This window comes from Lygodium microphyllum, chromosome 12, assembly GCF_053477565.2.
Source record: "Lygodium microphyllum isolate KBCC chromosome 12, Lygodium_microphyllum_v1.1.10, whole genome shotgun sequence".
Lineage (NCBI taxonomy): Eukaryota > Viridiplantae > Streptophyta > Polypodiopsida > Schizaeales > Lygodiaceae > Lygodium > Lygodium microphyllum.
In genome coordinates, this window is record NC_141146.1 from 125,987,902 (window position 1) to 126,132,080 (window position 144,179).

The 144,179-nt window shown below is 40.4% G+C and overlaps 1 protein-coding gene across 1 annotated transcript; it reads left to right on the plus strand.

Moving 5' to 3' along the window:
• Positions 1-3,970: 3,970 nt before the first annotated feature.
• Positions 3,971-65,558, plus strand: TPR2 (Tetratricopeptide repeat (TPR)-like superfamily protein). The gene is made up of 8 exons (XM_087690012.1): positions 3,971-4,205; positions 35,250-35,462; positions 36,592-36,783; positions 36,870-37,070; positions 37,162-37,242; positions 37,334-37,445; positions 64,914-65,006; positions 65,094-65,558. The coding sequence occupies exons 1-8, from the start codon at positions 4,113-4,115 to the stop codon at positions 65,162-65,164; spliced, it is 1,056 nt and encodes a 351-aa protein (XP_087546138.1). The 5' UTR covers positions 3,971-4,112; the 3' UTR covers positions 65,165-65,558.
• The last annotated feature ends 78,621 nt before the right edge of the window (positions 65,559-144,179 follow it).

The following is a 144,179-nucleotide window of genomic DNA, read 5'->3' on the forward strand; positions in this document are numbered from 1 at the left end:
GAGAGAGAGAGAGAGAGAGAGAGAGAGAGAGAGAGAGAGAGAGAGAGTGTGTGTGTGTGTGTGTGAGTAAAGGTAATGATGGCAGCGGTGGTGGTGGTGTTAGAGCTAGTAGCAATGACTGGTGGCGACAGCGGCAACGATGGTGGTGGTGGAAGTGGAAGTGGAAGTGGAGATGGGTACATCTAAGGCTGGAATAAGTGAACTGTGAGGAATAAGAATAGAGGAGTTGCGAAAAAAAAAACTCGCATCTTTCCCTTTCCCAAATAGCAATGCATATAGTATATAATGACCCAAATAAAAATGTATATAGTGACCAAATAGCAACTGATCTATATAGCAATGACAAGGGCAATTTTTTCCATGAATAATTCTGTCACTTTAAAAGTTGATATTGGGTCTATATGTTGCAGTGATCATATAATGGGCATGAATCAATTACTTACTCACATTCTTTGCAAGTTTTGACATATCCTTAGGAATACTAGTTAATTGCACAATTATGTAATTTGCATCTCAATTGTGTGCACTAAAGGTAGATGATGGTAAGCTACTTAGCAAGTTTTGATATATCCTCCACATTTGATAAGATCTTGCATGTCTACTTAAAGAATAAATTTATCAAGTAGAGGTGCCAAAGTTTATGCCATCGCAAGTATTGAAAAATATATTCATCAAAATAGAGCTATTATTATGCTTCCCTTTTCACATTATTTTTTATCATCTATTAATTTAACACTAAAAAATAAATAAATAGGTAAACATTGTAAACCCGAAATTATATTTCATTTAGAATTATTTAAGCTTATGAAAAGTTTTAACTAAATAATAATTACATAGTAAAATCTCTAACATAATTAACCTAAAACACATTACTGGATTAGTTTATTCTTTGATAGAAATTTTATATTAAATTTTGCGATCAATTTTAACAATTTGACATATATCCTTGTAGTTCTTCAACTAAGTGACTTGTTAAACATGCCACTATGCATTTACAAAAGAATATTTCTTATGAAAAACTTATTTCATACAAAATATGAAATAATTCTTTCATGCAAAATAATATTTCAAATGAAATAAATTTTCATCTCCTCAATTGCTGAATCTAATATGGTAGTCTATGCACTTGATGATGTGTCCATGTATTATACTCTATTTTTAGAGGCCACCATATAATAGTCCCATATTTTCTATATTATACAAGATTTGTAGTAATGCAACGTACTCTAGAGAGAGAGAGAGAGAGGTCACCAATCCTCTCTCCCCATCAAAGGCTCTCCACATGGCCTACTTAGAAGGGCTTTAAAGGTACCCTTAATGCTTGTCACATGGCAAGGTAACCCTAAAACCTTTCATTTTAATAATCAACATATATCCTTACAATTATTACTAGGGGCACATGTATGCACTCCAAGCCTTTCGTGTGAATGTTTTCCAAAGGCCACGCATAACCTTTAGACCTACATACCCAACCACGAACACCCACCCTCCTACATATGTCCCATAAGCACAACAAGTATGTGTTGCAAACAAGACCAAGAGAGTATATAAAAGAAAGGGTGCATGCACAAAGAATCTCATGCCCTTCTTAGCCTTAATGCTAAGATTAGCATTGGTATGCGTGTAGGCTAAGATTTCAATTGAAATTTGAAATGTGACCCATCTCTCTCACACACACACACATTATTATCATACATATACATAATATATGCATGTATTATCATAATAAATATATATACATATAAATTGTGTATATGTTTATATTTATATTTATATGAATGTATAATGCGTATTATCATAAATTATTAGTGTTTTTATATCATATATATAATGCATATATAATAACGTATTATGATATGTATATATATAAACAATACACACACACACACACACACATATAGTATGTATGATAAATATAATATATATGCGTAGTATTACACACACACACACACACACACACACCCACACACACACACACACACGCGCTCACTCACTCACTCACTCACACACACACACACTCTCTCTCTCTCTCTCACTCACACACACACACTCTCTCTCTTCTACTACTGTTGTTGTTGTTGTTGCTACTACTATTAATGACATGTTCATTGGGGGTTGCGAGGAGACACGTATCAGCTCCATGCTCCCCCATGGGCCATTTGTTGGATGCCACGTGTCACCTAGCACCCTCACCCATAGGTGCTCTTGCACTCGCAGCCTTGCCTGCCTGCACGTGGCCACAACCTTGCCCGCTCGACATTCACAACCCCTTAGCACATGCTTGCCCTTCCCCCCAACACGATCCCCTAGCTCAGCACCTATTAATGTTTTATGTATTATATTATATAGTATATACATATTATAATATGTTTTTATACTTACATTATATGCATTATATTAACTACACAGGTTGATAAATAGTATATATGTATGTAATATGTATTATATACATTATTTATACATATAAACGTATTATGTATAAATACGTGTATTATAATAATACACAGTACACATGTATATATTAACATATTGATAATACGTGTATATGTGTGTGCATATATGCGTATTAGTTCGCTAAGTTAAGTTAGCATGCAAATGGTTAAGGAATAGCCTTGAAATACATCTTTGTAGAACCATGTGTCCATTATGTTGTTATCAACATTGGTGCATTGGAGAATTATGCTATTGTTGCAGGAGGGACGTGTAGATCATACAAACTTGTGCCTTTAGGCATTCTCGCAAGATTCCATCCAAAGCAATCCTCCCTTAGAGATTCCTCTCCTTGAAATAGTATCCATCCCATCATCTTCTTGCTTTTCCCATCATGCATTCAACTTCAACTTCTTTGGTCCTCTTGGGGCCTAAAGAGTTGGTGTAGAGAGAGAGAGAGAGAGAGAGAGAGAGAGAGAGAGAGAGAGAGAGAGAGGTCAGTGATTCATAATATTTAGAGGAGACTATTGACTGCTTAGAGTGCTTGACACCGCGCCACAAATAGTTGTGTTGAAGTGCATAGTGGTCATTGGCAATGGTGAACTAGAGAATCATGCTACTTTTGTTGGAGGGAGGTGATACCCCACTCTAGGCATGTAGGCAACCTTAAAGGCCAAGGCCCACCTTCTAGCAAGCTTTCACTTGGAGCAATCCTCCTCTAGAAATTCCTCCTCTCAAAATATTATTCTCTACCCCTATCTCCCACTCTCTTCTTGCTTTCCCAATCATGGATCAAACATAACTTTTTTGGCTCTCTTTGAGTCTCCACGACCCATTGCCTCAAATATGCTCTCTCTCTCTCTCTCTCTCTCTCTCTCTCTCTCTCATATACATATGTAAATTTAACATACTGCGTCACCCGCAAGAAGGAGCTAGCAAGTGTTCACTATCTAAAACCATTTTTGCTGGAAGATATTAAAAATATACCAATTTTTTTTGAAGGAATTAATTTTGAAAAACTGTTCCTAATCATATAATTGTGATTTTGTAAATTTAATATTTAATATCTATTTCTTCAACTTTCAAAAATGTTAAAATTTTTCAATTCACCCAAAAAAATCATAGCTTAAATAAAGAGTGGCTATACTATACATTGACACAATAACTGAGACCATCCACATGGTTTGGCTATTGCTACTCTTTGATTTGACATTGTTGCAGAGGGGGCAACTAGTACTTCTCAATTTCCTATGGTTGGGGCAATTGATCCTTATGCTTAATATAGAAGCTTTTGGGCCCTCTCATGGTTGGTCTGTTTGTGTCTCAACGACCCATGAGCCCTCTTGACACCTGAAATGTATATTAAGATGTGAAGCGCCTTAATTGTGACTCATATAGGTGCTTTGAACAACGGGAGCTAGGAGAATCTAAGCTGGGAGTGCCTAGTATATAGATAGATATATAATTATAGATTTTACCTTAAAACCTTTTACGTATATATAATCATATAAATATAGATTTAAACACATACTATAGGTACAGAAATGTGTACAGTCACTGCATTCATTCTCTCCACCATTCACGGATCGTAACTTGAGACTTAAGTAACCACTCTTTAGCGGATTATTCATAACCTGCATCGTTCGTTGAGCAAACTCGAGACTGAGAACAACCGAACAAACATGGCGCTGTGGCTGGATCCCGACTCAGCCGAGGCCCAAGCGGATTTAGATGCCATCACCGCCCTCAAGGAGTCTGCAGCTGTCGAGCTCAAGGTTTGCACAGTCGACACAAAAACCCACTAGTAAATTTCTTATTCATATGATTATGAAGCATGAGAATGCCAAAATTAACGAGTCAAGAGTGATTAAGGTCGATCATTTGTTTCTTCACTGTTTATTCCCTCAACCTTGGCATTTGGTGGATCGATAGCGTGTCACTAGGATAGCTACATATTGCTAAGACGTAGACTTACATGTTAACCAAGTAAGCCGAGGAGAGTAATCTTGTTGAGGTTAGAAGTAAACACCAGCTGGGGTTGAAATGAGAGTTTCTATGGATGCCTTTGGCTATAATAGGTTGAATGAGCGTTTCCTTGAATGCCTTCGGTTATGATGTTGAAACCATGAAACGGCTGGTAGATCGAAAGCTACCTTATCAGATTTCTGATTATTGGGTTGGAGAATGATATAGGGTGCTCAAAATAGGTTTGAGGTTACTTGGGGCAAGCTTATTATTGGAATAGACAAGGAAATGGATGAATGTTGCATGTATTTGTGGATATATGTGTTTGACACTCCAAGGAATAGATGCCAGGCTGTTGCAGTGAATAAAGGTGGTAATAAAAATATTTGGAATCTTAGGAAAAAATAATTCAAGGAGCTATTAGCAACAAGGCAACAACTTTGCTGGAGTTATTTTCCAGCTGCTCTCATCTTCTTATTTCCATGCTATGCTCTATTGAAAAGGTTTCAACAAGCATGAGATTGTATTGATAGACAAGCAAACACATGCATGGGAAACAATTAAGTGGATATGGGTGTTAGGCTAAAAAAGGTGTATTACACATTAAACCTTCATTTAAATGGCCCCAAAACTTAAAGAAATTGGAGTCATCTACTGACTTTGATAGATACACAGAGGGGAAGCGGTATTGCTTTAATTTGTAGTACAATGAGATATTGGCTGATTTCTCCAAAAATTTCAATACATTGGGCTGTCACAAATGACTAGCAATACCGAGAATCATTTTGTCCCTTGATCTAGCTACCATTAGGGCATAGATTGAACCCTATGCAGGCCAAATTGGAGATGGGCATTCCCCTTTAGATCAGCTGCAAATTCTTCTATTACAGCTGCTACCTTGCTAACCAAGACTTCCATTAATGGGCACGGATTCCAAAGTGGCTGAGAAGCCCTAATTTTTTTTTTCAAATTAGGGTTTTGACAGCATACACACTGCTCTCCACCTTCTAACTGCAGAAAATGGCTGAGGATCTTGTTAGAGAGGTGAGAGATGACTGAGGAGAGAGAAAACTGGTTGATCTGTCGCTAGAAATTCCCCGGAACTGCCATCATCTGCTGTTCCAATCCTTAATCCGGCAGTTGCTTGTTGTGTTTCAGCCCCAGATCAGGTCACTAGTGGCTCTTGATCCTGTTGGAGCTGTTGCCTATTGCCTGGGCTTCTCTTGGAGCTGTCACCTCAGTTCTAGCTGGCTTGTGGTAGTTGATTCTCTCTCTCCAGCTGCTGTCCTCCTCAAAATGGCTTTCCCATAGCCTCAGGCATCCCCAAAAAGCCTCTATCTAGTTTGCATGGCTGGTTCCTTCACTAATTGCCTAGTGCACAACTTCTAAAATGAAACTCAGGCTCTAGACTAAATTTCCAGCAATTATTAAATAGCTGAAAATTAAAAATTTTAGTGTCCTTGTCTAGTAATTGGCCTCTACCCATCCACATTTAATGTGCTAAGCCCTTTGAACTTGAGGACTTCGTGTTCTACCAAGTTGTCGATCAAGTTGATAAGATTGGGTAGGTCCACTTCCGCGGTATTGTTTGTCCTTGTTGCATTCAGATTTTTGGCTGTGTTATCCGCTTGGTTTAACTTTTGTGGATTCGATCTTCCTTCTATCTTTGGGTCTTCTCTTAGTGGTGGGTTCCTTCAAGTTCTTAAGTTCGAGTGTGTTCCTTGTTAATTACAAACAGTCCTCAACTTACCCTCACTGTGTGCGTGTGTGTGCTCTTTTCTGTGCACTGTGAGAAATCAGGCTTTAGCTTTTCTCAATTGTCTTGTGTTCTTGAGTGAGCTTTCTCGTGTGTATATAGTGTGTGTTTGGTGTAGCAGCTCAAGCAAGTCCCCCCACCATGCAATTCTTGACATGGTATCAGAGCCGCGACATTGAGAGAGGCTGATTTTAAAGGCTGAAGTGAAGGAGAAGAAGCAAGGTTTGAGCAAGCAAGCAACGGGTAAGAAGCTCTCCTATTTTTCCATTCTCTCTCTTGGATAGTGCCTGTGGAGGCACTGGAAGTAGGGTGGAGTGAAAATCTCAGATTGTTGTGAGATTTGGTGTGCAAGCAAAGTACTTTATATTCAACGCATGATCCCTTTAGGGCTTTTTCGCAGTTATTTTGGGTATCTGAGGCCGTTTCAAGCCTTGTTTTAGAGAGAGAAAATACCCTTAGACTTGAGGGGTTGATCAATGGGAAAGTGGTTCATCTTTTGAGACATAGGTAACACCCATAGCTTCAGAAATACCAAATCTTTGCATGGGCTGAAATTGTTATCTCAACAAATGCAAGTGCCATTGAAGATCCAAGTTGCCAATGGAGCTTATGATTCAAGTAATGAAGTGTGTCTAGGCACTCCTATTACCTTATCTCCTTCATATTTCATATAAGTGGACTTGATTACTTTGGAAATGGGACCTATAGATGTTGTCATTGGCAGTGATTGGTTAAAGTTCACTGGGAAACTTTTGTTAGACTTGGAAAATATGCAAATGGAGTTTAAATGGAATGGACAACATATAGAATTGAAGGGCATTGGTAAAAAACAGTTGGAACTCGTATCCATGAAGAAGTTACGAAAAGAAATCAATGCAAGATTATGTATCTTCACTCTTTTGCTTGTGAAAGTAGATGAAGAGCAGCCATCAAATCAGCCCCTTCTTCTTCAAAGAAAAGGGATCCAAGTTTAGAAGAGCTATTGGAGGAATACAAAGATTTATTTCAGCCACCATCATCTTTGCCTCCAAAGAGAGAGATTGACAACCCTATTAATTTGCTGCATAATACAAAACCCATCAACAAATCTCCCTATCGCTTATCAAAGTTTGAAAAGGAAGAGATGGAGCGACAAGTCAAAGAGTTGCTACAGATGGGTTTAATTCAGCCAAGTCAATTGCCGTTTGCCTCTCCTGTGCTCTTGGTTAAGAAGAAGGATTGATCTTTTTGCATGTGCATTGATTATAGGGAGTTAAACAAGTTCACGGTGAAGAATAGATATCCGATTCCACGCATTGATGACCTTTTGGATGAGCTCAAATATGCAAAGATCTTTACTAAGATTGATATTCGTTCGTATTATTATCAAATTAGAATGAAGGAAGGAGATGAGTATAAAATAGCCTTTAGGACTGAAAGAGGGTCATACCACTTCTTGGTCATGTCATTTGGGCTTTCAAATGCGGCCACTACTTTTCAAGCTCTTAGGAATAAAATATTGTAGTCTTCCTTGTTCAAAATAGTCCTTGTATTCTTTGACGATATTCTCATTTATAGCAAATCCAAGGAAGAGCATTTCATGCATGTACGAGAGGTCTTTGACATATTAAGAAGACACACACTCTGTCAAAATGTCGAAGTGTTCTTTCATGGAAGATGAAGTGGAATACTTGGGTCACATTGTAAGAGAGCAAGGCATTCGAGTTGATCCCAACAAAGTGACATGTGTCAAAGAGTGGCCTACTCCTATAAATTCTACTTCTTTGAGGGGTTTCCTTGGATCGTATCCCTTCTATTGGAGGTTTATAAAAAAATATGCTCATGTGGCAGCTCCTTTGACCAATAGGTTGAATAAAGAGGCTTTCTTTTGGGACTCCATAGCCGATAAGAGTTTCAATGAGCTAAAATCTCTTTTAGTTTCAGCATCTATTTTTGTATGTCCGGATTTCTCTAAGGAATTCATTATATGTGTGGATGCTAGTGGGAGAGGAGTTGGGGTTGTTTTATATTAAGACCATGGAGTTATAGCTTATGAAAGTCGCAAGCTTGATGATAAGGACGTCAACTACATGTCTATGAACAAGAGATGTTGGCAATTTTGCATGCTATTAAAAAGTGGTATTACTATATATATGGCAGCCATTTTAAGGTTAAAAGCGATCATTGTGTGTTGAAATATATCATTTTTCAACCAAATTGGTCTCCTAAACAAAGGAGGTGGCTAGCTACTCTTCAAAGCTATGATTTTGAAATATCCTATATGGCTGGAAAAGATAGTATTGTGGCGGATGCTTTATCAAGAATGTGGACATGTTTCATCTCTACAATTTCAATTGTGCATAAGGATTGGATTCATGATATCCAAGAAGAGTATTTGCTTGATGAGCAAGCGTCCAATATGATGAAGGAATTTCAACAAGGCAAAGGAAAAGAGTATCCCAATTTCAAATGGCACAACGGTTTTTTATGGTATCATGGTAGGGTCTACCTAACACCACAATCTTCTTTCAAAGACCGTATCTTGCATGAGATGTACTCTTCACCTTTAGCGGGACACCATGGGTGGTTCAAAACATTTGACAATATCCATAAGAGCTTCTATTGGAAGGGCCATTGGAGGGATGTCAAGGATTATGCTATGCAATGTCTTCTGTATCAACAAAATAATGACTTCTCTCTTCTACTCGGCGGCTTACTTCAGCCACTCCCTATTCCTCAAGGCAAATGGATTGATATTACGATGGATTTTATTGTGGAATTACCTACAACAAAGCATGGGTGGAATAGCATTTATGTGGTGGTAGACCGGTTGACTAAATCACCTCATTTCATCCTTACCAAGGCTCAATTTATAGCAAAGCAAGTGGCTGAACAATTTATGAAATGTATTTTTAAGCTTCATGGTATGCCATTGAATATCGTATCTGATTGTGATACTAAGTTCATGGGAAGTTTTTTGAAGGAGCTTGTTCACTTCTATGGGAATAATTTTGACTCCTAGCACGGCATATCATCCCCAAAAGGATGGCCAAACGGAGCGTGTCAATAAATGGTTGGAAGTCTACCTTCGACATTTTTGCCATGACACTCGAGCTTCGTGGGATCATTGGCTACATCTTGTTGAATTTTGTTATAATAACACTCATCATATGAGCATTGGCATGTTGCCATTTGAAGCGCTTTACAGATATAAAGTGCAAATACCGTCAGCTCTCTTTCATAAGATGTGAATCCACAAGCTTATGTTGAAGTTGAGAAAATGGAAGCTTTTTTACATCAATGTAAAGAAAACATTAGAAAGACACAAGATGTTATGAAGGCTTATGTCGATGAAAAGAGGAGGCCTTTGGAGTTTGAAGAAGGAGATTGGGTATTTCTTCAAGTGCCTAAATTTAGTTATGCTTCTCTCAAAGGCGGTCATAATAAGTTGGCTCATCGTTACTATGGGCCTTATCAAATCCTCAAATGAGTTGACGAGCTTGCATACAAGCTTGATTTGCCTTCTTCAACAAGGATTCATTCTACCTTCCATGTTTCCCAACTTAAGAAATATGTGGGTCCAGCCATAAAGGTTTTAGAGGAATTACCTCCCATAGATGAAGATGGTCTCATCATTTATGAGCCCGAAAAGATTATTGGCAAAAGAGAAAAGGTTTTAAGGAACCGTTCATTGCTGGAATACCCTATTTAAATGGTGAGGTTTGCCCATCGAGGAGTCTACTTGGAAATCATCATCATACCTTGATTCTTTTCCATGGCTTTTACAGGAAACAGAGTAAAATCTTAATAGGACAGCTTGCTGTATAAAAATTCTGTCATAAAAATAATTGCTCTAATGTCATTAAAATTGGATTTTTATGGCAGTGCTGGATACTAGAGATTGTCCTCTACATTTCTATAGCTCATACATGGTGATTGGACATTTCTTCTTCAAGTTATGGCCATTCTTGTGCAGCAGCCTGTTTTGGACAGTTTCCAGTAGCATACTCAAATTTCATACTTGTACTTCATTGACATATGAGATATTCTTCAACTTGGAGTTTCATTTCAGCATGGATCCATTACTTAGAGAGCTATCCTTGTAATCTTTCCTTGTAAATTGTCCCAATTTCAGCTCTGAGGACAAAGCTCTTTTAGGTTGGGATGGCTTACAATAAAGCATAAATGTCTTAGCCTAGGGTTAAGTATAAAAGGAGGGAGATATAACATGTGAAGGATCTTTTTCCGTTTTGAAAAATACAAGATTTGAGGTTTCTTTCCTCCCACTATCTAAGAGGGTGTATACTCTTAGCCACCAAGATCATGGGGTGCATATTATGTCCCAAGAGATGCTATACAAGAGAGATCACCTTGATGTATGTTTCTACATAGGAAAATGTTGTCGACATTTTTTACCAAAGAACTATCTCACGAGAAGTTTGAGGCTTTTTGAAAGTCGTTAAACTTGTTACCCTTTGGTGATTGATCTTTCTGTATTTTCATCACATTGGTATTGTAGGGAGGTGTTAGAATTTGCCAATTCTATGGGCAGTGCCCGATGTTTTAGTTGTTTAGTTTGTAGTGTGAACATAACTAAAGTAACAAGTTGTGTTATTACCTTTAGAGTTAGCACTAGAGTTAGTTGACTCTAGTTGAGTTAGGGGTTAGGTGTACCTTAGACCTAAGTTGTACGTTCATTCTATTACTTTGAGTTTAGTTTAGTAAGTACACTCTTACGCTAGCTTAAGCTTACATTGTGTAGTGTCTCTCGTCTATCTCCCCTCCATAGTTGGCTGCATTTCTCATAGAAATGGATTACAAAGGGCTGTATTTTAGCGATTTCTCGCAGCACAATTGATCCACATATGCACAATGACCTTGTTACCTTCAATGTTAGCCTCCAACCATAGTACATTGGAAGTTTCAGAAACGGGAAAAACGAAACAGAAAAAAATGGAGTTTTAAAGTTTTGGCCAAATTTTGGAAACGGGAAAATGGTGTTTTAGATTGTACAATAAAATAAATACGGTATTATGTGGGTATGTAAATATATCAATGCCTATAGTAGCATGTACTTAAATTTCATATAAAACTTTGAGTCTTTATATCACATGATTAAAATCATGATTTATTACACAGGTCATGAGTGAAGACTCAATGGTTAAGACAACTCAATACAGTTAAGACTCAATTTTCAAAACTTTAAATAACAAAATAAATTGTAGTTTATAACTTATGAATCATCTGAAGATTGACATAAAGAACAGTGGAACCAAGATGCACAATAAGTAAAGTCAAGATACAATGATAGATATAACTATGTCATGTGAATAATTTGTTTAAAGTCCAGTGAGCACTGAGCACGGAGTATTAGTAACTATTGAGTAATAAGTATTAATATCAATGAAGAATTTGCAACTACAATGCTAAACCGACTCTTGAGGTATCATGACTGCAGTCTCCAGAGTCTATATCACATGAGTCATGACTCATCTAGATTCCAAGGATGTGTACACTATCTCCTCGTCTGACTTTAAGGGATCTGATCCAGAAGATGATAAAGCAGCCTTAGTCTTAGTCTTTGGCTCTGACTTTGTATGTGATGTATGACCACACGTGGCCCTCGCTCTAGTGTCCCTAGCTCTCCTTTGTGTACAAGTCTCATACAATAGTGTCAATAGCTCCTCATAGAGCAGGGAGTAGATATCCCACTCCTCCTGTGGTATCTTCGGAATGTCACTATCTTTTTTATATTAATTTTGTCGACATTCATCTGTAAAGGTGAATGAGATAAAGATATGAAAGAATATTCAACATATCATTCATTACTTGTGAAGGCTTAGTGGATAGAGTGGTCCTCTCAAGAAGTTGAAGATTGCAATGGCAAAACACTAAATGCTCCAACTGGGCTGTTGGGAGCTTGTTTATCTTTTTGGTGTGGAAGAGGGTCCATGTGCTGAAGTTTCTCTCGGTAGGCTCTAAACTACAATCTTGTAAGAGGGCATGAATGACAATGTGTTTCTATTCAAATTTCTATTCAAATTTGAGAGATCGAGGTTATGTAATTACTAATAGGCAAGCCACAAAATCAACATTTAAGTAGACAATAGAGCCCTAAACTACAATCTTGTAAGAGGGCATGAATGGCAATGTGTTTCTATTCAAATTTCAGAGATTGAGATTAGGTAATTGCTAATAGGTAAGCCACAAAATCAACATTTAAGTAGTTAATAGATTATAGAACCTAGGTTGCTTAATGCATTAGATTATCAATATTCAAAACATAAAAGTCATGACTCACATACCGAAGTAGGAGTACAATTAACGTATTTCTCCCACCAAGAGATGGGTTGAAGCCGTGTCTCTTAAGGTCTAGGTGTGGGTTGGCCAAAATGAAGAGAATGATTGCGGAATGCTAAGAAATCATCCTCTACTGTCCTTATTATATCTAGATCATCCTCTATGAGGCGTCTCATGTATTCCATGAAGCCCTCTTTCAACTCCTCACTGCTTTTCACTGCGCCAAAGGGGATGCAAGATATGCATGACAACATGGATTGGTTTGTGAAACCAATCTTATCGTGCATTTCGCAGTGCACGAATCTCATCAACCCTTGAGAGCGATAGATGATAGATGATAGATAAAATAAGTTAGAAGCTTAGAAGTTAGAAGAATCATCAATGAGTTGCTAATACTAAATAATTACATGCGTAAAAGTTAAATAGTAACTTACTCGTCTTTCTACATGAAATCAACTTGGGGGTGGTCAAGAGGTTCGAGCTCCATATTGGAGTGCAATTTTTGATTTTGCTATCTGATGCCCCTTTGTTTCCTTTAAACTATAATACAGATTTCTCTTTTTGTCTTTCTACTTACTTTTCTCTATCGAAAATTGTATTGATTTTTATGAGATTGTGTAAAAAGCTGTTGTGAAGCAAAGCCTCACCAATTTTATTGATATACTTGTATAGAAGGCTCGAAGTACTCCCCTCCATAGTAGTGATGTGCAATATAGTGTAAATAAGAGTGAGACTTTTAACCAATGCCTCAATCTCAATCCACCAACACTCATTAAAACAACACGCCTAAAAGCAAGAGCCTTTGGTGGCTCTCTCTCTCTCTCCATGTGAGCCACTCCTGGCATGCAATGGTTTATATTAACTTTGGAGAGACTTGTATTAGCATCTCCAATAGAATAAACATAAAAGCAAATCTAGTGGTAGAGGATTTCAATAGCTTAAGTGTATTATTGGCAGATGGCCTTTTCTTTGCAAATCTTACTATGCTTGGTTTCGTCTTGAAGATATCATCCATGATCTACCCAAGATGTTTGCCCAACATCTTTAATAAGCAAGTCAAGGCAATGGGAGGCACATGGAGTCCATACTATGCTAGAAAACTCCTCCTTTAGCATACGTTCCATAGACACACAATTGCTTCCATTATCTGTCACCACTTGCACCACATTTTGGACTCCTATTTCCATGATGACCTGTGGTATGTGCTCCCAAATGAAAGCTCGTGTGATGGTAAGACCTAAGACAGAGGCATTGATGGCCTTAATGAATATGGTGCCTTTGCATGAAGACACCAAAACATTGTATATATTCCTTCGGTATATATCCGACTATCCATTACATAAAATTGTGCATCGATATTTTGCCCATGTCTCCTTCAAGGGCTTGAATTGAGTCTCTATGGATGCTTTTTCTTTTCAAAGCTCTCGTTTCTATAATGCATTCGTGGATGGACCTTCCCACTTACACCCTATGCTCGTCTCTGAAGTCTTGTATGGAGACTTAAACCATACAAGGAACCCCTTTGTCCACCGCCACTAGAAGATGACAATGGGTTTCTTTTTGCATTTGGATCTAATACGGATATGGATGTACTTCTTTTTAATGGGCCATTGTCATCTCCAATTTGACTAGTGTCACTATGTCCACTAGCCTCTCCTTGCTCCACTTGTGCTTTATTATTTGTATGTGGTGTTGGATGAGAGGATTCATTCTCTCGTAGCTCAATCCCCATACATTCTTGGCACCAAATATGGAGACTTATCGTTACTTCTGTTGGCACATTTGCGCAAGGCCTGATATCTTTGTTGGGGACGCATGCCAAGTGGTCTTTCACGTGGGATAGACTCACGGATTTCTCCAATCCACAATATACCGCCACTTCTTTGATCCACTGGAGCCCTTGTATCCCTTGATTGGAGTAACATGCCTCCAAAATAGATATGGTGCTTTGATTAGGTAATGGGAGTTTGGAAAGTAAGTCAAGAACTTAGAAAAAGATTAAAGGAGGAGGAGGAGGAGGAGGATGGAAGAAATGGCCGTCTCCAAACTTGGGCTGCTCAAAGTGAAAGAGGAGAATCATAGATGCTTGTGGAGAAGGCATAGGGACTCACAAACCTTGTGCAACTGTTGAGATTGAGGCATAGTAGCATGACTAGATGGTCCACTAGAAATTACCATGCCGGTAAACTATGGTATCAATTGATTCACACTTAGGTAAGCTTCATAGAAACATGAAACGGGGAATGGGGACAGGGACGCCAAACCTAGGGAACGGGGATGTGGGAATGGGAACGACATTTAAAAAATTAAAGTTCATGAAAAAAACTTAATATTTCACTCATAATCCATGTGGACTCTGGAGTGTTAAAACTTAAAACCAAGGTATATAATCCACAAGGACAAATCATTTTAAGTTTTAACTTTAAGATTTCATGTATCATTCTAAAACTACTCATTAGAAATTGAATTGCAACTTACAAGGCTTAAGAGGTAAGCTATTCAATTATAAATAATAAAAGGCATAATACATATGTCATAAATGATAAAACAATGAACAGTGAACTAAACTTTAAAGTCTAAGCTGAAAGAACATGTCTATGGTTCCATTGTCAAAAAACTTAAAAGATTATAAATATGAAGTTTAATCTTTGAAAGAACATGCTCATTGCTCCAAAAAAGACTACAAATATAAAGTTTAATCTCTAGACTGAATCAAAATGTGGCATGTCAAAATAGCCCAAAGAGCAATTGCAAGACTGCAAGACTCAAGGTTTGGCGTCTTGTCCCCATTCCCACGTCCCCGTTCCCTAGGTTTGGTGTCCCTATCCCCATTTCCCGTTTCATGTCGTTCCCATCTCCATTCCCCGTTTCATATTACCTTTTGGCTCATCACACTATCATCAATGATTATAATATCATATACAATGTACATGTGTCATGTATCATGAGACTCATGATAAGTAAACTAAATCAAAGATCATCATCATAATATGAGGTTGCTCTAGCTGCTTTTGAAGTACTAGCCTCATCATCATGTGTACCATGAATTGATGCATCTCCCTTAACATCAGCATGTGTCTCTTTTTCTTGCTGCATCTCCCACTCAGTGAATGGATCGGGCTTTGTTGTCATACTGTTATATAATATCCTCAAATTAGCACTAACGAATACTAGATCGTTTGTCCTCTCCACACCAAGACAGTTCCTCTTCTTTGAAGCAATGTGAGCGTATGTACTCCAAAATTGCTCCAAACAAGAGAAGCTAACTGACGGACTCAAAATACGGATGGCTATTGCAACTCAGGACCATCCGAACCATAGTCCTCCCACCACAAAGCTGCCCCAATCTTACAATGATTCTCCTGTGCATCCCCACAGCCAAAGGAACCCCGAAAGCTCCTATAACATGAAAGCCGATCTCTGATCTTTCGTCTAGTGTCATGATTAGGCAATATAAGTCTCCATGCATCCATAACCTCAGTGTCATTCTCTTGACCCTTGCCCTGGAACTTAGGATCCACAACAAATGTAGCTGTATGCATGGGTGAGCTATAGAAGTTCCACCTCGTCACAACTAAATGGCGTATCTCCTCATACTCCTCATCATTTGGTGCCAACTCTTGCAACTTTTCATTCAGCCTATCCATAGCCTCTTATACCTTGCCAATGCAAGGTTGTATAGCATCCATAACCCTCAATAAATGTACAATAGGTGATACCATAGTATCTATCTGCATTACATCATCCCAAAAAGTGGAGTTATTTGCTTTCCCCAAGTATAAGATACTTGTAGGAGTATCTATCAATGTTGATGAGGTAAACTGATCACTAAGAAATAATTGCCTCAAGGCACCACTGCATTTTCTTAACCTACCTAGCATCAAGAAGTTAAAGGCAAATCTGGTATTAGAGTATTTTAAAAGTGTCTTTTTCAACTGCAAAGAGAAGTGATGGCGAAGAAACTGGTGATTCAAAACAAAGCTAACCATTTGAGCTCCTTGCTCTATGACAGGTGCAATCCATGATAGGTTACTAATATCCTTTAGTAGGTTGTTCAAGTAATGAGTCATACAAAATGAAACTATGATATGCGGATAATATCCCTAGATAATAGCACCTGCTGCCCTATTTGCGGGCTCTCCATTTGCAACAAATCCCACAACATGCTTTGGGCCAATAAGCTTAATACCTGTAACCCACTTTGCTGCAAGTACATCTACTAACTTTCCCGTCCCCAATGCATCATGTGAAGATATGAAATACATTTCCCCACGAGAATAAGCAACCATAACATGAATGGATTGCTTGCGTGTATCACTCCAACCACCAGCAATCAAGGAAACTCCATTTTTAGCCCACATGCTCTTTCTAGTCATTGCTGCTTGCTCAACAAGTCACTTTTCCTTGTCGAACAAAGTGGTGCGTAAGGTCTCTGATGACAGAGGTACATACGCAGGGCCATACTCACCAATCTTCTTGCATATCAATTTAAAATACTCTGACATGGCTGCACGAAATTGAATGTGGTCATGATAAAAAAAGTGTGCCACTAATGTATCCACCTCTTCCTTCTTCTTGGGATCCCAACTAGCATCAAGTGTGCTCTGCCTACGTGCAACATGTGGCGTTGTTGATGCCATGGCCGATGCAATGCCTACAATAGATGTGGAGGTAGCACTTCCTGATACTGACCCTGCTCTAGATACATTCGATGGGGATGGTGTCACAAAAGCTGCAGGGTCAACTGCAACACGTCGTGGTCTAGATGCAAGATAAGCTTGTTGACCTGCTACATGGTCATGAAGCTCCCTTTGCTTCTCCAAGGTCACATTTGGACAAAATTGTACCTCTGAATTTGGCTCATGTAGGAGATGAGCTCCGATCTGATTATGGATAAATATTAAAACGGAACAAGTACCAATTGGTATTCCATATTTTAATATTTAAGTAACTTTGAAAAATTAAAATAAATAAAAATTCGAAATACAAATGCTCGGCTCAATGGATTACCTTGTTTGCTCCACTAGTTCTCTTGTATGGGCAAAGCTTGCAAGTCCATGGTCGAGATCCTCCACCACTCAATGGGCAGTCAGCATTTACTTCTTCCCACCATGACCAATCATCGGACCTTCTTCCTCGACCACCAACCCGACGAGTGGGGCGGGAAGATGAAGCCATTTCAGGCTGAAAATTGAAATTAAAATGGCTCAAGAGAAGTGAGAACTCGAGTCTCGAGGGAAGGGAAAAGGAGAGAAGGGAGAAGAAGAAGAGAAGAGGAGAAGAATGGAGAACTTGGAACTTGGAGAAGAAGGAAGAAGAGAAGGGAGAAGGAAGAAGAAAAAAGAGAGGTTGGAGGTGGGAGGAGACGGGGGATTGGCGCGGCGCAACGGGGAAGGAGGGGTGCTGCGGATTGGTCACGGGGGCAGGAACGGGCAGACGATCTTGGGCAGGAGCAACACGCGGGAGCAAGGCAAAATGCGCAGTCGCAGACGATCCGGACAGGAGTATTGGCCGGCCAAAGGTAAGTCGGTGCCATGTGGCATTTCCTGTCCTGTTTCAGACAGGGAATGTTCCACCAATTCTCAACATATCCCATGACGGCTTCGTGCCGGGGACGGCGATTCCGCGTGCTGGGGGGTCATTCCGGCCGTTTCCTATCACTATGGTAAGCTTGGGTAGGTACCTCATGTTGTGAATATCCCACAGGTATGTAAGGTGGAGGACAATCCTCTCGCATAAGTGCATGTGTACCACCTAGAAGCGAAAAAAATAGAGGTCCTAAAGGTTGTGTCTATGTTTGAAGAACCCCCCCGGTGTGGTGTGTGATGTGGTATGTAGAGTTTAAAAGGGAAAAGTGAATGGTGTGAATGGTAATAGAGATGCAGCGGAAGAAGTGGGCGGGATGGGTTGGTTTTGAAATTGAGGTGTAAATGAGATGGATGCATTAAATTGATTTTATTGATTTAAGGATGGAAATTGAAATGAAAATAAAGTTGCAGAATGCATTGAAGATGACTTCTAACTTTGAGAAACATAATTCAAAGAAAGAAAGTTAGAAGAAGAGCTATTGGCTTTTTCTTATAATCCCTCTACGTGTGTTAACACACAAGAATTAATTTTCAAGGGAAACTTTTCCATGATCAACATACTAAACTCTATCTTCTTCATGCTCTTTACCAAAATGTTGCAAAGGAGTAGAAGTAAAAGAGGAAGAAGGAACAAAAAGAGGAATTTGTGTACCTTGCACTAGAGTAGTAGGAAGAGTTTGAAAGGAAGGGACATACACTGGATTTTTTTCTTCAATAGGGAGACCCTTCCATAATGGAGGTCTCGACAGCCTTGTAGAGACATACTCTGGATCTTTTTTTTGAACAAGGGTACTTATCTATGATGGAAGTCTCGACGGCCTTGTAATGTCATCAAATTTATGTGTAATATGTGATGAGAAAGAATCATAGATACCTTCATTGAGTAGGTGTTCTCGCAGTGTAATTCTTTTGTTAAGCTCTTCTATTTTCTTTCCTTTGTGAGCAATGATCAACTTTAGCTCCTCATCTGAAATAGGATAAGGTCTTGTTTTTCTAGTGTAGTTAGAAGTATCTCCATTCGTGTTGGGGTAGAGTGTGGGACCCACTCTTGCTCTGTTTTTAGCAAAGGTTGCCTTGGAGATTGTTCCATGCCATCTTTCCTTTGTTGTTCCTATTTCTAAAGACCGGCTTTCTAATCAAGGGCCTAGATTTCTTCAATGAGTACCTAGCTTTGATACTGTGTTAAGAAATGCTTGACTACAGAATATAAACACAATCATATGACAAATGTATAGATTGATAAAAGAATATAGTTAGGGTTAGGATAATATTGAGACAATGAACATAGAAGATGAAAAAAATTGAATAATGAATAAATACAATGCTCAATGTAGCATACACACTATGCAAGGTGAATATTAAATGTTGAATTCCGGTCTTTTGGAGACCGGGGCAGAGAGAATGAGCTGAAGAGTGTGCTGTACTCTGATGGATATTGAAACATAGGAGGCAGGCTCCGAGAATGTTTGGCAGCAGTAAACACAGCTTTGTGATGGCCATCAATGAGATAGACAGACAAATATTACAAAAAACAACAAACGAAAGTAATTGTTGATGACGTGGTTGGTAGTCAAGACAACTGATCAACAAAATAGCCTTGTTGAGCTAAGATATGCATTACATGTTGACTAGTCTCTTAAACAACCCCAAAACATGCTTATTTAATGAAAAACACAAAAATGGTGTGCGATTCGAGAGAGTTTTAGTGAAACCCTAAATTGGGAGGGTCCATCCACATCTATAAATAGACAGGCTGACTCCATTCAGTCGTCATTTTTTTTGTGTAGGTTTCTCACTCTACTGTGCAGATTTCAGCCATTAGCCACCTACCATTTGTTGTCTAGCCATCACCAATTGTAGCCCATCAATATCAGCCCTAGGCGGCTTGTTTCTAGCCATTGCCTTGTTGTTTGGATGTCTCCATTTGCTGGGCCATCATAGCACCTGATCGGCTTGCGTTTTCAGCATATTGTGTCATGTGACAGGTTGTTGCCATCCCTCCCACCAAGCGACTATTGCAGTATGTGCGTTTTTGCTTATGCCTAGTCAGCTCATGCCCACATTCAGATCCACTTTGCACACTTCTCACATGCATGGTAGGCACACTTTGGGACTCAATCCCAAGTGTACTCCATTTCCCCACCTTATCCACCCTATCGATCTTATTTGAGTACTACCACTCTTGCCATTTCTTATGAGCTCAACTCATCTGGCAAAACCAACCCATAGCATAGCATAATCAAGCATAAACCATGGTGAAAACATCAATGGCATCATAACATATGTTGTTGTCCATGGAACTAGATGTAAACCATTGAAATTTGAGCATAATTTGATCATAATTGATCACCTGCTGATATGAGGATTGATCACAGACTGTTGCAAATGTGACTCCAAACTGATCACAAACTCATTGCAAAAATTGACCAGCAATTAGTGCAAAAACTGATGCACAACTGATCTAAAAAGTAACCATAAACGGTTCTCAAGTTGATTAAGAACTGAGCTGAAATTGATAATTTTGTCTCAAAATTGAGGCAAAATTCATGCTAAATTGATCATAAGCTGATGCAAAAGTATAGTTCTAGTGCTCGGGTGAAACTCATACTCATCTGCATACATCTCACAGTGACTAGTACACCAAGTAGTGATCTCATGGCAAACATGTTGAGAATAAAGGCTCTCGTGCCTTTAAATGTGCTCGGGTGTGAACACACCCTTAGCACTTGTACTTACACATATATATCTATCTAAAAACCTAAAGGTACACTCGTCATTGTACCTAAAAATATGCACTCTCTGCTCTGCTCTCTCTCACTCTCTCTGCCTCTCCGCAGCTAAGGGACACTTGCTATCTCAATCTTCGTGCCGGACCTGTCACTACAAATTGGTATCAGTGCGGGCAAGAGACAACTCAGGTGTTACAGTCCCAGGTGGACTTGACGAGCGTCAGTAGGCAGTCAGTTACGAGCGGCAGTCGCGCTGGTAGGCAACAGTTGCAGGCAGTGAGGACAGACGATAGCTGCAGGCATCATGGGTAGTCGCATGCAGTGAGGACAGTCAACAATTGCAGGCACTGTCGGTAGAAAGTAGACTGTTGATGGCGTGAGTCAGTCAGCAGGCAGCCATCTCCTGAGTCGAATGATTTTGCCTTGGACAGCAGTGGGGTCCATGGTGGGACCAATGGGCAGCACAAGCGATGTGACGTGATAGGTCACGGCAGGCAGCGGATAGCGTGTGATGGGCAGCAGCTGACATGTGACCGGCGATAGGTCATGGACCTGAATGGCCATTGATCTGCAATCCTTCTTTTTTTTTTTCTTTTTCAAAATTTTGAGTTTTCTTTAACCTCCTCTCCTCCGAGTGTTCGCGCATGCAAGCACAGTGTGCTAATCTTTGCAGGTTTAGGCCCAGAAATTTGGGGCTTTTCTCGAATTTGGGGATCTCAATGCAGAATTGGACAATCTGACTCAGAAATTGTGAAGTCGGTGCACATTTTCCTAGGAATTTTGGGGTCTTTCACATTTTTAGTGAAATTCTTTCAATTTCATTGAAATTAGTGCACGCAGGACTTGGAAAATTTGGGGATTTGTCCAGATTTGGTGCGAGTAAGATGCAACAATTATATTTGTCTTAGAAATTGCAAGAATTTGTGACATTTTGTCCCCGACATTTTGGGCTTTTCATGTACATGCACAAATTGGGCTGAAATTTACCCAATTTCTCGACATTGATGCACATTGGACCCCGTGCAATTTGGGGCTTTTGCAGTTTGGGCAAAATCTGTGCAACATTTGATCATTTTATGTAAATGCAGGTTCAATTCCATGCAATTTGGACATCAACACTTGGTAAAATTTGGGGGTTTTGCTGAAATTGCTCTATTTTGGCAAAATTGGCCTGTTCTATGCATGGCAGAGAAAATGCAGATGTGTGGTTGACCATACGTGTCAAATTTTATGCCCGTGGGTACATGTACAACAGAAATTGCAACTAAAATTTTGGGATTTCTCATGTAATGTGATGTATATGCCCTTGGAACAGCTGTAATCAGTTGTGGAATGCTGCAGCACATGGTTTGGTGCTTCTGAAAATTTAATTACAGATCTGAAATCTGTGCTTCTACGTGGTCATTTATTGCTGGTTGATACTTGTTTGTACCTTGGTCACTTGGATGATAGTTTGGGCCTGCATTTGCTGATTTTTTGGTCACATTTGGGCAGAAAATCATGGCTGGCAGTAGTGACAGTAGTAATCTCATGCACATAAAGAAGCTTGAAGGAGCACATAACTTTGCAGTTTGGCAAAAGTAGTGCTACAATATCCTGTTGCAAAAGAAGCAGGCAAAGCCGATCAAAACACAAGGGGCAAAGCCCGCAGATATGGAACATGACGATTGGGATGAGTTAAATGAGCTTGCAGCTCAACCATCGAGCTATCGATTTTTGATGCCTTGCTGTTTAACATTGAAGGTTTGGATTCTGCATATGCTATATGGACTCGACTGGAAGAACTGTATGCACAGAAGAGTGTTGCGAGCAAAGTGTGTTGGCTGAAAAAGCTTATGGATTTGTGTATGAAAGAGGGTACATCAATGTCTACTTACTTGAGCGAGTTTAACTCCATTTTCAGGTAGCTGGTTGCCTTGAAGTTCATGATTGATGAGGAATTTAAGGCTACTTTCTTGCTTGGCACTCTAGGACTGCTATGAGTTATTTTAATGTGATCCTTTTGTATGTTGATGTAGAGAGTGCTTTACTCATGGAACAAATGAGTCGGCAGAACAATGCATCCAGTAAGTCTTCCAGTGCTTTAATCACGTGGCAAAGATGTTGAATGCCATCATTGTGGCAAGAAGAGTCACTTTAAACGTGATTGCTACAAATGGAAGAAAGAGAAAGGAAAGGGCAAGAAGACAGATGATAGCAAGGAAGAGAAAAAGGACAGTCAGCCTAAGAAGAGCAGTGTAAAAATTGAAGAGGTGAATGTAGTCACTCATGACAGTGATAGTGGAAGTGACGTACTCTGTCTCTTCACACTTTGGTGCATATGCTTTACTTGCAGATACAGATGATGACATGCGTATATGGATTCTCGATTCAGGTGCTTTCTTTCATATCACCCCTCATCGTGAGTAGTTCTTTGCCTATACAGGGGGCCAACATTGTGTTGCCCATCTTGGGGACAACTATGCATGTGACATTGCGGGTATTGGCAGTGTGCAGTTGCAGTTTCAACATGGCTCTGTCTTCACACTTCAGCATATACAGCATGTATCTCAGCTCAAGAAGAGCTTGATTAGCATAGGGCAGGTGGATGATGATGGTTTTCATACCACCTTTGGTGATGGAAAATGGAAGATCTGTAAGGGATCTAGGGTTATTGCCAAAGGTTGCAAGAATGATACTTTGTATCCATTTCATGTATTTAGTGTGTGTGACCATGTTGTTGCCGTGACCGAGCACCCAAGCGTTTCTTTGTGGCATGGCCGATTGGGACACATGAGTCAAATAGGAATGAAAGTGCTTTCTCGTTTGGGTTACTTGCCTTGTTTTCGTTATGTTGATTTGGAGCATTGTGATCATTGTATTTATGGTAAACATGCACAGACGTCTCATAAAAAGTCTCTTTCGTTGAAATTTTCTCCTCTAGAGTTAGTACACTCAGATGTATGTCAGATGCCAGGATTATCTTTAGGGGAAAAGAAATATTTTGTCACCTTTGTCAATGATGCTACACGAAAGGTATGGGTTTATCCTATTCGTAGCAAGGATGAAGTGCTTAACAAGTTTAAAAAATTATTGGCATTGGCTGAAAATCAGACAGATAAGACACTTAAGTGTCTTCGCTCTGACAATGGTGGGGAATATGTAGCCAAGGCCTTTCAGGCATTTTGTGACAGCAAAGGGATAAAGAGGGAGCTCACTGCCCCTCATAATCCACCCCAAAATGGAGTTGCAAAGCGTATGAATCAGACCATACAGGATAAGGTCCATATGATGCTGTCTCATGCTGCATTACCCCATTTTTTTGGGAAGAGACTGTTATGACAGCCGTACACTTGATTAATCGGTCACCAAATAGGTCTTTGGGGGGGGGGGGGGGGTGGAGTTCCCCAAGAAGCGTGGTCGGGCAAGCCACCTTTATATGCTCATTTGAAAGTGTTTTGACTGCGAGGCTTTTGTGCACATTCGTAAAGAAAAACGCAGCAAACTTAAGCCAAAGTCTTGTAAATGCATTTTCCTAGGATATGGTAACGAGGGTGAAATGGGGTATAGATTGTGGAATCCCGAGAAAAGGAAAGTAGTACGTAGCAATGATGTTATCTTCTGGGAAGATCGCATGCATAAACAACCCGAAAAGACTGAGGAGGTCCGTAGGGTTGTATTTCGGGAAGAAATACCTTTTGGACAACAAAATGTGCCCGCTGTACAGCAGCAAGTGCCTGCTGTAAATGAACTTGTAAATGCAGGAAATAATGGTGGAAATGATCAGCCAGCTATTGCCCATGATAATGAGCCACTACATGTGCAGGAATAGCCAGGACAACAAGTTGTTAATGCTGATTTGGAGGCTGAAATACCAGGACAGCAAGCTGAAAATGCTCAACAACCAGCAAACAATGATTATTGGGTTAGGAGATCGTCTAGGGCTACTAGACAACCTGACAGATTTGTTCATGGTGCAAACAATGTGGCTAATTATGTCATGTGGACAGACTGTGGTGAATCATCTTGCTTGAAGGAAGCAATGGACAGACAGGACAGTAAGAAATTGTATAAAGCCATGTTGTCAGAAATGGAATCTCTTGAGAAAAATGGCACTTGAAACTTGGTGCAGTTGCCTAAAGGGTAGAAAACACTTCCATGCAAATGGGTTTACAAGATGGTCACTTTTGGTTTCTCACCAAAGTACAAAGCAAGATTGGGTGCAAAGGGGTACAAGCAGGAGCATGGAATTGACTTTCATGAGATTTTCTCTCCTGTAGTCAAGATGATTACATTGAGAACCATTTTGGGCTTGGTTGCAGGTGAAGATATGGAGCTCATACAGATGGATGTAAAGACTGCGTTTTTACATGGTGATCTACATGAAGACATATATATGCAGCAACTTGAAGGGTTTGTGGAAAAAGGGAATGAAAAGATGGTATGTAAACTCAAAAGGAGTTTGTATGGGCTGAAACAAGCACCAAGAGAATGGTATCATAAGTTTGATACATTCATGCAATCTCAAGGTTTTCATAGAAGTCAAGTGGATCACTGCTTGTATACTAAGCAGGGGCAGCAGATGACAGCCTAATTATATTGGTTATGTACGTTGATGACATGTTAATTGCTGGCAGGGATACTCATGCCTTGGATTCACTGAAGCAAAGTCTTCATGGCAGCTTTGACATGAAGGGTCTTGGTGATGCAAATCACATTCTTGGCATGCGAATACTCAGAGATAGATCAAAAGGCTTACTCTATCTATCTCAGCAGGAGTATATCTCCAAGGTTTTGCAGTGTTTCAACATGGAGGGAAGGAAAACAATTGGGGTTCCATTGCCTCCATATGTGAAACTCAGAAGAGGACAGCCCTACATCTAATGATGAGAAGGCTGAAATGGCCAAGATACCATATGCTTCAGTTGTTGGCAGTTTAATGTATGCTTTGGTTTTGCTACACGTCCTGACATTGCCTTTGCAGTGGGAGTGGTTAGCAGATATATGGCAACCCCTGGCAAGAAGCATTGGGATGCAGCGAAAGGTATTATGAGATACCTCAAAGGCACAAAGGAGTTGTGCATCTGCTTTGGAAAGCAGAAGGCATCTGTCGTTGGCTTTACAGATACAGACTATGTTGGTCATGCAGACTGCAGAAAGTCCACTTCTGGGTATGTGTTTACTTTTACAGGAGGAGCAGTCTCTTGGATCTCCAGGCTACAAAAGTGTGTTGCATTGTCTACTAGAGAGGTAGAGTATGTGGCTGCTACTAAGGCATGAAGGAGGCTTTTATGGCTTTCATGTCTGGTGGGAGAGCTTGGCATCACAGAGTTACCTGTTCTCCATTGTGATAGTCAGAGTGCTATCATGCTAGCATGGAATCCTGTCTTTCATACAAAGACAAAGCACATATAGGTGAAGTACCACTTCATTAGAGATGTACTTGACAGCAAGAGCATTGAGCTTGTCAAAGTGCATACAGATGATAATCCTGTAGACCTTCGTACGAAGGGTCTTCTAGCAGAGCTGTTTGCTCATTGTCGACAAATGATGGGAGTTGGATAGATATATGTATGAAGCTTTGTACATACCTAGACTTACTTGTTTCTTTTCTCCTCTTAAGGCACATTGCCTTTAGGTGAGAGATTGTTGGGAATAAAGGCCCTCGTGCCTTTAAATGTACTCGGGTGTGAACACATCCTTAGCACTTGTACTTACACATATATATCTATCTAAAAACCTAAAGGGACACTCTCGTCATTGTACCTGAAAACGTGCACACTCTTTGCTTTGCTCTCTCTCACTCTCTTTGTCTCTCCGCGCCTAAGGAGCACTTACTATCTCGATCTTTGTGCCGGACCCATCACTACAGAACATACTGTCAACGCAATGCCTTGGATGCATGTTGAATACATCCAAAATCCACTAAATACGATAGCTGTCCATAACTAGAGGAGGGGAAGTGCTACCTTTCCCTTGAGCATTAGGCAATACTCCGGACCCTTGCTCTGCTGAACTTGACGGAGCCCAAACTAAAGTCAGCTCTAACTGAAAGGCATCTAGGTAAAGTTGCAACAACTGAGGATGGACCTTTCTTTCCTTATGTGCCAAATCAGCTCATGTACCAAAATATCATCTAGTTCCTCAATCTCAGGCTGAATTTCAGTAAACATATCCTTCGGCACATCACCATGAAAAGGCCTCAACAAACTGATATGAAAGGCATTGTGTATCTGCCAATGTGGAGGTAATTTCAGTCGATATGCTACATCGTTAATCTTCTCCAATACCTCGAAGTGCCCATAGTATCTCATACTCAACTTCGGATACAATCTTTCTATTTCTTTCATCTTTTTCAGCCTTGCCTTTTCAAAATGCAGCAATACATAATCACCCTTTGCAAATTGCAAAGCATGTCTAGGTCGATCAGTTGCCTCTTTTACTTTTCTTGCAATCTGTGAAGTGCATATTTTATCTTTGCATAGGCTACATCTAAGTTTTCCACATAACGATCAGCCTCAAAGATCTTATCCTTAGTGTGCAGAATAGGTGGTACCTTCTTGCCACCCTCAACCACCTCAAATGGAGCTTTGCTCGTAGAACTATTCACTGTGTTGTTGTAGGTAAACTCAACCAATGCTCTTTCCACTGTGTCTTGTGGTTTGAAACATAGCACCTCAAAAGATCTAACACTGTGGAATTTGCTTCCTCAAACTGATCATCTGTCTGCGGATGGAAGGATGATGAGAATTTCAGCATGGTACCTAGATTCTCAAACAAGCCCTTCCAAAATAAACTGGTCATTCAGGGGGTCTCGATCACTAATGATTGACCCTGGCATACCATGATACTTAAAGATGTGCTGCGAAAACAATTGTGCCATATGATTAGTCTTTATTTTCTTCCTCACCAGAATGAAATGGGCTTGTTTGCTTAACCTGCAAATGATAGTCCATATCCCATTATTCCCTGTAGGTGTCTTAGGAAGCTAAAAAGTAAAGTCCATTGCAATGCTCTGCTAAGGTCTATCTGGAATAGGCAAGGGATGCAATAAACCCGGCATCTTTTGCCTATCATGCTTTATCTTCTGGCATACGATGTATGTCTTAACAAATTGTTCTACATCATGCCTCAAAGCTAGCCAATAAAAGAAATGCTCCATTGCCTTGACCATGGCATCAATATCTTTGTGTCCTGCATACGGAGGAACATGACTTTCAGTGATAACTCTAGGCCTTAACTGCTTTGTGACACATAGTTGTCCATGCATAATCAAAAATCCATCTCTTAGCACAAAGTGTTCATGCCTTTGGCCATTGCAAAGCCGATCATAAACATTAGCAAAGTCCAAATCAGTAACATATTGTTCTTTCATGGCATCCAACTCAGTGTGAAACCATGCTGATGGCTTAAATTTGTGGCTTCCATGACAGTGCATTAGCCACAACATTCTTTTTACCATCAAAATGTACAATAAAAAATGGAACATAGAGAGAAAAATTTTCCATTACATATGCTTCTTTGACAACTTTGTCTGCGTTAGAAAATACCTCAAAGTTTGATAGTTTGTCTGCACTGTAAAATCAGCCCCCAACAAATAATGTTTCCACGTTGACAGTGCATGAATTACAACCAAGAGCTCTTTCTCATAGACCTGCAAATTCTTTTTTGCACCGTGAAGAATTCAGCTCTCATAAGCCACAACTCGGTTGTCGTGCATAAGAACAGTCCCAATGCTGTTACCACATGCATCACATTGAACTATGAATGACTTCCTTAGATCGGACAACACAAGCACAAGATCTGAAGTCATATTTTTCTTCAACTTTTCAAATGTTGAAATTTCCACTGTTGTTCATCTAATGGCACATCCTTCTTCTGCAAGGCATGCAATGGAGATGCAATTTTAGTAAACCCGTGTATATACTTCTAGTAGTAAGAACACAAATCCAAGAAGTTACGCATCTCATGCACATTTCTCATGGTGGCCATGATCGTATTGCTTCAACCTTTGCAGGGTCCATGCGAATACCATCAACCGATACAATATGCCCCAAAAAGTGGATTTCATGCAAGAAGAATTTACTTTTCTTGTCATTGATAACCAGCCTATGGTCACGCAATTCATTGAACACAATATCCAAGTGTTTTCTATGCTCCACCTTGTTCTTTGAATAGACAATCATGTCATCAAAGAAAGTGTCCACAAATCCTCTATGTGACGTGAAGATACGATCCATCATGTGATTAAAAGTGACAGGAGCGTTTGTAAGTCCAAAAGGCATAACAAAAAACTCATATAATCCAAAATATGTCCTAAAAGCTGTCTTAGGCATACCTTTTGGTCTAATGCGTATTTGACGATACGCACTTTTCAAATCTATACGGCTAAATATGGTTGCCCCTTGCAATCTATCCATAACATCATCGATCCGAGGAATCGGAAAGCGATTCTTTATTGTGATCTTGTTGAGAGCACGATAATCAATGCACATACGCCATGAACCGTCCTTTTTTTGCACCAAAAGCACTGGAGAACAAAAAGGAGATGAGCTGGGCTGAATCAACTCTTTTTCTAAGAGCTCATTTACTTGAGTCATAATCTTCTCCTGTTGGGCTGCATTGACTTTGTAGGGTGGCTTATTAGGTGGGCTACTTCCAAGGATAAGATCTATGCCATGATCTTCTGGCCTTTCAGGCAATAGTTGCCTTGGAAGTGATTGAGAGAAGCAATCGGTATACATTTTCAGAAATGACATGCGATCCTTCTCTAACTTAGACATGTTTCCAACATTCTCACTATCATCTTTATCCTAGTAAAAACCAAGTACGTTGAGATATGATTTTTCATTACTTTAGAAATGGTAGCTGCAGATACAACAGGGACAAATTCACCTTTCATCTTTACATCAAGTGTAAGTACCGTTCCCTTATGCTGAATTGTGATCTTTTTTGCACAAGAATCAATCATTGCATGCATACGGTGACACCATGGCATACCAAGCAATACATCACAACCCTCAAGTGGAGCAATGAAGAACTCTTTGCTGTCCACATATCCTTGTATATGCAACCGAAGCTTTCCAATGAGCGAAGTGACAGGTTGTGCATGGCCTTTACATGCCATTCCAACTTCCCCTATGGGTCCCATCTCATCCTCTCTGATGCCTAGACGGATGGTCATGTCAATAGAGATGAAGTTGGCTCGTGTACCATTATCAAAGAAAATCAATGCATGCTGATCCCTAATTTTTCCCCGTGTTTTTGCACAACTCACTAGCATCATCATTTGGTTGATCACTAACAACATCGGGCACCAATCCAATTGACGTTTTGGGCTTCTTTCCTTTAGAATCTCCCTGATTTTCTGATTTTCCAGCTTACTGCCTATTGGGATAGTCCCTTGCAATGTGCCCCTCTTATTCACAAATAAAACATTTATTTGCAGCCATCAATTCCTATGTTGTGCCAATGTTTTTGAGTTCTTTCTTTGTTGTTTTGGTCTCTTTCCAAGCTGATTTTCAGATCTGCCTCTTTTCTCAACTTTAAACAACTTTTTATTCGGCTTCTCCACACTCTCTAGGAAGCCCGAATCCTTCCCGCGCAGCAAAGTATCGGCTGTAGCAGCAGCCTCTATAAGTTGAGACATGCTAGACACGGTGGATTTAATGCAAAAATCTTTGATTCCTTTGGGCAGTCCAAAAACATGTTTTTCCACTTGCTCTAAATTCTTACATTTCTTAGCATCGAGCTTATTCCAAGCTGTCATGATGTCCACCTCAAAGGTACTTGTCAACCAATTCGATGCAAACATTTGCTTGAATTGTACCCACGTTGACGGTGCTCTACCTTGCATCAAAAGAGTGCACCACCACTGTAATGTATTCCCTTTCAAGAAAGTGATTGCCTTTCGAATCTTTGAGGACTTTGTGAAGTTCCCCCCTGAATAGGCTGCATTAAACTGCTGAATGAAAGTCAAAAGCTTTCAGCCTATCTTGTACACTGCTGAAGGACTCAAACTTCACTTCTTTTCCACCCTCATCATGGTCTTTTGCTACCCCTTTGGGTATGAAGTTGTCATACATTGGCTGCTGCAAAAAGTGTATATTTGCTGAATTTACATCAAAACCAACGCCAAACAGAGCATTTGCATGACCAACATTCATTCCTTGAGCCCCATAAGCATTTGGGGGTGTAGTTGCAGTACCAAACATGCTACTTTGTGCCCCAGGCATCAAGCCAATGCTGCTATACATAGGGTTTTCCATATTTCCAGCCATACCCGAATACATTGGGGCCTCGCATTCCATGCATTGGTTGCTGCATACCATAGGGACTTGTGCCATACATTTCCGTATGCGGTTCTTGTCCAACCATAGCATGCAAAATCGTGCTTCCACCAAAATATACTGGTTGCCCCATCATAGCATGCACGCCTAGCTGTCCAAAATCCATTGGATTGGCACTTTCGCGATGGCCTTGCATTTGCATTCCTTGCCCTGTAGGTACCGACTGTTTTATTTCATTAGCATATTTGGGAGCTTCAAATGAAGGGTTTGGCATTATCTTCGATGCATCTTGCTATCCTAAAGGTGTAGAAGACGTCTTCTTCTTCTTACCTTTGTTGTCCTTCTTTGGAGCATTCAAAAATTGGGTAAATTGAGGATCTTTTGCCAATTTAGCAAAGAGATTTGCTGTTGTCCTCATCCGATTCTTGAATTGGTCATCAAATTTCTCTTCACTTTGCTGGTCATGAGCCTCCTTATGCTCAGAAGACTGTGCATCTTGCCCAACAGCAACATTTTCAGCTTGCTGTCCATGGTTTGAGCCTTGTCCAAGATCAGGCATTGCATTTCCTTCATTCCCATGTGAACGTTCATATTGAGAGGCATTATCACTGCTTGAGTCCATCTCACCAGATAAATATATATTGCTGTAATTTCTTAGCTAAGAGTAAAAATCAGCACTAGCACAAAGCTTTGGCTTGCAATCACCTGCCTCAAGCCCACCAAATCAAGGGATTGAGTGGTGATCCCGGCAATGGAACCATGAAACCAGTCTTCCTTATCGGATAGAGTGGTAAATCCCTAATTACAACTTAATTACAGAAGTAAACAATAAAAGCAAATCTGAAAATACAAATTTATCTACTAATCTTTGACAATGTACACCCGATTGGCCCCAAAATTGGTGACCCTTTCGGTATTTCTTTGGCTTTATTGAAGAAGAAGTTGATGTACAATGGGATTTTTCCAATCCCTTTCGGTATTCCAACTCCCCTTGCTGTGATGAATCACCAGTAAGTCTTTAATCTGATTTGCCCCTTGATTCGGGCAATGAATTGGCCTTCACCCACTTTGATGGAGATGGAAAATGCCCCAAATTTAATTATTTGCTAGTCCCTCCACTTGAACAAGCTAAAAACAGCTTTAGCCTTGTTAAATCCAAGTCTTGGAGCTTTCAATTTTTGGGCATGTTTCCCAAGGCTGTTGCTAAACCCTAATTTCTGCTGTAAATTAGGGTTTACAGTAGAGAAATTTGCAATTTCTCAGTCTCCAAGGGTCCAGATGTTGGGATCTTCGGAGCAAGGCTGTGAAATGGTTGGGAGATAAGAGAGAAAGCTGTAGAGAGAGAAAATTCAGAGTTTTGTTGCGAAGAATGACTGAAAATCAGTCAAGTGCAGCTGCTGCCCTGCCACAACAGCATGTAGAGGTAGAGAACTGAAGAAAATTAGTCATTTACTGTTGCTACCGTGCCTCAACAGCCTGTGAATGTTGTCTCTTGTTATTGATTGGTCTTTTTCTGCCTTTGCCTGCCTCTCAGAAGGTCCTCCAATAGTTGCAAATTAGACCAGCAGCCTCCCCTTCCTCTTTTTTGCAGGCTGAATTTATAGAAATGCCTCTCTTTGGCCTCTAAAGACATTTTTCAATCTTGCATGGGCATTTTTGACAAGTGGCAGCCTTCTCAAATGGTTTTTCCAGCATTTTTCATAATTAAATATTAATTTTCAGCCTTTAAATATTGAAAATTAATCTAATAATTATTTTGGTATCTTGAAAAATAATCCGAGTAGCCAATAATTAAATTGGCTAGGCAACTTCCATTCCCGAGTGTCTTTTGAGCATCAGATTGGCGTTAGGTACCATTAAATGCCACTTCTCTAGTACCACCAACTAACACGCATGGCCAAATGAATGACCTAGGCCAACCACTGGCACCAGATACCACCAAGTACCTGTGCGGCATAACTTATAGCAACTTTTGCCTTTGACATCCCATGATTCCTTCGGGTCCCGAGCTCGTAAATTTACTTTAATCCCTGTTGCACCTTACATGTGCAACATTTACTTAATTATTTGATTAAAAATTAATCCAGATGTTAAGTGAGGTTTCAAAAATACATGTCCTCATGACACGTGCACCCTTTATCCGATGCTCTATCCTCTCTGGGGTGACTACTTGGACTCCCTTGGTAAGATAACCATCGCCTCTGTAGTCTTGGTAGGTCTTGGGCAGCTACCATGCATCCTTTGATTGATACCTTGGTTGCTTTGGGGTGGGATGCCTTGGGCAAACTTTGGTTGGCATTCCTCTCTAGCCTTGTTTTGGGCTTGAGAGGGGGTGTTGAGCTAAGAAATGCATTACATGTTGATTAGCCTCTTAAATAGCACCACAATATGTTTATTCAATGAAAAACACAAAAACGGTGCTTGGTTCGAGAGAGTTTCATTGAAACCCTAATTTGGGAGGGTCCATCCACATCTATAAATAGATAGGTTCCCCCCATTTAATCTTCATCTTTTGTGCCAGTTTCTCACTCTACAATGCAGATTTCAACTATCAGCCACCTACCATCTACTGTCCAGCCATCATCGATTGCAATCCATCACTATCTAGCCCAAGACGGCCTATTTCCAGCCATCGCCCTGTTGTTTGGAGGTCTCCATTTGTTGTGTCATCATAGCACTTGATCAGCTTGCCTTTTCAGCATTTGGTGCCAAGTGATAGCCTGCTGTCATCTCTCCCACTAGGCGATTGCTGCAGTACCTGTGTTTTTACTGTCCAACGGGCTGCCTACATTAGCAAACACCTTTCTTAGTGTTGCTTGATAGTTCTCTGCCTTGGGTGATCAGCGGTCAACCTTCTTTGGTGGTAGACCATTGTGTTTATTAGATTTCAACCTTGGATTGTTGTATTTTGGTGGCTAGTTTGCTACCCTTCATTATTCAGCACTCTCTTATCTCCGACTGGTGGTTATAGTACTTGGGATTCATCTTTGGTGGGCATCACTCTCTAACACCACTGCTTTGTCCTTGGGCACTGTGTACACTCTTCATTCATTTACATTTTTCATTCACTTTAGAGTTGTATTCCTTCTCTCTCGTTCTGCATGTGTTTGTTTTTGTGTTAGAGTTTTGAGTTTTTCTTTTAGGGTGTTTGTATCGTTGTGTTTTTGTTGTGGTTGTACACTCTGTGTTTCCTTAGTGCAAACCCTAGCAGCTACTCCATAGTTTTCTTTACAAGCCTTTAGGATGATGTGACAGCAGAGGCGATATTGCAAACAATAGAAACACAACCTTCCAGTGGTCATACAGCACAAATGCAGTAGATGTGACATGTGGCAACACGTGACAGGTCTTGATAGGAAGTCGTCAGTTAGACAGCAGCACAAACAAGCTAAAAACCAGTTGCCAACAGCAGCAAGGGGCTGGATGGCAGGCACCTGGTGATGGACAGCAGTGGGGAGTAGCTCGAACTGATATATCCTCTGTGAGTAGGGTGTGGACAGCAGAAATAAGGCACTTGTAAGCTGCAAAAATGAGATTGAGGCTAAGTGGTGGGCAACCAAGCTTGTCTATTTATAGATGATTGGGTCCTCCCAAATTAGGGTTTGGTTTATGGGACACAAACACTCTCTAGGAACACATTTCTTTTAATGAAAGTTTAGTAATTTGATTAACTAAGCATGTTTTGGGGTTGTCTTGAATATGGCTAATCAGCATATAATGCATTTTTAGTTCAACATTATACACTCCCAAAAATGGATCTTTTGTTTCAATGTCTTCCAGCAATTTTAAGGTTTGATTTTTCACAAGTTTACCGACTTGTCTAGATTCTAAAGAGCAGTAGCATGCTTATCCATCCACAATCACACAAACATGAGGTCTGTCCCAAACAGGCCTATTATTGGGTAAAGACTTGGTTATAGAAATTGTGTAGTGTTCTTAGTACTTACTGAATTGATGATGCTTAGAAACCTTGATTTGGGAGTGTTTTGATTCAGGTTGGTGAAAGTTGCTCACTTTCAATCATATCTGGAAGGTCAAATCCTTAAATCATATTATCTGTTTACTCACAACCAGCTTGCATATGTTATATCCAACAACAGTGTTGATGGATGTGCATGCATGCATATTATGCTCCTTGCATGTTTAACCTATTGATCTAATTTGCACATTTTCTTAAATATGGGGCTTTGATTCATATCATCTGGTGACTTAACTTTCTTTTGTCGTTCTACAGGAAAAAGGAAACGAGTACCTTAAAATGGGAAAGAAGCACTATAAAGATGCAGTCGATTGTTATACAAGGGCTATTGACCAAAAAAGTATGGGTGGAGTCAATATGGCTGTTTTATATGCCAACAGAGCACAGGCTCATCTACTTCTTGGCAACCATAGGTTTGCTCTATTGGATGCACAAGAGGCGATTAAACTTAACAAAGCAAACATTAAGGTCATTAAAATATATATCTTGGTTCTTTGCTTACTCTGTTAACCTGTTCTTTCAATGCATAAGCAGTTGGATTTTAGAAGCCTTCTTCATCTTAGTGGATTCATCTTATTGGATTTGGTGGGTTTTCACACAGGTTAATAAAAGCTGCTGTAAACCACATCTAAAGTATTCCTGAAAAATTCACAAAAGTACTTATTAACACTATACTACAGACTATATTCATGATTTCATAGACATTTGCTTGCATGGTTTGGATGTCATAATGCCAATATAATGATGATTACTGCATTAGTCTCTCCAATAAATCTTGCACACAAAGGAAACCACTTTTATAGAGACATGTAAAATAAATGTATTCAAGCACTGCACTAAAGATCAGCTACTTAAGCTGGGTCCTATTGTGTGATTTTCTTTTTTGGCATTAATTGTTGTTAACTTGATAGGTCTAATTGTGTGAAATTTTAACTCTTGTTTATTAAGAAGCACACAACATGATGATAATGTTCAAATACTGAAATGCTTGAAGGCTACACACATAGGGCAAATAGGACTACTGATGGTTAGCGTCACACTAAAGCCACCCTTCTTATAAGCTCTAAACAGATGAAGGGTATGCTCAGTACAAGCTATTATTAAAGCTCAAAATTTAAGTGTACATGCTTGGATCCACTGGTATGCCTTAACTTATTTATGCTTCCTCTGACTAGATGTGAATCCAGGGCTTAACAATTTTTACAGGTGGTCTGGTAAGGACAAAGTTGAAGGAAGAAATTTGCTTTAAGGAACAAAAGACTATGTTTCAGAATTCCTTTGATAAGAATCCAGTCATTCTAGATATCCCAGTTGTAGCCTGTTGTGGGAACATGAACGTAAAGACATGCAATCATATAAGAGCTCAAACCTGCAGAGTCTGTTGTGGGAACATGAATGTAAAGACATGCAAGCATATAAGAGCTCAAACCTGCACAGTCTTGTTAGATGTTTTGAATACTGAAAAGGACTGTTCTTTATCTTATTCAGGCAACAATTTTCATTCATGAGTTTGGGGAAGGGTTATTTTTCTTATTTCAATTTATAGAAAAGGAAAGGTCAAGGAAAGTTTCAAATATGTGTCAACCTCTTCTCATAGGCATACTTTCGGGGAGCCAAAGCAGCCCTTTCTTTAGAGTTAATACACGATGCTGCTCATTTCTGCACCGTTGGACTGGAACAAGATCCCACTAACCAGGAGCTTATGAAGTTAAGAGACAGTGCCACAAAGAGGCTTGTACAGGCTGCAGAGCGCAAGAAACAGGCTACTGCTACTGTTGCAAAGGCTGAGGTATTTTTCATCCTCCTTAACACAACTCTGAACATTCAACTTTCATGGATGGACTGACTCTTTTTTATTTTGGTGGTTGTAACAAGGAATTAATAGCTGGATTGGCTATCAGAAACATAAAATTAGGTAAACCTCTTTACAAAGAACACACAGGCGGACGTAAGCCATGGCTGGATGATAGTAAACTATTTCACTGGCCGGTTCTTCTGTTGTATGTTGAGGTTATGACTAGCGAACTTATAGAAGACTTTTGTGAGGTTGATTCATTCTCTGCACATCTTGATATTATATCCAGCAAACTCAGTAGACTTCATATTTGTTATTTAAATTTTTTTGTGTGAATTCAATGGAAACAATGGTGGCTCTTAACTAGCAAACATGTTCGGTAAAGACGCTCCACCATTACCCTGGGATGTCAGGCATGAGTATACTCGTGGAAATACACAACTATATTACAAGGCAAGTGTGAAGTTGATTTCTGTTCTTGCACTTAGCCTATTTGTTTTATGTACACGTGCTCCATTTACCTTCATTAGTTGAAATGCCACAGGCTTGCACAGGTCCCCATCTTTCTAGAGAGCAATTGTTGCAGTATTTGTTAGAGGGGAGCAGCCATTATGACGGACTGGATCTTGAGGAGTTTACAGATGATCATGAGAGAGGTAGATGTGATCATACACTTCGAATTGCAACCTCATTCATGTGCAATAAATTATTAAGGGTTCCTCAGGTAGATCGGCTGCTAGTGAAACATTTTTGCCCTTGTAGCTCATCAAAATAGTTCGTGCAGCAAACTTTTTAAGGTTCCAACTATATTTAGGGTTTGCTGCAATTAGCATGGATGATCGAGGTTATTATACATGATGTATACAACTAACTCCTTATTAAAAACTGTTGGGCTTGCATGCCTCACTTGTATGCTCAGGTTTGTACAAATGTGCACATCACTTTACAATACTGTTTTGCCAGTATATCACTCGCAGTGGGGGTTTAATGCAATTGTCATGGAAGTTTTGTACAAGATGTATACAAAAAACTCTTTACAAACCGTTGGGCTTGCAACCCTGTCAGACCCCTGTTTTGACTTACACAAGCTCTGATAGAGTGTCAAAAATAGGCCAGGTTCACAGCAAGGTTTCTGGGAATTGATTGGTCAGTAGCTCTAAGTTGTTGTAAATTAAGTAGTTCCTCTTTACAGCTATTTTTCTGCTGACACTTTTTGCTTAGCTGTGGTTCCTTCACGTGCTGCATATCTGGCCCTTTTTGTTACAATTGTCCACCACCATGCCAACATTTCTACACCAAATCTTAGTGACCTGAAATGTTTTATTGATTAATGTTGTTTTGAGGTTCTGTAACTTTTGTCAAGGCTGCAAGAGGAGGATTCTTCTACTGCTTTGATACTTTTTTGCTGGTATTTTTCTGCCATTAGTTGCTGTGTCATGATTGCTGCTATGCCGCTGTGTCATGATTGCTGCTATGCCCTCGAACAAACTGTTGTGTAGTTCCTTACTGTTTGGGCATGCAACAACAACAATCCACGTCTTAAAAAATTGCTTGCACCATACAGAGGAGTTGTTGTGGAAGCATCTCTACTGTTGGGGTAAAGGCCAATGTGGCCCATCTCACTCACTAACCCTAACTGTACATGTATAAACTCACTCTTTATGTGCTAAGTGATAGAGCAATAAGATGCTGCTTACAAGAGAGCTATTGGAGGCACTACAAGCATAGCGTCTTCTCTCTTTCTTTCTCTCTCTCCATCTTTATGTAACCTCCATTCTCCTAGTATCAGAGTGAATGGGAGTTTCCAACTAGGACTTCCCAGTAGAAATCTTCACGGTCTCCATTTTGGACAAGGTTTGACATGTGCAAAGGGGTCGATAATTCTGCTCTGTTTTTCAATCTGAGGTTGTTTCGAGCTTCATTTTTGACCTGGCAAGTGTTGTGCAGGCTGTGTCATCTTTTTTTTTTTTTTGCAATTTTGTATAAGTAGGTTTTTCAGAACTTGCAAAATAGGTCATGGCTTATAGCGTTCAGTGTATGCATACTGCATATAGATTTAGGTATTGGTAACGAGTGAGAGATTGTTAGAAACAAGTAGTTTTAGGTTGTAGGTTGTTTGACATTGGTTATAGTTTGCAAATATCATAGTCTCGGAGCTTGTTGTTGGTTACTATTGTATGCAACAAATATTACTGGAGTAGAGAATTTGATATATATGCTGTAGCAATTCTTGAGCTGCGCATACTACCATAGCTCTAAAATACTATCTATGCATATTTGCTTGTGAATGAGCAAGAATATTGTTCTTTGATCTACTGCAATGGTTTTAGGGAGAGTAGTATTGATGTACTTTTGAATAGCTAGATGTTGTTATGTTGGAAGTGCTGATGTAGTAATATAATGTTTTAACTATACACAATGATTTTCACACCATTTGGATAGTGATGTATGCATTATTATTGGGAAGTGGTTCATTTTGCATCTTCTCTCAGATAGGTTGTACTAAGTATGTGCTGTAGAAATTTTGCCAGTTTCACGGTGTACTTTGTTGAATTTCTGATTGTTGTTACTTGATAGTTAATTGCTGTTTTGCACAAATGGTTATATTGAGGAGGTGCTGTAGAAATTCTACTAGTTTCGTGGTGCAGTTTATTGATTTTTTGATTGCAGTTACTTGACAATTAATTGCTGTTTTGCACAAATGGCTTTACTGTTTGCAATGGATAGGGAACTGTATAACATTAGGAAGTTTAATGGTACTTCAGTTTTTAGGAGTAGATCCAAGATCTTCTTATTCAGAAGAAGTAATTGAACCTTATTAGAGGTGTGGATGCAAAAAAAATAGACATATCTAAAGAGGATTGGTTGGAGCTTGATGCATTGGTCAAATCCACTATTAGGTTGTACTTGATAGAATCTGTGTATTTTATAGTTGTGAATGAGACTACAACACATGACTTATGGAAGAAGTTATGTGATACTTATGGGAAGGAAAGTGTCTCTAATAAGATGTATCTCATGAAAATGTGGTTTGAGTTATAGATGAAGGAGGGTACTAATATCACCTCCCACCTTACTGAGTTCAATATCATATTCAGTCAGATGTAGTTCAAAAGTTGAAGTTTGAAGTCTTTTTGTTGTGCTTGTTGCTTGCATTATGGGGCACCTTTAGGACAACCATCAGTAATTCATCTCGAGATGGTGAGCTGAAGTTTAACAATATTGTGGACAGTTTATTGGTTGAAGAGATACGTAGAAAATCCATGGACCAAGGCAGAAACGGTTAGGCATTAGTAGCTTAGAAAGAAAAAGGAAGAAAACAATATTAAGCCAAGAACTAGGACTATAGGTGGTTACGTAGTCCAAGAAATATATTGAATGCTTTCATTGTGGTAAAATAGATTATATCAATAAGGATTGCTATGAATGGAAATGAGAGCTAAAAGATAAGAAGAAGGGCAATAATGATGTTGATACGAAAGAAGGCAAAGAAAAGGTAAGGATTGAAGAAATAAATTTAGTGATTGAGCATAATAATGATGGTGAAGTGCTCTTTACTTCTACTCTTCTGCTAGTTGCAATAGATTGATAATTGGCTTAAGTTTGGATACTTGATTTTGGCACATCTTTTCATGTGACTCCGTATAAGGAGTGGTTCTATTCATGTGATAATAGCAAGCGTGGATCAGTCCATCTTGGTAATGACTATATATTTAACATAGTTGGTGCCTTTCAAAATGGATGTACCTTTACTCTTTGAAATGTATGCCATATGCCAAGCTTGTTAAGAGCTTGATATCTATTGGTTAGTTGGATGACTTGGGATACTCTATTACTTTTGGAAGTTGGTTATGGAAAGTTCAGAAGGAATCATTTGTTGTTGCTAATGGAGTTAAATGTGACACTATCCTCTTTATGTATCTTCTGTCAAAAATAATTTAATTGTAGTCCAAACAACCAAATGTATCTTTGTGGCATCCATGCTTGGATATATGTTTGGAAAAGAAATGGAAATGCTATCTCATTTGGGTTACGTGCTTTCTCTTGATTTTCTTGATCTTTTGTTTGTGAGTAGTAAACACATTTAATCCATAAGAAAAATTAAAACAAGAGGAGGAGTGAGCTGCTTGACTGATTGCATAGTAATATATGTGGGTCTATGTCTACAAAATCTACAGGGGAGGGGACATCTTATAGGGGAAGAGGCATCCTATTTTATCACATTCATTGATGATACAACTAAGAAGATGTAGGCTTTTACTATGGGTAGGAAGGATGAGGCTTTGTCTTGTTTTTAGAAAATTTTGGTACTTGTAGAAAATCAGTCCGGTAAGAGACTTAAGTGTCTTAGAATTGATAATTGTGAAAAATATGTTTCTCATGACTTTAGAAATTTTGGTGAAGCACATGGGATAAAAAGAGAACTCATTGCACCTAGTAATCCTACCTAAAATAGCGTTGCAGAGCATATGTATAGGACAACAAATGAAAGGATGCTGGGTATACTATCTAATGCTAGTCTTACTCAAGGGTTTTGGGTTGAGACTAGGGCGACCGTTGTCGTGCCGCTATGCGTACATCGTGTGAAAAACTCTAGAGTGCAGCTTCCTTATAGATTTAGAGAGCCAATGCCATTTTAGACATTAGTGTTAGTGTTCATGGTTCAAAAATATTAGATTTTTGGACAAGTTTTAGCCCATTTTTGATATTTTAGATATTATCTCTTATAAAAATCCATAAAACTATAGATAACTTTTAGATTATGATAGCATGTAAAAGAAAGCATGTAGCTTTCAGCCAATTTGAGAGGATTTTATGTAAAAAGAGAGATTGGCGAAATCGCGCGACGCGCGATCGCTGTTTTCAGGCAATGAACAACACTCCAAAGCAGGAGATGAAGAAAGAGTGATCTGGGAGAATTCTGGTCAGGTGTCATGGTATGTTACCTCCCTTTTGTAGCCAATGGAAGCATCAGATTGACGATCTGAGCAGCATAGAGAAATGTATTATTTTATACATGTTTTTGTCTATTAGAGTTTTATCTTCTCATAATGGTGAAATAAACTGACAGGCTTCATCTCTGTTAGTATTCTTCTACATTTTCTAATTCTTTTTTGGGAGCATTTTTCTACGTCTTCAATTTCTTTGAACCCCTCTCTTTCGTCTACTCCTCTCTCTGAATCTACCTTCACCCTGCTGTCTCTTACCCCCGTGGCGGACTCTCCACCGACATCATGTTAGGGGAAGTTTATGCTATCATCAGAGGTGAATTTTGGAAGATATTTGGGCTGATTTGGGGCTGATATCTTCAGCCATATTTAGAGAATTAGCTATAACATTGTTCTTTTAATTCATTTCTTACTCTACAGAAGACATCTTGTCAAAATATACAAGTATTATGTGTCCCTATGGTAGGGCAATGTTTGTAGATTATTCATAGATGTTTTGAGTTGAATTGAGAGGAGCTTTTTCTCTTATTTCTTAGCTATGGTAACTTATCCTTATCAGGAACTCAATTTGAAGCTCTCTTGAAGCAAGTCTCTTTGCCCTACAAGCCTTGTAATTGACTCATAAGCTTTTGTCCCTAACAGTCTACATTGAATGTAATCATGCAAAGTTAATTCATGCTATGGTATCATGTATGAATGATGGGATGCAGATGACAGTATATTGTACTTGATTTTATAATTTGTGATTGTTCTCACAGTTAAGAAAACAAGCTTGATTTGAGTTAGAACTTAGTGCATGTACCAAAGGAAAGGTATAGTAAGTTAAAGTCAAAATCCATTAACTGCAACTTTTTGGGCTATGGATAGAGTGGTGAGATAGGTTATCGCCTTTGGGATCTAGAAGGTTGAAATATTACTGGTAGTAATAATGTGATCTTCAATGAGAAGAAGATGCATAAGTAGGCTCTTAAGGAAGTGGAAATAAGAAAGGTTACTTTCGAGGATGCAATGTCACCTATTATTTTGCCATGTAGGATAAGTGCTAGTGTACCAAGTGTGCAAAAAGAGGTGTAAGTATGTTGCGAAACCCTTTATTTAGTGCATTTCTTCATTAGGGTTTCATATGGACAGCCCCAAAAAGGAGAGGGTACCCACATTTCGGGGCGCCACCCCAGACTAATTTGATGCCTCATTCCACAATTGATCAGTCATTCCTTCTAACACTCTGTCACTCTCTTCACATTCTTCTCTCCTCTCTTCATCCTTTCCACTACTGTTCACTCCTTGTAGGAGGACATTACAATTTGTGCTCAGCTTCCATTTCCACTTAGCGTCCATCATTATATTTGGCGTCATCTTTAGGGCTGCGTTTGCAATCTAGGAGGCTCTTCTTCATGAAGCATTAGTCTCTTTCCCCTTTGCATCATCTTTTGGGCTGCGTTTGTAGTTTGGGAGGGCTTTTCTTCTTCCGACGTCGGTCTCTCTCTCTGTGGTATCATCATTAGTGGTGTGTTTGGCAGTCTGGTGACTCCTCCTTTATCTGGTGAGCTTCCTGTCCATGAGGTGTCAACTATCAGGTCGCATTTAACAGTATGGTATCTTTCTAGCACCGGTGCCAACTTCGACAAGCACTTGACAGTCTCTACAGGCTGCATTTTGTAGCATTTGGCCCTTCTGAGGGTGCGTTTGCATCTAGTAGGTCACCTTGTTCTTCTTCATCCTTTGGAGTAAGCGTTTGTAGTTGGTGGTATCTTCCTTAACTTCGATGGCCTCAAAGGACAGTGGTTTGCTCCCTTGACAATTGTCTTTCATCTTCAGCATTTTCTTCGATATGCTATTGCCGGAGGATTGCATTTCGTTTCCTCTATAGTGCAAGTTTCCTCTAGATACTGACACTTGATCTGCTAGGACAATGCTGTCATCTTGGAGCTTTGGCTTTGTTGTATCAGCTTGATTTGCTCAGTATAATTCAATGATTCATCATTCATCGCCATCATCTTCTTTGTTTTCTTTGAGTTTCTTCTTTTCTCAATGTTTGCTGTATACTCTGTGTTTCTCCCTACAAACCCAATTGTCTCCCTTGATATGGTATGAGTGTATACCATTTCGTCATACTATTTTGACAAAGTGATCTCTTGCTAGTGAGTAGGAAGTGGGGAGATCTATTGAGTAGTAGCTTGAGAGACTTATGGTGTCTCAGGAAGAGAGTGAAGATTGAAATTCCCACTCCAAATCAGCCCATTGTGCAGATCTCAGCCTAGGGTTGACTATGTCATGTTGATAGATTGTAGGGAGCCATCTTGCTATAAAGAGACTATGACTTGTGATGAGGCTTAAGTGGGAACTAACCATGAAGAATTAGACTTGGAAGTTTGTTCCTTTGCCAAAGGGCAAGAACGCTTTGCCATATAGGTGGGTTTATAAAATTGAAGGTTGCAAGTGATAATGCTAAGGCAAAGTTCAAGGCATGTTTGGTAGCCAAAGGCTTTAAGCAGGAGAAATGTGTGGACTTTGATGAGATCTTTTTACTTGTGAAAATGACTACTCTTTGTACTGTGCTTGCCTTATGGCTAAAGAAGATATGGACCTTATGTAGTTGGATGTAAAGATAGCATTCTAACATGTGACCTCTATGATGTGGTCTATATGCAATAGGCAGAGGGCTTTGTGGAAAGTGGCAAATAAAAACTTGTTTGCAACCTAAAGAAGAGTTTTTATGGTTTGAAGCAAGTCCTACGGGAATGGTATAATAAGTTGGATACCTTTATGCAGTCTCATGGATACAAAAGAAGTGAGATAGATCACTGCTTATATACTAGAAAAGCTAAGGATGGTAGCTTGATAGTGTTGATTTTATATGTGAATGATACACTGATTACTAGGATAAATTAGTATGAGATTGTAAAGGATTTGAGTTATTCAATCACATTCTTGCTAAATGCATAATCAGGGATAGAACAAAGAGATTGCTCTATCTATCCCAAAAGGATTTATGTAAGTAAAGTGTTGCAACGTTTCAATATGGAAAGGGGAAGGCAATCGGTACTCCATTGCCTCTATATGTGAAACTCAGTGTCGATGATTGTTTTAGATTTGATGTGGAAATGGCTAAAATGGCCAAGGTTCCATATGCATCATGCATGGGGAGTCTCATGTATGCCATGATTGCCACTCACTTGGACATTGCATTTGCAGTGGGAGTTATGAGTAGATACATGTCAAATCCTAGCAAGAAACACTGGAAAGCAGTGAAAGGCAACTTGAGGAACTTGAGTGGTACAAAAGATATGTGCATATGTTTTTGGAGGAGTTGTAGTGGTGTAGTTGGATATACATATGCAAACTATGTAGGGAATATTGGCAACAAAAAGTCAACCATATGATATGTCTTTATCTTGTATGGTGGTGCAATCTTATGGATGTCTCATTTGCAAAAAATGTCTAGTATTATCTACCATTGAGGCAAAGTATATAGTAGCCACAGAGGCATGCAAAGAAGCTATATGGCTTACTCGTCTAGTGGGAGATTTGGGCTTTGGAGAAGATATACCATTGTTGCATAGTGATAGCCAAAGTGCCATTATGTTGGCAAAGAATCCTATGTTTCTTGCAAAGATCAAGTAGATAGAAGTGAAGTATCATTTCATTTGCAAGTGCTTGAGAATAAGCGCATTGGGCTTGTCAAAGCTTATAATGATGATAACCCTGTAGGCCTCACTAAGAGTTTGCCCTTTGAAAAGTTAATATATTGCATACGCATTGGGTGAGGGTATCTTGCATATATTTACCTCATACATTCTTTTAGTATTTGATCTTTCTTAAAAGCATATGGTCTTTAAGTGGGAGGTTGTTGGTGTAAGGGTCAATGTGGCTAGCCGCTCATCTCACTCACTAACCCTAACTATACATGTACACACTTATTTTTTGTGTGTTAAGTGATAGGGCAATAAGGTAGTGCTCACAAGAGAGCTATCGGAGGCATAGCAAAGATAGTAGGATCCCCCAAGAAAAATTGGGTATCCCCAACATCTAACAGCTGCACAAGAGGGGAGAAAAGCGAGAAATACTTGGTTACTTGGAGCAACATCGACAGGGTGATTGATTCTCACATGAAGAAGGGCATAGAGGCGCTTTGAGACGTGTGCCAAATGTAGGATCAAGATATGGGACATATCAAAGAGAGAATGGCAACAATGTGTGATGAGGCCATACAACAAATTAGGGAGAAGATGGCTAAGAAGGTGTAAGAATGGAAGAACGAAATATATGAGGAGATTAGAACACACTGCACCTCTTGGAAGGTAGAAATTGAAGCCTCTCTCCAAGAGAGAAATAAGGTGATTGAAGAATTTTGGCATGAGATCATCGAATACGAAAGCGGTGCCCAACAATGTGCAAACTGAAATAGATGAGCTGAAGACACACATGATGAAGGAGATTCATACATGGGTGACCATAGTGAAACAAGTACAAGTGGAAGTGGCTGAAAACTCCAAATGGGTCGAAGTGGCAAAGAAGACACCAATAAAAAAGGAAAAGCTTGTGAATACAAGACATAAAAAGGAGAAGAGAAGGAAAATTAGAGCCTTGTATGTTTGGGTGGTTGGGTGGAAAGAGGGAGATAGCTGTCTAGAAGATGCCAATAGCATATGCAGAAAAATGGGAGTGGAGGATCCCTCCATTGTGGAAAACACATGGTGCATAGGGAAGGATCTAGAAAAGGGCCGGTCCCTTATCATCAAATTTACTGATTTGGAGTCATGACAAGCGTTCCTCTCGAAAAGGAAAAGGAGAAAAAGTCTACCTTGAGGATGATCTTACATCTATCTAGGTAGCTCATCCCAGTGAGTGCATGCCACAGATTATGGAGGCCCACAAAGTGGGCAAATGTGTAGTATACAGAGATGAGTGCATCATTATCACAAATAGGCACCAATGACACGTTACGGTCTATGAGAGACACTTGAAGTTCACAGTGTGGAAGTGTTGATTTTTGACTAATAATTGGTTATTTTATGGTGAAGGGTCTCAACATTTGTATTGGAGGGTCATGTCAACATCAAGAAGGGAGTCTTTCATCCATCCTTGGATGCATCATCATCATCATCAACTAGACGATTCCTTGTGCTTGCTAGTTAATACTATTATCCACCGGTTCGTGCTTCCAAGTTTTCTTTTTCTTTCATTGATTAGAGTGGTAGCTTCTTCCCAAGGTAAAGACCTCTCATTTTCTTTCAGCAATCGACTCAAGTCGGCATAGTCAACAAAAGAGAGAAGGAGCTTTTAATAGACTCTTTCAGGTCATTTATCTTCTTCTTGAATTCTTAGTACCCTTGTTTATTTCGTCTTGAATTAGTAGGGCCATCAACAAGGCCGGATTTTGGTTTCCATTGCTTATGAACTCTCATTTTGTGTAGTCTTTGCTGTTGGTTTGGCTGTCTTCTCTATTTGTCCACCTTGTATCCTCTTATATTCTCTTCCTATCCTCTCCAGATGGCTCCTTTGTGCACTTCTGCGGATAATTTACATGGCCTTGACTATCTAACTTGGAGTTCTATTATGAAAGCTTGGTTCGTGCAGTGGCTATGATACATTGTTTGTGGAGCTATTCCACGTCCTTAGCGTCCTTTTCTGGCTCAAGAAGATTTTGATGAGCACAATCATGAGGAAGCTGTGCTTACATAGGATATGGATGATGCACGTGCCTATTCTGCTCTTCTTCAATGTATTTCTAAAGAAGTTCTACTAGCAGTTACTGTAAAGAAAATACCCTAACACAGAAGCATAAGCAGAAATCGTACGACAAAGCACAGACTGATAAAAGAACACAGTTAGGGTTAGGGTTAGGGTAACTCAGTGATAATGAACACAGTTAATAAATGAAATGATATGACTACTAATAATACGATGCTCATGCAGCAAACACACTATGTAGTGAATGAATACTGAACCTCGAACTCTTATATCTCAAGGATCAGGGCAGGGGTAATGAGTTGGAGAGTGTGTCGTACTTCAAACGGATCCTGAATCGCAGCAAGGCAGTCTCCGGATGTCAAACACCAGCAAATGCAATAGTGAGAAGTTGGATCTGATGCAGACAGTAGTGAGGAGAGAGAGAGACTAAAAAACGCAGGCAGTAGGTGAGAAAAATGCAGGCAGGACAGCCTGTAGGAGAGAGAAAAACTGCAGCGACTGCAGCAGGAGAGAAAACTGTCAGGGCGGCAGTTGGGGCTTGGAAATGCAGCAGTTTGCTGATGTGGCAGGCTGTACGACAGCAGTTAACATGATCAGTAGTCAGTCACGAGGCAGAAACAGCAGTAATCAGCGTGTGGAGGGCTGGAAACAGGTTGTAGGGAACAATGATGGACAGCAAGGGTTGAGATGTCCTCTGCGAACGAGGTGTGGGCAGCAAGCTGATAACACCTGAAACCTGCAAAAACGAGATTCGGGGAAGAGTGGAGGTGTTATATTTAAAAGACTGATAAGATGAAGAGAATGGAAGAGTACACTGTCCGATACTCAAAAGGGGCACGAGATACCTTTTTTCCTCCCCGCCTTGCCTAGTTATTGCTAGCAACTCTCATCGTGATTCGATTGCCAGCCGTCTCTTGTTGGCGAGTTCTACTATTCTTGGACTCTCTTTAATTCTAGGCTCCCCTAAAACCCGTTCGGGCGCCCAAGGCCCCCGGACGGTCATCCCTCGTGCCTGTTTCCCGTAATGTACCTTATTAATATAACAGGAGGGCTGGCTGCCAATTTATAGAAAATTAGGGTTCTAGATCCTCTCCCACTTAACTCTCTTGATCCGCTCCCCGTTTTAGGGTTTTGGCTAAAATAAGCCTAAAATAAGCATGTTTTGGGGCTGTTTAAGTGGCTAAGAGCAATTCTTAGCACAACAACCCCACTCAGGCTCAAAATAGGGTGAGAAAAGTAGGTCAGTCTAAATTTTGATTTACCCCAAGGCGTCCCATCCCAAAGCAGTCAGGGCATCGGACAAAGGGTGCACGTCGACTGCCCAGTGGCCTACCAAGACTACAGAGGCGATGGTTATCTTACCAAGGGAGCCCAAGTGATCACCCTAGAGAGGCCAGGGCATCAGACCAAGGGTACTCAGCGGCTGTCCAAGGGTCTACCAAGTTCTACAAAGGCGGATGGAATCAATGGATTTTTTTTTTGAAATGTTTTCAAAATACATAAGTAATATAGGGGCAGCGGCTGATTAAGTGACATATAGAAAAAGATAAAGAGAGTTTTAAATCCAAGTCAAGCACAAAACTAGCAGACTAATCCCTCGCACTAACTAGGATAAGTGCCTAAGGATGAGAACAAGTATGTGTATGTGCCAATCATGTGGTGAATATGTGGAAAGGCAAAAAAGAGGTTGGTGGGTTTAGTAAGACAAGCAAAACAAGCAAGCAAGCAAGGGTAGGGAAACTGCAGTTAGGAGAACTGCCATGTGTTATGTTATGAATATGGTGGATCCTAGAGTCGACCATTCCAAAAGACCGAAAAGCGATAAATGTTCACAGATGCATGTTTACATGAACAGAATGCCAATGTATAGGGTAATGCAAAGGGAGATGCAAGATGTCATGCTCATGAAATATGCTATGCAACGATGCCACTCGTATAGTGCCCTCGTAGGCGAATTGTTCACTTGTCCAAGTGCGCTTTTACAATCAGGTCATCTTGACAGTGTAGATGAAGTTACAAATGCCCATAATACAATTCAAAAGAATAAGTGAATATAATGTCTAAAAACTGTAAGCATCATCACTGTTACGATTAAGAGTAGAAGCCACCCCCTCTCAAACTGGAAGGGAAAGCAAGAGGGAAGCACCCTCTCCCTGTCAAGCTGAAGAAGTAGGGGAGGGTGTATCCAAGCCGATCCTGGGTAGCAGGTACTGAAGAACTGGCCGGTTGACCGCTTTGGTCAAGATATTTACAAAATTATTTGATGAAGGCACAAACTCTAGGCGAATAGTGCCTAGCTTAACCTACTCTCTGAAAAAGTGGAAATGGACTCCCACATGCCATGTCTGTGGTGTGATGATCAGATTGCCCCTAAGGGCAATGGCACTCTGGTTGTCGCAGTAGACAACTGTGGGAGAGTCATATGGAAAATGAAGCGCCGCCAATAAACTCCTCAGATAGATGGCCTCGGTGGTGCCATCGAAGAGAGCCCGGTACTTAGCCTCGGCCATGGAAGTACCACCATCTCTTGCTTACGGTTGGACCAAGAAATGGAAGCTGTGCCCAAGGTAAAGAGGTAGCTGCCATGGGAACGCCGGGTGTCAGGATCTCCTACCCAATCAGAATCAATGTATCCTTGCAAACATAAACTAGAACCATATGTCAAGCCATAAGAAAAAGCACACTACAAATAATGCAATACACGAAGATATGCAATCCAATGTGACATCCTAGCTGGTGTGAAATATTGACTGAGTATGCTAACTGAGTAAGTTAAATCTGACCTAGTGTGAATTAACCAAAGAAGTTTTCCTACAATAGAATGATAGGTACGTGCATCGAAGAGCTGTCCTAGGGTATCCTTTGACAAGTGGATAGTAGGATCAAGAGACATGGCCATTGGCCGTGTTTGTACGCGCAACACCCGAAGACTCTGAAATGGGAAATAACAAGCCGAGAGCCAAAAAATGCCTCATACGTGGTCTTCTGAGGAAGAGCTGTAGTTGGACACCGGTTGAGGATATACACTGAAGTGTTAACAACCTCAATCCAAAGACACTCAGGAAGCTCTGTTGCAAACAGCATAGAGCGTGCCATTTCCATGACTGTGCGGTTCCTATGCTCTACGACTCCATTCTGAGAGGGGGAGTTGGTAGAGGTGAGCTGGCGAGAAATGCTATGCTTCTGTAGAAACTCGGAAAACTCGTGGGAGATAAACTCACCACTGCTGTCACTCCTCATGCACTCGACATGATGACTAGTTTGTTTATGAACCAACAACACCTAAGCAGAAAAATATGTGAAAGCATCTGACTTATGCTTGAGGAAGTACACCCACATGTATCGAGAATGATCATCCACTATCAAAAAGTACAGCGCACCGTTCAAAGTGGCAGTGGATGTTGGCCCGCAAAGATCAACGTGAATCAATCTAAGAGGCTCCTTAGTTCTATGTGTAGACTGCTGAGGAAATGGGGTACAATATTGCTTCCCGAGGTGACAGGATTTACAGGCATCTCGAGCTAGCTTCAGGCGTGGAAGGCCCTCAACCAGCTCACGGCATGATAACTCATAAAGTGAGTCATAACCAAGAAGCCCTAAGCGAAAATGCCAAAGACGCTCATTGTGCACATAGGCTCCCGAGATATGGCTAAGGCTTGGAAGCTATGGAACACGGAGCCCTCGACTGTCGGCTCGGTGAGTAAATGAGTCATGTGGTATAGCCATTAGGTTGTGCCTCACCACGAGCAATCACTAGATTAGTCAGAGAGTCAAGGACCTCGATTGTGGTCGCTGTAAAGAAAACTGCTTGCCCCAACCGGCAAAGTTGCTGAACAGATAACAAGTTCACCCCAAGCTGAGGGACATGATATACATTGTCCAGCGAATCTAGATCCGGACCCTTGTTAGTGGCAAATCTGACGCAACCTTGAGCCTGAATCTTGATTGAGGAGTTGTTTCCTACACCGACTCGCCCGGATGCAAGGGCTCGGGTATGGAAAATGTCCTCTATAGGAGTCATGTGATGTGTAGCTCCACTGTCCATAATCCAAACTGGAGCTGAAGTGCTCGGCTGGACGAGTGGGCCTCTGCAGTAACCTCGTTAGGAGGCAACTTACAGATGTGAACGAGACTTGCATCGGATGTCTCTACGGAGACGATGTGGGCCTTTGCAGATCGGTCAGACAAGCCCTCTGGAGTTGAGAACGTTGTCGACCGAGGTGGCTATGCAGTGACAGTGTGAGTTTGACCTTTAAACTGTCCCTTGCCATCACCTTGCCTCCCCTGTTGGGGGTTGTCCGACTGAGGGGCAGGGGTCTGAGACTTAGGTTTTGGTGCTGTGCCTCGTGCCTTTGATCGACACTCGTCGTCAATATAGCCAGCCTTTTGACAATGTTGACAATACCTATTTTTTTAAGGTACATTCTGCCACCCTTGTTTAAGTTGTGACTAGGAGTTTCCTTGAGAATCCCCAGATTGATTTAGCTGTTGAGTTTGATTTTGATTTTGAGTGGAGGTTTGGTTTGGTTTGCCCTTTCCTTGTTGCACTTTTTGAGAATGAGCAAGAAGAGCCCCCTCTGAAGAGGAATTCATATGAAACTGATCGAACAACCATGCGTAACGCAACAACTGACACTCAAATTCATAGAATGTAGGCATGGTAGGCTTTGAAACCATTCCTTCCATAAAATTGAAGTATTTCTTGGGGAGTTTATTTAGGAACAATGTGACCTGATCGTCAGAGGACTTGGGAGTCCCCATAGTGGAGAATTCAGCGAGGAGACGCGATACTCAACCAACTTGACTTTCAAGTCATCCCGGTTAGTGATTTTGAAAAGTTGAAGCTGGTTAAGATTAATACAACGGGTTCTATCCCGAGCCGCATAGCGGTCAGTCAAGTGTGCCCATCGCTCTGACGCTAAGTCAAAATTCTGAAGCTGAGAATGAAACTCAGGCAATAAGCCTTGCATCAACTCGACAATAGCGGAGGCATTCCTAGCCTTCCATGAGTGGATGACCTCGTATGGAACAACTGCGGGATCGGGTTGGGGTTGCAACTCCTGCACAAGATCCCATAGGTTCTGTGAGTCAAGGATATGTCTCATCAAATTCGACCAAGTAGTAAAGTTTGACCCGTTAAAATGAGTCTTGTCATTAAATGCATTCTTGGCAGAAGATGAGCTAGAACCATGAGGTGTCAGATAGGTGGTGTAAGATGATGGTGGGAAAGATGATGAAGGTGGGTGTGTTTGATAAGAGAAAGAGGGAGGGGGAAGAGATGGGTAGACAGGAGGCTGTGAGTGTACAATGAGTGCCGATTGATATGAAGGCACTGGAACATGAATGTTTACATAAGGTGTCGGTGTAGGTGGAGGCACTAGGATACGGTAGCCTTGTCCAAAGTGAGGTTGGGACATAGCAAGATGACTAGAAGGTCCACTAGGCAATGCCATGGAGGCAAACTGTGGAGGCAACTGATCCACACTTGGGAGAGATTGAGTGGGATACCCAAGCTGCAATGATCCCGAAAGTGTATATGAGATAGGTGGAACACTACCCGACTGAGGGAAGGATGAGGTCCTAAAGAATGTGTCTATGTTTCCATAACCCCCTAGTGTGATGTGCGGTGCGACATGAGGTGTTTGAAATGGAAATGTAAATGGTGTAAATGGAAGTGATGAAGCAACGGAAGAATGTGGTGGGATGGGTGGTATGAGATGCAGATTCTTTTTGTTCATTTTTATCATTTAAAGACTGAAAATGAAACTGTGAAGATGATGATGCACCATGTAATGAAGTGAAAGAAACACCAAATTCATTCTGATTATGTGAAGTAGACGGAAAAGAAGAAAGGGCAGAAGAAGAGGTACCTGAATTTTTTTTATAATCCCTGCGACGTGTGTTAACATACAAGAATTGGTCCTCAAGAGGATCTTTTCTGTCGTCAACAGATTGGACTCTTTCTTCCACATGATCTCTGTCAGTATATTCCACATGATCTCTACCAATATATTGCAAAACAGAAGAGGTAAAAGAAGAAGGCACAAAAGACGAATCAAAAGTATATTGCACCGGAGAGGACGGAAGAGTCTGAAAAAATAGAAAATACTCCGGATCTTGCTCTCCAAGAGGGGGGCGCATCCTTGATGGAGGTCTCGACGGCCCTGCAACATCATCAGACTTATGCGCAACATCTGAAGAGAAAAAATCATGCATACCTTCATTAAGAAGCTTTTCTTGAAGGACAATCCTTCGGTCGAGCTCCTCAATCTTCTTTCGTCAATAGGCTATGATCATTTTATATTCTTCAGAGGTGCTTGCCTATCTTTTCTTCCATGTACTCAAATGTGTCTTCCACCATGTCGGAACTTTGTGGAGCAAGCTAATTGGCCCACTCTCGCTCGGTTCTTGGCATAGGCTGTTATGGAGACAGAATCAGTGTTGATGTGTTTGAAGTCATTTGAACTTATTGTTGTTCTTGCTTCTTGCGAAGAGCTCCCAGATCAAAGGCCTAGGTTTCTCAGAGAGTACCAAGCTCTGATACCATGTAAAGAAAATACCCTAACACAGAAGCATAAACAGAAACTGTACGACAAAGCACAAATTGATAAAAGAACACAGTTAATAAATGAAATGATATGACTACTAATAATATGATGCTCATGCATCAAACACACTATGCAGTGAATGAATACTAAACCTCGAACTCCTGTATATCAAGGATCAGGGTAGGGGTAATGAGTTGGAGAGTGTGTCGTACTCCGAACGGATCCCGAATCGCAGCAAGGAAGCCTCTGGATGTTGAACACCAGCAAACGCAACAGTGAGAAGCTAGATTTGATGCAGACAGCAATGAGGAGAGAGAAATACTAAAAAATGTAGGCACTAGGTGAGAGAAAGACTAAAAATGCAGGCAGGACAGCTTGCAGGAGAGAGAAAGACTAAAAACGCAAGCAAGACAGCTTGCAGAAAGAGAAAAACTGCAGCAGGAGAGAGAAAACTGTCAGGGCGGTAGCTATGGCTTGCAAACGCAACAATTTGCTGATGTGGCAGGGTGTACGACAGCAGTGCAGATGATCAGCAGTCAGTCGCGAGGCAGAAACAGCAGCAATCAGCGTGTGGAGGGCTGGAAACAGCCGCTAGACTGTAGGGAACAGTGATGGACAGCAAGGGCTGAGATGTCCTCCGTGAACGGGGTGTGGGCAGCAAGCTGATAACACCTGAAACCTGCAAAAACAAGATTCGGGGAAGAGTGGAGGGCTGGCTGCCAATTTATAGAAAATTAGGGTTCTAGATCCTCTTCCACTTAACTCTCTCGATCCGCTCCCCGTTTTAGGGTTTTGACTAAAATAAGCCTAAAATAAGCATGTTTTGGGGCTGTTTAAGTGGCTAAGAGCAATTCTTAGCACAACAGCTTTCTCTTATAAGACATTTCTTGAAGTATGGTTGAAGCTTCAAATGCTATACGAGGCATCTTCCACCATGTGTGTAGTGACACTTTATGGACAGCTCCAGTAGATGAAGTTCGAACGTAAGGACACTATTCAGTCATTTTTACTCCATATTACATAGGTACAGGACTAGCTACAACACATGTAGTTTACTCTTCTAGAGGTACATCTTGTGGGGACAGTACTCTACAAGGTCCCTCCGTTGTTTGATGGCATGGTCAATGCTTTGAAGATGCAGACATCCTTGACCCTTGTGAGCTTTACCCATGTGTCCTCCATGGTGCTTGAGCAAGAGGTATCTTTGTGTCTATAGGGCCGGTTTTTGTCTCATTATATAGGTTTTGGTGAGGCTCTTGTAGCTTCAAAGAGGAGTGACAAGAAGTCGTCGAAGGACCAATGTTATCGTTGTGGTAAGAAGGGACACTTGTGGAAGGACTGTAAAGAGTTAGTGATTGAAAGGAAGAATAAGGAGAAGAAGAAGAAGAAGCAAGATCTATACTTTTATGTCGAGCCATCCTTTTCCTCAGACTCTGATTTAAATTATCTAGCCTAGGTGAAGGCCAAGGCATGGAAGGGATCCTCATCTTCAGATTGAGGGAAGGGCTTGATTGCCCCTTTCTTTGCCGCTTTCTAGTATAGGTGATGTGGTCATCCCTTATGACTCTCCGGTGCTAGAGAGGAAGTGTGCGAGGGTGGTGAGATGGGGTAGGTCAACCTCATGTCTACAGGTATACAACTGCATAGGTTTTAGAGTGGGATGTCCTTGATGCATCGAATGCATCGAGTAACATTTGACAGGTTCAAATCTTGGAGCTGGGATTGACATCTAGGTTCATGATGGGTTGGAATTTGACAGAGAGCGGGATTGGCTTCTAGTCATACTTTGGTGGTCTAGCCACGGGGAATCCATGGTCACATATGTTTAGAGGCATTTTTGACAAGATGGACTTGTATGCTATTGTGTGACATTATTGATAGACATTGAGAGCTGCTATGATTTTTCTCTATTTTCAAGAGTTGGTACTATTGATATTGACATTAGATTCTCTCCGAGGCACCTTGGTGGTGGCTTGCACACTCAGTGCTTGGGTATCCACGGTTCTCCTTTGGTGGTCCTTGTTGTAAGTGCTATGATGGGACGCTGTCATTGTATATAGTGTTGTATAAGATCACCCATGATCTGAGAGAGGGTGTTAGCAGATAGGTCAGTTCATGGTTGAGTCTGTGCATGCGATTCAATGGGCTAGGGCACCAGATATTATCTTGATTATTTAGGCATTTTATGGGCTATTTATGATGGCTATTTTCAGCATTTTATGTTGGCGGACCTGTTGCCATTTGTAGCATTCTTTTGGCTTATTTATTCTGTTGGGCGGTGGAGAGGCCCTTTTGCTACTCCCGTGTATATATTTACTTGTACATGTGAACACACCCTTGCGGGTGTAAGTGTATCGTATCCTAAGTATAAATACATTTTTTTATTCTTTTGTGTGTACCATACTGGTACACACCCATCTCGAGTCTCCACTCTCTAGAGCTCCACACTCTCTCTACTGCTGAATACACCTCCTTTGATGTGCACACTACCTGAGTACTTCCGCTCGCCCCCTCTCAAATTGCTATCAAAGCTGTGGCAAGAGTGCTCATGCGAAGGAGTCAGCCCGTCATCGTTCAGTCTGTTCAGGAGTCAGTGTTGATTTCAAATGGCAACGGGAAAAGTTCCTCCCATAGAAGTTTCTCGCATGTCCTCGAGGTGATGAGGCTGGTGTAGAAGACATCATACCGGGGAAATGGCAGCTGAGTCAAGAGAATCATCGCCATATCCTCGGATGAAATCACCCGACCAAGAGAGGCTAGCTTGTCTCGCATGTCCTCCATCTTCGTGATGTGCTCCTTCATGGAAGAAGAATCATCAAGACTGAGCATCCACAACTTCTTCTCCAAAGAAATCTTGTGGGCGAACGTCTTATGCCGGTACAAATACGCAAGCTTCTTCCACACTTCCGCCGCCGTCTTTAACCTGTGAACATGAACAAGAACTGAGTCGTGAAGACTCATAAAGAGAAAGGAACGGGCTCTAGAGTTGAGCCTATCCCACAAGGTTGCACAGTCCATAGAACCTCCATCGGACGAATCCACGGGGGGACAGTTGATGGGTGACATAGGTCAAATGTATCGAGGATGCACTCCACCTTGCACGACCAGAGGGAGTAGTTGAAACCATCCAACTTGTCTTCCTTCGGAAAGGGAGTATGGGCACCTGTATCGAGGGAATCAAGGAAGGCATCTGGACATCTGAAGCAGTTTTCACCGATGGAACCTTCACTGTAGATGGAATCCTCTAAGATGCATGGACAGAAGGACGGGTGCGAGGAGACTCCTCCCGTCGTTGATCATGAAACTCCTGATAATCCCGTCTCCGCTCAGAGGAATGATGAGAAAGAAGCTCATCCTCTGAGTCATCAAAGCTTGAAAACTGGTAAGACATCTTTCAAATCTGCAAACACCAAAGAAATCTTTGCTGATGCTGAAGGATGACCAGCAGAAGGGTCACCAACCACCAAAACGCAAGTTGTGGAGGCCTACAAACACATGGAGCTGCAAAACGCAATGATGTCTAATGAAGATCACCTAGACAGAAACTGCCGAGCACCAAAACGCAGCCTGGGAGATTGGTGCCTGCAAGAAAAGGGCCCACAGAAGGTGGAACGACATCCAGAACAGCAAAATGCAGCCTGGAAGAGTGTCGCGGATTACCGCCTGGCAGAAAACGCACCCAGGGGAGGAATCGACAGCAGCAGAAGAAGGGGATGGTGTCTCTCTGTCGGGGAAGATCCTCAGTGCTCTCAGTTAGGCTCTGATACCATGTGAGAGTGTGCAACGGAAGAAGAAACATGAACATAGAGGAGAGAGAGAGAGAGAGAAAGCAGAGAATGGAGGAAGAAAATCTGCACTGACTGAAATGAATGCTGAATACATTGAAATGGACTGATCAGTCTCTGCACGCAGCCCGAAGCGTCAGTGAGGGCACCGGATCAGGCTGGAAACAAAGGTAGAACCAATGCCGGATTAGGAGAGGAGAGAGACTGTGCTGAACCTGCAAAAAACGTGTATGGCTGATGGGGGGGGGCTGCGATATATAGCCCCCCAGCCACAAAACTGGCCGACTACACCAAAAAGCAGCCATTAAAGGCCTACAAACACCTGGAGCTGCAAAACGCAATGATGCCTGATGAAGATCACCTAGACAGAAACCACCGAGTACAAAAACGCAGCCTAGGAGACTTGCGCCTGCAAGAAAAGGGCCCACGGAAGGTGGAACGACCTCCAGAACAGCAAAACGCAGCCTGGAGGAGTGTTGCCCAGTTGTGGGGATGGCTGCCTGGCAGAAAACGCACCCAGGGGAGGAGTGTTGATGACGTGGCAGCCTCAGAAACAGCCGCCTGCAGCAAATGCAAGGGTTGGAGCTGCCAGTATGAGGGAGCCGCCTTGGCTGTTGGGAAGGAATCGGCAGCAGCAGAAGAAGGGGATGGTGTCTCTCCGTCGGGGAAGATCCTCCGTGCTCTCAGTTAGGCTCTGATACCATGTGAGAGTGCGCAATGGAAGAAGAAACACAAACATAGAGGAGAGAGAGAGAGAGAAAGAAGAGAATGAAGGAAGAAAATCTGCACCGATTGAAATGAATGCTGAATACATTGAAATGGACCGATCAGCTTTGCACACAGCCCGAAGCGTCAGTGAGGGCACCAGATCAGGCTGGAACAAAGGTAGAACCAATGCCGGAGTGGGAGAGGAGAGAGACTGTGCTGAACTTGCGAAAAACGTGTATGGCTAATGGGGGCGGCTGCTATATATAGCCCCCCAGCCACAAAACTGGCCGACTTGCCCAAAACTGGCCGACTGCACAAAAAAGCAGCCACTAAAGGCTGACTGCCACAAAAAACAGCATAACCTAATTTGATAGAGCTCCTCTGTCTCCTGCCAAACTCTGACAGGAGCTCACAACCAGGAGATGACAGACTGACACTGAAATAGAGCACGCTAACATGTTGTCCACTCATTGTTTAGTCTGAGCCCCACCCTTCACCCTCGCCTACTTAGGTTCGAGAGGTTACCTTTGGGAGTTCTTCACCACCCCAGATACCTTCTCCAGCATGATCGGCGGCACTTTCTTTATCCTTAGACATTTCGGAGTCCGTGATCCATCAGTTTTTGGATTCCCTATCTACCTCAGAGGGGGATGATCTTTCTTTGCCCTTGGAGGGGGCATCTACATCTATTGCGACTTCAATGGAGGCTCCTATTCCTCCAGTTTCAAAGGGAGTCCCCACCCATTGGTCAATCCTTCGCACATCCTAGCGGAGGCCTTTTACCTTCTTCTTCTACCCTTGGATTGGGTGGCTTCCTTCTAGCGGTCATCTCACCTATTGATACCCAAGATCTCGAGGATCTACCTAGATCATGGCCTTGGAGGTTTAATCACGACTTGGTGACGAGGCCTTTGTATTCCTTTCCGCATGGATGTACGAAGCTAGTAGCTTCTCTCCCGAGGTGAAGTTTCGGGTTCTCCAGTTTACTCTATCTATTGTTCTTTACTGTAGGTTACCTTTTAGGTGGAAATCTTGGATCTTAGGGGTCCTCTACATCTTCTTCCTCCTCTTCTTCTTGCCTTGGTCACTTGGTCAGCATGGAGCCAACTCCTGAGATCGAGTACGCGCATATCCTTATAGTTCTCGGCACCACACAAAGTCTGACATTCCTTCTATGTATTGCATGTTTTCAGCATCTTTGTACTAGGGCGCTTGGGCAAGTGAACAATTTTCCCATAAGGGACACTGTCCAATTGACACTTGTTGGATGAGCATTCTTCAGCATGCAGCATTCCATCTCCACCTCACTCTTCTCTTCTTCCCCTTTTTGGGCTTGAGAGGCGGTGTTGAGAAACCCTTCACATGCAGTTTGTGTTTAGGGTTTCGCGTTTTGCGTTTTGCGTTTAGGGTTTTACAGCCCCAAAAAGAGATTGGGCGCCCATAGTCGTGTGATGCTACCCTAGACAGCTGATGCCCTCCCTTCGAGCGCCACCCTAGACAGTCTTTTGCCTATTTATAGGCTGCCTCTGTCACTCATTCTTCATGGCTGATTCATTCAGTCCGTCACCTCTTCTCTCCAATCTCTCGACCGCCCTCACACCCCTTCAGGAGGAAATTGCAGTTCATGGTTCGTGGCTGTCTTCATCATCTTTCTTGTGCTATGGCACCCTTATTTCCTTGTATCACATTCACTCCATGATTCAAAACTTCATCATTCTATTCATTAGGGTTTTTTCTCTCCTCTTCTCTTCTTAGTGTTTACGTAGTTTACTTCGTGTTCCTCCCCATAAACCCTACTGTCTCGTTGGTACGTTGTCTTTTGACAAAGATGTCACTTGCTATCAGTGTGGATGCAAAGGGCATAAAAAGCCTGATTGCAAATATTATAAAAAGGAGCAAGAACATAAGAAGCAAGCTAATGCAAAAGGCAAAAAGAATGAGAAGGATGATAGCTCTATCGCTAAAGAAACAGATAAGGCAAATGTGGTATCTAACGTTGTTATTGAAGAGATAGAAGAAGATAAAGATGCTGATTTGCTGGTTGTATCTTTTGATCCACATGCTATGACAGTGGAAGACATGTATATGACTAAAAGGGATGTGATAGATGCCTTGTTGCTTGCTCATGATGGTTTGTCACAATTGTGGATTGTTGACAATGTTGCTTCATTTCATGTAACTCTATCTTTGGAGTGTTTTTCTTCTTATGCAGAAGGTAGCCTTGGGAAAGTTTACCTAGGGAATAATCATACATGTGATATTGAGGGAGTAGACACCATACACTTGGCTTTTGAAAATGGCTAGGAATTGATTCTTCATTATGTTAGGTATATACATGGCATTAAGAAGAGCTTGCTTTCTATTGGGCAGTTATATAGCAGGGGTTATTTCACTACCTTTGGTGGTGGAATGTGGAAGATACAGAAAGGATCTATGCTAGTCACTAGAGGTGGTAAAAAGGGAACTCCATATTATCTTCATTGCAAGGCACTTCCTAGAAAGTGTGTTGCAGTTGTAGAAGTGCAGTCACACATGGAGTTATGGCACAAGCGTCTCGGACACATGAGCCAAACGGGTTTATAGGCACTTTCTTCACTTGGAAGAGTTGATGTGAAAAACTCAAAAGCTTGACTTTTGTGATGACTATGTTTTGGGAAAACATGTAAAGAGTTCATACTCTCATGGAGCCTCTAGGAAGGCATGTATTTTGGATTTAGTCCATTCTAATGTATGTACCATGCCAATAAGAACTCATGGTGGTTTCTGTTATTTTGTGTCTTTTATTGATGACCATTCTAGAAAGCTATGGGTTTACTTGCTTAAGCAAAAAAGCGAGGCATTGGACGTCTTTAAAAGGTTTTATGCATTTGTTAGTACTCAAAAGGGTTAAAAATTAAAATGCATAAGAATAGACAATGGGGGAGAGTATGTATCTAAAGAATTCAATAAGTTTTGTGATGTCAATGGCATTAAGCAGGAGCTTACAACTCCTTATAATTGAGCACAAGCGGGAGATGGTGAGAGAATGCTGAGATGTGAGAGAAATTTGAGATTCTATGCAGGAAAACCCTCCAATCTGCTTATTGCTTGGTTCAGTCTGCATGATATTGCCTAGTGCTAGACACCTGCAAAATGCTGTCACCAGCCCTTGGGAGTCACTAAACTACTGTCGCTTGATCCCTGGCTGCTGTCGCTTGCAGCATATGGTTGAATTTTGCACAAAAAATTGACTAGCAGCTCCTCTCTCTCTCTCTCTCTCTCTCTCTAGCTAAATGCATTGAATGAGTCCTCAGCCCCAAACAATCTTCTCTCCCATTGCAATTAATTAATTTTCAGAATTAATTAATTCTGAAAACTGATTTCAGCCCTTTTGACCATGTCCGAAAATAAAAATGTCCATTTGCAATTTAATTGGCTAGGCCATTTGGAACCCCAAGTGGTCCCTAGTCTTCATTGATCCTTAGACTAGCATTAATAAATTAAGAATGCCTAGTCTCTAGTGTCAACATTGACACTTAATGCCTAATAGCTATCCTGGGGCCAAATTGAGACCAACTGACATCCAAAACCCAAGTGGCATAACTTGTCACAACTTTTGCCTTTGACACCCACCACCTCCTCGGGGTCCTTGGCCTGTTACCATGAACTAATTGCCATGTGCAACACATGTGCCTTACTACATTGCACGTATGATTATTAAATTATTTTAATGATCAAAGGTTACTAGCACGAGCAAAGCATCTCAAAAATTTCATGTCCTCGTGACAATGTCCCACAGAATAGCTAGTATGACGAGCAGTGCAAGTAAATCAATGAGTGTCTCTTGAGCAATTCCACATTGTATCTAGCTTAGACATCATTTTGTATTCATCAGTTATGTATTGTTTACTATTTATTTTCTGTTTAGTTAGTCATAGCATTAGATGACAGCTATTTTGGGACTTGGGAAATTCCTGGACTTTTGAGATCTAGCAGTTTGGTCTCATAGGTTGATTTTGGGACTTGGGGTAATTTCCTGACTTTTGGGATCTAACAGTTTGGTCTCATAGGTTGATTTGGCCTTTTGTAGACGTTAATATACCTTTCTTTCTTCTTTCTTTCTTTCTCCATCTTTGTGCAACCTACATTCTCCTAGCAGTTGCATCATCTACCTTTGTTCCTTGAAGGACATGAAGGCATTTGATACTTGATACCGTAGTTCACATTGTCACTCTTTATTATATAGAGAAGTAGATTGCCTTTGCATGTTCAAAGCTGAAGTTTGGTTGGTGGATGGTGGAGTCACTAGCCATAGGACTCCAGAGTCCATGCTGAAAGTGGTTACAGGATGCCCAAGATAGAGGGGGAATGGTCACAATTGGTGAGAAGTTTTTAGTGTCAGTTCGTGGTGTGAGCACCATTCCCTTATTTTGAGACTGACAAGGCCATAAGTAAGTTTTTGAGGTCTTCATGTTCCTGATTCAGGATATAATCTTCTTTCAGTGTATGCTATCGCTCAGCTAGGCACTAGGATCATCTTCACAAGCCAAGATGTATGGTTGTGGATGAGATCACTAGCAAGCCTGTTTGGACTGGTTTAGAGGAGGGTGGATTGTAAAAGCTGATGACACTTGTAGAGAGGACGTCCTCACATCAACAGTCTATCTGGAGCTGATTGCAAATCAAATCCCATATATACATGGCCTCTTAGGGCCTTTTGGGGGGGGGCGGAGGGGATGGGAAAAAGCAGCATGGTGGAGTATAATACCATTGAGGTTTTACTGCCTTGTAGGGTGAAGAACAGGCTGTGGCAAACCATAGTGTGAAGGAACTGCTGCTGAAGCTCCCGTTGGATGCTGATAGATCCCCTTGGAGCTGCTCCTAGCAGCCTCTGGGGGAGTGAATGATGGATGACTAAAGCTCCACAGAGGTGACATATCCTGAAAGGCTCTCACCACTGAAGATCAGCTGGCATTGGGCCTTCTAGATTTGCCGCCCTGTGTGGCTGTCATTAATCTATCATAGGCATTGCTAGTGAAATTAATTCTCCCTTCAGGCACTGGATTGATTGGTTTGAAATTTAAGCATTCCTTGTGGTCTATCTAGATTTATTCTAAGCCTTTTTGTTTGTTGGCTTTGTGAGCTGTGCATTTGAAATTTCATCCATCATTAAAGTCATCATCAAGCGACATCACACAGAAGTTGTTACGAAGTACCAAGGGCTGAGAATGAAACTGATCATCAAGCAACATCAACCAAGCTAAGCTGATATCTTCTTCAAGAAGAGTGTAGGTGGTAGATGTGGGGTTGCTTTGGGCAGCAAAGAGGCCTTCTAAATCGTGAGACCTCCTCCTTGTGTTCTCTTTTCAAGTGGTAGCAGTCCAAACTAACTTGCCCTTCTATTAATGATGAGGTTGTTGCTATTATTTCCCACATGTCCCTCCACACGTGTGTCCATGTGTTGCATTAAAAACATCTGACATACATGCCAAAATATCTTGATCATGGCTGTGTTTTCTATTTCTTCATCAATGATAGACAAATGGACTTTGTCCTAGTACTGTAGTTTTTGTTTGTTATTGTTACACTTTCACACATTACTGCTTGCACCATAAGAGTAGGCAGGTAACCATATAACATATACTATGTTATGTGAATGCCTAAGATGCTCAAACATATTTGAAATGGCATTCAGTGCAATCCTGTCAAACAATCCATTGTTTTGTGTCTAAGATACTATTCACTCCATGTACTGTGTAAAACTTATCTTGGTGCCATTTTCAAATGTCTTGCACCCTTTAGGGTGAATAGAATTGACTCTCTCTGACATACAGGTTTAGTCGCTTTCTTTTGCCTACTGTCCCTGAAATGATTTAAGTCACATTGGGTTCAAAGAGAATATGAAAGAAGTAAGATTCTTATTCTAAAATAAAATTAGGGTTAGGGTTTTTTGCCCATCACCTTGTGTCTTTGTCTTGTGTTGGGGGTTTTTGCAATAGAAGTAATCAGAAACCGTAGGCAGTGATGTATGTATAATGTTGGGAAGTTGTCTCAGATGACTCTGAGGTGGAGGATAGTGAGGCTGTCACAAGGAGCAGCAACAGAGACCCAGATAATCATGCTGGGCGTTAACCACCAGCAGATGTATTAATTACCGGGGAGGGGATTGTTGTGAATTTCTTGATGACTTAACCTGAAGGGGGGGCACCAAGGATTGGCAAGAATGAATGTGCACACTGTTGACAGTTGCTTACATCCAGCCTCAACTATATGTCATCTCTACTCATGAACTTACACTAACTATACATAGAAGGCACGGTACATGGAAGTCATAACATAAGGATAAGCATGGAAGTGAAAAAAGACAAGGCATGGGGTTAAAGAAATATTAGGGTTCTTATAACTATGCGCCTTCTTATGTAAGAACTGCTTGGTCACTAAAGTTTTGTACCTTTTCACAGATGATACTAGCCAGGCATTAATCCAAGTTTTTGAAAGGTCAACTCTACATGATGTGTTAGAAAAGGAAAACTATGCTGTTCCTGGAGTACCTGGTACGCACACCATTAGCCTTAAGCAATTCTGTGGTTTTGCTTTATAGAGTGTGTGTGCAACATTGATGAGTGTGTGGTTCTGTGCAGTATTTTATGTTGTATCAACAAGCTCGAGTTTCTACACCCGGTTTTTCTCAGGGCAGTGGACAACTCCATAAGATCTCGATCTATAAATTCTGAGATTTTTCTGCATACAAAAACATCAGAAGGCATTTAATCTCAGTTATCTGCTGGACTGTTGGAGTGAGTGAAGCTGGAAATGGAAGCGCTACAGGTGGATAATCAAGGGAAGATGTTTGCCTTGAAAGATTTTGTGTTCTTGTTTCATATCCATTGTACTATATGAAAGGTCATGTTTTTAATCTTGTTTGTATCAGCCATTAGACTATATGAAGACAGAGGGAGCTAAAACAGTGTTCACTTTCTCATTATAGAGGTGCCAGAGTGACGGAGTCATGGGGGAACTAACTATCCGCGTTAAGAGTAGATTTGACTCTAAGAGCCAGTCGCATTGTGAAAATGGAACTTTTATTATAGAACGTATTTTTGCTTCATGTGCCCTTTTTGTCTCCAAAAAGCGCTTCTAGCACTCTTTTCATTCTAAAAAGTGAGGGCTCTTTCAAGATTTTACTTATTATAAAAAAAAAACAGGGTATAGACCCCCCCAAAAAAAAGAACTTAAGCTGAACTAATTAGTTGCTAAATTAGTGGACAGTGTTAACTCCACTTACCTAAGCATGTTTTTTTAAAGAACATCTTGGTCACCATACCATAATACTACCATATACCCTAATGAGCAATGCTAACAAAATTTCTATAGAAAATGAGAGAGGTTGTAAGAAGAATTGGCTTATAATGAAGTATCGAGTGGGTTTTCAAATGCATTTTGCATGCAAATAGTGTGAAACAAGAGTTTATGAGGTGAAGCACTTGATTCACAAGCCTAATTCTATGCCTAGGCGTCTTCATGGCATGCAATACCTTGTCTACCTTCGTGGCATGCATTGACTTGGCTTGGAGTATGAAGGAGAGGATGAAGTGACACTCTTTTATTTGTTGGATTGGAGTTGAGGTGGATATGGAAGCAGTAGAGGTCGATAATCAAGGGAATATGCTTGTTGACCTTTTATGTACAACGCATTATTAACTATCCCGTGTCTTTATACCATAGTTTAGTGCATGTGTATGAAAACATGTGTGCTTTCATAATACATAGTATACACAATGCACCATGCATTGTAATTTCATCCATGTAATCAAGTAGACGTACATAAAAAAGACCCATGTATGTGCTATAGCTACAAAGACACATTGTCATGTATATGCTACATAGAGGTATTTCTATATAAACAAGTCTGATATAGGGGCTTATTGAGTATGTATAAAACTATATGAATCTCTCATTTAATAAATTAAATGTATAGTATATGTCATGGAGGTTGGGTTCTATCGTGTGTTTTTTAAATGTTTTTTTTTTTGGAATTTTTAACTCATTCAAATTTTCTTATGTTTAATTTGGTTTTTTATTTCTAAGATTTGAGATGCTGGATTTGGTATGTAACTCACTTTGCAATAGTGGTATTAGACGCTAACTTTTGATCGTTTGCTATCTTATGTGTGAGTATTGTAGCACAATTAAGATCTACAAGATAGATTGTTACAAGCAAAAGCTATGGTTACAGAAGTTATGGTCATGTTTTTTATGCTTAAACTTTCAATATTATTACTTAACTATGTTGATTGGTTTCTATTTCTTATCTTTAGTTTTTGGAAAGAGTTATCAAATTTTGAATGATTATGTGGGTTACCCAAACTTCAAAATCTCAAAATTGTATTGTGATTGTACTTACTCTTAACTTTTCATTTGTTCGTATTTTAAGGATGATGTAAAAACAAATGTTAAAGAGATTAAAAAGCTTTATAATTCGTATTAGATAAAATTGAAATATCTCGTGATATATTTTAATTTTAAAATAACCACGAATCCATATTTCACAGCAATAAGCAAAAATTTATATTTCGTAAAGTTTGGGCTCTATTTTCTCACCCTTACCTTTTGAATTAACAAGTTATTAATAGGGAGATGATTTATAAGATTTTTTATTATCTACAACTCTTTAGTTATCATCTTGAACTAAATTTGAATACTTAGAAAGTTAGTTGCCTCTAAAGTAGACCTTCAGATTGATCCAAGCCTAGTTAAAATTTTAAGCTTAAACATGTATATTTATTTAAAATGTAGACGTACTAAAAAAGTAAAGTTACAGCTTATAGAATGATCTATAACTTGTATTAGGGATGGTTTTGACTAATTATGCATAGTTTTTAAGTTAATCTTAGTCAAAGTTAATCTCTTAAGTTTAACTTTTTAATTGTGTCTAAAAATAAAGTCTATTGTTATTTTAAAGTATTAGTTTTTGGTTTTTATATCATATTTTATTGTATATATTTTTAGATCATTGAAAAATGTAAAGTTTTGTTTAATTTATATATTTTAATAATTAATGATTTTAAAAGGTATTCTAATCTTAAGATGTTTATAAGTTAAGTTTTACATTAGTAACCAAAATAAATTAAGATTTATATGTGTACATTAAGTAACTATTGCTTGTTTGATCTCTATATTTCATATATATTACATGGTTATGATTTAGTTTAATATCTTTAGGTTTTATCTTAGCTTTATGAAAAAGTAAATCATGTTGATATTCTTATCTAATAATTGTCTATTATTCACAATCACATTAATATCTAGATGCATAGATTCATCACATGAGGTAGTGCTTCATGTAAAATCCATGGAATCTTATTCCATGGAAGGTGTAGATTCGCTACATGAGGTAACACTAGCTTTTGTTATGGAAATACTCCATAATAGAGGATGAAATACCATGGCTTTCGTCATGGAAAAGGTTCGGATCTATCTTGTGTTTTCTCATGTTTTCTTTGAATTTCTTAACTTAATAAATTTTTATTAAAATGTTTCATAAAGTCGAGCTCACTCTAGTGCAAGTTGTAAAATATTCTCAAAGTAGATAAGAAGGCTTGTAGTAGTAAGGGATTATGGTGCTAAACTTTATTCACTTTTGATGGCACCTGGCCAATCAACATAAGATCTATGCATGCATTAGAAGGGAAAGTCAAGAGCCTAATAAGTGGGAAAAGCACGTAACATAGGGAGGGAATCCTAAATCCCAAACCTATATATAAAAGTTAAAATGTAACTAGAAACACTCATTCTTGTATATGATAATTTGAGAGCTCTTCTCTTCTTCCTTGCATCACATCTTCTTGTGCAATATGTTAAGCGTGAGGAAGAGTAAGAGTGCAAATAAAGGACTAGAAGAGTAAAGTTTCTCTCTTGTCTCGTGTTCTTCTCTTCTTTCCCTTTTTCTTCCATAACTTGGAGGGTGAGAGGCGGAATCTAAGAGAATTGAAGCTCTTGAAATATAGGAGTTTTGTCCAATGTTCTGCATATCGTGTGCAAAGCTTAATAGTTGTGACCTCATCTATTATCCTCAACTATGTCCAAAAAACCTTGCCTTGTGAGTTATTGGATCCACTTATACTTGAGGACTTGTTTGTCATCATCGTACATTCTTGCTACTTTCGGTAGTACTGCTTTATTAGTGCATCTCCCCAACAAAAGCACATATTAGTAGTTAAAACTAAAGATGAAAGGAAGGCATAATCAATGACTAAGATGAGGAGACAAGGCATGCAATATACTCTTGTAATAGTAAGAGAATGTTGATCGGTTCCACTTGTTTTAAATATGAAGATACACAAAATGCTTTTCTAAGAGAATATCAATCATCATTGTTTTTTAAAAACATTATTCATACCAATGCATTATATTACAGACTCAAAAACCTACAACAATAAATCATGATTTTATAGAAAAAATATTCCATCAGGGCCCTCTACACGATCAAGAAGAACCCCAATGACGTGCTAAATGATTAGTGTAAATAACTTACCCAAGCTCTCCAGAAGAATGGAGGAGGGGTGATTTTAGTGTTGGCTTATCTACTACTAAGAAGGAATAGAATAGTATCTATGTGGTAGTGGATAGACTCACCAAGGTAGCCCATTTTATTCCCATGAAGATATAGTTTATTACATCACAAATGGCTTGTGAGTTCATGGAGCACATCTTCAAGTTACATGGATTACTATAGGTGATCATACATGATAGGGACTCTAAGGGCATGAGTAAATTTTGGCAAGAGGTATTGAGCTCCATGGGCACTAAGTTGGCTCTCTCTACACCCTGTCATCCACAAATTGATTGGTGCGCAGATCGGATGCTGTACGCTTGCGTAGTGAATGCCGGAAGGTCCCCAAGAACAATAGAACTCTACTTTTTGCACAAATTATAAGGTAAAAAGCATGAACGACATGAATAAGAGACTAATTGGGTGCAATCTCCCCCCCATGCCTTGTGTGAGTACTCCACAAAGCATGTATTTTATGTATTATCCATCTTCGAGCTCAAATAATAGCCCAAATTACAAAATAGCAAGCTTTTAGCTTTTGAGTTTGCTTTAATACAAAATATGAATAAAGCTAATGGGCGGCGCCCAAAGAGTCTGGCATGCCCAATACAATGTCCAAGTAGAAATAACATAATCGTGCGCCCATGCGCATACAAAAAAAAATAAAAATCCAACGTCTCAATAAATAGGCGTGACAAAATATAGGCGTGGCGCCCATTAAAATAAATCGAATACTTGCTATCCTCCAATGCTTTCCTCCGCCACTGCTGCTATCTCTACACATCAACTGAAGCATTCACAATCATTAGTAAAATAATACAATTAAACCGACAAAAGTGAATACCTAGCAGTCTTCAGCTACATAAATAAATCAAATGGTTAGAAATAAATCCTAACCTTAATTTATTACGAGTGCGCACTCTAAACTCATAAACGTTTATTAATTTAATATGCATTTTGCGGAATCACCCGCTATGGAATCACCCATGTACACACTAAATTAATGAAACGCCCAAAAAGGACAGGCGTCCCCATCAACTTCTCGCACAAAGAATCCACTTTGTGTATGAGCTTCGGTCATCAAAGTTTACGGAATCCACCGTGAAATATGCCTCCTGGCATCATACCCCCAGGGTGGGATAGCAATCGACCTCAATTGCTCTTAGCTCAATATGGAGCTAACAGAGTGGGGAAAGCATTTAAGTCTCTAGCGTGCATCCATTGTGCTTCCTCTAGAGAATGGTTCTTAAATTTAACTAGATATCTAGAATATCTTCGGCCAGTTCTAGTGGTCATAAAGTCAGTGTCTATGATAGCTTCAGGTTCAAGTATTTCAGTCTCTTCCTCTAACAGAGGTGGGTTTTCATAAACAGGGTGTACAGGTAATTGGCCTCTAAATGGTCGTAATAAACTAATGTGAAATGTGTTGTGAATTTTCCAGTGAGGTGGTAATTCTAATTGTCATTAATTTTATGAATGATCCTAAATGGTCCATAAAATCTAGGGGCTAATTTCACAACTGGGTGTCTATCTACACTTTGTAGTTTACGTTTTTCTATTCTCAACCAAACATAGTCATCAACTTTGAAATTCATTGCTTGTCTTTTCTTATTGGCTTGTTTGGTATATGATTGCTGAGCTTTAGCAATCATGTCTTTAACCTCATCAAAAATAGTATTATGCATACTAGCAATATCATCAGCACTTTGAATTCTATTTGACAAAGATGCAACAGGTGTAGATAATCTATAACCATAAATCACTTCAAACGGTGCTTTCTTTGTAGATGTGTGTGGTGTATTGTTATATGCAAACTGTAATAAATGCAAATGTGCATCCCATGTCTGAGGTTTAGAAATAGTATAAGCACGTAAAAGATCTAAAATAGTACTATTAATGGCTTCTGTTTGTCCATTAGTTTCAGGATGAAATGCAGATGATAAATCAATCTTCGTGCCTAGGTTAGCAAACAGAGTAATCTAAAAGTTGTTACAAAATCTAGAATCACGATCTGAAATAATAACTTTTGGTAATCCATGGTTAGTAAAAATATTTTTCAAAAACAATTGTGCTACCTGTGATGGTGTTAAAGTTTTCTTACATGGAATGAAATATGCTTGTTTACTAAACCTATCTACTACTGTCCAAATCATATTATGGTTAGATTTAGTATTAGGTAAACCAGTAATAAAATCCATAGAAATTTGTTCCCATAGTCTAGATGGAATATATAAAGGCATAAGTAATCCATACTTCCAACACTCTTAATGAGGTTGGGACAATGTATGTGGAATCATGTATTGATGTCCAAAGGTCTTTCCTTTGCTTAGCAAGTGTCATTAGTCGGTGGGCCAATTTTGGTTGCCAAACTTTGGTTGAAGTACCATTTCTGCACAAATTTACCTTGTCCTTTCCCTTTTCATTTGACTGCTTTGAGCTTTTCCTTATTTGTCTCACATTGAGAAATATAGAGTGAGGGTATCAAGCACAATTCTCTAGCTATGACCTTTGGGATGTTCTTTATGACTTCCTTAGCGATAACTACATAGCGGGAGCAAACATGTTGTTGCTTGTCCCAAGTTAGGGGTTTGGATATGATCTTTGTGTGCTCTAGGTTGTCCTTCCAATGTCCACATGGACGTACGCACATGTGATGGTTGTCAACTTCTTGTGACCAAGCTTCAACAGGCACTTTATCTTTGGTTCATTGGTTAGATGCGCCATCTCCTTGGCCAAATCTTCGAGAGATTTCTCCTCAAGCCTAGGCTTTAGGTGCTTCGCAAGTGATAGAGATGTCAAGGATGTTGTTTGCGACATCTCTTCCGTAGGTGAATTGCTAAGGACACGTTCCGCAGGGGGCGTTATCACGGCCAAAGGTTGCGACTGCTCTGATTCTTAAAAATTCATAATGACCAAACTGTGTCCTAAATGCAGACTTGAATATGTCAGACTTATCTAGTCTCACCTGATGATAACTAGACTTAAGGTCTATTTTACTAAATATAACAGATCCTTGCAGTTTATCCATAAGGTCATCAACTCTAGGAATTGGATACCTATTCTTTACAGTGATCTTATTTAAAGCACGATAGTCAATGCACATACGATAGGTAGTATTTTTCTTGACTAACAAAACAGGTGCACCAAATGGAGAACTAGGTCTAATCAATCCTCTATTTAGTAATTCCTTAACTTGACTTTGAATTTCTTTTTGCTCTATTTGGTTATGCCTATATGGTGCTTTACAAGGTGGTTGTATACCAAGAATCAAATCTATTTTATGGTCTTCTTGTAAGAAGCTGGGAATAGTAAGTAAGTGTTAATAATGTTGATATTATGCCATGTCACACTGACATTGGTATAAAAGGAGAGAAGATGTAAATTTTCACATCTTTTTGACACATTAATACAATTACAGTCTTTCTCTCCCTTCTTGCTCACAGCTTCTATGTGAAAAATTACATCTTCTCTCCTTTTATACCAATGTCAGTGTGACATGGCATATTATCAACATTTTTAACTATTCCCAACTTCTTACAATCCATCCCTTCTCAAAAGTTTTTGTCCTTAAAAACAAACCTAGAAACAACTAGAGAGGAAATGGATAGAAAAGAGTACTACTCTGTTTTACAGCTTTACAAATGGGAAATGAATGAAGAATGACCATTACAAGAGCTGAATTTGAAGAACGGAAGTAAGGCCCAACTATATACATGGTTTGAAGTACTTCAGAAGCAAATCGAACCATAAAGTCTTCAACAAATAGTCCCAGAAGAAAGTAGACAGCTTGCTGAATAAACAGTCCCTGCTGGACCAAATCTGCCATAACTTTTGATAGAAGTGTCCAAATGAGATGTACCACATATCAAAACGAAGCTCTTGAAGAGTACTTTAAGCCCATGTAGATAGCTTAATTCTGAAAATTAGGTACGATAAAAACTGTTCTAAAACAGTGTGCTGTCCTAAACCAGTTTGCATCAATACTAGCTCCATAAGTAATAGGCTTCAGCCAACCAATGTCTCCCTCAAGTATGGATACTCATCCAATATGGAATCAGGTCTCCAAGAAGCCTCTTCAGAGGGTAAACCTCTCCATTTAATCAAATATTCCACAATAGAACGTGATTGAAGCTTCTTTTCGCGCTGACCTATAACAGCCTTTGGGATGTACTGAACAAGACCATCTTCATCAATAGGTGGCAGCTCATCAACTATATCCACTGGATCACCATAATAAGGCTTGAGCTGACTAACATGAAAGACGTTATGAATCTTTGTAGAAGAGGGAAGCTGTAGTTTATATGCCAAATCTCCAATCCGCTTAAGGATCCTGTAAGGGCCATAAAACCTATGGGCAAGCTTATTACTGGATCCATCTTTCAACGTAGAGTACTTGGATTTTGGCACCTTCAACAAAACCAGCTCTCCTTCTTGAAACTCTAAAGGTCTCCTCTTCTCATCAGCATACATCTTCATTTGATCTTGAGCCTTCCTAAGATTCACCTTGCATTGCTGAAGAAGGGTCTGCATTCTTTCCAACTCTTCCTTCCCATGAGGATTGATATTTTCATTAAAGATGACTGTGGGTAAGGGCACCTTGTAACCATACAAAGCCTCAAAGGGTGAAACTCCTATGCTCGCATGAGTGGAATTGTTGTAAGCAAACTCAGCCAAGTGTAACCAAGAATCCCATGAGGTTTGGATATCATAGCAAAAATGGCGAAGATAAGTCTCTAACCATTTATTAACTCTCTCTGTCTGTCCATCAATTTGGGGATGATAAGCCGTAGATGAAGCCAATTTAGTGCCCATAGATGTAAATACCGCTTGCCAGAAGTTACTCATAAACTTTGAGTCCCTATCATGGACAATCACCTGCGGTAATCCATGTAGTCTAAAAATATGCTCCATAAACTGATTGGCCACTTGAGAAGCAGTAAACTGAATTTTTGTTGGGATAAAATGAGCTGCTTTGGTGAGTCTGTCAACCACCACATAAATACTATTCCACCCCTTCTTGGTAGTAGGTAAGCTAGTGATAAAGTCCATAGTAATATGAGTCCATTTACCTATAGGAATAGGCAATGGCTGTAACAAACCTCCTGGCTTATGGGTGCTATCCTTATTTTGCTGACAAGGCATACACTTCATAACGAAGTCCTTGACATCTTTCCACAGTCCTTTCCAATAAAAGCTCTTGCTGATTCTATCATAAGTCTTGAAAACTTCCAAGTGTCCAGCTAAAGGCGAAGAGTGTAACTCCTCTATAATTTCCGCGTGAAAGAAGAAGTAGAGGGAATAACAATCTTGCCCTTCCACCAAATAAGACCATTTTTAAGCTGATAATGCGAGTTTTCTTCCATAAGACCTTGCTGTAATTTCTGAAAGATTTGGCTGAATTCCTCATCGAAAAGATAGGCCTCCTGTAGTTCTTCAATCCAATCATTATGTAGTTCTGTCATGGCTGACACTTTGCAGGCCCACATATGAGAAAGAGAATCAACCACTATGTTATCTTTGCCCCTTGTATGAGTGATATCAAAGTCATAATTCTGTAATGTAGCTACCCATTGTCGTTGCTTTAGTGAGATTTGACTGAGTAAGGAAATGCTTGAGTACCCGATGATCACTATGTACTCTGAATCGGCTGTCATATAAGTAATGGTGCCATTTCTTGATTGCATGCAGGATAGCCAACATTTCCTGGTCATAAACATTCATGGCTATCTCCTTATCTGTAAGCTTACGGCTCTCAAATGCAATTACTCCATGCTCCTGAAGCAAAACAGCCCCAATGCTACGGCCACTAGCATCACACTGTATACTAAACTCTTTGGAGAAATCCAGGCATACTAAGATAGGAGCAGAAGTAAGTAATTCCTTTAACTGGTTGAAGCTGCTATCTACAAGAGCATCCCAAAAGAAAGCCTCTTTCTTCAACCTGTCAGTCAAAGGAGCTGCAATTGCTGCATAATGCTTTATAAATCAGCGATAGAATGAAGTTAAACCAATAAATCCTCTAAGAGAGGTAGTAGTAGTAGACGTTGGCCAATCTCTTATACATTGCACCTTCTTGGGATCAGCCTGTATTCCTTTTTCACTGACTATATGCCCTAAGTATTCCACTTCAGTCTGCATGAAAGAGCACTTCTTCTCCTTAGCAAAAAGCCTATGATATCTCAACACATCAAAAACCTTCCTCATATGTGACAAATGATCCTGTAAAGTCTTGCTATAGATCAAGATGTCATCAAAGAACACCAAGACAAACTGAAAGAGGAAAGGTTGCAAGATCTTATTCATCAGGCTTTGAAAGGTAGCTGGAGCGTTTGTAAGCCCAAATGGCATCACCAAGAAATGATAGAGCCCACGATTAGTCCTAAAGGCAGTCTTGACTTCATCACCTTCTCTCATGTGAATCGGATGATACCCTGATCTCAAATCAATCTTCATGAAAAATCGAGCCCCCTTAAGTTCATCAAGCAAATCATCAATCCTGGGTATAGGATACCTGTTCTTCACTGTTATCTTATTGAGATCCCTGTAGTCAATGCACATTCTGAAAGATCCATCTTTCTTTTTGACTAACAGGACTGGAGATGCATAAGGTGAAGAACTTGGTTCAATGAATCCCATTTCAAGAAGCTCTTTGATTTGCTTGGCTACTTCCTCTCGTTCACATTTTGATAGTCTGTAAGGTGGCTTATTGATTGTCTTTGAGTTGGGCTCCAAATCAATGGGGTGATCCACCGCTCTCTTAGGAGGCAATGAAGTAGGTACTTCAAATAAATCTCTATACTCCTCAAGAAGAGCTGTCAAGACTGGATGGTTTACTGAATTATTGGGCTGATTCTGTGTTTCTTTGTTCAAATGCAAAACAAATATCTGTGAGCGCTTCTTGTACTCTCTCTTGAGTTATTGAATGGTGATAAGCTGAAAATTAGATCTACTAGGAATTCCCTGTAAATGGATGAGCTGTCCATTGGAGAAAAACTCCATATATAACTGTGAGAAATCCATAGTAATCCTGCCTAATGTCATCAACCAATCACAACCAAGTACAATATCTATGGGCCCTATTTCCAAAGTGATCAGGTTTACTTTGACCTCAAAATTTTCAGCCAACTGCAAAGAAACTTGTGGGCAAATCTGTGTGCTGATTTTCTCTTCACCATTAGCCACTTGTACTCTAATGGGCTGCTGTAAGTCGGTGGGAACACGATTCAACTTGTCCATAATGGACTTATTGACAAAACTCTGAGTACTACCACTATTTATCAGGATGAACACTGGCTTTCCACATATGCTTCCCTTCATACGAAGTGTATTAGGGCTCTTAGATTCCGTCCAAGCATTCATAGAGATAGAACAATTAGTGGGAGCAAGCGACTCATCACAAAATCCACCAGGATCAAATGGAACATCTCCGCCTCGATCAAAAGGAAAAGAGTCAGCTGGATCATAAAAGTACTCCTGTCCATCGTCATCCTCAAAATCTTCATTTTCAGCATTGATTGTCACTGCATTAACTTCATCTATGTTATCTTCAAAGTCCTCAAAAACTAGCATACTCTGAAGCTTTGGCTTGGCATTTTTGTATACACACTTTGAAGCATGGTCAGGAGTATACTTTTCTCCACACTTGAAGCATAAGCCCTTGTCCTTCCTTTCCTTGTAAAGATCTATGGGAATAGATTTGGGATTTGTATTAGCTGAAGTGGACTTAGTCTTGTTGTCACCCTACTTAAATTCAACCTTTGGACTGTTTGCTGTCCCGAAATTACTTTGAAACCTAGAAGCATTGAATGGAGGATAAGTTGGTACCTGTAAGCTCTCACTAGGCATATGATTGCTGCCATAAATGTTACCAACTTTTCCTTGCTTTAAAACAGTCCTTGGCTATCCATAACTTGGTTGAAATGAAGACTCTTTCCTATACTTTCTTCCATAGCACTCCGCAAGCTCAATAGCCTTGAAAAGTGAGGTAGGATTTTGCGCCATCACATCAGCTGACAAAGATGGCTCTAAACCATATATAAACTTGTGTAGCTTGGCCTCATCACTGATGCTTTCCACATACATGGTCAAGTTGAGGAATTGGTTTGTATATTCTCTTACACTTAGGCCCCTTTGTTCCAAACCATACCATCTTCGTGCTAGCTTCTCTTTTTCAAGAGGCGAAACAAAGACTTCAGCCATAAGTGCCTTAAAAGCTTCCCAATTCTCAATAAGTACATTCTCTTTCTTGATATACCTCCACCAAGTATGGGCAAATCCTTCTAAGTGCAAGGAAGCAAAGTGAATCTTCATATCATTAGTTTTAGGATATATATCAAAGTAGGACTCCATCTTAGAGGTCCATTCCTCTAATTCTGATGGTGAAGATGACTGGCCATTGAATTTGGCTAAAACAATTTTGTCCTTGAATTCTCTTTCATGAAAGAGTTGTTGTCCCAAAATTGGCTGATCAGGATTTCCAAGTACAGAACCTCCAAATTGAGATTGAAATCTTCCAACAGGTGGTTGAGAATTACCATGTAATCTTCCTGTTGGTAAAGTACCCCTGGAATTCTGAGTATGCAGTCCAAAAGCTTAAGTATTGGCCCCATTCAAACTGCCCAAATAGTCATCATGCCTTTGTGAAGCTTCTCCTTCTTCATACTGACTATTTGGAATGCCTTTTCTTCCAATAATCCCATTTCCATGACCATTTTGGTTGGATGGCTGAAGTGGGACTGAAAGGCCACTGTTTGAACAAGCCCTCTCATTGGCTTCCCTTGATCCCATTTGCAACTGCATTAATTGAGAAAATTGTGCCATAAGTTGAGCATTAGATTCTACTAATTTATCAATGGAAGCCTTGGTTTGAGTAGTTGAATCCACCAACTTATCAATGGAAGACTTCGTTTGATCATTAGATAAAACCATCTGCTCCATTCTTGACAAAATGGCCTCATGACGTTCCCTATGTCTTTGTTCATGGGCACACAAAGTATCATTGAGTAGACTGACTTCTCCTTGTTGTTGAAGCTCTTCAGGGTTCTCTTGAAGTGTGCTATCCATCATGGAATCCCTGATTTGCTGTGCATAATCCTCCTGGACCTTATTTTTGCCTTTATGACTTGCCATACTAGTGCAGTCCTGCAGTACCCCCTGTCAGTAAAACGACTATAACTTTGGCTAGGAAACTCCGATTTCAGAAGTTTTTTGTGCAAATCGAAGCTAACAATGCCCTCTTCCAGATGATCTATAGCACGCTATAATAGGTTTAGGACAGAAAATTCTGTAGCTGGATTTTAGAGTCTGAACTGTCCAGTCCTGCATCCTGTCTAGACCTGTAAGTGTCCTGTTTTGACCCTGTAATGCAAGATAGTAACCCCAAATGACTACCAAACCCTGCAAAGGGGTATATAAGACCTGTGGGTACCCTGTAGTACCTGCACCTGTGCTTCAGCAATGAAGGGTGTACCTGTATCCACCTGTAAATACCCTGTAAGCGACCTGTAAATTCCCTGTTTTACCCTGTTTTGGTCCTGTAGGTACTTGAGTCTTTGGAAAGTCTTCAATCTTCAATCCTCCACTCGCTGTACCTGTGTGAGGGATAAAACGGCATGACAGACTCCCTACATGGGCTCCGAATCACCAGGAGGTGGGCAAAGTTCCCCTCGGGTCGGTTGGTTGCACCCCTTCGGGATCTTCGATAGTGAGGGAGGGTCACCTCTCTTTTGTCCCACTATCTCCCCCGGCATCCACCTTTTTCCTCGATGGGAATATCAACATGGCAGAAGCTAGTGTGCTAAGCAATCAGCATGATATGCAATTCAGAAATATTCATTCAGCCTTTCATGAGATGCAATTGATTGAGATAAGAAAATTTGAGATGGGAGAAGGGTCTTACCTATGCAATTCAGTGACTCACTGATTGCTAGTACTTACCCTTTTACAATATTTTAGCTTGGGTGAGAGAAATTCAACAAAACAAATCAAGGTTATGCATCAAGCTGATCAAATGATACCTATGATGAGTAATGGTTTGAATCAAAATGGAATTCAATGGAATAGGTTGAAATTGAGGAAAATTAACACTAATCTCTGATCTATTAATCAATCTAGTGAATTAATTGATCAATAACCTCTCATCAACAAGTGGAAAAGCCATTAGCAATAGGATTATTGAGAGATTTCAGAGATTAGTAAAAGAAAAATACCTTCATTAAGCTTGAAAAATATGATGAATGTCAGCTTCAACCCCGTTGATGCAAAAGTTCTTCATAATCCATCATAAAGCTTGAAATCTCCATGAAATCAGTCCATACAAGCTTCAATATGATAAAATCCTTGAAGAATCAATGCTCCAGCCTTGCTTGAACACTTGAACCTCAAAGATTCAAGCTCCTTGATGAAAAGCCCCAAAATAATCCTTCCATTTGAGCTCCAATGTCATGCATGGGCTGAAATCTCTTCAATGTCTTCAATCTTGAAGTCTATCCAGCTTGTACTTAGCTTTAGAGAAGCCTTGAAGGTCGGGGAAGTCCAAAATTTAAAGAAATTTGAGCTTCCAAGTCTGTGGCTATGGCTGCCCTGCTGTATATTAGGGTTTTGAGCAAAGGAATGGCTGATTAGAGTTCTCTTGTAGTTTTTGTACACAAGTGTTTGATGAAGCATTCAAAACCTTTGATCAATGAGCTGAAGATTTGGAGCTGCGCAGGGAGGAGCAGGAAACTCAGTGCAAATTTTGGCGCAAATTGCGGGCTGTAGTTGGGCTGAAAATTTGCAGCATGCATCAACTATGGTACTCCTCCTGAAGCTTAGGCAACAAAGAACCTTTGCCCCATGCTTTGGCAGTGAGAAATGTTCAGCAGAGAGAGATATTTAAAGAGATTCTTGACAGCCACCATGAAAGCTTTAGCCAAAATCTTGAAGGAGAGAGAAGAGAAGCTCTCTTTTGAAAAGTAATTGTAGTTTAGTCTCTAACTAAGCCCGGTTAACCATCCTTTACCCTAGTTACCTCCATTTTTGCATGAAATTTGATGACGTCCAGCCATTTAAGCCTTTACCCACCATATCTGACCTTGGATATCTCCAGATGTTGTCTCTTGCTAAGTGTAGGTGTCCTGAAGCACTCCACTAGTCACTGTCTTGTATCATTTTTGCCTGAAATTGGTTTTGAAATAGGAAAATGGGACTGAAAATGAAAGAAAATAATGGATCAAAGACTCAAGCTCTGATACCACTTGTCAGAGAGAGAACCAGGGAGAGAGAAAGAAGAGAGAGAAGAGTGTAGAGGAGAGAGAAAGACTGCAGGAAGAGAGAGAATAAGAGTGATGAGGAGAGAGAAAGACTAGATTTGGAGAGAGAAAGACAAGAAAGATGAGGAAGCCATAGAAGTTGTGAGCAAGAAGGGAGAGAAAGATTGTAATTGTATTAATGTGTCAAAAAGATATGAAAAATTACATCTTCTCTCCTTTTATACCAAGGTCAGTGTGACATGGCATATTATCAACATTTTTAACTATTCCCAACTTCTTACACTTTTGGACGTGAAGGAGGTAAACCAGGTGGTAGGTCTTCGACAAAACAGTCCTTAAAATGTGCAAGAAATTCTTTATGCCTAGGGTGCATATGATTTTCTTTAACTTGCAGTTCATTCACCCAAATGAGATAAGATTTACTACTCTTGAGAAATGCACATTTAGCTTGAGTATGCGAAAGCAGTGGAAAAGCATTAGATGCATGCATACCATACAATGTAATAGGTTTTCCTTGAAATTTAATATTAATTGAATGTGTGGAATAATCTATATCTGGGTTATGCTGATGACGCCAAGGCATACCTAAAATAATGTCACTCGACTATAATGGAACAACTAGAAAATTTCTTCTTTCAGTGTATTGACCAATTTGAATTTCTAAGTCATGCACTTCCTGTGTACCATTATACCAAGTGCCTAAGAATGCTGCTTTAATGCGATAATGCGTAGGTACAGTCTGTAACTTCAATTCCTTTACTAACTTTGCTGAAATTAAATCATGAGTACTACCGTCATCATGCAAAATAATCTTTTCCTTTCCATGCACTAAACATTTCATAGTCAATAAAGAATGTGGAGTTGGCATACCTAGTAAAGTATCTGAAGGAGTAGTAGTGTCGTCCTCATCTTCCGTGAAATCAGGCATATCTTCATGTTCTTCATCCTCCATTGCTCCAAGGTAGTTGATATGGGCAGGTGGCTTCGTCCAGGCTGGTGGCATTTATAGCATACTATTGTCTTGGCTTTGGTTATTGTTTGCAATGGCGGGAAGTCTAGGGATATTGGGATTTGGCTGTGGAATAGGCTTGGAGTTTTGATTGACATTGGATGGTAAAGTAGGTGGTTTTGCCCAATTTTTACGGAAAGATGATGAAGTGAAATGACCTTGATTAAATCTTCTAAAATTTGAGTTGAATTGCTTAGATCCATAGTTACCATTGGCTTGGAATTGTTGTGGACGTCTGTCTCTACCTCGCAGCTTGTCTTCAGTGTCGTGGGCTAATAAAATTGCGTCTTCAAGAGTAGCAGGCTTGAACATGTTAACTTCAGCGTAGTAATGCCCAAGGAGTCCAGACATATACTTGCACTTGTGTGTTGCTTCAGGTACGTCTTCAAGCATGCGTAACTGGAGTAGTGCATTCCAAAAACGCTCTGTGTACTGAGGAATAGGCTCACGATCTCGTTTTGTTGAAGAAGATCCCATTGCTTTATAGCTTTCTCATGAAATTGTGGAGGAAGGAAATTCTGCATAAACTTCTTCTTGAAATTCTCCCAGGTAGTGGGACAATCTATACTCTTGCGTATCACAGTCCACCAAAGAGATGCTCTATCCACTAAATGATTAGTGACACACTTGATTTTATCTTTTTCTGCATAGGTTTCCTCATGAAAATAGTCGTCAAACTGACTGATGAATGCAAGAACAGTTTTTCCCTCTCGAGTGCCATTGAAAGTACGGAATTTAAAATTTCTTTTACTTATCTTTGATTCCTTGCAGATGGTTTGAGCTTCGAGAGTCACGTCGATGGTACGTTGGATAAGATCTTCAGATTGAGGTTCCTCTTTGTCGGTAGACGATCTTTGTAAATTTGCCAATTGAACTTGTAATGCTTGCCCAGCCCGTCGTTCTTCATCCAATTGCATCATAATTAAATCCAGCTTTTGCTCCATTGTAGGTTCAGGTAGGTCGCCTTCAGCCATTAAATCATCCATATGTGATTCCATCATCCTGCAAAACTCAAAAGACCTCTCACTCTCAAAATCAAGTTAGCGGGATGAGTGTAGCTCAAGTTCGGGAATACAAGGCTTATGTATTTTTGGGTGTGGCTTTCACAATCTTTGAAAAATCTGCGTTTTATCCTTCTTCATATGCTGAAAATGATTTAGCAAACCTGCGTATGCGTAGAGTACCTTCCAATGAACAACTTTGTAGTTCGGAATTTCTGCGTAGGAACAACCCTTCTATGAGTTTTGATCAGAAGTCAGTTTTGACTCCAGTTGACTTGTCTGACTTGAAGAGTATCAGACTAATGTGACTTGCAGAGTTTGTAGACTTGCAAAACTTAGTTGCTTTGTCGGACTTGCAGAACTTAACTTGAAAGAACTTGCATAATCTGATTGCTCTGGTATGACCTGTGGCCTAGTTTAGTAGAGTAGCTTAAGGCTTAGGAAGCCCAATTTGATTTTGAAGTATCGCGGCATGCTGTCATTGCGTTTGAAGTCGACGAGTACATACTGACGCCGCACGAATTGAGATTTTGGTTATTAAGCTTCTTAAAGCTTAATACTAAGCTTTATAGATTTTGAGTTTTAAGCTTTTAAGCTTATAGACATTGAAACTTATCTCTGGTTCTTGATGACTTGTATGTGAGGATGTAGGAGTGGTCCTCCACCTCTGCAGACCGGTCCCTCACAGTCTGATGATGGAAACAGGAGTTCTTGATCGCCAGGAATCTGCCTGTATCGACCGTTCGCGACGAGATTGACCGTAGAGCCTGATCGTTCCAAGAGCTCCGCCTTCGCACAAGATGGGTAGGGATTGGAAGCTCTTGATCTCAGCTTCGCTCTGATACCATTGGTGCACAGATCGGATACTGTACGCTTGTGTAGTGAATGCCGGAAGGTCTCCAAGAACAATAGAACTCTACTTTTTGCACAAATCACAAGGTAAAAAGCATGAACGACATGAACAAGAGACCAATTGGGTGCAATCTCCCCCCATGCCTTGTGTGAGCGCTCCACAAAGCATGTATTTTATGTATTATTCATATTCAAGCTCAAATAATAGTCCAAATTACAAAATAGCAAGCTTTTAGCTTTTGAGTTTGCTTTAACACAAAATAGGAATAAAGCTAATGGGCGGTGCCCAAAGAGTTTGGCATGCCCAATACAATGTCCAAGTAGAAATAACATAATCGTGCGCCCATGCGCATGCAAAAAAAAATTAAAAAAATATCCAACACCTCAATAAATAGGTGTGACAAAATATAGGCGTGGCGCCCATTAAAATAAATCGAATACTTGCTATCCTCCAATGCTTTCCTCTGCCACTGCTGCTATCTCTACACATCAACTGAAGCATTCACAATCATTAGTAAAATAATACAATTAAACCGACAAAAGTGAATACCTAGCAGCCTTCAGCTACATAAATAAATCAAATGGTTAGAAATAAATCCTAACCTTAATTTATTACGAGTGCGCACTCTAAACTCATAAACGTTTATTAATTTAATATGCATTTTGCGGAATCACCCACTATGGAATCACCCATGTACACACTAAATTAATGAAATGCCCAAAAAGGACAGGCGTCCCCATCAACTTCTCGCACAAAGAATCCACTTTGTATATGAGCCCCGGCCATCAAAGTGTATGGAATCCACCGTAAAACCTCACGGAATCCACCGTGAAATATGCCTCCTAGCATCATTGATAGCTAGACGGAATGGGCTAACAAATGGTTGGAGACCTACCTTAGACACTTTTGTTGTGATGTGGAGCATGTTGCGACTCTTGGCTACACTTGCTGATTTTTCCTACAATAATTCTACTCATGCAAGTATTGGAGTTTCTCCCTTTGAAGCCTAGTATGGCCATAAAAAAATGCCCATTTCCACAGCTCTCTTTAGTGAGAATATTAACCCTCATGGGAAAGGGGACTTAGAGCAAATGAAGAATTTTGTTCAGTAGTATAAAGTGAATCTGAGGAAAGTTCAAGAGCAAATGAAGATGTATGTTGATGAGAAGAGGCATTCTATGGAGTTTGAGGAAGGAGAGTTGAAAGTGCCCAAGTCTCGCTATTGTACTTTGAAAGTCGGCTCTAGAAATAAGCTTGCTCATAGGTTTGATGGGCCATATAGGATTCTTAAGCGCATAAGAGACTTAGTCTATAGATTGTGTCATGAATCACCTAGTGGGGCAAGTTACTTAAGCTGTTGCATTGAACTCACATAATACATACAAGGAGAAGCTCACTCAATAACACACAAAGAGAGATGGAGGCCAATGTTTTCTTGGTGGTTCCTTCTTATTTTTTGGCACACTTTTCAATGTACATAAAGTATAGATACGATACGATATAAAGGAAAGTGTCCTACTGAGTCAAATAATGTATAATAGACTATACAATCGATTGGCATTATAATTATGCCACATGTAGATAGGTGTAACGAATCAAATATAATAAGTGATAAGTCAGTGGTCATGTAAGAGATAATGACCATCAATGTGCTGAGTGTAGACATATGGACCCATCTAATCAGGCAGTCCATCATCAATGTCTGCATGTGTTTAGCTTACTGTTTTAACACTCCCCTTCAAGCTCAACTGCATCTCTGCAACTCCAAGTAAGTTTTGAAACATTTAAAGCTTCTCTCCACCGAATGCCTTCATGTAGATGCCAACTATGTAATCCTGTGTATTGACATATACAATTTGATCTCACCTACAAGCATATTCTCTCTCACAAAGTGGTAATGCACTTCAATGTGTTTTGTCTTAGCATGGAACACAAGGTTCCCAGTGAATTATATGCTACTCATGTTGTTATAATAAATGACAATAAGACTATCTACCTACATCCAAATCACCTAATAACTTTTGTAGTCATACCACCTCACATGTTGCCATAGCAACACCTCTATACTCAGCCTCTATACTCAATAAATCAAATGTAGGTTACTTTTTGCTGCTCCACATAACTACTATACTACCAATGAAATAATAAATCTCCTAGTAGATTTTCTATTAGACATGCTATCAACCTAATCTATATATGTGTAGCCAAACATCTATATATTCTTACATGCCTTTAAAAAAAGTCCATAATACAAAGTGGACTTCACGTACCTCAATATGTGTCTTACATCTAAATGAGGCTTTCTAGGTATAGCTCAAGTCTGGCCTTAGGATAGTCATGTGAATCAAACCATACTATTCTCTTGAACATAGTAGGGTCTTCTATCTCATCCCCAATATCAACACTTAACTTCAGATTTTTCTCCAATGGCACTAAAGAGGCTTACACTCTATTATACCATATTTGTATAGCATATCCAAGCCATATTGCACTTAGAAAAACCATATACCATTATCACATATGATCACCTCAATATCAAGAAAGTATCTCAACTCACCCAAATCCTTCATCTCAAACTTCTTCTTCAAAAGGTCCTTGACTTTAGTAATCCCATTGTTACTGCCACCTATAATGATTGAGTCATCCACATAGGTAACTGTAACATGCCCATCTATTGGCTATCCAAGCATGTCTATCTAAGCAGTTTTAGTGGTTCATCGAGAAACGAATCTAAGCATTGCCGCCCAACACTCCCATGGAATGTCACGGGGTTTGTCACTTAGGGTTTCCCAAGTTCGCCTTGCAATGGAACGTTCACGATTGAACCCACTAGGATCGACCTAAAACTTGAGTCCCTATTGGTCAATGTCTCCTAAAAACATTCTAGCATCGGGTCCTGGACATCCTACTTTATGTAGAGATACCCAAGCTGAAGCTGACCCATACCGCACTTGATTCAAAGAGAATGGGAAACGAGAGGGATGCACTGCTCAACCTCTCAGCCCATAGGGCATAGTCCCATTCCAGTCCCCTAAAATGGCATGAATCAGGTTCTAATCTAGCACTACCTAAAGGTCAAATGACGGTAAAACCTTGTGAGAAGCCTCCTAGTTCTTTGGCACACCACCTTGCCTTAGGATGAACCCGTTGGGAGTTCCGCCCACCCACTTTCCTTGATAGCTTTAGTTTTCTAATTAAGTCATATCACATTTATGTGTGACATTCAAAATTAGCTTCCTTAATTAGGCCTTTTAGGGAACATGCTTTGTTTGCGTAATTTATGGCACGGATACGAATGCAGAGCAAATAGTCCTTTTGATAAACAAGTTACTTAACTTATCTTCAAGTTAATCTTTGTCTCCTGCCCATACAGGAGAAATTATATATTCCCTTCTGTCCAACATAAGTACCCCTTCTGCCCTCTTATAGAAGTAACTAGTCCAAATCACATGGCACCACAATTTCCATCCATTATCTAGAATAGGATCTTTCAATGCCCTAGATGTTGGGCTCATGGCAGTCCATAACTCTTGGCAAGGGATGTCTAGAGCTCCACTAACCCCAAGCAATCTAGAAGTGAGATGAAATTTCCGTGGTTGGCCTTTTCACCACTCGACCTTCGACTTGTGAATCGAGTAGTGTCCTCTCGGTTTGAAATGTGGCATGATCTTGGAGATGATCCACATGCGCAAAATATCATTCCTTAATTAATCCAATTAAGAATCAAGCAAAACCAAGGCAATCAGCCTGACATCATCTTCTAAGAAAACATTTCTTTATTCCCCATGGCAACTTGTCATCATTGACCCTTGCCATGCATTTATCATCAAACACAAGCACTTGGAATAATCATCCACATCACATCCCAACAATCAGTTTAATGCAAAAGCATTTTGGACATTATTTGACCAGTCAACAAAAAACAATGGTATCCTTTTTCAAACATTGCAAAAATAGCCTTGATAATCTTTCCATCGTGCATTTTCTCTCTCCCTTGGGGTCTAAGCGATTCCATGCAAAATTTACTTAACAATTCCTCCATTTGGCTAGGACATATGCCGAAGTTTCAACATTTCTCAAAAAATGAGTTCTAATAATCCCTTACTTTGATTGATAACTGAACCTTCTTCCTAATAACAAATACAAAAGCATCGGTCTTTCCTTTGACTTAGGGTTTCCTAACCCTTGAGCTCTTCATTTTCCTTTGAGGCCTAGAGTTTTTTGTATCTATTCCAGTCCCTAAATAGGATTGATAACATCGTAGCTATCGAACGGATCTCAAGGCATCTCAGTTTTAGCCCTTATGATCACCGTTTGCGTTAACTACGCATAACATCAAGACTCCCAGTCTATCAAACATAAGCTATTAACGAGAGCTTGGACAATGGTCTATAGCTTTGATAACAATTCTTTTCTAGACTAAGTTGTTTGCAATGCAATCCTTCAGGCATGAAGTTGCAACATATACCTTCAAAGCGAGGAAAACACACCTACTATTGTGAGGACATGCTGAAGTCTTAAATGTTGTTTATGAATTCATCGCATGGTATCTAAATACAATTGGCTTCTTTTGACACGCACATTTGGAAAATTTAATCCTTGGAACACTTGCAATGTAGTTTATCCTTTTTAATGTCCTATTCCCATATGGCATAACATGGGTCTAATGTATCTCATGCAGGAATCAAAGCAAGCATTTATCAATTTGAAAATACGTCTCCCTTATGAGAAAGATACTCCTGAAGTGTTAATCACCTTCTTGACATCGAGGACCTCTTTATTCTGCTTTCGTAACAGCTTGAGGATCTCTTCATTTGAGAATAACTATCTAGCTGTGACGAAGGGTTTTTCTTTGTAGGGAAGAGACAAAGCCTTCCCTAACCCTCTAGGTGTCAGGACCATAGAAGTACCACAAACCAAGCTCGATTTCTTACTGTATGATGTGAGAAACTCATCACAAAGGGCTGGATCGTCTGGAATCAGAGGGAGTGAGACAGCTACAAAAGATGTAAGGCTAGCTTTTGCAATAGGCTCAAAAGTCAGTGGGGAAGAATAATCCCTACTGATCAATGGGGCATACTGAACAGGAGGAGGAGCTTGAGGCACCATTAAGATGGAATACACACACACACCATACACATAGACAATCACAGTGAATGCCTGCAAAACAACAGAATGTCTATAAAAAAGAAATCGACCATAATAAGTACACATAGACGTGACTAACCAACTGACCACCCCGAACAATCCACATCCTAGAAAAAAATCGGCATGACCTCTATACATATGCGACCGAAAGCTTCATGCTATGCAACAAACATGCACCCGAGATCCCATATCAGGCAGAAAAGAAAACTACAGACCGCACTCATAATCGTATCATACAATCAAACCATAATACCTCAATAACCTTCTTAAGACATAACCAAAACTTTGGTAAACAATGATAACTTGAAAGACTGCACGTGCCCATCCCACGAAATGTATTTATTGAAAAGTAGTGAGGAGAATGATTTTAGTGAAGGGTTCATTTTAATAAATTATTAACAATGGTTAAAATTTTATTAGGTTGTAAACCTTAATAAGAAAACGGCGGTTTAGTTTTAAATTATTAGTTACAATTGATTAATGTGAAACGGTGCTTTTAACGAATCCCGGACTTTGATACCCAAACTCAGGTCTCTAAATGCATATTCATTGATTAAAAATTTGATGTATCTGAAGCGCTCTTCTTTTTCAGCACGTGTATTTTTGTGACGGTTGGTTCATTTTTATTTAAAATTAAGTTGCCTTTGAAGCGCACGTAGCGCGTGCAAAGTGAATAACGGGTTGATTTTAATTTATTAGAAAGGTGTGTTGGGCATGAGCGCGCATGCTATGGTGGTGTTTAGGATTCATTTTGCATTCATTTCTAAGAAAGAATTAATTATGAATTTTGGGATAGCGGAAAATAAAAAATAAGAAGGGGAAAAAAAAAGTACTTGGAAGTGGATATGTGTGTATGCAATGAAATGGAATGCGCACGTCTCAATCCCAAGATGTAAGTCAGTAGTCCAAGAAGGAAAAAAAAGCCACGAACTAAAAATGATATGATACGGCAAGGCAAGGTTAGTGGAAGTATATTTGTTTGGTGTGCGCGATTTATTTTGTTTGTATTTTTGTTAATTGTGTTGTTATGTTATGTTTTATTTATTTATTTATTCATTTTTAAAAAATTTATTTTAGAGGTGATATTCGATGTTTGTTTGTTTGTTTGTTTTTTAAATATGACTAAAATGGGATAAATGAGACATATGAATATATTAGAAATATTTATGGTGAGGTTTCAATAGTCCACCATGAGTTAAAACTAGAACATCAAGTTTCAACATTGTTTATGGATTTATCTAGTATGTTTCAGCTTATTTTCAGAATTTAAAATGTTTTTTTCATGAATTTAGGTATTGAATTTAACATTTTCGCCTTAAAACAATAGTTGGACCATTTGATAAAGCATTTTCAGTATATGAAACATTCTAAAAATATCCAGATGAGATGGTGAAATTTTTTGAATTTTTTCTAAAATTATTTCTAAATTTTTATGATTTTTAATGAATTTTATTCAATTTCAAGGGATTTTGAAGGATTTTTCAGCTATTTTTCTATTTCTAAGTGAAAATTTTATGATTTTAAAGGAATTATTAGGATTTTAGGTGTTTTCTTGGGTTTTTAATAGGGTTTTGAAATTAAAAATAGGTACATGGGTTGTGTGTGAATAGCTGCAATGACGCACGCCCACGAACGAGTTCAACGCGCGTCCTCGCGCGTGAACGCCTGCAACAACCATCGACACCACGACCCCATTCAACGGCGTGTGACCGACCGTGACGAAGACCCACAACCCGCACCAAAAACTCGGCTGCTGCGCGTGAAGGGGGGCTTAACAAGGGGTGGGGAAAGGGGCTTGGGGAGGGGTGTGGGAAAGGGGGCCTAACGGGGGGTGGGGAAAGGGGCTTGAGGAGGGGTGTGGGAAAGGGGGCCAAATGTGGTTTGGGGGGGGGGGGGGGGGTTTGGTAGGTGAGGGGCCAAATGTGGGGTAGGGCTAAATTTGGGGGAGGGGGGCCAATTTTAGGGGGGGGGCCAAGTTGGTGGGTGGGGGGCCAATTTTAGGGGGGGGGGGACAAGTTGGTGGGTGGGGGGCCAAATGTGGGGTAGGGCCGAATTTGGGGTAGGGGGTGGGAAAGGAGGCAACCATGGGGGAGGGGGGTGGGAAAGGAGGAGAGGGGAGGAGATGGAGGTAGTGGAGGAGGGAGTGGGTGCAAGCCAAAGGGCGGAGGAGGTAGAGAAGGAGGGTGGAAAAGGGAATAGGTGCAGGCGGGAGGGTGGAGGGCCGCAAGGTGGAGGCCGCAGAGGGGTGGGCGGCGAGCGGGCGAGGCCGATGAGGACGCGACGAGGTAGGGGTGGGGGAGGCTAAAGGAGGAGGCGATGTGGGGGGGTGAGGCCAAAGGAGGAGGCGGCGAGGTAGGAGGCGAGGTGGGGGGGGGCGAGGCCGAGGGCACAGGGTGCAGGGGGCAGGTCGAGGAGCGAGACGGCAGACCATAGGGGACGAAGAAGGGAGAGAAAGAAGACGAAGGAGAAGATGGTTTTTTTAAAAATTTTTCTTTGTTTCTTTTTGTTATTTTTGGTTTTTGTTTTTTTTTTGGTTCTTTTTTGAGGGTTTTTTGGTTATTTTCGTTTGTTCTTTTTTTGTTATTTTCTTTTTCTTGTTTTTTTGTGTGTTTGTTTGTTTGTTTTTTTTTTTTTTGGGTTTGTGAGTGATGGATGTGTGTATGTGTGTTTTTAGTTGTGACGATTTTTTTTGTTTTAATTGGGTTTTGTTTTTGGTAAATTTACTTTGTGATTATTGTGTTTTTTTTGTTTTATTGTAAATTTAAAGTGTGGTTTGGGCTGTTTTATTAATTTTGGTGCGTAGTGGGTAATTTAAAACAATGAGTGGGGGGGGGGGGAATAAATAATGGAAGGAAAATTAAATTGAATGAAGAAAATAAAAGTCTAAAAAGGGAAGAGCACCCCCCTCTTGTGCGCATGCACCGGGGGGGGGGGGGGGGGGGGGGGGGGGGGTTTAAATTGCAGCGATGGGAAACAACATGGCCGGGATGTCGGGACGAAAGGGCGCGAAGAGAACAGGGTGTCTTGGGGCGCATAAATTCAAAAACACGCACGTTCACGCGCTAGGCAAGGCACGCGGGAACACGGTAAAACAAGAAAAAATAATAACGCACAAACTATGCATTGGAACACATTGCCATAAAAAGGAAAATTGGGTCGGAAGGCGAAGAGGAGACTGCGGAAAAGTACAACGGGATGTTCGGGATTAAATCAGGGCGTTCCCATAGGAAAAGACAAAATAGGCGGAAAAACCCATACGACAATGAATATCAAAGAATCCATTCGCCCAAATGAAAAATGGAAAAAAGAAAAATGGTGGGAAAAGTTATATTGGACATGTCTATCATGCCAGAACACAGTTCTGATGGAGATAAGATCCATTCACATGGAAAAAATCCAAAAATCGACATCGATACGGGATACAGAAATTAATAGCAAAAGATCTGGTCACCGAAATGAAGGGAGGTAAAAAGGAAAAATGTCAGTGGGAAGGGAATGCACAAGGCTAGCACATCAACATGCAGTTCCGGGGGAATTAGGAGGGGTTTCATACGAAAAAGGCAAAAATCGACCCCGAAAAAACATACGGGAATTAATATCGAAAAATTCATTAGCCGGAACGAAGTGAGAGAAGAAGGAAAAATGTGTAGAAAAGTATGTCCGACAAGGATATCACATCAAAATAGAGTGCCGATAAAAAAAAACCCCATTCGCATGGAAAAAACCCAAAAATCGTATCTAAAACGGGATTCAGAAATTAATAGCGAATGATCCGTGCACCGGGAGGGAGGGTGGGAAATTAATAGCGAATCTTCAGGGCTATTACATCAAATTTCAGTTCTCATGGGATTAGGAGGTGTTCATATGGAAAAAACAATAAAATAAAGCTCGATAACACCAATAAAATTAAATAACATAAAATTGAGAGGTTAAAACAGGGTAAAGGAAAAAGGAGAATTGTGCAAAAAGGGTGGCCGCACAAGACTATCCAGTCATAATTAAATTCGGAGGAGCATAGGGTAGGTTCACATGGAAAAATGTCAAAAACACGTATGAAAAAGACACGAAACAGTACAAAAATTAATTATGGACAAACTGATTAATAGGTGGCTAAAAGGAAAAATGATCAAGGGAAGGCATAGGACAGGACTGGTATGTTAGATCATTGTTCCGAAGTGATAAGAGTACGTTCACATGGAAATACATCCAATTGGGCGAGAAAAACTTCAAAAATTAATAACACAAAAACAGTAAGTCGGAATAGGGGTATGTAAAAAGGAAAATTGTGTCATTCGAAGGGAAAAAATGGGCTATAAGGTTGGACCGCGAGTTTGGTGACTGTAGGGAATGTTCTCATAGAAAAGAAAAAAAATTGTGTAATATAAGCAACCACAAGGGAAACGGCCTCGACGACAGGAGGTACGAGGGTGGGTGGGTGAGAAAGGGACCCCATCAGGGCAGAACCAGTATAGGCTAGACTCGCATGATTGGGTAATAACATAGGCAAGGGGTATGCACATTAGACGCGTAGGGACGTGTCCCCACACCTAAGACCTTACTAGTTAGAGTAGATTGATCGACACAGCCATGGACTTGTCAACCGACGAGATGTTGGCGTTCCTACATTTAAGACATAACATACGCTTGCAAACAGAAAGGTAGGGTTAGGAATACTTGGCCCATTTCATAGATGATTGAAGGGAACCGCCATTATTGATGCAGAAAGATTGAAGTCGTTGTTGGGCAGTAAGAGGGATCAGGGCGCGCCACAGAACACGTCCAGCATGACAAGGACCATGCAACAACACCCAGGGAGGTAGTTTTGTCGACAAAGTTAGTAGATTCAAGTGTCGATGACGAAGAATAGAACTCTCAGCGCACGAGCACTCAAGAGGATGATAGAACACTCACTCACCCCATGACGCACATCTCTCAATGAATAAGCATGAACTCCCATAACTCACGCCCAGTTTAAAATTGAACAAGGGAAAAATGATTTGGAGAGAGTATGCTAGTGTGCACAATTGATGGTGCATCCATGCGTTCCACCCATCTGGCATAGGTGCAAGGAGGAAAGCCAAGGAGCCTTGTAGTGCAGTGCACAGAATAGAGTGACGTGTCCTGTGCTAATGGCAGATACCTGTCCCATGTGTACATAGGGAAACGGAAGCGTACCTGACTCCAATTGTCATAACGTTCCTCATTCTCACCTCTCGGAATTGATTGAGAAGAAATGCCAATCACACTCAACCCACCCTCTATCTCACACTCTGTTGAAAGATACAGAGGGTAGCTCATTCCTAAAACCCAATGATATAATCCTCACATTCACTTGTGTAGAGGTTGTATGCCTTGTGCGCATTTGATGGTGCAACAATGCATCTCACCCTGTGTGCTGGCATACAGTGGAAGAAGGAAGGCCAGGGAGCCTTATGGTGAAGTGTATAGGAACAAATCGTGCGTTGTGCATTGAGAGGCCCAACTCATGCATGTAACACTCCATTCACACATCTCACCTCTCATTTGATTTGAAGAGAAAGACTGGTCACTCACCCCACCCTTTGTCTCACACTTGTTTGATAGATATAGAGGGCAGCCCATACTTACGTCCCCATCCTATTAGGATGAAAGCTCGCATCACTCAAGGGGTTAGTGATGAAGATCACATCGGTTATTGTTGTCACCAGAGTGTTGAAGATGATGCGTACCCAGGGAGGTAGTTGACACGTCTGGTACTTCAATGATTTGTATGAAATGTCGTCTGTTAAGGAGGGCAGACGCACTGATATTGCAGAGACAGTGTACCAAGGGAGGTGGCTTCAATTTGCTTGTGGAAAGGTTTTTCTCATGAATCAACTATCCTGAACTGCGGGGTGTTACCACCTTTTCCACATTTAGCTTTCCGCCCAAGGGTGTTTCCACCTTTTCTTGAAACGAGGCCTGCTATGACAAGGAATTTCTTCCTTTTTTAAAATCAATAAAGAGAATGGTAGAAATACCATGTGTGAGGACCAACCTCGCCACCATTGTTGGATCAGACAAGAAGAGAACAAGGTAGGGTTGAGAGATATCTGTGAGGGGCTAGCAGAACGAGACTGCCTCATGAGGAAGATTATAAGGGCTATTAGGAGCACAAAGAGAAGGATAGTGCGACGCCCAAAAGGGAAAGGGTGGGTCAACTGTGATTGTGAAGATCTCGAGGGAGGGAAGTACTTCTTTAGGCCATAGCCATTTATCAGAAAGGGATCCTCAAAAGCGTCGACACCTTGCACTTGGATATAGCCATTTGGGTTGACAGCAAGTATCTTATAGAGACCCATCCAGCATTGTTAAAGCTTGCTTGGAAACTTGCCAAATCTTGCATCATAGGCCATGACAAAATCACATTCTTTGAACTCCTTGTGCTTGATGAAACTTTCATGATAGGCCTTACGTCGTGCTTGAGTGGTTTCCACGCACTGCAGGGCCATCCGCTGAATCTCGTCTAAACATTCCAATGCAAGAGGCGGCATTGCAATGACTCATCATCTCCCAAGTGTTCTTTAACTGCCACTCGCAAAGAGGTCAATTCCAATTCAACCGAGAAAACAGCTTTTGTACCATACACTAGTTGGAAAGGGGTCTATCCTGTAGCTGCCTTATGGAAGGTTCTATATGCCCAGAGGGCCTGTGTAAGTCGATCGTCCCAATCACGACGATGAGTGACAATCACTCTTATCAAGATCAAGCAAAGGATACGGTTGGTGACTTTAACTTGGCCGTTGGCTTGTTGTCAAGGAGAGGGACTAGGAGAGAAAAAGACGAGAGAGAAGACTGCAGAGAAGAAGAAGAAGAAGAGCAGAAGAGAGAGAAAGACAATTATGAGGAGAGAAAAAGACTAGAAATAGAGAGAGAAAAACTAGAAGAGAGGGAGGGAAGACATGGAAGCTTGGAGAGCAAGGTGAAGGAGAAAGAAGACTTGTATAATTATCTGATAATGAAAAATTAAGTCTCTCTCACCTTATATACCAGCCACAGTGTAGCTAGTATTTCCCTGTTATTAAATCCCTCTCTCTTACATTCCATCTCTATATGAAGGTTTTTGGCCTAAAAACCAATTTGGGCACGTGTGGTACCTGGGAAGGGCCGATCAGAGTACTACTCTGCGGCATTATTATAAGGGTATACTGATGAATGAAGAGATATTATTGTGTATGATGGGCCAGGGGTCTGTATGATACATGGGCCTTATTGGGGAGTTATAAACATGAGTTTTGACCCAAATATCTGGAGTAAATGCGGGCTGCAGATAGTGGACAGCATGATGTTTACTACAGGACCCTGCTGTAGTAAATCTGTCATAACTTTTTGCGGGAGGCTCCGAACGGGGTGTGCTATATATCAAAACGGAGCTCTCGAGAAGCACTTTCAGCCCATGTATGGTATACATTGCTGTCTGTAGTGTAGAATAAAATATGCTTTAAAATAGAGTGCTATTTGTAGTTTGTTTGGGAAAAAATAGGGCCATAGTTAGCCAGATTTCAGCCAAATCTGCTTCTAAAAGGTGTGGGAACTCTTCCAAAATTGAAGCTAGCCTACAAGAAGCTTCCTGGAGTGGTAAACCTTGCCACTTAATCAAGTATTCCATGATCGAGCGAGAGTGAAGCCTCTTTTCCCTTTGTCCTATGACTTTTTCGGGTATGTATTGAATGATATTTTCTTCATCTATCGGTGGGAGTTCCTCAACATAGTCCACTGCTGAGACAATGAAGGGCTTCAACTGACTCACATGGAAGACATTATGGATCTTCGTAGATGGGGGTAATGCCAATTGATATGCTAAGTCTCCCACTCTCTTGATAATCCGGTATGGTCCATAGAACCTGTGTGCCAACTTATTGCTAGATCCATCTTTAAGGGAGGCATATCTAGAATTAGAAACTTTCAAGAGCACCAAATCCCCTTCTTGGAACTCCACATCCCGTCTTTCGTCATTAGCATAAAGCTTTATTTGATCTTGGGCTCTCTTCAAGTTAGCTTTACACTGCTGAAGTAAGGCCTGCATTCTATCCAATTCTTCCTTGCTTTGTGGTTTTATTTTATCATTGAAGATAACCACAGGAAGGGGCACCTTGTAGCCATACAAGGCCTCAAAAGGTGAAACTCCAATGCTAGTATGTGTGGAGTTATTATAGGCAAAATCAGCCAAATGCAACCATGAGTCCCAAGCATGCTGCACATCATGACAGAAATGCCTCAAGTAAGTTTCCAGCCATTTGTTAACCCTTTCTGTCTGACCATTTGTCTGTGGATGGTAAGCAGTGGAAGGGGCTAACTGAGTGTCCATAGAGCTGAAAACTACCCACAAAAAGTTACTCATAAACTTAGCATCTCGGTCATGCACAATGACTTGTGGTAAGCCATGTAATTTGAAAACATATTCCATGAATTGGCTGGCTACTTGAGAAGCATTATAGTAAGTCTTTGTGGGAATAAAATGAGCTGCCTTTGTGAGTCTGTCCACAACTACATGGATGCTGTCCCAACCTTTCTTGGTCACCAGTAGGCCGGTAATGAAGTCCATAGTGATGTGTGTCCACTTGCCTTCAGACATAGGCAATGGCTGAAGTAAACCAGCTGGTTTTAAGGTGTTGTCCTTGTTTTGCTGACAAGGCACGTAGCCCAAGACAAAGTCTTTCACATCTCTCCAAAGGCCCTTCCAGTAAAAGCTTTTAGCAATTTTTGTCATAGGTCTTAAAGACTCCCAAATGACCAGCTATAGTGGCTGAATGTGGCTTCTGATTTCCAGCCATATGCCCTTCGCGAAGCGAATGAAGACTGATAGTGTTTGAAACGTCATACATAAGGTATCCTATTTTGGTCTGCATTCTCTTCCGCAAGCATCTCCTGCATGATTTTCTACTTGAATGGGGAGGTATGAGGGATGGCAATTTGGCCATTATACCATAAAAGCCCATTTTTCAGCTGATATGAAGAGTTTTCCACACATTGTCCTTGCTGTAATTTCTGAAATACATTGTTGAAATTAGTGTCTAACAGGTAAGCCTCCTGAAGTTCATGTATCCAATCACTGTGTAACTCCATGATAGCAGAACTTTACATGTCCACATCCTAGACAGGGAATCAGCCACACTACATTGTCCTTCCCACGAGTGTGGGTGATGTCAAAGTCATAGTTCTGTAAGGTGGCTACCTATCTCCTTTGTTTTGGAGTCAAATTTGACTGAGACAAGAAGTACTTGAGTACTCTATGGTCACTTTTCACTCTAAACCAGTTGCCATACAAATATTGATGCCATTTCTTGATGGCATGAAGGATGGTTTGCATTTCCTGATCATAGACATTCATAACCCTCTCATTTTCAGCCAGCTTTCGGCTCTCAAAAGCTATGACCCCATGTTCTTGTAGCAAGATTGCACCAATTCCTCTCCCACTGGCATCACACTGAATGATGAGTTCCCTAGAAAAATCAGGGCATATCAAGATAGGGGCTGAAGTAAGCAAATCTTTCAGCTGATTAAAGCTTCTATCTGCCAATGCATCCTAGAAAAATGCTTCTTTCTTCAGCCTATCAGTGAGAGGGGCTACAATAGTGGCATAGTGCCGAATGAATCTATGGTAAAATGAGGAGAGACCCAAGAATCCTCTCAAAGAGGTAGTATTTGCAGGTGTGGGCCAATCTTTGACACACTGCACTTTCTTTGGGTCAGCTCTAATGCTTGCCTCACTGACAATGTGTCCCAAGCACTGAACCTCAGTCTGCATGAATGAACACTTTGTCTCCTTGGCAAAGAGTCTATGCTATCTAAGTATATCAAATATCTACCTCATGTGCATAAGGTGAGCTTCCTTTGAGCAACTATTAATGAGGATATCATTGAAAAATACAAATACAAATTTGAATAAGTAAGGTTGAAGTATTTTGTTCATGAGGCTCTGAAATGTGGCTGGTGCATTAGTCAAGCCAAAGGGCATGACTAAGAAGTGATAGAGCCCACGATTGGTCCTGAATGTAGTCTTTATCTCATCCCCTTCACGCATGCGTATTTGATGGTAGCCGGATCTCAAATCAATCTTTGTGAAATACTTAGCTCCCTTCAACTCATCGAATAGGTCGTCCACCCTAGGAATAGGGTATCTATTCTTGATAGTGATCTTATTCAGATCTCTGTATAATCAATGCACATCCTGAAAGTGCCATCTTTCTTTTTGACCAGCAAGATAGGTGATGCAAAAGGGGATGAGCTAGGTTCAATGAATCCCATATCTACTAATTCTTTGACATGGTTGGCCACTTCTTCTCTTTCACATTTGGACAACCTATAAGGGGGTTTATTGACTGGCTTGGAATGGGGCCCCAAATCAATGGGATAATCAACCACTCTCTTGGGAGGTAATGTTGTAGGTAACTGAAACAAGTCACCATACTCCACAAGTAGAGCCTTAAGGGCTGAATTATCATACATTTTTTGGGACTGATTTGCATTTTCCTTGTTTAATTGCAACACAAAAATCTGGGAGCATTTCTTGAACTCTTTCTTGAGCTGTTTGGCTATAATAAGTTGAAATTCACAGCTATTTTTAATTCCCTGTAGGTGAACAAGCTGTCCAGCCTTGAAAAACTGCATGTACAGCAATGAAAAATCCATGGAAATGGTGCCCAAAGTTTTCAGCCAATCGTAGCTCAACACAATGTCTATCGGCCCCATATTGAGTGCAATCAAATCCACCTTCTACTTATAATTTTCAGCAAGCCTAATAGATACAGTTGAGTATACATGAGTATTAATTTCCTCACTCCCATTGGTCACTTCCACCCTCATTGGTTGCTGTAAATCAGAGACAAAACATTTTAGCTTGTCCATGATTGCTCTATTTATGAAACAGTGTGTGCTACCACTATCTACCAAGACAAATACATCTTTCCCGTGAATCTTGCCTTGAAGACAAAGAGTGTTGGGGCTCTTAGATCCTGTCCAAGCATCCAAGGAGATAGTACAAATAGTGGCAACAACATGCGAACCATTCTTATCACCCATATTTACATCTACATGACCGCCGGGGTCAAATGGGAAGGTGTTAGCTGGGTCAAAGAATTCTTCTTGCCCACATTTCTTCAACCTCATCATTTTTAGCCATGATTGCAAAGGCACTTGCATCCTCATGATCCTCATCAAATTCATCAAAGACTAACATTCTATGTACCCTTGCTTTTGTATTCCTATAAGCACATTTAGATGCATGCTCAGACATGCTCAGATGTATACTTTCCTCGCATTTAAAGCAAAGTCCTTTTTCTTTCCTCTCTTTGTAGAGGTCCATCGGGATAGAGCGTTGACCACCAAAAGCTAAAGCATTTTTACCCCTGCTGTCCCCTTGTCTATTTTTAGCTCTTCCTTGGTTTTTAGTCCTGAAATTACTATTTTTCCTAGAGGCATTAAAGGTGGGGTATGTGGGGATCTTCAGGGTGCTGAATGGCATATTTTCACCACCATAATCTACCCCAAATTGCATGGGCCTTACAACGCTTCTTTGCTACCCAAAATGTGACTGCATAGGTCCTCTTTGCTTCCCAAACAGTGGTGGCTGAGATGCCCCTCTTTGCTGTACATGCTGAAATGAAGCATCTCGGTGGTACTTACGAGAGTACCTCTCAGCCAACTCAATAGCTTTGAACAAATCTGATGGGCTTTGGGCTGAAACATCAGCTGAGAGTCGGAGATCCAAACCATAAATGTACTTGTGAAGCTTTGCATCATTACTAAAGGACTCAACATACATTGTGAGATTGAGGAATTGGTTTGTGTAGTCATACATGTTGCTCTAAACCATACCATTGCCTTGCAAGCTTCTCCTTCTCAATCAGAGATACAAAGACTTGAATCATAAGGGATTTGAATGCATCCCAAGTATCAACAAGTTGTTGATTTTCCCTCTTTATGTACCGCCACCACGTGTGGGCAAAGCCCTCTAAGTGTATTGTGGCAAAGTTTATCTTTTGATCGTCATTTCTTGGCATTATGTCAAAGTAGTCTTCAAGCTTCGAGAGCCATTCTTCTAATTCAGCTGGGGAGGACGATTGAACATTGAACTTTGAGAAAATGATTTTGTCTCTCAACGCCCTTTCATGGTTGGGGGGCTGTCCCATATACCCAAAGTGGGGCTGATTCATTGGGCTGCCAAGAAATGACCCATTGTTTGAGTGATTCCTTCCAAAAGACAGCTAAGTACGCATAGGTGGCATGGGTGCAGGTGGTGGTTGAGAGTTACTCCTCATCCCATTGTTTATGGGCTCCTCATGCCTTTGTGAGGGCTCTCCTTGCTCAAAGCTGATGTTGGGAATACCCGTTCTTCCCAAAATACCTTGGGTACTTGCATAGGCTGCATTCATGGATGGGATGGTCACTCTTTCAGCTTGCATGCTTGCTCTATCCTCTTTTTCCTTGCCTTTCATTTGGAAATCCATCCACATTGAGAACTTGGCTGCAAGTGCTTCCATGGTAGAGGTCATTTGACGCATCTCCGTCACCATTTGAGCTTGACCTTCCATTACTTTCCTATGCCTCTCCGTATGTCTAGTCTTGTGTGAACTGAGGGTATAATTGAGTGCACTAAGACTTCCCATGGATTGAGAGAGGTCTCTCTCTTCAACCTCAAAGTTGGTTTCATTCCTCGGGGTGTGCGCATCTCTTATCTGTGTTGCTGAACATCTTCATTTGCTTTGTTTTTCCCCCTGTTACCTGCCATGTCTAGGTGCAGTCTCGTGAGACCACCTGTCACTGTTTTGGCTATAACTAGAGCTAGACAACTCTGATTGACTTACTTTTTTGTTCAAAACGGAGGCAGCGATGCCTCTTTGAGATGAGCATAGGCACACATTCCCAAGTTTTATAGATAAATTTTTGTAATCAGAAATGTGGGACTGTTCTGTGCAGTCCAGCACCCTATCCACACCTAGGAAAGGCCTGTTTTGGGCTGTAGGTATTTGGTATGCTCCAAGTGGGTATCCAAAACTGAGCGGGGTTCTTGGCAAGGCCTGAAGGTACTCTCCAAGGTCAGCACCTCAATTATTGGGAGTGGCAACACCTCTGCAAATGCAAGCGATTTCTCAAGCACCCTGAAATAGTCCCAAGTGGGCTCAAATTGGGTTCTCCTTCTATTGCACTATAGGATTCACTGTTTGCTTGGCATCATGCATCACTTGAGCGCCCCTTAGCATGTTCGGCATCACTCCAGCATTACTGAGCATAAGAATAAGCATTCCCCTGACCATATCAACAAGATATGCTCTCATACATGCATAATCACTGCCATTACTGGATATATGATTGCATAGGTGTATCCAATGATACATACATCCATCTTCAACCCAAATAAGGCAATGCATTCCCATATATCACAACATACATAGCTGCATGTGTATCTAAAGATACATTTACTGAGGTACATCCATACATCCCATGCACACAAGAGTGTGTCATGCCATAGTCATCAAAATTCCATCATGCCAAGTCTATTTCTCAATTTCCTAAGAAGTACTTGCACCTGCAAACGAGTTTTGGGCTCCAGATCACCGAGAGGTGGGCAAAGTTCCCCCTGGGCCGGGTTGTGCACCCCTTCAAGGTCTTTGATGGCAAGGGGGGGGGGGGGGGTCACCCCTCTTTTGTCTTGCCACCTTGCTTGGCATTGGGCTTTTCCTCAGCTGGAATATACATGGCAGACATTTATTAATTAAACACCTAGCATGAGATGCATTTTAGGAATGAAAATTTCGGGCTTTTCATGAAGTGCATGGAGTTGGAATTGGGAATAGGGATAGAGAGCTTATCGGCAGTGACTCACTGCGTGCTCACCCTTATACAATGGATTTCTTAATCAATTATTGGCTTAGCCCATTCACAAGAAGCTAAACGAGTTATGGGTAAGAAAAAATATAATCTCAATGAAGCTTCAGCATGAATAAAATCCATTCCAATGCCATAAGATCAAATGAGAATGACTGAGATTAATATTCAGCATGCATACACTGTTTGGGACTCTTATTACCTACTTGGACTCATGCATCCTCTCAAACAAGTGGATAGGATTCAATAAGAGGCTTAATGGGAGAGAATGAGAGCCAAGAATCGGTTACCTTGTGTCGTTTGATGAAGATTGCAGCCACTAACGCCACTTCGGTCCTTCATGAGAGCTCCAATTTGATCCCACATGCTCCATAGCTTCAAAATGGTTGTGCTCCGTCAAGAAGAGATGAATTCAAGCCTGGGGGAGAAGGATTCTTCCATGGGGGAAGGGCCTTGCTTGCATAGACTGATCAAGAGAATGATACCTTCCAAATGGGCACTCCATAATGCCTTCTTGCTTCCAAGAAGCCTTCAAATCTTGAGAATGAGCTCCAATGTGGCTGTAGCTTGGAGATAGGATGGCTTAGGACCTTCCCATGAAGAGCTCTTGCTGAAATTGAAGCTCTACTTCCATAGCCATGGCTACCCACAAGTGCATGTCTTCAAATCTTGCTTCTAATCATCTTCCTGTGCTTCTTGATGGCCAAATATTGAGCTAGGCTTGAAGAGGGAACCCCCGGGACCAAGAAAAGACCAAAATCTTCAAGATTATTGAGCTTGATGCCAAGCTTTCATAGCTACCATGGACTGCACATGATCAAGGTTTTTGAGGTGGAAGAGAAGTCCAAGAAGCTGAGAAAGGAGGCTTCATTCTTACCCAAGGGACTTGCAAGAGGCTGGGAGTGAGAGCCAGGAAGGAGAGGAGGGCTAGGGTGTTGTCATTCTGGCTAGGAAGTAGCCTGCGTTTTGTGTCAGATTTTACGGGGATGCTCCTGGAGGGTTGGAGATGGTCACCACAACCTAAACATTGCTTGGTTGGTTGCTCTTGAGCTCCAAGAAAGCAAGGAAGAGGACTGTCACTCCATGGAAGAGAAGGGAGCAAGATTTGGGCCTGATTTCCTCCATGGAAGCTTGTAAGAAGCTTGAGAAATGAGGAGAGAGAAGACGCTCCTTGAAAAGTAACCCCAACTAGACTTTCTTCTAACTCCTATGACCACAGTTATTAAGAGTTTACCTTCAAAATGGGCCAAAAATGACCCACGAGCTGCCAAAGTCGGTCTTCCCTCCTCCAAACTTGGTCCAAGCCACCATTAATGCTCTTGCTTGCAATCTTTGTGGTCCAAAAATCTTTGCAAACTCCCCTATTTCTCCCTGTACGTGTGTACCTGTGACTCAAAATTCCATGTGACTAGAAAGTTGTAACAGGGTAAAATGAGGGACTAACCGGGACCAAGAACCTATTGCTCTGATACCAATTGTCAAGGAGAGGGATTGGGAGAGAGAAAGAAGAGAGAGAAGACTGCATAGAAGAAGAAGAAGAAGAGCAAAAGAGAGAGAGAGACAGTTATGAGGAGAGAGAAATACTAGAAATAGAGAGAGAAAGACTAAAAGAGAGGGAGGGAAGACATGGAACCTTGGAGAGCAAGGTGAAGGAGAAAGAAGACTTGTATAATTATCTGATAATGAAAAATTAAGTCTCTCTCACCTTATATACCAGCTAGTGTAGCTAGTATTTCTCCGTTATTAAAGCCCCCTCTCTTACACTCTAGGGTAGTAAGGAGTGGACTTGCGATAGTGGATCTTATACAGTTCCGTCAACTCTTCCATGATCTTGTTAAGGAAATGAGTACCTCTGTCACTTACCAGCTCAAGAAGATTGCCAAAAAGGGTGATAATATTCTCATACATGAACATGGCTATGTTGTTACCATTGTCTCGCTTCAGAGCTTTAGCTTCACACCACTTTGTGACATAGTTCGTACATACTAGGATGTATCTGTTCTGGTTCCGTTTGGTAGGTGGAACAATGGAACCCATGAAATCAATCACCCACTTCTTGAACAGCTTTAGGGAAAGAATAGGTTGCAGTGGCATGGCACTTGTTTTAGTGGGTTTTCCCATTCGCTGACAAGCATCATATCTCTTACAGTAGTCATATGTATCCTTGTGGAGGATTGGCCACCAGTATCCCGCTAATAGAGCCTTCCTGGCTGTTGCTTCTCCTGCGAAGTGTCCACTATATGGTTTGTCATGGCATGCTTTCAATATTATGCCAATTTCAACTCCTGCAACACATCTTTGCAACACTTGATCTTTGCCTCTCTTGTACAGTGCACCGCCTAGCAAAGTGTAGGGGGCTGATTCTAACAGAAGCTTCTTTTTCTCATAGCTTTAGATACTACGAGGATATTGTTGAGTTGCCAGGAGGTTGGCTATGTTTGCATATGAGGGAGTAACTGTTTCAACTAGAAACAAGGAAGCATCAGGAAGGTCTGGATCATCCTGTTCCTCTTCTGCAATTTGAGGGATCCGTTGACAGATGATCGGCTAGGACATGGGAATGCCCGGGCTTAGTGACCACTTAAAAATCTAGCTCCTAGAATAAGAGCAACCATCTCATCAGTCGTCCTTTGACATCTACTTTGTTCATCAGGAAGGATAGGGCTTCATGATCCATGTAGAACTTGAAATGCGTTGATAGTAGATAGTGTCGAAACTTGTCCAGTGCAAACACCATTGCCAAGCACTCGAGCTTTGTCACTATGTAGTTTCTCTCTCTATTAGTGAACTTTCAGCTTGCATAATAGATTGGTTGATCTAATTTAGAGGGGCCCTTTTGACATAAGACAACACCTAGCCCTTCAACTGATGCATCTGTGTGCACATGGAACTCCTTCGTCCAGTTAAGAGGCTGCAAGATAGGTGCTTGGATAAGGCATTGCTTTAGGGTATTAAAGGCTTCTTTGCAGTCATCGTTCGAAAGGAAATCTGCATCTTTTGTTAGGAGCTTATGCAGAGGAGCTACCTTGGTTGCAAAATGTGCAATAAATCTTACTATAGTAGCCCACATGGCCAAGAAATCCTCTCAGTTGCTTGAGGTTTGTTGGTGCTGTCAAGGTGGTAATCTTCTCAATCTTCGCCAGGTCTGTTGCAATCCCTTGTGTAGAGACAATATGGCCAAGAGGACTCCTGATGAGATACCAAAGGCACATTTATCGGGGTTGAGAGAAATTCCATACTCTCGGCATCTGTCAAAACACTGCTCTAGGTGTCCCCAATGCTCACGAATTAAGCTATAGACACAGAAGTCATTGAGATACACCTCAATGAAATCATGTAGATGATTCTAGAAGGCAACCATAATTACTCGTTGGAAGGTGGCAGGAGCATTACAGAGCCCAAATGGCATCACTCTATAGGCATAGGTTCCCCATTCTGTTGTGAAGGTTGTTTTGGATTGGTCCTCTTTTGCAATTTGGACTTGGTTATATCTGCTGAATCCATCCAAGAGGGAATAGAGCTCATGGCCTTCCACTGTGTCCAACAGTTGGTCTCTGAAAGGGATAGGGAAATGATCCTTCTTCATCTTCGAGTTCAGCTTACGAAAGTCCAGACATATTCGAAGTTTCCTGTTCTTCTTGGGTACTACCACAATGGGCGAAACCCATTCACTGTTAGCCACGGGATAAATGAACTCGGCTTCAAGAAGCTTCAATAATTCGACCTTCACCAGAGAAGAATAATTAGGATTCATATGCCTTTTTCTTTGCCTCACAGGTTTTGCATCAGGATCTAGGTCAATGTGATGTTGGCATAATGTAGGGTCAATCTCCTTTTGGTCTTTGTACGACCAATCAAACACGTCTAAGTTCTCCTTTAGTAAGTCTCGCAGGACCACTAGTTCTTCTTCTAGAAGATTGAGACCCACTTTTAGGTGACATTCAGTACTGTCAGTATCCAAGAATGTCACTTGCCTTTCACCTTCCACTTCACGGATGAATGTCCCACGGATTGCTTCTGGATAGAGGTTTGACTCCTGCATGGAGTAGTGTCATCGTCTGATGTTCCACTTGAATCAGTGTCCTCCTTTTGAACAGATGATTCATTTGTCTATAGAGATTGCTAGAAGGGTATCAGAGCTTTGTTTGTTTCTATGTGAGTATTTATTTTTTCTGGACTTAGGGATTCATCTTCAAAGGATGCGTCTAAGAATGTCACATAGCATAGACATTCTATAAGCCGTGGCTCTGATGGCTCTGACTTTTGTTGAAAAGGGGCATCATCATCCTCTTTTCTCCAGAATGACTGGTTAAGCAACAAGAGCCACTGGTGAGCCTAATTTTTATACCTTTGATCTAGAATGTCACATAGCACAGACCTTCTATAAGCCGTGGCTCTGATGGCTCTGGCTTCTGTTGACAAGGGGCATCATCATCCTCTTTTCTCCAGAATGACTGGTTAAGGCAACAAGAGCCATTGGTGAACTTAATTTTTATACCTTTGATCCATTGCTTATACAGTTTCTGCATACTTCATGGTCCATTAGTCAACCCAAATGGAACCATGGTTATTCCATCCAACACCCCGAGATCTTCGGCCTCTGAGGTCTCTGTAGGGACATCAACAAGATCATCCTATCAGAGGAACTTCTTCATTTGCACTTTCATAATCTGCTTCGTTTTCTTCCTCATCATTTTCATCCTCTTCCTCTGGAGGCTCTATCTCTACTTCTGTAGAGGCTATGTAGGAGAAGAACATATCTTCCACCTCTATGTCTGCTTTTGCTTTTGCTTCTGTCTCTGGCTCTGTCTCTGCTATTGTCTCTGCTTCTGACTCCCATGTAACAGGGAGAATAATACATCCATGCTTCTTTCTCGCTGTCAGAGGTGATTTCGGAAGTCAATTCTAGTTGATGCAGAAGGTATTCTCCCATGGACAAAGACTTTGCTTCCTTCAGTAGTTGGCTTACAGTGCCCATTGTTAGGGACTGTGCCTTTGTTTTCTTGGGAAAGATCTATTTAACAGCCTCTTCGTCTCCTGATGTACCATCTGTTACTTCATTGGAGGAGTTTGTTATGACTTCGATGGATGTGGATCCATTGCCTTTTTGCAATCCATAAAATTTCAACACCACTTTATTGGGTCCTCTAAGGTTAGGGTTCCTTTGAACCAGTCCGTCCTGGCTCTTGCTTCAAAAAGCCAAGGTCTTCCCAACAGTAGAGGGTATGAGGTCCCATAAGAATTTGGTTTAAACACCAAATATGTCAGCCAATAGTCTCTTCCTGCAAGGGTTGTTTTTATGTATGGGAGGATGTCCAACGGTTTAATTTTGCTTTGATTTGCCAATTTGATAAGCCACTGTGTAGGTTGAATTCCTTGCAAACCTAAGTCCTTCATTGTCACATCCGTCATTATGTTTACTAATGAGCCTCCATCAATCAATGCATCTGAAATAAAGCATCATTCTATCCATACACTAATCTCTAGGGTTCCAAGATCTAGGAAGGCATTAGCCACATCTACTTCCTTTAGAGGGTATGGGGCCTTATTAATCTTGGTCGTTGTTGAAGGAGCAATCCTTAATCCATGTCTTCGAGTCAAGATGCTTTTGAATTTCTTTTGGCAACTGGGGGACAGCATAAGCAACTGTCGGAATGTTAAGTTTGGTTTAAAGGTGTCTAGGTCTTTGACCAAAGTCATACTCTTTGATAGGATCCATAGGCTTTTCCAATCGACTGGGAAATGGGGCCACATCCACATTTATCTTCCCTTTTTCTTCTAGTAATGGCAGCATCGGCACTTCCTCTGTTTTTGGAGGTGCTTCTGTATCGTCCATTTCCTGGACCTCGAGTCTTGCCTCTGCAACTGTCTCTGTAGCTCTCTGTGGCATTGCAATGCTCTGTACTGCACTGTTTTGTCTTGTATTGCTCTGTCCCTCTGTTGGGATGTTAAACTTCATAGTCTTGGTAGAGGAGTTGTTCTCTTTCTGGACAATTGGTTCCTTCTTCTTGGCGCGTGTGATAGCGGCAACTTTCAACTCTACCAAATTGGAGGTAGGCTCTTGTGCCTTCTGTTGGCTATTAATGGCATTGGTCTTGATAAGGGCTCGACTTGGACAATCCTTTGTACTGTGGCCTTCTCCTTTGCATTGACTACATAAGGGCTTGTAATCCACAAATCTTCTAGGGTTTGGACAATTCGAGGAGATGTAAACCTTTTCTCCACATTTGTAACATTCCACCTCTGATCTCTGACCACCGCCAGAGTATCATCCTCTGTAACTTTAAGAGGGAAACCTCCTTGGACCAAAATTAGGACCAAACTCCCTAGGCTTTGGTCCAATGTGCTGCGTTGTTATTTTGGATTCTAGCAAGTTGAATCTTGCATTTTCATCTTTCTGTCTTCATTCATGCATCTCTTTTAGAGAGGAAATATCCTCTGTATAATTCTTCCTTCAAACAGTATGAATAGAAGGCTCCAGGAATGGTTGGTTTTCAGTTACATTCAGTGGCTAAATGTCCCGCTTGATGGCACTTTCTGCACCATGTATTAGAACACACCGCATCTCTCCCAGCTCCCGCAGGAGTGGATATATTGGCATTATTCACCTTCAGTGTTTGTAGCTGCTTTGTAATCACATCCACCATAAGCTCTTTCTTGATACTTGCGACTGAGTTGGATAAGTAGTCCTTCAGATTTTCACCTCCTGATGTACTTGTAGTAGGGTTTTGGGAAGCTTCTATAATTACTGCATATACAGGTTGGGTTGATCTAGAGGGTCCTTTGTTCTGGTTCTGATTCAGAGCTCTTGTTGAGACTTGGGGTTGTTGATTCTAGTTGGTAGGGTTCCATTGTTGTTGAGTCACCATTGGAGGAATCGTTTGAGGCCACTGTTGTTGTGGTTGAACCATCATTTGAGGCATTGTTGTCTACGGCGACCACTCTGGATTAGGTGCACTCTATTGCGGCACTGATTGCATATGGGGATAGGGGTAGGGAACTGTCCCTGGGACTGCATTTGGTGGGTATACCATTCCTGGCATGGGAGGAGGGAAGACTCATTTTCCTGGAGACATTGACAGCCTTGCTTTAACTTAGTTATACAATCTTGCACCTTCCACTGCAACTCGTAGATTGACTGGTCTTCTCAATTCCACGAACTTGCAAACTTTTGGTTGTAGGCCTCTAAGGAACACTCCTTTCTAGATACCTTCATCCAAATGATGGTTAGTCCATCTCTTCAGGATGGATTCCATTCGTGAGACATAAGCTTCTACTCTTTCTCCAGAGGACTGACTTATGTTCATGAACTCCTCTCGCATCCGCTCTTCAAAAACTTCACGCTTGAATTTAGTGAGGAAGGGCAACTTCAGGTCGTCCCATGTGCCAAAAGTTCCTATTGCTTGTCCCTCATGCCACTAAAATGTCGCACTTTTGAAAATGGCAGGAAAGATTGCTAACCAATGTTCAGGGGTTCTGGCATTATTAGCCACACATGCTACGTAAACTCTGCTACATGAAGAGTAGGGTCTTCATTGTACTCTCCCTTAAAAATTGGCAATGGGACTACATTTACTGTCTTGTCATCAATATTTCCAAGACGAATTTGACTAGTAAGGGGACCTTGAGTCACCATGGGGACTTATGTAAAGAGTGCTTTCAGGGTGTCAAAGGAAGTTTATGTTGCAAGCTCATTCTCAACCTTGATTCTTGCCTTCTCTCTTCTCATGTACCTCTGGACTCGTTCTAATGCTTGCCTCTTGATTGCATCATTCATCAATGGGTTGGCTCCAACCAGTTGGTCTGTACTCAACAGAATAGAATCAGAGAGGGGCTTTAGTCTCTGGAGGATTCTCTGGCCAACATCTCTTTTACTTCCTTCTTTCAACATCTCTGAATTCGGCTTTCAAAACACTACAAAGGGGGAGATATTCTATTCTGAAAGTATCAAAACTCATTCTTCTTAGGATCGTTGTTGTGCCATCATTATAATAATGCCATCTTCTGATGGTTTCAATAGTGTATGTTGTAAATAACACTCTGTCTACCAACTTCCACTGGATTGCTAATTGGACAAATAAAGATTATCAAAACACCAAGCATCCCACGTATCTTGCTGTTGAGGATCCACAAACAAATTCCAACTCTTTTCTTTCTTGTTTTTGTGAACCTCCATAGCCCACGACTCGTGAAGGTTCTTCACGATCTCCCACTTGATGATGTCTGGAAACTTCTCAATGAATGCCAAATCTTCCATGGATGGCCATTCCTTCTGTTTTTACTCTTCGATTTGTTTCCAAAAAATTTGCCACCAAGATGCACGTCTCTGTTGCCTCAATAGAAAGAGGAAATAGTCCACCATATAGAGCTTGCATCATGATGGTGATATGTTTCCGCCATTGTGGGATGAACTTCTTGTGGAAAGTGGCTTTGGCAATAAGAATCTCCAACTCTTCAGTGGAAGAAGGAACTTTGCAAGCATCCATTGAATTCTCCTCTTCTTAGCAATGCCATTTCCTTCATTTTCAGCCTCTTTTGATACTTGTTGATGGTAAGTTTCCCCGGCTATGCACTAGAAACATGGGGCCGCAAGAGAGACACCAAGGAAAAGGGGTTTCTACTACAAGAAAATCTATCTTGTAACATCAAAAAGCTTTTGTTTCATTCTTTAGATGAACAAAACAAGGAAAACAACAAATCTTCACCCAGCATCATAGTAGATATCTCCCACGGATTTGATAAAATCAACCATAATCTTCAACATCTTCACAAAATCCATCAATAGAATAAGGAACATAAAAGAATATACCATTTCTTAATGGAAATCAATCACATAGTATTCATCTTCAATGTCTTCATAGTTTTCTCTCTCAATATCTCATAGAAAGATACATTGTTTTGATAGAATTGACTATCTCTGACTCTTCATAGCTCACTATTGTCACTATCACTTTAGTCTTCTCTTCGGTCTTCAACAATTGTTTCTTCCATTTGTTTTAGCTCTTTCGAACTTAGATTCATTCTTTCCAAAAGTTAGAAAACTTTCCCAAATTCACACATACATTCTATAGAACACTTACAAAAGATCTACATAACAGAACAGAACAGAACAGAGACGACAGAGGCTCTACAGAAGGCCTACAGAGGGTTATAGAAGGTCATCAGAGAACAGTAGATCCTCATAACTCATACCAAAATCATTCCAAACTATCAAAAACTATTCAATAAACTTTCAAAAGACCTCAACCTTCATCAATCATCAATCCATGCTTTATACAGAAGAAAATCGGAACAAAACAGAGGCTAAACAGAAGGTATCAGTACCAATCAGAACCTCAACATAACCTACCAGATCATCACAGAGCTTTATATTTCCACTAAAATCATCATGAGCTTCAAAAACATAATCAATATAATCCAAAACACTCTCAAACACTTCAAAAACAACAAAAATCAATCAAAATTTCAGTCCTTTTCCACTCTCAACAACTCCTCATGTAACTTGGCATTACAGCCTCTATATAATTTGTGAGGCCCCTATTAGAGCATCTAGATGTCCACCATATTTTTGGAATCCACTTACACATGGTAACTCACTAAAGCCTCTACACACTTTGTGCCTTTCAGGTTGTGATTGAGGAGGGGTGTTGAGATTTAGGCAATCACACCTGGTATAGCCTCTTTGTATGGAGCAGTTTGGGTAAAGGATATGTAGGCTATCTAGAATCCCATAAACATAAATCAGAAAAGTGGACCTATCCTAAAGCTATAAAGAATTATACTTTTCTTTCATTTGGTATGCAATATGATGGTAGTTTTGTCATTTCAGTCAAGTGTCTGAGTCATTGTCCAATCACACAAGCTGTGTTTATGAGTCCAAGACTCAATCTTGGAACCTAATTCACTTGCGTGACATTCTATCTTCAACTCTATGTCTTCATGAGTTCACTCTATGTCTTCAAGCCACCATAGCCATTCTCAAATCCATGCATTTCAACATGGTATTAGAGCCATGGTGAGCATGGCTCACCTCCCTTCTTTGCTCTCTCAACTCCTCTTCACTTTTGATTAGCTCATTGTCAGCTCACGAGATTAGTTTCCACCTCTATCTACACCCTCTACCTCTTGGCAGCCATAGCCAGCCTGCACCCTACTTCCTTTGGGCTCTTGGATCTCATTCTACAAGCCATATCTTTGCAAGATTCCTTCTAGAGATATCTCCCTCTACTCATGGCACTTCTCTTTATCACCTAAAACCCTAACATTGTTGCCTTTCTAGACCAGCATTGTGCCTGCAATAACTCGTTATCCAGAATGCATTGCAACATGTCGTACTACTAATGCTGCACCTACAATTCAAGATGTTGTCCACAACCATAGGGCATTGCAAGCCCCATACCTAAGCTACCTCCCACTAAGAGGGTTTCTCAAATGATCAACTGTACAAGCTACTCCAACCAAAAAATTGACCCCTGTTCTGAAAATCCTAATCTACCATAGCCAACTTTCTTCAAAGGTTTTTTAACTTCATCTTCCCATTGGTTCTAGCACTCTAAAGTTCATGTCACTCAAATTTGAAGTTCCCATCATCAAATCAAGGAGGGCAAGATTCGGTTTTGGAAAATAGTGAAGGATTTTTAAGATTTGGAAGACTCAAGGAAGAAGATACAAACATTGTGTCTATTGACACTAATCTAGTGCTCTTAGCATTTGTGTCTTTTGACACAATCAACTTTTTTGCTGCTCAAATCTGAGAATTCGGTGCTAATTTATTGCTGCTCCAACCATCCAACATGGGCAAAGATTCACTGACATATCAATTCAAAGGAATTGGGTTTCACACTTGGCAAACCCGTATCAAGCTCATCCTAATGAAGAAGGCCCTATGGGCCATTACCAATGGACAAGAAAAGAAGCCTCGGGATGAGGTCCTTGCAAAAATCTAACAAAAAAATGATGACAAAGCTCAAGCCAACATAAAGCTTGAGTTGGATGACAACTACATTCATCATGTGGATGCATGTGACACATCCCATGACACCTGGGATAGATTGGACACATTGTTTGGTTCTGACCAATCAAAGTCTTCTAAGTATGGATTGCTAATTGAATTCTTTAGACTAGAAATGAAGCCTAATACATCCTTGGCATCTCATCTAAACTACATGGAAAGTCTCCTAACCTAGGTTGCAGGAATAAATCTCAAAATGGATGAATATATTTGTATTGGTATTTTGCTAAAAAGTTTGCCTCTTGATTATGATGGATGATGAAGCCCAGGAGGTAAATCTAATAGCTTGTGTGTGTCTTCATTTAGTTTAGTGTATTTATCAAATGAATTTCGTTATGGTTCCAAGCCGTGATAGATATTGATGAGTTTGCTAGTAGACAAGGGGGTCGAGGGCTTTTGGAAGAGATGCCGCCCTAGCTCAATACATCTCGCGTACATTCCCCCTCGTTATATTGTTGTGGTGCATGCTGCCTTCACCCCTACCACTCATGCCCAACTTACCATCCTCTAAACACTTTCAAAGGTGTCACACTTTCAATTAAGGATTATACTCTATCATTAGAAAAACAACCTATCATGTAGTGGTGGGTAATGTGCTTATCTGTCCATGCACTAACCATTGACTTTTTAAACTCATCCAATGCTATTTCAAAGCCCTAATAGTCATGTGAGTTCCATATCCACATGCCACAAAAGCTAAAGATTATATCTAAAGAATTTCAAACGTTGGCCTTGCACAATCGTGCTTCACCACCATCAGCGTGGTCCACAACCGCATTATGGATGTAGTTCCACCTATTGAATTGAATTCTTTGAGTGGAATGTATTACTTGACAAAGATTACATGAGGGTGGTATAGATAAAAAAGCACTTTTTAAAGCCACTTAAAGCTATAATGTAAAATCTTATGTTTTACATATATAAGATTAATGTGAATCAAACTATTGAGCTATGTAAATTTGAATATATTTTGAATTTGGTAAACCTTTGAAACAATGCATCCTTGAGTATCACTCTATTGGCCTCTTAGTGCCATTCTTTTGTGACACCTTCATTTATAAGTAGATCTACTTGATAAAGGTATCAAAATGCTCTGATTTATTTATTTGAGTGATCAAGTGCCCTATTCATTAGGGTTATGGTAACTCGTTCTAGCTTTGTATCCTTCACAATTTGACACTCATTTGGAGTCACCTCAAATAATTGAATGGAGTATGACTGTAAGGCCTCCAAGCTACAAAATATATTGTTGTTTTTGTTATAAACCATTGTCTCCCATGTTCTTCCATAGTACGTATTTTCGATATGAAATTGAGTTCCTAGGAGCTCTAGAACTTGATCATTCACTTGTCTGTACATTCTTTTGAGTAATGTTGGGTTTGGCAATATTGATTCATGCAACTTAAATTCCTTTATCTTTGATTGAAGAGATTTGTAAATAGTTGTCTCTCGCTTGCTGAAATAAGCTTAGCCTAGACTAAATTAAAATAACAAGAAATTTAAGAAATAACTATTGAATCAACTAGCCATAGCCATGCCATAGATGAAAATGTATTAAATCTACATCATAGAGAAGCCGTAGCTAGAAGAAATCAAAGTACAATGAGAATCATGGATGAGAGGCTGTTGTAAGATATCCACCTCTTGCTATGGTGGGCATTGAGTATTCACCCTCAATGTTGGTGGGGAAGGCAAGAACCCCCAAACTTCAAGAAATGGAGAAGTTTACAAATGTGCTAAAAGATATTTACAATAACACACATTTGCCTTTTATACTCTAGTCCCAATTAAGCTAATTTTTTCTAAGCTAAAGGGTACAAAATTATTTTATTACAATCCATCCCTACCCAAAAGTTTTTTCCTCAAAACTTGAAGATGGAAAAGGTAAATAAATGGTAGAAATGAATAGACAAGGCCCAATGCTGGAGTAGCCTTATAGAAGCCTCATCAAGATCAAACAATGAATGTCTTAAATTTTGTCTTAAACATGATAGCTGTAGAAAATAGCCTATAACTTTCGATAGACATGTTGGATTGGTACATATGAGATATAGAATTGAAGTATCCTTTGATAGGTATCCATCCATGCATTCAAAATACAATTTTGATATCAATAGGCCAATTATTTTGAATGCAAAATTTTTATACAACAAGCTATCCACTGTTTAGTGAGCTAGTATCCTCTTAGAGAAGCCATGAAAATTGTTCCAAATACGAAGCATGTTGCCAAGAAGATTCTTCCATAGGAAAACCCTTCCATTTAATAAGATATTCTATGATAATATGATTCCTTAGAACCTTCTTCCACTTACCAACAATCCTCTCGGGTTCATAGATGATTAACCTATTTCAAGAACATAAATATAGAAGCTAATATACTTTTTGGGCTAAGAGACATAAAAAACATTGTGAATATGTGTGGTCAAAGGCAAATCAAGTTGGTAAGCAAGATCTTCAACTTTTCTTGAAATTTGATACGAACCATAATAGCAATGAGCAAGCTTATTATGTCCACATTTAAGAGAAGCATAATAGGACTTAAGTACCTTCAAGAATACCCATTCTCCCTCTTTAAAGTCCACATTCCTTTACTAGGATATTTACAATAAATAATATCTAAAATATCTAAAATATACTAGTCTTGTCCAAAAATCTAATATTTTTCTACCATCCATATTATACACATTGACACTAATTACTAATATGGCTCATAACTCTCATTCACGTGGTAACTTCCGTGATGGGTGGCTATAGTTCTTCTCAATCGAGTTACGATCCTCGTGTCTTTTTGCTCAAGATCTTCTCTATTTAATGATTTTAGATTTCTTAAAGTCCATTTTGTGAGAAGTTGGAAAAATTTAAAATTAAAGTCAAGATATCACATCCTCTCCCCCTTAGAGGAATCAAGATGTCCTCATCTCGAATGAAACTGGGCATATTGGTTACATAGCGATTCATGATTAATCCAAGTGGCATCCTCTTCAGGGTAGTCTTTCCATTGGACGAGATATTCTCTAAGAGGTTTTCTTCTTAGAGTCTTCTCTCGCATGTCAAGTATCTTTTCTGGTTGAAGTTCAAGGACTCCTTCACTTGGCATTATAATTTGTTGGTCATTGAATACATGGTTTGGGTTAGGGACATATGCTTTCAATAGACTGACATGAAATACATTATATACTTTCAAGTTGTTAGGGAGTTGCAGCTAGTAGGCATTTGGCCCTATACCTTTAGCACCTTATATGGCCCACAATACAAGTGGGACTTAGCTTCTTGAATTCCCCCAAAGATAAGGAACTTTTCTTTGGGCGAACTTGTAGGAAAACCGTGTCACCTTCTTTGAAGATGCGTTCTTGTCTTCATTGATCGGCATATTCCTTTTGTCGATCATTGACGGCTTGAATACATTGCCTTATAGCTTTCACTTTGTTGATCCATTTCTTCTAGCATTTGCCTAGATGCTTCTACCCATAGGGTACTATCGGAAAAATTTAATAGGGTAAGACAATCTTGCCCATATAGTGCTTGAAAATGAGTCATTTGAATACTTTGATTGTATGATGCATTGTAGGAAAATTCAACTAAGGGTAGGTATTGGATCCACCATTTGGGTTCCCTATTACAATAAGCCCTCAGTATGTCCTCAACAACTTGGTTGACTCACTTTGTTTGAACATTGGTTTGGGGATGGTAAGGAGTACTGAAGTAGAGCTGGGTTCCTAGAGCTTTAAACAAACTCTTCCAAAATTTTTGAGGAGGTGAAGAGAGAATCGTGGTCATTGCTGATGATTCTTTGGGGTAACCCATGTAACCTAAAAATTTCCTTAATGAAAATCTTGACAATATATCAGAAGCCTTGTAATTGGTTTTTACAGGAATAAGGTGTGCAACTTTTGTCAACATATGAATGACTAGCATTATGGAGTTATATCCTCCTTATATTGAGGGTAATCCAACTATGAAATCCATGCTGATATACTACCATTTAATTCGAGGGATATCAAGTGGTTGGAGCTTTCCTAGCATCTTGACACGCTCGGCCTTAATTCGTTGGCAGTTTAGGCATTCGGTGACATACTTGAGTACATCACCCTTGAGTCTTACCCAGTAGAAGCTTTTTGTGATTGTATTAAGAGTCTTAGCATAACTAGGATGACCTGAAAATGGGGAATTGTGAGCTTCCCAGAGTATTTTCCTTTTGAGTTCATGACTCGTAGAAATACATAGTCTTGTCCTTAATAGGCAAGCTCCTCGTTTATGGAAAAATCTTGATACTTAGTCTTGAGTTTTGGATTTGAATCCTTAACATAAGTTTATCTTGACCAGTCCTGATAGCTTGGATCCTTCATCACCTCTTCTTTATCCATTTCTAGGAGAGGGTTATTGGGCATTGAAATCATTGTGGCAAGAGTTCCAACTCTACAAGATTCTTGTAAAATAGCTAGTTTTCAAAGCAAGCCAAATAACTGAAAATTCATAAGATACACCATACTTGCAAAGAAATACAAGAAATACACTATGTTTGCAAGGAAGCCATAGCCAATGTAGCTAGGCATGAAGTAATATTGCCATAGAAGGCTGAGAATCATACATGGATGTTGCAACATGAATACTCACCTCATGTCAAAGTGGGACATGGTATGCACCCCATATCTTAGTGGCTAAGAGCATGCACCCTCTTCGTTGGTGGGAGAAAGGATCCTCAAAGCATATATTTCTTGAAAATGGCAAAAAGATCCTTCACAAGTGTAACGTGCCCGCCTATCGGCTGTCCAAGCACGTTTTAGCGGTCCATCGAGTAATGATTCTAGACATCGCCACTTGGTACTCCCATGGAATGTTTCGAGGTTTGTTGCCTAGGGTTTCCTGAGTCTGCCTCGCAATAGAACGTCCACAATCGAACCCACTAGGATCAACTTGAAACTTGGGTTCCTAGTAGACAAAGTCTCTTGACAGTATCCTAGCATCAAGTTTTGGACATCCTACTTTACGCAGAGATACCCAATCTGAAGCAGATCCATATCGCACTTGGTTCAAAGAGAATGGAAAATGAGAGGGATGCGCCACTCAACCTCTTTGCCCATAGGGCATAGTCCCATTCTAGTCCCCTAAAATATCATGAATGTGGTTCTAACTTAACAATACCTAAAGTCATCATCGGTAAAACCTTGTGAGAAGCCTCCCAGTTCTCTAAGACCACCCAGCCCCGTAGGATGGACCCATTGGGGATTCCACCCATCTGCTTCCCTTGATAGCTTTAGTTTTCTAATTAGGTCCTACCACATTTATGTGTGACATTTAAAATCCGCTTCATTAATTAAGCCTTTTAGGGAACAAGGTTCGTTCGTGTAATTTATAGCACAGTCACAAAAACAGAGCAAGCAGACCTTTTGACAAACAAGTTCCTTAATTTATCTTCAAGTTAATCTTTATCTCTTGCCCCATACAGGAGAATTATGTATCCCTTCTGTCCAAAAGAAGTACATGCTAGTCCAAATCACATGGCACCAAAATTTCCATCCTTTATCTAGAATAGGATCTTCCAATGCCCTAGACGTTGGGCTCACGACAGTCTACAACTTCGTCCCAGACTCGGCAAGGGGTGTCCAGAGTTCCCCTGACCCAAAGCAACCTAGGAGTGAGACACACTTTCCATGGTTGGCCTTTTCACCACTCGAAATTTGGCCCGAGAATCGAGCAGTGCTCTCTTGGGATAATCCACGGTGCGATCTTGGAGATGATCCACCAGTGCCAAATATCATTCCTTAATTAATCCCATTAAGAACCAAGCATAATCAAGGCAATCAGCCCTAATATCATCTTCTAGGAAAACATTCCTTTATTCCTATGACAACTTGTCATTACAAACCCCTGCCATGCATTTTCCATCAACACAAGCCTTGGAATATTTATTCAAATCACAATGCAATAATCAATTGATTGAAAGAAAACATTTAGGGTGTTGTTCAATTAACCAACAAAACTAATTGTATTTTTCCAAACAATACAAGGATAGATGCAATAATAATTCCATCGCATATTCGCTTTCCCCCTTGGGATCAAAGAGCAATTCTATGCAAAATTTTCTTAATACTTGTATGCACAATTCTTAATGTCATTCTTTTTACGATTATGCTATTCATAACCCCTAATCGATTGCTCTATCAACAAATAAGCCATACACAACTAAGTGCAATTAACTTCCCTTGATACATGCATTTTGCAAGCTCCATCTTTCAAATATGTGAGAAGAGGCCTATCCTTTTCCATGACCTATTCTCGTCCATCATAGTATGGAGCCTAATGTATCTCATGCGAGAATCAAAATAAGTATCTTTCAATTTGAAAATACATTACTTACGACCGGTACCGCAATTTGATTGACAGTGATGCCTTCGTCTGAAGCTTCATTGCTAGTTGTAGGATTGCCATCCGCACGCGACATTCTTCACTTGGAGGCCATCATCCACAAGTAGATTCAAGAGATTAAGAAGGTGGAATAGATTTGAGATGGGAGAGCGTAAGAGAAGATGGTTAAGTTGAGGATCGAGATAGAGAGAATTGTGTAGCCTCTCGGGGTAACTCTTCTCTCTCTCTCTCTCAAGCTCTCTCTCACAATCTCTTGGAGAGATATCTTTCTCTCTACCTCTCTCTTGTAGCCTCTCAAGGTCTCCTTATGCTCCCTTGTGCCTCTCCATGTCTCATATTTATAATGAATTAGAGAGGAGGGGATAAGGTTGAGAATAAGAGTGGAGGGGCTCTTGGAAGACTCAGTGATCTGATGCTCAGATTGTAAATCTAATGGTTGCATTGGCTCCAAATGGGGGGTAAAACCCCAAGACACTTGATTAGAAAGCTCTCAGTTCACTCCTTCTTCTTTTCTCTGTTTGAAGTGTTGTCTACTACTTGTAGACTAGATCGTGGCGTCTAAAAGCCAATCACTTTTCTTTATTTTTTTCTTTTTATAAAATCTCCAAAACTAACTAAAATATCACTTTTCTTTTCTTTTAAATGATTTTCAGTTCTATCTTTTTAGGATAATATCTAAAATATACTAGTTTTGTTTAGTGATTAATATGGCTCATAAGTCTTGTTTACGTTGTAACTTTCGTGAAGGGTGGCTATGGTCCTTGTCAATCCGAGAAAAATGTTAGATTACGACTCTTGATTTATTTTAAAATATATTTTTAATTAAATAAAAATTATTAGTTATTAATGTTAGTTAGTTTTTACCTTAGTTAGTCTTTAGTTAGTAATCTTACTAACTTATTAATTAACTAACTAACTTTCGAACTAACCAACTATTTTTTTTTGTGTTGAAATGTTATATTTTTCTCCCCTTAGAGAAATCAAGATGCCCTCATCTCGAGATAAACTGGGGAAGACAAGCATTAATTGGGCTTAGGGCATGTGGGTTAGGACCCACCATGCATCCGCTGCGCTACTCTTAATGTTTCAGGTAGTGCAACTCATATTACTACAAGAGTAGGATTTATTCTCAATATAAGTTATGTTACATGTTGATTAATCTTCTAGGATTTTTAGTCCTCCTGATAAGGTGTAGTGGGTTCTAGGTCTTCGTTTTCATCTGATTCCTTTATATATCCATAGACTGCACATGTGTAGCTTCATTTTCTTGGCGGCTCAATGTATTCTAGACTTAGATCAGGTCAGTCTACTTGGATGTGTCCTAGCTCACTACAATGGAAGAGGTAGGGACATCTCCTACGGATGTGCTCTATCTCTTAGCATGTATGGCATCTCTTACCCTAATCTCAAGAGTCATCTTTGCTACAATTGTCTGATTTAGGTTCTTGGATAATTGGATTCACTCGAAGTAATGCATCTTGCAGGTCCGATGTTGGACGCGTTGCTTCAAGACGGTGGTTTAGAGGAGTGTTCAGGCAATGGAAAAACTTGGATACTTGCTGTGCAATATCCATAGGTGGCACATATTTTAGTAGGGTTACAAACTTTGAGTAGTAAGCTTCCACGGTTAATTCCAGCTGCTTGAGCTTGAAGAATTCATTTATCTTCAAAGTTTGGTAGGTTAGCAGAAGGTATCGTCAGTGTACAACATCTTTCAATTGAGTCCACGTAACAATGGCTTCAGAAATACCTTGATCTTTGCACCATTGCTTCCACCATAATTGAGCGTGGCCAACTAACTCAGTTTGCCAATCATTGCTTGATTCATGGAGACAGTTTTTGAAGTAGAGAAATAATCATCCATTGACTCAATCCATATCTCCGCCTCCGCTGCGATGTCTATTCTTTCTCCATCAAAATTGGGTGCCTTAATTTTCTTGAGAAGGATCGACTTGAAATTCCAGTTCCTAGTAGACAAAGTCTCTTGACAACATCCTAGCATCAGGTTGTGGACATCCTACTTTACACAGAGATACCCAATCCAAAGCAGACCTATACCACACTTGGTTCAAAGAGAATGGGAAACAAGAGGGATGTGCCGCTCAACCTCTTTGCCCGTAGGGCATAGTCCCATTTCAGTCCCCTAAAATGGCATGAATTGGGTTCTAACTTAACAATACCTAAAGTCATCATCGGTAAAACCTTGTGAGAAGCCTCCTAGTTCTCTGGGACCACCCAGCTATAGGATGGACCTGTCGGGGATTCCGCCCATCCGCTTCCCTTGATAGCTTTAGTTTTCTAATTAGGTTCTACCACAGTTATGTGTGACATTTAAAATCAACTTCATTAATCAATCCTTTTAGGGAACAAGGTTCGTTCACGTAATTTACAGCACAGACACAAAAACAGAGCAAGTAGACCTTTTGACAAACAAGTTTCTTAATTTATCTTCAAGTTAATCTTTGTCTCCTGCCCATACATGAGAATTCTGTATCCCTTCTATCCAACAGAAGTACCTGGTCCAAATCACATGGCACAAAAATTTCCATCCTTTATCTAGAATAGGATCTTCCAACGTCCCAGATGTTGGGCTCACAACAGTCTACAACTTCATCTCGGACTTGACAAGGGGTGTCTAGAGCTCCACTAACCCAAAGCAACCTAGGAGTGAGACACACTTTTCATGGTTGGCCTTTTCACCACTCAACCTTCGGCCCAAGAATTGAGCAGTGCCCTCTTGGGGTAATCCATGGTGTGATCTTGGAGATGATCCACCCATGCCAAATATCCTTCCTTAATTTATCCCATTAAGAATCAAGCATAATCAAGGAAATCAACCCTAATATCATCTTCTAAAAAAACATTCCTTTATTCCCATGGCAACTTGTCATTACAGAGCCCTGCCATGCATTTGCCATCAACACAAGACTTGGAATATTTATCCAAATCACAATGCAATAATCAATTGATTGAAAGAAAAACATTTAGGGTGTCGTTCAATCAACCAACAAAACTAAATGTATTTTTCCCAAACAATACAAGAATAGATGCGATAATAATTCCATCACATATTCGCTCTCCCCCTTGGGATCAAAGAATGATTCTATGAAAAAAATTTCTTAATACTCTTATGCACAATTCTTAATGTCATTCTTTTTACGATTATGCTATTCATAACCCTTGATCGATTGCTCTATCAATGAATAAGCCATATGCAACTAAGTGCAATTAACTTCCCTTGATACATGCATTTTGCAAACTTCATCTTTCAAATATGTGATTCTATCCCTCCCCACGACCTATTCTCGTCCATCATAGTATGGAGCCTAATGTATCTCATGCGAGAATCAAAACAAGCATCTATTTGAAAATACATTACTTACAACTAGTACCGCAATTTGATTGGCAGTGATGCCTTCATTCGAAGCTTCGTTGCTAGTTGTAGGATTTCCATCCGAACGCGACATTCTTCGCTTGGAGGCCATCGTTCGCAAGTAGACTCAAGATATTAAGAAGGCGGAATAGATTTGAGATGGGAGAGCGTAAGAGAAGATGGTTAAGTCGAGGATCGAGATAGAGGGAATTGTGCAGCATCTCGGGGTAACTCTTCTCTCTCTCTCTCTCAATCTCTTGGAGGGGTATTTTTCTCTCTACCTCTATCTCATAGCCTCTTGGGGTCTCCTTATACTCCCTTGTGCCTCAGTGGAGGGGCTCTTGGAAGACTCAATGATCTAATGCTTAGATCATAAATCTGATGGTTGCTTTGGCTCCAAAAGAGGGGTAAAACCCCAAGACACTTGATTAGAAAGCTCTCAGTTCACTCCTTCTTTTCTCTGCTCAAAGTGTTGTCTACTGCCTATAGACTGTGATCGTGGCGTGTGCAATTTTTCCTGTCACTTTTCTTTTTTTTTCTTTTTATAAAATCTCCAAAAATAACTAAAACATCACTTGTTTTTTTTTAAAATGACTTTCAGTTCTATCTTTTTAGGATAATATCTAAAATATACTAGTTTTTTTGGCCCAAAAATCTAATATTTCTGGACCATCCAAACTATACATATTAATACTAGTGATTAATATGGCTCATAAGTCTCGTTCATGTTGTAACTTCCGTGAAGGGTGGCTACGGTCCTTGTCTATCCAAGAAAAATGTTGGATTACAACTCTTGATTTATTTTAAAATATATTTTAATTAAATAAAAATTATTAGTTATTTATGTTAATTTTTACATTAGTTAGTCTTTAGTTAGTAATCTTATCAACTTATTAATTGACTAACTAACTTTCGAACTAAGCGACTAACTTTTTTTGCATTGAAATATTACAACATGTTACATCTCCACCTTTTATACTTAACCCTAGCCTACCCTAGACTAAAGTAACTTATGCTTTATTACAAGCCATCCCAACCTAAAAGAGCTATTGTCCTCAAAGTTGAATGGGGAACAAATTATAAGGATGATTACAAATATAGCTTGAAGCATATGGAATCATGCTGAAATAAAGCTCCATGTCGATGAAGATCAAAGAAGTTGATGAAGATGGACCAGATAAATGAAACAGACTACTGTAAACTGTCCAAAACAGGCAATAGTACAAAATTGGCCATATCTTGAGCTAGAAGTGGCCGATTTCCATGTGCGAGATATAAAAATGTAGAGGACAAACTATAGTATCCAGCATGCTGTAAAAATTGAATTTTGATATCCATAAGACAATTTACTTTCTCACACAAATTTAATACAACAGTTGTTTGCTGCCCTGTTTATGAAGTGTCCTCTTGCCTAAGCCATGGAAATTGTTCCAAATATGATGCTTGTTTCCATGAAGACTCTTCAATAGGAAAACCCTTCCATTTGACAAGGTATTCCATAAGCATACGGTTCCTTAGAACCTTCTCCCACTTGCCAATAATTTTCTCGGGATCATAGATGATGAAACCATCATTATCCAAGGGAGGTAGTTCTTCAAGAACTTGAATTTGAGGACCCACATACTTTTTAAGTTGAGACATATGAAAGACATTATGGATTCTTGTGTTTGGGGGTAAGTCTAGTTGATAAGCAAGATCCTCAACTCGCTTGACAATACGGTAAGGACCATTCAAGTCTAAGGGTGTTTTCTCCCTTACAATCGGTCCATGCATCATGAGAAATTGCACAAAAAGAATCATTTGGATCAAAAGGAAAGCTGCCCACAATATCATAAAATTCATCATTATTTCCTTCATCCCTATCATGCATTTCTTCAACCATAGGGTTTGCTTCCACATGAAATACATTTCCCTATTCACTTTCATCTTCATCCAGCTCATCGATGATGACAAAGTTAAGCTTGCTATTTTTGAATTTGTATTTTAACCTATGGTCTTGTGTCCACTTTTCTCTGCACTTGAAGCATAACCCTTTGGTTCTCATGTCCCTTATTTGATCATTTGAAAGGATCTTGTTGTAAGTGCTGTTTTGAGATTCCTTTTGTGCATTTTTAGCCCTTGCAAAGCTTTGTTTTGCTTCAGCCATTGGCCTATAACCATTTCCTCCACTTGGTTTTGATCCATAGACTATTGGATATGTAGGCAACTTGATGTAAATACTGTTGTAAGTACTAGTTCCCTTGCCTTCTTGCCTAAAAACATCCCTTTGCTGATTGAAATGTGCTCCAACTCTTGAAGGCTGACTAGGTAATGGATACCCTGCACTTTTTGGCTGAATCCCCATTGATTCTCTTCTTTATTTCTATCCATAACTTTTAGCATATAAAATGGCTTCATGAATTGTCTTGGGCTGCATTGCACCTACTTCCGAAGAGAGGGCTGAATCTAGACCAAAGATGTATTTGTTTAACTTGGCCAAATCATCAATCCCTTCAATGTTCATAGAAAGATTAAGGAACATATTAGAGGAATCACAAATAGACATGTCCCTTTGTTGAAGACCATACCATCTTCTTTGCAATCTTTCTTTCTCCATTGGAGAGACAGACAAATAGAGTAATCAAAAATAAACATGTCCCTTTGTTGAAGACCATACCATCTTACCTTCTTAAAATCCTCCTAAGAAGAAAATTTGTGACCAACATTACCTTCAAGATGGAGTGCTATAAAATAGATCTTGGCTTCATCATGGTGAGGAAAAGTATGAATTTGTTTACCCATTCTTCACACTCCATTGGAGATGCATTATCCCCCTTGAAGTTGGAAATGGTAATCTTTTCTTTGTACTCCCTTTCATTATAGGTTGGTTGGAAATTGTTAGAGTGCTACCCAAAAGATGATTGTCTCCAAGAATCTCTATTCATTGAATCTCTTCCAAAAGAGTTTGGTCTAGAATTATTACCACCATAATTCGGTTATCCCAATCCGAAAGAATGGTGCTATCCATTAGTGGGCTGATCATGAAATGACTTGTCTTTGTTGGTGATATCATGAAATGACCTTATTTTATTAAATCTTCCACTCTTATCATGAAAGTTTGATTCTTTTTTATTGATGGTAGATCGAGAGGGAAAAGATTTGTAGAAGGGGTCACATCCATGAAACTCTTCATTCTCTTCTTTTCTTAGGTCCTCTTCTTCATAAGTAACCTCACATCTTGAATTGAATTGAGAATGGGCATGATGCTTTGATGACATTGGGCTGATAATGAGCACTTTTCAATGTTGATGGCTCTCCTTTCTCAAAGGTTGACATTATAGGCTGATCAATCCCCTTTCCTTAGACATTGAAGATGAATACTGCCAATATATCCACTCCTATGGGAGCTGGGAGAGATGTGATGCTTTCTAATACATGGTGCGAAAAGTGCCATCAAGCGGGACATTTAGCCATTGAATGTACCCAAAAACCAATCATTCCTGGAGTCTTCTGTTCATACTATTTGAGGAAGAATCATACATAGGATATTTGCTCTTTGAAAGAGATGCACGAACGAAGATAGAAAGATGAAAATGCAAGATTCAAATTCCTAGAATCCAAAATGACAACACAGGACATTGGGCCAAAGCCTAGGGAGTTTGATCCTAATTTTGGTCCAAGGAGGTTTCCCTCTCAAAGTTACAGAGGACAACAGTCTGCCTGGCAGTGGTCAGAGATCCAAGGTGGAATGTTACAAATATGGAGAAAAGGGTCTTATCTCCCTGAATTGTCCAAACCCTAGAAGATCTAAGGATTACAAGCCCTTATGCGGTCGATGCAAAGGAGAAGGCCACACTGCAAAGGATTTTCCAAGTCCATCCCCTGTCAAGGCCAATGCCACTGATAGCCAGCAGAAGGCATAAGAGCCTGCCTCCAATTTGGTAGAGTTAGAAGTTGCTGCCATCACACGTGCTAAGAAGAAGGAACCAGTTGTCGAGAAAGAGAACAACTCCCTTGCCAAGACTATGAAGTTCAACATGCCAACAAAGGGACAAAGCAGTACAGGACATAAGAGTGTAGTACAGAGCACCACCAAGCCATAGAGAGCTACATAGATAGTTATATAGATAGGACTAGAGGTCCAGGAAATAGAGGATGCGGAAGTCCCTCCTCTTGAAGACGAAGTGCATATGTTGCTGCTCTTGGAAGAAAAAGGGAAGATAAAAGTGGGTGTGGCCCTATTTTCTAGTCGATTGGAAAAGCCTATGGATCCTATCAAAGATTCAAAAACACATGTGTGCGCTCCTGATGCCCTAGAGGCCCTACTGGTTAAGTTTCATAGGAAACCGAGAACATTACCTTCTCTGCATCATCTATCTGCTGTTGTAATGGAGCATCCAGGTCTGCTCCTGCCACTGGGCCGCCCTCATCTCTCTCCTGGGTAGGCATTGCATAGTCGGGTCGAGGACCAAAAAGGCTTTCCTGCAACCGCTCGAACTCCTCATCAGAGATCTGATACTGTGGCGCCACATCCTCAATCTGCTCCTGGATGCTCACAATAGCAGAGATGTCATCGATGCTCATGCCATCATAACGAGCCACCTCATCAACATGTGATGGGGCATCCTGTAAATCAAAATCTATGAAAACACTAGGTGCATCACGCACCATGATACAGTATAGTTCTTCTTCCCTAAGCTCCCCGTTCTTCTTGGGTACTACCACAATGGGCGAAACCCATTCACTGTTAGCCACAGGATAAATGAACTCAGCTACTGGTTCAGTTTCATAGGAAATCGAGAACATTACCTTCTCTGCATCATCTATCCTGTGGCTAACAGTGAATGGGTTTCGCCCATTGTGGTAGTACCTAAGAAGAATGGGAAACTTTGAATATGTGTGGACTTTTGAAAGTTGAACTCGAAGACAAAGAAGGATCATTTCTCTATCCCTTTCACAGACCAACTATTAGACATAGTAGCAGGCCATGAGCTCTATTCCCTCTTGGATGGATTCAGCGGATATAACCAAGTCCAAATCATAGAAGAGGACCAATCCAAAACAACCTTCACCACAAAATGGGGGACTATGCCTATAGAGTGATGCCATTTGGGCTCTATAATGCTGCTACCACCTTCCAACGAGTAATGGTGGCTGCCTTCCAAAATCATCTGCATGATTTTATTGAGGTGTATCTTGATGACTTCTGTGTCTATAGCTTAAACGTGAGCATTGGGGATACTAGAGCAGTGTTTTGATAGATGCTGAGAGTATGGGATTCCTCTCAACCCCGACAACTATGTCTTTGGCATCTCATCAGGAGTTCTTTTGGGCAATATTTTCTCTACACAAGGGATTGCAGCAGACGCGGTGGAGATTGAGAAGATTGCCACCTTGACAGCACCAACAAACCTCAAGGAACTGAGAGGATTTCTTGGCCATGTGGGATACTACAGAAGATTTATTGCACATTTTGCAACCAAGGCAGCCCCTCTGCACAAGCTCCTAAGGAAAGATGTGGATTTCCTTTGCACTGATGACTGCGAAGAAGCCTTTAATACCCTAAAATGGTGCCTTATCCAAGCATCTATCTTGCAGCCTCCTGATTGGACGAAGGTGTTTCATATGCACACAGATGCATCAGTGGAAGGGCTAGGTGTTGTCCTATGTCAAAACGGCCCCTCTAAATTAGATTAACCAATCTATTATGCAAGTTGGAAAGTAACTGACCACGAGCGAAACTACATAGTGACAGATCTTGAGTGCTCAGCAATGGTGTTTGCATTGGAGAAGTTTTGACACTATCTACTGTCAGTGCATTTCAAGTTCTACGTGGATCATGAAGCCCTATCCTTCCTGATGAACAAAGCAGATGTTAAAGGAGGAATGATGAGATGATTGCTCCTATTCCAGAAGTTTGATTTTGAAGTGGTCACTAAGCCTAGCCGTTCCCATGTCCTAGCCGATCATCTGTCATGAGTCCCTCAAACTATAGAAGAGGAACAAGATGATCCAGACCTTCATGATGCTTCCTTGTTTCTAGTCGAAACAGTTACTCCCTGGTATGCAGACATAGCCAACCTCTTGGCAACTCAATCGTCTCCTCCTGGAATCTCAAGCCTTGAGAAGAAGAAGCTTCTGTTAGAATCAGTCCCTTACACCTTGCTAGGCGGTCCACTGTACAAGAAAAACAAAGATGAAGTATTGTGAAGATGTGTTGCAGGAGATGAAATCAGCATAGTATTGAAAGCATGCCATGACGAACCATGTGGTGGACACTTCGCAGGAGATGCAACAGCTAGGAAGGCTCTATTAACAGGATACTGGTGGCCGACCCTCCACAAGGATGCATATTACTGCAAGAGATGTGATGCTTGTCAGCGAATGGAGAAACCCACCAAAAAAAGTGCCATGCCATTGCAACCTATCCTTCCCCTAAAACCGTTCGAGAAGTGGGGGATTGATCCCATTGATCCATGTACTAGATGGAAGCAGATTAGAGACATCTTAGTATGTACGGATTATGTCACAAAGTGGTGTGAAGCTAAAGCTTTAAAGCGGGACGATGGTAACAGCGTTGCCCTGTTCATGTCTGAGAATATTATCACCCGCTTTGGTAGTCCCCTCCAGCTGGTAAGTGGTAGAGGTACTCATTTCCTTAACAAAATCATGGAAGAGCTGACAGAGCTGTATAAGATCCACCATCGCAAGTCCACTCCTTACTACCCTAGAGCCAACGGCCAAGTTGAAGTCACCAACCGTATCCTCTGCTTGATCTTGACAATAACAATTGCCGCACATCATCGTGACTAGGATGATTGACTTACAGAGGCCCTTTGGGCGTACATAACCTCCCATAAGGCAGCTACAGGACAGACCCCTTTCCAGCTAGTGTATGGTACAGAAGCCGTCTTTCCTATTGAACTGGAATTGCCCTCTTTGCGAGTGGCAGTTAAAGAGCACTTGGGAGATGATGAGTCACTGCAACGTCATCTCCTGCACTTGGAATGTTTAGAAGAGATTCGGCGGATGGCCCTGCAGTGCATGGGAACCACTCAAGCGCAATGTAAGGCCTATTATGACAATTTTATCAAGCACAAGGAGTTCAAAGAAGGTGATATTGTCCTGGCCTATGATTCAAGATTTGGCAAGTTTCTAGGAAAGCTTCAACAATGCTGGATGGGTCCCTACAAGGTACTTGTTGTCAACCCAAATGGCTTTGTCCAAGTGCAAGCTGTTGACGCTTCTAAGGATCCCCTTCTAATAAATGGCTATTGCTTGAAGAAGTACTTCCCTCCCTGGGGATCTTGAAAATTACAGTCGACACACCCTTTTCCTTGTGGGCATCACACTGTCCTTCTCCTTGTGCTTATGATAGCCCTTATGATCTTCCACATGAGGCGGTCTTGTTCTCCTAACCCCTCCCAGACACCTCCCATCCTTACTCTACTCTCCTCTCATCTGATCGAGTAGTGGTAATGTGGATGGTTTTGCTACATGGTATTTCCACCATTCTCTTTATTAAAAGAAAAAAAACCAAACAAATTGTTATGGGAGAAAAGGAAGAAATTCCTATCATAACAGGCCTCGTTCCAAGAAAAGGTGGAAACACCCTTGGGCGGGAAGCTGATTGTGAAAAAGGTGGTAACACCCCGTAGTTCAGGATAGCTGACTCACCAGCAGAACCTTTCGAGCAAGTAATTTGAAGCCACCTCCCTTGGTGCACTGTCTCTGCAATATCAGTTCGCCTACCCTCCTTAACATACAACCTTTCATACAAATCATTGAAGTACCAAATGTGTCAGTTACCTCCCTGGGTACGCATCATCTTCAACACTCTCGTAACAACAACAGTCGACGTGATCTTCATCACCAACCCCTTGAGTGATGCAAGCTTTCATTCTAATAGGATGGGGATGTGAGTATGGGCTGCCCTCTGTATCTTTCAAAAGAGTGTGAGACAGAGGTGGGCTGAGTGACCAGTCTTTCCCTTCAAATCAAATGAGAGGCGAGATTTGTGAATGGAGTGTTGCACGTACAGGTTGGGCCTCTCAATGCACAACGCACGATCTGTTCCTGTGCATTGCACCATAAGGCTTCTTGGACTTCCTTCTTGCACTGAATGCCGTCACAGGATGGGATGCACAGTTGTACCATCAAATGCGCACAAGGCATACAACCTCTGCACAAGTGAATGTGAGGATTACATCAATGGGTTTCAAGAATGGGTTGCCCTTTGTATCTTTCAACAGAGTGTGAGACAGAGGGTGGGCTGAGTGTGAATGGTGTTTCTCCTCAATCAATTCCGCGAGGTGAGATTGAGGGATGTTATGACAATTGGAGTCAAGTACGTTTCCGTTTCCCTATGCACACATGGCACGGGTCTCTGCCATCATCACAGGACACGTCACCCTGATTTGTGCACTGCACTATAAGGGTCCTTGGTCTCCCTCCTTGCACCTATGCCAAATGGGTGGAACGCACGGATGCACTATCAATTGTGCACATTGGCATACTCCCTCCCAATCACTTTTTTCTTGTTCAATTCTAAACTGGCCATGAGTTATGGGATTTCATGCTTATTCATTGAGCGATGTGCATCATAGGGTGAGTGACTGTTCTATCATTCTCTTGAGTGCCCATGAGCTGAGTGTTCTATTTTTTATCATCAACACTTGAATTGACGGACTTTATCGACAAAGCTACCTTCCTAGGTGCTATTGCATGGTCCCTGCTGTGCTGGATGTGTTTTGTGGTGTGCCATGGTCCCTCTTGCCACCCAACGATGGCTTCAATCTTCTTGCATCAACAACGGCAGTTCCCTTTAACCATCTACGAAATGGTCCAAGTGTTCCTAACCCTACTTTTCTATTTGCAAGTGTATGTTATGTCTTAAGTGTGGGGATGCCAACGTCCAGTGAGTTGACAAGTCCGTGGTCGTGCCGATCAATCTACTCTAACCAGTAAGGTCTTAAGTGTGGGGACACATTCCTATATGTCTGATATGTATACCCCCTGCATATGTCATTACCCAATCATGTGTGTCTACCATGTACTAGTTCTATTCTGATGGGGCCCCTTCCTCACCCATCCACCCTTGTACCCCTTGTCATCGAGGCCGTTTCCCTTGTGGTTGCTTTTATTGTGCAAATTTTTTCTTTTCTATGTGAACATCCCCTATGTTCATAAAAAACTCCCGATCCAACCTTATAGCCTAGTTTTTCCCTTCGAATGACATACTTTTCCTTTTTATATCCCCCTATTCCGATTTACCGTTTTTGTGTTATTCATTTTTGAAGTTTTTCCTACACAATTGGATGTATTTCCATGCGAACAGGCCATTATTGCTTCAGAACAGTGATCTAACATACCAGCCTATCCTATGCTTTCCCTGGGATATTTTTTCTTTTGATTACCTATCATTTTGATGTACGATTTGTTCGTAATTAATTTTTGTGTGGTTTCGTGCCTTTTTCGCGTATGTTTTTGACATTTTTCCATGTGAACTTGTCCTATTCTCCTCAGAATTCAATTCTGACCAGATTACCTTGTCCAGCCACCCTTTTTGCACAATTCTCCTTTTTCCTTCGCACTGTTTTTCCCTTTGGATTTTTTGTTATTAATTTATATTGGTGTTATTGAGCTCCATTTTATTATTATTTTCATGTGAACACCTCCTAACCCCATTCGAACTGAAATTTGATGTGACATCCCTGAAGATTCTATATGTCCTGACATTTTTTCTTTTTCTTGGTCTCCCTTCCGGTGCATGGATCATTCCGTATTAATTTTCGAATCCCGTTTCAATTACAATTTTTGGGTTTTTTCCATCCGAACGGGGTTTCTCTTGCTCAGCCTTATGTTCTGATGTGATAGCCTTGTTGGGCACACTTCTTTTCATATTTTTCTTTCTTCCTTCACTTCATTTAGGCTAATGGATTTTTCGATATTCATTCCCATATGCGTTTTCGGGGTCGATTTTTGCCTTTTTCTCATGCAAACCCCTCCTAATTCCCCCAGAACTACATGTTGATATGCTAGCCTTGTGAATCCCCTTCCCTGGACATTTTTTCTTTTTATTGCCCTTCGTTCCGGTGACCAAATCTTTTGCTATTAATTTCTGTATCCCGTATCGGGGTTAATTTTTGGGTTTTCTCCATGTGAACAGGTCTTATCTCCATCGGACCTGTGTTTTGACATGGTAGGCCTATCTGATATCACTTTTCTCATAATTTTTCTTTTTCCCATGTTTCCTTCTAGCGAATGGATTTTTTGATATTAAATATCATATGGGTTTTCCAGCCTATTTTTTGCCTTTTTTCCATGGGAACGCCTTGATTAGATCCCGGACACCCTGTGGTACTTTTTCGAGTCTCCCCCTCACCTTTTGACCTAATTTTTCTTTTTATGGCATTGTGTTCCGATGAATGGTTTGTGCTTTATTAAATTTTGTTTTGTTTTGCCGTGTTCCCGTGTGCCTTGCCTCGCGCATGAATGCACACATTTTTGAATTTACGTGCCTCGAGATGCCCCGTTGTCTTCGTGCCCTTGCATCTTGACGTCCCGGCCGTGTTCCATCCCGTCCTACAAATTTTTTTACCCCCACCCCGTGCATATGCACCGAAACGGGGCGCTCTTCCCTTTTTCGATTTTTCTTTTCTTACTTTAATTTAATTTTTTTAAAAACATTAATTATCTCCCCCCCCCCCCCCAACTCCTTATTTTAAATAATACACCAAACACAATTACCATTTAATTTTTTTAAACAAAAACAAAACACAACATAACAACAATAATTACCAAAAAAAAAACAAAAAACAAAAAACACAATACGAAACAAATAAAGAAAAAAGAAAAACACAAACCACAAACCAAACAACAAAAAACAAGAAGGCCAACACAACGAAACACAATAATCATAAATACTAATAATCAAAACAAAAACAAAAACAAAATGGCAAAAAAAAAACACCAACTGTCTTCTTCTTCGTCTTCTTTCTCTCCCTCCTTCCTTGTCACCTACTAACTATCCCCTCTTTCCTAGCGCCTCCTCTTCTTCCTTGCCTGCAGTCGCCCCGCCCCTTCACAGCCTCCTCTTCTTCCTTGCCTGCGTGCCTGCAGCTGCCTCGCCCCTTCATGGCCTCCGCCTTCTTTTTGTTGGCACCTCCTCCCCTTCATCTTCCTCGCCTCCACCCCGCCTTTTCCTCCTCTTCGTCCTCCACCTCCTCCCTTGCCCCTCCCCTGCGGGTGCCTCCTTTTCTCGGGCCCTACACGTGACCTGCAGGATCGTCACGTGCGGACGTCGAGGCGTGACTGTGTGTTCGTGCGCTGCTAGCAAGCATTCACACGCGAGGACGCGCCTATCGACTCGTTTGTGCGGTGATGCATGCTCAGCCGTTTCTAAGGAGCTGTTCACACGCAGCCTCGGGTACTTATTTTTTATTTCAAAACCCGATTAAAAACCCGAGAAAACACTTAAAAACCTTAAAATACCTTAAAAATCATAAAAATTCAATTAAAAAACAAAAAATAAATGAAAAATACTTTACCAAATTGGGAAATTTTATGGTTTATTTTCCTAGTTGAAATGCAAAAAATCAATTGCATATAAATTACAAATATTTAAAATCCATTGAAAATTGAACAAAATTCATTAAAAATTTAGAAACAGTTTCAAAAAAATTCCACCAACTCATCTGAATATTTCTAGAATGTTCCATTTGCTGAAGATGCTTTACCAAATGGTCAAAATATTATTTTAAGGCAGAAATACTAAATTCAATACCTAAATTCATGGAAAAGTAATTTTCAATTCTGAAAATAAGCTAAAAAATTCTGGATAAATCCAGAAACATTGTTGCAAGTTGATGGTCTAGTTTTCACTCATGGTGGACTATTGAAACCTCACTATAAAAATTTATAATATATTCATGTGTTTTATTTATCCCATTTTAATCATATTTTAACAAACAAACAAATAAACATCGGATATCACGTTTAAAATATAAAAAAAACCCTAACAATACAATCAACAAAAACAAAAACAAAACAAATTGCACACATCAAATAAATATACTTCTACTAACCTTGCCTTGACGTGTCATATCATTTTTAGTTCGTTGTTTTTTTTTCTTTTTGGACTGCTGCTTGCATCTTGGGATTGAGACATGCACATTCCATTTCATTGCATACACACATATCCACTTCCAGCTACTTTTCTTTTTCCCTTCCAAATTTTTATTTTCTGCTACCCCAAAATTTACAATTAATTCTTAAAATGAATCCTAAACACCACCATGGCACGCACATTCACGCCAAACACACCTTTTTCTAATAAATTAAAATCAAACCACCGTTCACTTTGCATGCGCTACTTGCGCCTCAGAGGCACCTTAATTTTAAATAAAAATGAACCAGTCGTCATCACAAAAATGCACGCGCTGAAAAAGAAGAGCACTTCAGACACATCAAATTTTTAATCACTGAATATGCATTTAGAGACCTGAGTCTGTGTATCGAAGTCTGGGATTTGTTAAAAGCACCGTTTCACATTAATAAACTATAACTAACAATTTAAAAATGAACCGTCATTTTCTTATTAAGGTTTACAACCTAATAAAATTTCAACAATTGTAAATAATTTATTAAAACAAACCCTTCACTAAAATCATTCCCCTCATTGTACTTTTTTCCGTTTTCAATAAATACGCTTCGTGGGATGGGCACGTGCAGTCTTTCAAGTTGTTATTGCTTACCGAAGTTCTAGTTATATCCTGAGAGGGTTATTAAGATATTATGGTTTGATTGTACAATACGATTACGGATGCGGTCTGTAGTTTTCTTTTTTGCCTGCTACAAGGTCTCGGGTGCATGTTTGTTGCATAGCATGAAGCTTTCGGTTGCATATGTGTAGAGGTCATGCCGAATTTTTTCTAGGATGTGGATTGTTTGGGGTGATCAGTTGGTTAGTCATGAGTATGTGTACTTATTCTGGTCGATTTCTTTTTGACAGATATTCTGTTGTTTTGCAGGCATTCAGTGTGATTGTCTGTGTGTGTGGTGTGTGCGCATATTCCATCTAAATGGCGCCTCAAGCTCCTCCTATTTAGTATGTCCCATTAATCAGTAGGGATTATTCTTCCTTAATGACTTTTGAGCCTATTGCGAAAGCTGACCTTGCATCTTTTGTGGCTGCTCCACTCCCTCTGATTCCAGACGATCTAGCCCTTTATGATGAGTTTCTCACATCATACAGTAAGAAATCGGGCTTGGTTCGTGGTACTTCCATGGTCCTAACACCTAGAGGGTTAGGGAAGGCTTTGTCTCTTCTCTACAAAGGAGAACTCTTTGTCACAGCCCAACAATTATTCTCAAATGAAGAGATCCTCAAGCTGTTACAGAAGCAGACTAAAGAGATCCTTGATGGCAAGAAGGTGATTAACACTTGAGGAGTGTTTTTCTCAATGATCACTGATCCTCTTTGCAAGCTAGTTTGCCAATTTCTCCAGGACATGCCAAGACACCATCTCATTATTTGTCCAAGGAGCTCTTCACAGCCTCCAGGATGGTTTTAAAAGGGGTTGCCATTGACTGGAGTACTTACCTTCTTACGAAGATGGACCAGCATTTTATCAAGGTGACTAGAGGAAATGTTACCAATGTAACCTATGGTTCATATTTATATGCTTTCTTGACATATTCAAGCCTTAAGAAGGGTGGTTTACCTCCTCCTCCACCTGATCTAGTCCCTCCCCCTCCACCTTCAGAATATTCAGAACCCATTGATATAGAGGATATTGATTCCTCTCCTCCGTTGGTCATTCAACAGAAGCGCTTGAAGAGTATAGCAGAGACAATTTCACCAGTCATTCCTTCCGTGTCAGTTCCTGCTAACTTTGGAAGTGACCTCCCTACCTACCTCACATGCAATAACTTATTTAGGGCACATCGAGAAGATTCTTTGGATATATCAGCTCCTTCGCTGAACAGCTTAGTGACAAGGGATGCCATTCCTTTCCTTTGTAACGACATCCAGAGCTCTATTGAACTCTCAGTGCAACTTGTTTTCAACAGTTATATGCTTCTTTCTATGAAGAATTGATGTAATCCAAAGACCAGATGCATAAGGCAATCACAGAGTTAGCCTTTGCTAAAGACACTCTTTTCCGATCTATTTAAGCAGATGGAGTAGCAGACACAAATGATTGAGACCCACAGAGAAGAAATATCTTCTTTGAAAACTCAGTTAGTAGAAGCTTAGTCAGAGGTCACTCGAGTTTCAGAAGAGAAAGAGAAAATGTCCAAAGAAGCTCAAGAGTTTAAGACTCTTCTGAATACAAAACTGTCAGCTTTGCAGGCTGCTCACAATACAGTGGAATTCCAAGCTTTCCAAATTAAACAGTTGAAGGACCAACTGGCATAGTCACGGTCCATCCCTCCAAGTCGTAGTGTCCCCGTGATTCCTTCTATATCTCAGCAAGACTTGGTAGTTCTCCAAAGACACGCCACATTATGTCCATTGTAAAGTGAAAAGATTGCAGTCCAGGATGGATTTATTATGGTTTACATTTGAGCAATTTCAGGAGTATGTTCCTCCCGACCATTCTTTTTTGTCCACTATCAGCTGCGAAAGTTGGCCTTCTATATTAAGCTCTCACAACGATGGATCTCCCTCTTCCAGAGCATGGTTGGAGTGGAGCCTGGTCTTCTGATTTGTTGACGGAAGTTGTCCGTATGGTCTTTGAAGATTCCGTGATGACAGATACCATGTTGCAGTCTTATATGTATCTACAAGGTGATCTGTTAATTCTAGATGATGTAGATCTTGCTTGGTATGTAGGGGATGTGGTCTTACAAGCTGCCTTATATGTCAACCATTTGGAGTTGAGGATAGATGAAATGTTCCAGTGCTATTCTTCTAAAGTGGCTACTTGCCCTGACACTTTATGGCATTTCATGATTGATTTTTGTAGTCCTAAACTAGCGATAGAATACAACCTCTACTCATGTGCTGAACACTAACCAACTGAGGGAGGATCTTTTAGCTTATCTTTCCAAGAACTATCCATTTGATTCATCCTTCTTTGATGCCTACCATCGATGATCTGTTTTAGGTCCCTCTGTTCCTAGCTTATTGTATTATCAACAAATGGCCCTTGGCTATGATGCTTATTTTTCCCTTTATCAATCCAACTCAGCAGCCATCTTACCTCTCCTTTTCCAACCTCAGGGTGTTTTCCTCAAATTCCAATATTTACCTATTGTTCTTTCATTGAAGATCGAGTCTTTTCCCCTTCTCCACCTTGTCCTTCCCCATCTATCCATATACCTTCTACTTTTCTTGCTTATCAATTAACACATTTCTTAACCGACTCACCTAAATTTTCAACTAATCCTTCTTTATCTTATTCCTCATTTTATGATTTTGTCTACCCATCTCTTCATCCTCTTTTACTCATTCCTCTTCCATCTCCTACAACTTCTATTTCTCAACCCCCTTAGTTGCTTAGTGGGTATGAAGGATTTGATCAGCAGACTCCAAGAAGAAGAGGATGGAGCTCAATTGATTCTCTCACGGGACCATAGATTAATTGGCCATTAATTCTAGGGGATTGGACAACTGCTAGTCAAGCGTACCAAAATTATCTCCATTTTTCCCAACAATATTCACAATCTCTCGATCCTTCAGTGATATTGACAGCCCATTTTGCTTGGTACCTAGCATATATGCATAGGCATTCCCATAACGATCAAAAGGCCATTCCAAAGCTATGTATGAATGTTAATGTGAACATTGATTCTCAACAATTGGATGTCCTATATTTTCATGCCCTTTGTTTACCTAACAAATACCTTGTTTTACTAGAATGGATGTGTTGCCTTCAATTCTTTCAGAATCCTCCAAAATCTTTTGTAAATGAATCCTTATCCATGGATCGCTTTCGTAATCATCAAGATTTCAAGAGGGATCATCTTCATTGATACCCCTGAATGTATCTTCTATGCTTCTTAATGATATATTTTTTTGGAGGTGCCATTCAAAAGGTTGTTTTGTGTTTGTGATGTATTAATTTGTATGTGATGATTTCGTGCTGGTTGAATAATTTGTTCGAGAGCTCTCTTTTTGACTATTGACACTGATGGTGATGGTGGATGGCAAGCCTATGATGCAAAGATGAGGAACCTCTTATATCCTTTACGAAATTTTCACAACTTTCTATTGTTTATAAGATATGTTAATGCATAACGATGTTTCCCCTTAGTAGTATTCTTTCTTAGATACAGGTGATAACTTGGGGTCGTGCTTGGGTGATTATTAAAGATACTAAAGAAGATTGAATTGAGCTCTTTACTGAACTTACATTCTTCTTTTCCTTAGCTCACGAGGATGCTTCCTTTCTAAGTGTGGGGATATGTTGAGAGAGGAAAAAGAGTGAATTTTTGACTGATTTTTGTTGTTTTTGAGGTCTGAATTGTTGATTTTTGATGGATTTTGAGTGATGTTTGGTTGTTTTTGGAAGTGTTTGAGAGTGTTTTGGATGATGTTGATTATGTTTTGGAAGCTCATGATGATTCTCAGTAGAAATATAAAGCTCTGCGATATTCTGGTAGGTTCTGTTGAGATCAAAATGGCATCGCGTGTTTTACGTCTTATTAGAGTGCCTTAGCTGCAAGGCAGGTATCAAGCGTGTCTATCGTTCCATCCCCCCGGGAAGACCTGAAGTTGCAAATCAGGACACGTCAGTAGGGAATACATTGCCATGTTAGCGAAGAGTGCCACGTCAGCTGGCTACTCTATCGAATATCAGTTTGGTAGTTGGATAGTTTTTCTACATTATTTTATGCAGTCGACTTGGTGCTGGGCACTTTTTATTTCTTGGCTATTTATAGTTAGTGTGTAGCACATTCTTAGGATATTGTTAACCACTTTGGCAATCCCTTGGAATGCGTCAATGATGATTGATATATCTATTTCCTCAACAAAATCATGGAAGAGCTAGCAAAGGTCTACAAGATTAGGCATCAAAATCTACCCTCATTACCCTAGATCCAATGGCCAAGGCAAAGTTACCAATCACATGCTTTGTTTGATCTTAACAAGGACAATTACAAAAATCTCCATGATTGGGATGGTTGACTTATAGAGGCTCTCTTGGTTGTAATATCCCTGCGCGGACTATGGGAACCCCTCCTTAGTAATTAAAAATAGTTGAAAAATTCCCTCCTGTCATTGTCGAGATGACAGGTGGGGGCGAGGGGGAAAAGGGAAAGGACGAAGGGGAGATAGCAAATGATGTGGAAGGGGGAGAGGAGGAAGTCGACATGGATGAGGATGACGATGATCGCGAGGCAAGGAAGGAGGCAATGATGACAATAAAGAAGAAGAGGATGAAGAGGCAGATGATGATGGAGATGATAACATCCCCCCCTCCCCCTCCCCCCCCGTAAATGAAAAAGAGAGAGGTACCACCTCCTTCCCCACTTTGCTACCAAGAGAGAGAGAGATAGATATAGATAGATAGATAGATAGATAGATAGATAGATAGATAGATAGATAGATAGAGAGAGAGAGAGAGAGAGAGAGAGAGAGAGAGAGAGAGAGAGAGAGAGAGAGAGAGAGAGAGAGAGAGAGAGAGAGAGAGAGAGAGAGAGAGAGAGAGAGAGAGAGAGAGAGAGAGAGAGAGAGAGAGAGAGAACAAGAAGGATCTCCTTCTTTTACCCACTTTAGAAGGTGACCACACGCGATTAACCTTATCCTTGTCTCCATGAGCTTATTCCCCTACCATTGCGATAGAAGGAAGTTGCTTTGCACGCCATCTCTCCGACGAGAGAAAGAGAGAGAGAAAGATTTATAAGCTGAAAGTATGGCCCCAAAATGGAGGGTGACACGCACCAATGGAAATCCCATGTCCAACAATGGAGCCACCGGTGAAGGCATTATCGTCAATACAAATGCAACATTTGGTATGGTTAAGTCATCTCTGAATACCTAGGTACTAATTGCCATCTCCGTTATTCATTGAGATATAGGCATGCGCATGAATTCATTTTAACAAGTAGCTTGAATTCATTTTTTGATAGTTAACAAACTCATAGGGGATCATAGGTTAATTCTTTCCGCAGCCATAGATTACCATTGTATATATATATGCATATGGCGCATTGAGGTTTACACAAATCCTTGTACCCAAATACAATCATTGCATCCCATTGCTATGTGACAAAATCATATGTAGCAAGAAAAGTGTATAAGGTTACCTTGAGGGTTGTGCATATACATAGTACATGCATGGGAAAATTTATATGAAACATATACCGATGGTACACAAATTGATCTTGCATTAAGGTCTTTCTAACATCACGAACTATTAGTTCATTGGGAACTCGAAGTTGTGTGTAGCTAGTACAAACAATAATCATTAGGATTAAAAATACGACGCCTTGAGATCCATCCGATAGTGACTATGTTTATCAATCCTATTTTGGGTTGGACTAGATGCAGACATCTCCAAGCCTCAAAGGCAAGGGAAGAACTCAAGGGATTAGGAAACCTTGGGATCAAGTATAGACCAATATTTCTAAACTTGTTGGGAAAAGGGTCAGGTTGTCGATCAATGTAAGTGCTCAATAGAATTTACATTCTTGCATAGTTGTATGAGGCCTTGGCATGTGTCGTTGCCGAAGTGTTAAGTAACTTTTGCATAGAATTGCTTAGATACCAAGAGGGAGAGAAAATGTGTGATGGGAACGTTATTGCGACTATTCCTACAATGTTTGGGAAAGAATACCATTGTTTTCGTTGGTTGATCAAACAACACTTTAAATGCTTTTACAATCAATTGATTGTTGGATTGTGGTTTGGATGATTATTCCAAGTGCTTGTGATTGTTGGAAAATTCATGGCAAGGGTCTATGATGACAACTTGCCATGGGGATAAAGGAATGTCTTCATTAGGGCTAATTGCCTTGATTATGTTTGATTATTAATTGGATTAATTAAGAAAATAATATTTTTGTGTGGGTCGATCATCTCCAAGGTCATGCCGCATTTCAATTTGAGAGGGCACTACTCGATTCAAGGGCCAAAGGTCAAGTGGTGAAAAGGCCAACCACGGAAGTTGTGTCTCACTCCTAGGTTGCTTGGGGTCAGGTGGAGCTCTGGACACCCCTTGCTAGTCTAGAATGGAGTTGAAGAATATTGTGATAGCATCTCTTGATAGGCATAGGTTCCCCATTCTATTGTGAAGATAATATTGGATTGATCTTCTTCTGCATTTTGCACTTGATTGTATCCAATGAATTTGTCCAACAAGGAACATAGTTCATGTCTTGCCAATATATCTAGTAACTGATCCATGAAAAGGATACAAAAATAATATTTCTTCACTTTTGAATTGAGCTTTTGAAAATATAGATAGATGCAAAGCTTCCCGTTCTTCTTAGGCATGACCACAATAGGCAAAACCCATTCACTATTGGCCACTAGATAAACTCTACTTCTAAAAGCTTGAACAACTTAGTCTTCACTAGAGCAGAGTAATTAGGACTCATTCATCATTGACATTAATGTATTAGCTTGGAGTTAGGCTCTTTGTTAATGTGATGCTAACATACAGTGGGATCTATTCCCTTGAAATCCTTGCAAGACCATGCAAACACATCTAGGTTTTCCTTGAGTAAGTCATGCAAGGCCATTGACTCCTCTTTAGGAAAACCACTACCAATGTTAAGATGACATTCCATTCTGTTTGTATCCATAAAGGTTAATTTCTTCTCACCTTTCACTTCTGTTATGAATGTGTCTCACATAGCTTTGGGTATATGCGAGACTCTTGTAAGGGAGTTGCCTCTTTGCCTAATGCTCTACTAGAATTTGTTTCTATTGCAACAGGTTTTGAACAGTTTGATGCCATGTGGGGGAGGGATGAAATGGAAGGATGATTTTTTTTAACTGTAATTTAAATGGGACCACCTCTTGACTAGATGATTCCTCTTTTGATGATGGATCTAGAAATTTCATATAAGAGGGAACTTTTAGCTTCTTTACTTCTATTGATTTGGTGCACTTTGGCATGGGGCCTCATCATTATCTTTCTTTGTGAAGGGTTTTTGTTCAGGGAAATAGGAACCACTAATAAAGGAAGTCTTATTGTGTTTGATCCACCTCTAGTACATCTTCTATATGCTTTGGGAACCATTAATCAATCTGAAGCGAATCATTGTCATTCAACCTAAACCTAGCATGTCTACCAATTTCACCATATCTGCATGCTATCTATGCAGTAATAGCTAATAAGCACCTAAACTTGTGTTCATTAGATAGGACCAACACTTTAAAGAAAAACAAAGTTAATGTCTCATCCCATGCACCTGCGCTTCGAGAAGAATTGAAATACTATCTAAATCTCCTTGACTGACTGTGAAACCCCTAGTAAAATATAAGTGCTAGCCTCCTTTAGTGAATTGCTTGTGTTTGCCTAAACTTGTTGTGACACCTCCATTTCCAAGGTAGACAAAGTTATCATAGTTGACCCTTAGCTTCCTTTTTGATGCTCTAGTAACAATTAAAATAGTTAATGTCAATATATAGAAATTTCTTCATTATATGGTTGTCACCCCCCACTAAAGTCACTATGACTTCTTCATCTTTAGTATCATTTTCTAACTATATGGATTCCTCTTCATCACTTCTAGACTCATTCTATTTAAACTTTATTGTTGCTTCTATAGGGGCTTTGTAAGAGAAGAATAAGCTTTCTGTTTCCAACTCCTCTTTTATCTTTGACTCAAGGATTGAAAGGAAAATATTGCATCCATCCTTCAATGTCTATGCCCGAACCGGCTTTCACAAATTACTTTGGTATCCAACCAATAGGAGGTATTTGTGAGAGTGTGCAACACAGAGAGAAGGAGTGAAAGAGAATGCATGAGAGAGAATGAATAATGTGACTGCAATGGCTAAAGGTACAAGGCTACAACAACTAGCCCCAACATGCAACTCTACGCATCAGTGTGGGCACCTAATAGTATATCAAGGGGATAAGAGAATGAGGAGGGCTTGCTGATCACAAAGGATCAATGATGGATAATAAATGTGGGAGGGTAGGCCACCTATATATAGGCAAAAAATATGAAAAACCCTAAATGTGGTCAAATCACTAAAAAAATAGTCAAAAGTGCACAAAAAAATGCAGTAATGTCCTCTCCATCTAAAGTGTCTAAAATACATAAAATGATAGAAAAAGACAATGTCAGAGCTTCTAATATCCTCATCTAACTTAGACTGAGGCTCATAGTTAGGAGATGCAGATCCAAGGGTGGTAGGAAGAGTGCCAATGCCA

Bases quoted from the DNA above. Each gene is read 5' to 3' on its own strand.
- TPR2 (XM_087690012.1), top strand. From the start codon at position 4,113: ATGGCGCTGTGGCTGGATCCCGACTCAGCCGAGGCCCAAGCGGATTTA. The intron at 4,206-35,249 runs GTTTGCACAGTC...GTCGTTCTACAG, and splicing joins CTGCAGCTGTCGAGCTCAAG to GAAAAAGGAAACGAGTACCT. The intron at 65,007-65,093 runs GTACGCACACCA...GGTTCTGTGCAG, and splicing joins TGCTGTTCCTGGAGTACCTG to TATTTTATGTTGTATCAACA.